We start from the raw sequence: 137,783 nt of genomic DNA, 5'->3' as shown, positions 1-137,783 counted from the left end.
CAAAGTGTTTTTTTTTTTTTTTTTTTTGTCGAAAGGGGTCTACAGCTAGATCAAAACAGTGTCGATAAGTTGTTAAATGGCAACCCACTCCAGTACTCATGCCTGGAAAATTCCATGGACGGAGAAGCCTGGTGGGCTACAGTCCATGGGGTCGCAAAGAGTCGGACACGACTGAGCGACTTTACTTTCACTTTTCACTTTATACTCCTCTCATGAATGTACAATGGATTTTTCCAGAGGATGTGTCCTGTGATAGCGCAATGGATTGAACGCAGGAGTAATGAGAATCCAGGTGTCTTTTATTAAGCTAGAGATTTGCAAAAATGTAAGACAATGCCACTCTTCACTATATGTACATTTTTTGTTTTTGAAAACTTATCTATTGAAAGATTGTTTATGTTAGCATATAATGGGCGTATTGTTATTTTAAGTGAATTAATAAACTGATATTACAGTATTTTCAGTTATAGGTAGAACCCACATAAACAAAAGCTTTTTGTGGTCCTCAATAATATTTGAGAGTGTTAAGCAGTCCTGGAACCAAAAGCGAACTGTTGGCCTATACATTCATTCAAAAGATGTTTACTGAATATTAATTAGACCCCAAGCATTGCCCACTAGGAGTACAGAATCCCTTTAAGGTAGCCAGATACATAACCAAGGATAACAGCAGAATATTAGTTTTCTATAATTCACAGACCCTACTGCAGAGAAAGCTGGAAGTGACTTTTTCAAGAAGGGTATAACATTTGCTTTTTGAATTTGTGTCTGAATGAGGTTATACATACAGTTATATTTTTGTGTAAATCAAAAGTTTTAATATGCCAAAAGTAAATATTAAAAATATATCAGAATTTTAGAAACCTTTTTATATCTTTTATTTTTTAAAATACAGTAAGACCTTCAAAAAGTTAAGTGGTTAGGTCTTATGATCTTTAAGAAGTCCTGTTAAATTCTGGTGTGATACGCTGTAAATTTCAGAGCAAAACTAAGAAAGTAAATAAATTCAACAGACACAATGTCAAGTTTTTTTAATAGCTGTCCAACTTTGGGTGATAGTTCTAGTAGCTAGCCTTTATTGATTACATGCTTATTAGGTGCTATATGCTGTGAGAAATGCTCTAGGTGGATGCTTTGATTATTTGAATCCTAATTCTAGCTCTGCCATTTGACTAGCTGTGTGACATTGGGACAAATTACTTAATGCTTCTAAGCTTAATATATAAATGTACCTCATATGTAAAAATTGGGATGGAGCCAAGGGAACATTTCATTCAAAGATGGGAATAATAAAGGACAGAAATGGTATGGACCTAACAGAAGCGTAAGATATTAAGAAGAGGTGGCAAGAATACACAGAAGAGAACTATACAAGAAAGATCTTCATGACCCAGATAATCACAATGGTGTGATCACTCACCTAGAGCCAGACATCCTGGAATGTGAAGTGGGCCTTAGAAAGCATCACTACAAACAAAGCTAGTGGAGGTGATGGAATTCCAGTTGAGCTATTTCAAATCCTAAAAGATGATGCTGTGAAAGTGCGGCACTCAATATGCCAGCAAATTTGGAAAACTCAGCAGTGGCCACAGGACTGGAAAAGGTCAGTTTTCATTTCAATCCCAAAGAAAGGCAATGCCAAAGAATGCTCAAACTCCCGCACAATTGTATTCATCTCACACACTAGCAAAATAATGCTCAAAATTCTCCAAGCCAGGCTTCGATAGTATGTGAACCATGAACTTAGAGATGTTCAAGGCTGGATTTAGAAAAGGTAGAGGAACCAGAGATCAAATTGCCAACATCCGTTGGGTCATAGAAAAAGCAAGAGACTTCCAGAAAAATATCTACTTCTGCTTTATTGACAACACCAAAGCCTCTGACTGTGTGGATCATAACAAACTGTGGAAAATTCTTAAAGAGGTGGGAATAACAGACCACCTGACCTGTCTCCTGAGACATCTGTATGCAGGTCAAGAAGCAACAGTTAGAACTGGACATGGAACAACAGACTGGTTCCAAATCGGGAAAGGAGTACGTCAAGGCTGTATATTGTCACCCTGCTTATTTAACTTCTATGCAGAGTACATCATGAGAAATGCCAGGCTGGATGAAACACAAGCTGGAATCAAGATTGCCGGGAGAAATATCAATCACCTCAGATATGCACATGACACTACCTTTATGGCAGAAAGTGAGAAAGAACTAAAGAGCCTTTTGATGAAAGTGAAAGAGGAGAGTGAAAAATTGGCTTAAAACTCAACATCCAGAAAACTAAGATCATAGCATCTGGTCCCATCACTTCATGGCAAATAGATGGGGAAACAATGGAAACAGTGACAGATTTTATTTTGGGGGCTCCAAAATCACTGCAGATGGTGACTGCAGTCATTAAATTAAAAGACGCTTGCTCCTTGGAATAAAAGCTATGACTAACCTAGACAGCATATTAAAAAGCAGAGACATTACTTTGTCAACAAAGGTCTGTCTAGTCAAAACTATGGTTTTTTCAGTAGTCATGTGTGGATGTGAGAGTTGGACTATAAAGAAAGCTGAGTGCCGAAGAATTGATGCTTTTGAACTGTGGTGTTGGAGAAGACTTGAGACTCCCTTGGACTGCAAGGAGATCCAACCAGTCTATCCTAAAGGAAATCAGTCCTGAATATTCATTGGAAGGACTGATACTGAAGCTGAAACTCCAGTACTTTGGCCACCTGATGCAAAGAATGGACTCACTAGAAAAGACCCTGATGCTGGGAAAGATTGAAGGTGAGAGGAGAAGGGGACAATAGAGAATGAGGTGGTTGGATGGCATTACTGACTCGATGGACATGAGTTTGAGTAAGCTCCGGGAGTTGGTGATGGACAGGGAAGCCCAGCATGCTGTAGTCCATGGGGTCACAAAGAGTCGGACATGACTGAGCAACTGAACTGAACTGGATGAATCACAAGGTGGAATCAAGATTGCTGGAAGAAATATCAACAACCTGAGATATGCAGATGATACCACTGTAATAGCAGAAAATGAAGAACTAAAGAGCCTCTTGATGAAGCGAAAGAGGAGAGTGAAGAAAGCTGGCTTGAAACTCAACATTAAAAAAATTATGATCATGACATCCAGTCTCATCACTTCATGGCAAATAGATGGGGAAAAAGTGGAAGTAAAGACCGATTTTATTTTTTTGGGCTCCCAAATCACTGTGGCTGGTGACTGCGGCCACAAAATTAACAGACACTTGCTCCTTGGAAGGAAAGCTATGACAAACCTAGACAGAGTATTAAAAAGCAGAGACATTACTTTGCCAACAAAGGTCCATTTAGTCAAAGCTATGGTTTTTCCAGTAGTCATGATGGATGTGAGAGTTGGAGTATAAAGAAAGCTAAGTGCTGAAGAATTGATGCTTTTGAACTGTGGTGTTGGAGAAGACTCTTTAGAGTCACTTGGACTGCAAGGAGATCAAACCAATCAGTCCTAAAGGAAATCAACCCTGAATATTCATTGGAAGGACTGATGCTGAAACTAAAGCTCCAATACTTTGGTCACCTGATGTGAAGAGTGAATTCATGGGAAAAGACCTTGATGCTGGGAAAGATTGAAGGAAAAGGAGAAGGGGGGTGACAGAGGATGAGGTGGTTGGATAACATCACTGCCTCAATGGACATGAATTTGAACAAGCTCTGGGAGATAGTGAAGGACAGAGAAACGTGGCATGTTGTAGTCCATAGGATCGCAAAGAGTCAGACACAACGTAGCAACTGAACAACAAAACAGTGGTTACTCCCTCTTCAGTTTTTTGGCAGAAAATGATATAAACTAGAAGACAAGGACCCACAGGCTTGGCACATAATATTTAATGCACATTAGAGACAATAATAATATGTGACAGGCCTTATGACAATAGCTGGGTACAGGACACCTAATAAGAAACAGTCCCTGCCTTCCTCTATCCTCATGAGCTCACAGGCTAGAGGCGAAGGCTGGGAGACTGGGGATGAAGGAAGGCATTACTGAGCCGAAAGGAAGAAGCACTCCATTCTTTTCTTTTTATATCAAGAACAAACAAGCAGTTCGACCTGTTTGGTAGATCTTCACTAAGAAGATATCTGAGTTAGTCGGTTGGAGGAGGAATAATTCATTAAGAGGATAAAAAGGACAAAAAGAGAGGTTGGAGGACGTCAGGAAAACATTTGGAGCATTTCGGGGAATGAGGAGGAGTTGGGTGTTGCAGAGGTATAGAGCATGAGACAAAACATTTTTAGAGATGCAAGCCCACCAATCAGTTCTGGAAACTAGAGATTTTGTCTCTTCGTTCTTACAATCCTGCTCTGTAAAAGGAAAAGAAGTGTTTTCCATCCAGGGGGTGGTTCTGTTGTGATTTTCCCAGTGCAGAGACCATGTCTGCTTTGTTTACAGTTGTAAGGGGTCAGTGAACATCCTGCTATCACATGGGTGAATGACCCTCGGAATTTATAGCCGAAACACTGAATAACCCAGTGCTCTCATGGGTTGTGTAGTATTTTGAGGCTTCTGGAATTTCCTTACACCATTGTTGTGAGAATTAAACACAGAAAATTAAGTGCTCAAGATAGAAAAAAAAATTACTAAGTGCTAACTAATTAAGTGATATTAATATTAATAGTACTTAGCATGGCAAGTGCTCCACAAATATTATTAATGAAGGTGTTACAGTATTACCACTATTAAGACCAATTACTAATAGTAATATAACTTGATTATTAGTGTTACTAATGATGACCAGTAATATTACTAATAGTGATAGTATTTGTGAAGTTTTCATTCACATCTCACAAGACAGGGAACTGATCACCTAAGTTTGTTGAAAGAATGAAAGCTGAACATGAATGAGTGAAGAGTGAATGAATGCTAGGCAGCATACTAGACCCTGTGGTGGGTACAGTGATACATCTGGAGAATAGCAAAATAATCATTTACTCTTTATTTTTCTTTCTGGAGGGAGCAACTGGGTGATTTCTCAGTGGCACACACCCATCTCTCAATCATAAGGAGTTGCTCACTTAGTCGTGGCCTGCTAGCTCAGGGCTGGGAGCAGAGGCGGGACCAGCAAGGGGTAAGCAAGTCTCAGCAATGGCTAGAAGAGATGGAAGTAGAGAAGGAGTCTTATATTCAAGGGTGGTCCCTTGGGTCACTGGCATGTCAACAGGATTACTGCCTGTATGGGGACTAAGAATGTAGGTTCTGGTGTCAGGCTGCCTGGGTTTGAATCCTTGCTCTGCTTCTTAGCAGCTGTGTGATATGACTGATCTTGGACAAGTCACTAAACCTTAACACCTACCTCAGAAAGTTTCATGAAGTTTAAATGGGGTGACAAACCTGAAGCACTACATACAGACCCCGGTACAAACTTTAACTATAAGTTAAAGCAATTTATTTAATTGCTTTGTGGAGAATCTGCAGGCAGAGATGGAAATCACTCCTACCTCTCCCAGTGATTTACTATGAATACACTGTCCTAAACCTTTAGGAGGCTCTGTGCATCTATGCTCCCTGGAGCTGGAGATTTCAATCTATGCTATACTTACTCCATCCTTCTCTTGCTCAAAGTGGATATAATAATACCACAAGGTTACTAAGCCTGGCTTTGGGGATTCAGCTTTACACCTGCAGGTTCTCTAAGTCCTGGCTCCTTCTCCCAGAGTTGGAGTGCTTGAATTTGCTAAAGTAAGGTCCAATATCCAGGAATAGTCAGGGATGCCAAAAGAATTCCCTGAGGTTAAGATACACATCAAATATATAATTAACATGCAGATCCTGTATTCTTAGTGTTTCCAAAAGATGCTATTGCTTTTTATTTTTTGCCAGTTCTAATCTTCAAGTTGAGATTTCTAGATAGGAGACATAATCAAGAGTTAACATCCTGTGCATTTAAATTTCTAGATTTCTGTCTCTGTTTGACCAGCACATCCAATAGTAATACACGTGAGACACTTATGTGTAACACACAAGAACAAACCTGACTCCATATTGGATCTATTTCTTTAGCTCTAACCCATGTGCTCTGTGGCCCATGCTTAGTCATGCTGGCTTTGCACCTTTGTAAAAGAATGTTGCCTATAGCCTGCAATATACAGGAGAACCCATTCTCAAGGTTCTGACCTTTAAAGATATAACACTTTTCCTCTAAAGACCACAGAACAAAGAATGACATTTGTCTTGTTGGAGGTTTACAGGAACATTGTTACCAAACAGACCTACAGGGAAGGCAGGAACAAAGGATTCTGGCACCAAGGTTTGCAACATCGAGCCACACCCCCTTTCCTTTTAGCATAAAAGAAGCCTGAATTCTAATTTAGGGAAGATAATTCTTTGGGACACTAGTCTGTCATCTTCTCAGTTGGCTGGATTGCTGAATAAAGTCTCTATTCCTTGTCCCAACATCTCATCTCTTAACTTATTAGCTTGTTGTATGGCAAGAAGTAGTAATCTTGGACTCAGTAACATATGTTAATTTAAATTTTTTTAAAGCTTTAAAAACAGTAAAATAAGTGAAATTAATTTATTTAAATAATATTTAATTTAACCTAGTATGTCCTAAATTTGAACATGTAATCAATATGAAAATTATTAACAATTTTACATTTTCTTTTTCATACTAAATCTTTGAAATCATGTGTGCATTTTACTGTTATAGAACATCTCAATTTGGACATTAAATTTTCATCAAAAATAGTTGAATCTGTACTCAGATTTCATAAAATTTATAGCTAAAAAATAGATTCATATATCCAAGTTTTTCAAAAGTACTTCCAAAGTGACTAGTCAAATACTAGTTTTTAAATTTAATTAATATGAAATAAAATACATTTGCATGATTGCACTAGTCACATTTCAAATGCTCAACAGCCACATGAAGCCACTGTCCACTGTATTAGATAAGACAGGCTTCGATTTTTCAGAAAAACAGCTAACTAGCATTCATAGAGAAATTCTATGTGTCAGGAGGTATGCTCATTTTTTTACCTTTGTAATTTTAGGTAATCCTTACAACCTTGGCCTCCCTGTTTTTACTCTTTTCCCCTATAATCCTTTCAATATGCAGTAACCAGACTGATCTTTTAAACATGCGAACCCTATATGTATCTCAATCACTTTCATTGGCTTCTCAGGCTAATTAGAATAAAACCTAAAACTCCTTGTCATGACCCATAAGGCCCATGTGAGCTGGTCTCTAGCCTCCTCTCTGACCTTGTCTTGTACCGCTGCCCCTCTTGGATACTGACTACTCTGTCTTCCTAAAACACATTTTCCCCGCCTCCAGACCTTTCTGCCTCTGCCTGATGTCATTTACAGCTCTTCCCATGGTTTGCTCATTCTTATTCTACAGGTCTTGCCTCAGTATCACTTAAGTAGTTCATTCTATTACATCACCCTGTCTCCTCCATATCACTGATCACATCTGTAACAATCTTAAGTATTTATTTACTTGACTATAATAACTCCCTCTACTAGACTATAAGAGCCACAAGGATTGAGATCCTTGTTTGCTGTGAAATCCAAAGAGCCCAGCAGGGTGCCTGGCACATATGAAACACTCAAATATTGTATAAATGGATGACAGTAATAGATATTATTATTACAAATGACAAGACTGAGGATCAGAGAAGTTAAAAGTTTTCCCTAAGGTCACACAGCTAGTTGAACAGAACAAGGACATAAAGCCAGGTCTAACCACAAAGTCTGTGTTTTTCTAAAGAACCAAAGGGGTGGGCAGATATAGTAACCTTAACTGTTAAGAGGAGAAGTGGCTTTGAAGGCAATTTATAACTATAAAAAATATATGGATATATACTTGGCAGGAAAACTCAGCAGTTTTTCACTGTCAAGCAAATGGCCCAGAGCCCGGTTAAAGATGAGGCCTTTAATGTTGGTAATGGATGGATGAAGGTACCATATAAAATGGAGACTGACAGTCTTGGAGGGACTCATGCAGAAGACTGACAAGGCAAGCATCCTGCACCCACTTGCCCAACCCCCCCCCCTTTGCCCTCAGCCTTGGCCATTTGGATCAAGAAAGGGAATCTGTGCCCCAACCACAAATGGAATGACTTAGCTAACACATTTTCCCCCTTGGGACTCATCCACTGGACCAAACGATTTGTTCTGAATATAGGACACATACTTCCAACCCTCACTTTACTATATTAAATGTCAATGCCCATTTTAAAGCATAAAGCATTGTGTTCATGATATATAAACCTTTGCAAGTTTAGGCAGCAGACCAATTTTGGTTCAGCTGGTGGCAAGGATGGGAGACAGAAGGAAGAAGGGCTGTTTGGGTAGTGCCAGCTGGGTGTCAAGGACCATGCTGAACATTTTCATCTGTCATTCCCCTCACTGAATCCTCCCAGGCTCCCATTTAAAGGGAGAGGCAATCTTTTAACTCCAGAAAGGAGACTGGCTTCTTTGTCATCCTTTGCAGATGTAGTGGATATAGGGGGAGCTAAATAAACTACAAGTTCTTCAGCGAGAAGCTCTGTCCCAGGTTTCAGATCTTAGCTTGGAGGTCCCCTCTCTGGGGACTCACATTTTAAAGAGCTCATGCCCCACCACTCCAGTGATTCTCTTTCACAGGGTTCCATTTCATGAATCATGGTACGTTAAGAAATTATTTTCAATTATTTTACGTACCTCTTGTCATTTCTGTGGGAGAGGAAGCAGCAGGAGTTGGAGTTTTAGAGCAGTCTCTTTCCTGTAAAGGGACAGGTAAATATTTTAGTCTGTATGGGCCACGTGGTCTCTGTTACAACTACTGGACTAATACTGTTACATGGAAGCTGCCAAAGGCATCATGTAAATGAATGGGAACTTGTCTGTTTCAATAAAACTTTATTTACAAAAGCAGACATTGGGCTGGACTTGGCCAGTGGGCTGTAGTTTGCCAACCCCTGTTTCAGAGCACAGATTGTGGCATCAGATTGGCCAAGACTGAATCTCAGCTCAGTCCCTGACTAGCCCTGTAAACCTGAACAAGCTCCTTAAACTTGTGATTCCTTACCTGTAATGTAATGTGGGGTAACAGTATTTTCCTTCTAGGGTGACTGGGAAGCGTTAATGAATTCACATAAGTAAAATACTTAGCACAGAACCTGTCTCTCAAAATTTTTAATGTTATCAACATTAGTCTTAAGTGTTAGGAGGGCAGGGGCCACATCTGTTGTGCTTGGCATAGTGCCTTGCTAAAGGTGGGCAATCAAGGAACACTTGTAAATAAATGAATGAATGAATGACCTCATTAATATCAAGATAAGAAAACCAGAGTTTTTTCTCTGTTGTTTTTTTTTTTGAATATAGAAGTAGGCTTTTCTTTTTCTATTTTAGTAGAATAAAAATTTTCCTCAATTCTATCTTTTAGCCGAGTTCTTCTCTATCTGGCTAAGACAGCAGAATCAGACTTCCATTCTCTCAAAGCCAGAAAAAAAAGGGTAGCTTCCATTGTGCAAACCAGACATCCTCTTCAACAAAAACATCCCAGGGTATTTCCAAAAGTCCTTGGGGAAACCGATCAAAATATCACCTTGTTTAGGAACCATCTTTCTTGGCCAAGCTGACTACCTCCCAGTACACCGTGTCTTTGAGTTTAAGACTATGAAAGCATGAAGTTAACACCCCAAACATAATTTGAGCTCATTTCTAAAATATTGTTGAACAAATAAGATATTTGTAGATATTTACTTTGCTACTTGAAACATTAATTATATTCACCTCAGCAGATTTCTTGGATGAATAAATATTTGGTAAATACTCACAGATATTTTAAAGGCACAGACTATGAAAGAAATAAACCAACTTTCTCAACTTTCTAGTCATTTGTCCAATTATCCCTGTATTTAAAGATTACAGAGGAAACGACTGATTGAGCTGTGATTTTTTTCTTTTAACCATGGTTTATTGACTGAAGTTTTTCAGAAGTGAAGTGAAGTCACTCAGTGTGTCTGACTCTTTGTGAGTCCATGGACAGAGGAGCCTGGTAGATAGGATTTTCCAGGCAAGAGTACTGGAGCGGATTGCCATTTCCTTCTCCAAAGGATCTTCCCAACCCAGGAATCAAACCCGGGTCTCCTGCATTGTAGGCAGATGCTTTACCATCTGAGCCACCAGGGAAGTCCAAAATACTGGAGTGGGTTGCCTTTCCCTTCTCCAGGGGATCATCCCAACCCAGGTGGATTCTTTACCAACTGAGCTATCAGTGAAGCTCAGCTTCCCTGGTGGCTCAGACAGTAAAAACATCTGCTTGCAATGTGGGAGACCTGGGTTCAATCCCTGGGTCGGGAGGATCCCCTGGAGAAGGAAATGGCAACCTACTCCAGTACTCTTGCCTGGAAAATTCCATGGCTCCTAGGCTCCTAGTTTCTCAGAGCCTAGGATAATTGGAGTTATATGATCCATTGGGAAAAATCTCATTTTATCTCCTGTGTTCTTAAGTAGTTCTATCCAAGTGCATTTAAGGTGCAATTTCCCCTTTATTATTGAGTTTTTTCCTAGTCCCAATCTATATGGCTATCTCAGGACACTTATCTAGAAGTGATTGGAAAAATCAGCATCTCTGGGAAATAGGTCTAAAGTTGAACAACTTAATGACCCTCATTTATTACCACTTCAGAAGCTGACTCTGCACAGCTGAACAGGCATAAGCTCTGCATCTGTGTGTACTCACATGCAGATTTCTCTTGTTCTCTTAGCTCTTAACTAAATAAGGCTAGTATTATTCCCATTTTACAGAAGAGAAAACTGAGGAAATAGAGCACTGAAGGAAGTTGTTCACGATGACCATGATAATTAGTGGCATAGTCTCATTTACAGCCAGAGAGGCAGAGTTCTCATATTTCAGGAGCTTTGTCTTATTTGTTCCATGGGCTCTTTGGCAGTCCAATGAAGCCTATGGATCCCTTCTCAGAAAAAGTTTTTAAAGGCGTAAAGCAAAATACACATGATTATGAAGAAAATAAATTACTTTGAAATATGCATGCTCAGTCACTTCAGTGATGTCTGACTCTCTGCAACCCTATGGACCTTAGCCCACAAGGCTTGTCTGTCCAAGGGATTTCCCAGGCAAGAATACTAGGGTGGGTTGCCACGCCCTCCTCCAGGGGATCTTCCCAATCGAGGGATCAAATGTGAATATCCTGTGTCTTCTGCATTATAGGCAGGAGAATCTTTATCACTGAGCCACCAGGGAAGCCCCATTTTTTTAAGTTACTAAAATATTAAAAACAAAATTTGTAAAGTAGATCTATATAGATGTATGCCTCTCAATTAACATATTAAATATGGCAGCTCTAATAATGACCACAGTTTTAGGTAGTGATGAACATAAATGACATCTAAACATATCTGAAACAACTATAATAGGCTGTAAAATATCTGTGATTTCCTACGGTAAAAAAAAGTCACAGAATCTGCTACTATTATTGTGGTCTGTTGCCTACAGTCATAATAGAAGGAAATGCTAAATTTCAACTAGAGGTTAGAGAAAATAAGAATGAAATGGTTTTCCCCATCCAAATTCGCAACCCTTCTTCCTGGGTTTTATCCATGGTCCCTGTAAGGGTCTGGAGACTTTAAAAACTCCTTCTCTAGTCTGGTCCTTCATAAAACAGATGAGAAAACTGGGGGTCAGAGACAGAAAGTGATTACTTTGGATTGCTTAGCTATATAATAGCAAGGATAAAACCAGAGCCCAGGGGTTGTAAAGAGCTCTCATACAGGGCTGTTATGAAGAATAAATACAATACATGTAAATGTCTGGCACAGTATCAGGCACACAATAGCCATCTTGCAAAAAAAAAAAGGCCAGGTGATACAGTAGAAGCACATAGAGATAGAACTTTCTAGAAATCTCCTTAAATAAAAGGGGGACAGAGTCAGCAGTATGTGCCTTTTGTTCTTGTCCCTTTCCTTTTCCTGTCCAGAAGAGAGACTTGGTGTCCACGTTAGAAGGACAACGCAGGCAAATACTAGAAGGGACACGGGGCCTCCATCCTCAATGGTAAGGAGCAACCACACAAGCCCTGGGTTAACTACTCCCCAACTTCTCACATGAGAAAAAACATCTGAGTTGTTCAAGCCACTGCTACTTGTGTTCTGTTATGTGTAGCCAGTTCACTCACTGACACACACCTCTTACTGGTTGGTGGCTGACTCTCTCTGAGCTTTGCATCTGTAAGAGCAACATCAAGGTTTTCTGGTGAGGATCAGAGGGTACAGAGGACTCAACACGATGCCTGGTTCAATTTGAAGTACACAGTTAAACACAGTTGTTGTTGCTCATACAACTCAACAAAATAAACCGAACAACCCAATCAAAAAAATGGGCAGAAGATCTAGACATTTCTTCGAGAAAAAAATGCAAACGGCCAATGAGCACATGAAAAGATACTCAACGTTGCTAATTATCAGAGAAATGCAAATCAAAACTATGGTAAGGTACCACCTTACACTGGTCAGATGGCCATCATTAAAAAGTCTACAAATAACAAATGCTGAAGAAGATGTAAAGAAAAGAGAACCCTCCTACACTGTTGGTGAGAATGTAAGTGGGTGCAGCCACTATGGAAAACTGTATGGAGGTTCCTCAGAAAACTAAAAACAAAATTACCATATGATCCAGCAATCCCACTCCTGGGCATATATCCAGACAAAACTCTAATCCAAAAAGATACATGCACCCCCATATTCCTAGCAGCACTATTCACACTAACCAAGACATGGAAACAACAGATGGATGGATGAAGAGGTGGTTCATATATACAATGGAATACTACTCAACCATAAAAAAGAACAACAACAAAAAATAAAAAAGAACCAAACAGTGCCATTTGCAGCAACACAGATGGACCCAGAGTTATCATACTACGTCAGTCAGAAACAGAAAGACCAATACCATATGTTATCACATATGTGGAATCTAAAATGACATAAATGAGCTTATAGAGAAACAGACTCACAGACATCGAGAACAGACTTATGATTGCCAAGCGGGGAGGAGGCTGGGGGAGGGATGGAGTAGGAGGCTGGTGTTAGCAGAGGCAAACTATTATATAGAAGGGATAAAAAACGAGGTCCCACTGTATACCACAGAGAACTATATTCAATATCCTATGATAAACCATAATAGAAATGAATATAAAAAAGAATATGTACATATATATAACTAAATCACTCTGTTGTACAGCAGAAATTAACACAACATTGTAAATCATTATAAATCAACTACATTTCAACTTTTTTTTGGAAAAAGGCAGCTGCTGTTACTATTATTGTTTCAGTGCCTTGCGGTTCGTTTTAGTGTCTTGCGGTTCAGTGCTCTTTCTTCCATATTGGCTCACAGCTGCAAAACCACATACACAGCCTCACCATTCCTATCCACCCTCCCACCCCTCAAACCCCTCTCCCCCTCCCTCTGGTACACATGCCTCTAACTCAACCTTGATTAAGTGCTTATCATGTCTCACAAAAAGGAATAGTTTGTGAAAATGCTGACAGAGGCAAAACACCTAATAATTAGTGGCTAACAACCACAGACATGGAAGCAATTAGGAGGTTTATACAAATTCAGGGAATGAAAGCAACTTCTCATTTATTCCTCAGATTTCTTGCATATGCCCTGGAGATGTTATTTCCAACCAACAATGCTGACTTCACAGGAAGACTGTGGGATGAAGAGTGAGTGGAGAGGTTGGAGGGTGTTGTGAAGAACCTTCAGACCCCAAATGCCCCTTCCACCCTGCTCCTGTGGCTACTCTGCCGGACCTTTACCACCCACGCTGGGGTCCTATGGATGGCACTCTTGCCTATGGGCCTTGACAACAGTATGTTGCTATTTCCCCACTTGGTCCTTCCTTTCCTTAGACATCACTTGCCCCAGCAGTGATGGGCTGGGGACCACTTGGGATGCTAATGCCTTCCAAGTAGGCTTCCTTAGCCATGGAGCACTTCTCTGCACTCAGGGCTGGTTGGGGCTCTATATGTGTAGCGGGCAGCAAAATGAAGACTATTTAACAAATTACCCAGTCCTCATAAACAGGTCCACACTATGCATTGTTTAGTATCAAAGTTTCAGCTATGGTGAGGCTAACTTCAAATATTTTTGGCATGCTTTAGTTCTATCCCATCTACATGGTTCAGAGAAATTTATCACTTTTTACCACCAGGCACTTAGGAAGAAAATTACTTATTCTCTCATGTAGGCATAAAGGAAAAGCAAGAAGCAACATCAACTGTCTACCTTCCACTCCTCTTTCTCCTGACTTCGGGACGAGGGACACCCTGAGATTGGGACCTATTTTCTAGGTGGAAATCTCTTACCCAAAGTCCCTGTTCCTTCTGGATCAGAGTGTAGAACTCGGGTCTCTCCCTCCTGTGTCTAGAAAAGCCCAAGGACAGAGCTGCTCATGAGGCCATGTGCCGATGATACATATGAGAAGTTCCGGGCTCCAACAAGGATCCCTTCCATGCCTGACCTTCCAATCTTGCCCCTAAACTAGAACCAGGTTCCTACTGCCCATCTCTTCCATGTTTGTAAACAGGACTATTCTACCCTAGGAGCTGAGTTCAGCTGGGGAGGGCTTTCTTTTGGCTAGGGTCTGCTGGGGAGTTATACAAAGTTATATGTTGATTTGTGACACATTTTGTGCCAAAATACAGTCACTATTTGAACATCTTTTCTTTTTTCCTTAATTGTTTTTAAAGGGAGAAGAAACATTTGTATGAGAATGTTCCCAGGCACAGGCAGAAGTAGAACTTTAAAAATACTCTCTTTGCTGTGATTACTAATGTTTTGTTGACTCTGACCAAACACATGTATTGCACAAAGTTAGGCCTATGTAAGGCAAGAGTGAGTTAAAAAAAAAAAAAAGTCCACATCAAGAACTGTCTTTTAGAGCAGGAATGAGACCAATTAACTTTTCTACTTATTTACGCCAGTGAAGTTTTAGCATTTTTTATAGATCCCGCCCCACTCCCCATCCCCGCCGGAAGCTACAGTACTGGTGTGCTATTTAATCCAGCTGTCTACACTAAAGTCCTGGGGCTCCCAAGGCATCAGTTTGAAGGACACTGGAAACACCTCAGAATGTTTTTTCTTATCTAGGAAGACTTTTCTAAGAACTAAAATGCAGAGAGCTGCTTTTATTATACCTTAAAATGAATAGCCTTTTAGATCTTAAATTTAGAAATAGTGCTCATTTGGGGGCTTCTTAGTAATCATTGCTCTGAGGGGCTCCTTGAATGGATGAATGATGAAGTCTGAGTGCTTGTCGAGGCTACTTAGAGAGCAGTGCACTCTGCTAGTAGAATGCTCGTGGGAGGATAGCTATAACCAGCACTGTGAACATAGCTCATGAAGACCCGTTTCTAGAAGATCCTCTCACTTCAGGAGGATGAGTTGGGGTTTGGGAAGTAGTGAGACTGACAAGACTGACTGATTCTTGGGGACTTCCCTGTCCAGTGGTTAGGACTCGGAGCCTCCACTGCAGGGGGCATGGTTCCATTCCTAGTTGGGAAACTAGGATCTCACACTCTGTAGCACAGCAAAAAGAAAAAAAAAAATTAAAATAGTTTTGAAACACATCAAGTTGGTTGATTCTTGTCACCACTCATCCATCCCTTCCCCTGTTGAAGACTTCTGTGAGAGAATCATGGCTGAGTCCCCAGTTACCCTCGAGGTCAGCTCCAAGGGCCTTGGAGGAAAAGCCAGATTCTGCCTCCTCAGCTTTAATTTCCAAGCCGCAGGCCTCCCTGGCTCACTCCACTTACTCCCTTAGAGTGACACAGTGACAGGCTGGGGGTGGGTGGGGGCTGCTACAAGTTGAGCCTTAGCCAGAACTTTGTCCGCAGCCTGTAATTTCTACAGGTTTGATGGGCTCCAGTTCCTGAAAAGTAACAGTATTTGAACAGTGTATTGTTTCCCAAACTTCAGTCGTTAGTACAGTCACCACATAATTTTTGCTATTTCTGGGGTCCTCTATTATTTCTGTATATTTAAGATAATAAAAATAATAAATTATGTATATTTAAAAATAATGTCTGACTGAACAAAAAATAACTTCACCACTTTAAAAATCTATTTTAAAAGGAAAAATTTTATGTCATCTGCATAGTTGAAATACTAGTGCCGCTTGCTCTAAAGAGAAGCTTTCAGCAGAAGTAAATACAATGAAAATGAAACAATATGATTAAAGTTGAGCTCTGAGGCTGCCTGCCTAAAGCCCTGGGCCTGAGGTGTGCTACTACTTTACTTAAACAAGAGAGGGAGGGAGGAAGAGAGAAACAGAGAGGGGTATTTGGGCTTTACTAGCATCAAAGTCAGACTTTCAATATGATATAATCAGAAGGACTAAAAGAAACTGAAAAGAGAGCACTTCTCATTTTACGGTCTAATATTATTGCCTATTCAGTGTTCTACTTAAGTCATCCTATAGGTAGGCAGCATGCAAAGTATACTAGCTGAGCAGTTACGGGATCTTAAAAAGCTAAGATCAGGGACTTTCCCAGCGGTGCAAGCAGGGACCAGGTTTGATCCCTGGTCAGGGAACTAGATCCCACATGCTGCAACTAAAGACCCCATATGCCACAACAAAGATCAAAGATCCAGAGTGCAACAACTAAGACCCAGCTGCTGCTGCTACTAAGTTGCTTCAGTTGTGTCCGACTCCGTGCGACCCCATAGATGGCCGCCCACCAGGCTCCCCCGTCCTTGGGATTCTCCAGGCAAGAACACTGGAGTGGGTTGCCATTTCCTTCTCCAGTGCATGAAAGTGAAAAGTGAAAGTGAAGTCCCTCAGTCGTATCTGACTCTTAGCGACCCCATGGACTGCAGCCTGCCAGGCCCCTCCCATGGGATTTTCTAGGCAAGAGTACTGGAGTGGGGTGCCATCGCCTTCTCCATAAATATTTCTTAAAAACGGATCAGAAGGTCATAATGAAATCAGTTTCCTTCTTGCATAGATAAAGGGAGATGAGGACAAACTAAATTTTTTATTGTAGTCAAATACACATGAAATTCACTTTAGCGACATGTAGTATATTCACAGTGTTGTGCAACTATCACTGCTATCTAGTTCCACAACACCTGCATCATCCCCAAAGGCCTCCCTGGACCCATTATCAGTCATTCCTCCTTTCCCCCTCTCCTAGCCCTGGCAACCACTAATGTGATCTCTGTTCCTATGGATTTGCTCACACTACAATTTTATATAAATGGAATCATGCAACATCTGGCCTTTTGTATCTGGTTTCTTACAGCTAGAATGATGTTTTTAAGGTTCATTCATGTTGTAGCACGTATTAGTACTTTTCAATATTTTTTATGGCTAAGTAATATTCCATTTATATTCCACCAGGGACTTCCCTGTTGGCTCAGACAGTAAAGCATCTGCCTACAATGCAGGAGACCTGCCTTCAATCCCTGGGTTGGGAAGATCTCCTGGAGAAGGAAATGGCAACCCACTCCAGTATTCTTGCCTGGAAAATCCCACAGATGGAGGAACGTGGTAGGCTACAGTCCATGGGGTCACAAAGAGTCGGACACGACTGAGTGACTTTACCTTCACTTTACTTTCAATTTTCCATTTATAGTTTTACCACATTTTGTTTATCTATTCATCAGCTGATGTACATTTGGGTTACTTCCTCCTTTTGCTCTATGCTGCTATGAACATTCATATACAAAGTTGTGTTTGAGTCCTTGTCTTCAGTTCTTTGGGGTATATTCCTAGGAGTGGAATTGTCAGGTTAAATGGTCATTCTATGTTTAAGTTACTGAGGAACTGCCTATCTATTTTCCACATAGGTTATACCATTTTGCATTTCAATCAGCGACGTACAAAGATTCCAATTTCTCTGTATCATTGTCATCACATGTTATTTTCTGAGGTTTTTGTTTGTTTGTTAAATTGTAGCCATTTTAGAGAGATGGACTAACCTTGATTGAACACTAACTCTCCATTTCTTTTCTGATTAATTCTCCACTCAGCAGCCAAATTAATCTTTCCAAAATGCACATCTGATCACATCATCTGACTTTTGATCCCAATGTCTTAGGATGAAGACAAAAAACATCCCAAGTCCTCCAGACTTTGGCCTAGTCCTTGTCTGCTTTTCAACCGGCACCATTCCACCCAGGCCTTTTCAGAAAGCATCCTCTTGCCAGAGCATGGAGAGCTCCCTCTGCCTGGAATGCTCCCTTCCCACACCCTCAGAGCTTAGCTCAGGCTTCATTCTCTCAGGAAAGCCACCCCCCCCACCAGGCCAGGGGGCTTGTCCTCAGCTCTTAGAGCACTGTGCATTTCGCCTTTTTAACACTTTTGCCTGTTTGCAGTTACATATTTATTCCTGCCATTATTTGGTCCTGTTGGAGAGCTCCACCTTCACTCTGCAGAACAGTTAGCAATGAGGCCTTGGACACTCCTTGAACTTGGAGCAACTGTCTTTCCCCTTTTCCATTCAGTCCTCCCAACGAAGGAGGATGAATTTTCCTTTCTCTGCATTCCTTTGCTCTAAGAGCAAGTTTTCCCTTCCTCAAAACCTCATCAAGCATGCAGGGTTGTCTGCTGGGTTTGCTTGATTCTTAAATTCAAAAAACACTTATAGGATAATAAAAGCATGAACACTGTTCAGGAAATGAAAAGATGAGACAAACTGGGAGAAAATATTTGCAAAGCATATATACATTCAAAGAATTGTGCTTAAGATATATAAAGAACTCTTAAAAGTCAATAAGATTTAAAAAAACAAAAATGAGCAGACAATTTAGACATATGATCAAAGATGTAAGCACATAAAAAGATGTTCAATATCATTAGTCATTAGGGAAACACATATAAAAATAAGCACGTAAAAAGATGTTCAATATCATTAGTCATTAGGGAGATGCAAATTAAAGCCACAATAGAAGCTATATACCTACTGCTGCTACTGCTGCTGCTAAGTCACTTCAGTCATGTCCGACTCTGTGTGACCCCATAGACGGCAGCCCACCAGGCTCCTCTGTCCCTGGGATTCTCCAGGCAAGAACACTGGAGTGGGTTGCCATTTCCTTCTCCAGTGTGTGAAAGTGAAAAGTGAAAGTAGAGTTGCTCAGTCGTGTCTGACTCTTAGTGACCTCATGGACTGCAACCTACTAGGCTCCTCCGGCCATGGGATTTTCCAGGCAAGAGTACTAGAGTGGTCTCCATTGCCTTCTCTGCTAGAATGACTAAATTTGAGAAGACTAGCATTACCAGGTGTTGGTGAGGATATGGAGCTTCTAGAGATCTCACACATTGTTGACAGGAATGCAAATGGTACAGTAATTTTGGAAAACAGTATGGCAGTTTTAATAAAGTTACCATACAACACAGCAATTCCACTCTTAGCTATTTACCCCAAAGAACGACAAACATCCATATGTTCACACACAAAGATCCTCAGCTGCTGGCTGTGCTGAAGAGGTCTCCCCAGCAGAGGTCAGTCTGCTGTGTGTTGACAGGGTATTTTCAGCCATCACAAAGGAAACATATAAGAAGTTATCAGTCTTGCCTTTGCTTTTACAGAGTTTTCCAGGGGATGAAGTTAAAAAATGCCAGATAAAAATGCTATATAGGCTTTGTTTTCAGACACTAGAAAAAACTCCAAGTAGCTCATAAGATTCCACTCTGAGAAACACAGAGTCTGATGAGGGGAATAAGAGTAAGGCTTCCCTGTGGCTCAGCTGGTAAAGAATCCACCTGCAATGAAGGAGACCTGGGTTAGATCCCTGAGTTGGGAAGCTCCCCTGGAGAAGGGAAAGGCTACCCACTCCAGATTCTGACCTGGAGAATTCCATGGACTGTATAGTCCATGAGGTTGCAAAGAGTCAGACATGACTGAGTGACTTTCACTTTTCCCATATTTAGTTCTTATAGGGAGGATTTCTTATCTATGACACTGGGGAAAACTGTAGGGAAGATCAGTGGTTTCTAGGACTGAAAGTGGGAGGAGAGCGGCTACATACAGGCATGAGTGAAATTTGGGGGTGTTGAAATCTAGATCTTGATTTCAGTATTGGTCACACAAATGCATACAGTTGTCAAAATTTATCAAACCATACACTTCAAAAAAGAGTAAGTCTAAAAAGATTTTTAAACTAAGAAAAACTGAAGTATAATTAATTTACATGTTGTGTTAGATTCAGGTGTACAGCAAAGTGAGTAAACTATATATTTTCCAGATTCCGTGGCATTACAGGTTATTAGAAGACATTGAATATAGTTCCCTGTGGTATACAGTAGGTTCCTGTTATCTATTTTATGCATAGTAGTGTGTATGTTAATCACAAACTCCTAGTTTATCTCTAAGAGTTTTATTTTATATAAATTATACCCAATAAAACTGATTTAAATACTTGAAATTCAACCATAAAAAGAAATAATTTAATTTAAAAATGGGCAAAGGACTTCCAACAAGCATGTAAAAGACGCTCAACATCACTAACCATTAGGAAAATGCAAACCAAAACCACAGTGAGAGGGTCTTCCCTGGAGGTCCAGTGATTAAGACTTTGCCTTCCAACGCAGAGGGTGCAGGTTCAATCCCTGTTGGGGGAGCTAAGATCCTACAAGCCTTCCAGCCAAAAAAACCAGAACACAAAATACAGAAGCAATATTGTAACAAACTCAATAAAGACTTTAAAAATGGTCCATTAAAAAAAATCTTAAAAAATCACAATGAGATACCATCTCATACAAATTTAGATGGTTACTATTTAAAAAAAACAAACAAAGTAACAACTATTGATGAAGATTTGGAGAAACTGGAATACTTGGGCACTGTTAATGTGGATGTCAAATGGTGCAGTTGCTATGGAAAACAATATGTTAGTTCCTCAAAAAATTAGAATTGTCAGATGATTCAGCAATTCCATTTTTGGATAAATATCTAAAAGAATTGAAATCTGAGTCTTGAAGAGGTATACATACACCCATGTTCATAGCAGCATTGTTCACAAAAGCCAAAAGATGGAAGCAACCTACATGTCCATTAGAGAATAAATGGATAAACAAACTGTGGTATATACATACAATGGAATATTATTTATCCCTAAAAAGAAAAGAACTGACATATGTTACAACATAGGTGAACATTATGTTAGGTTAAATAAGCCAGTTGCAAAAAGACAAATACTGTATGTGAGGTGTCTAGACTGGTCAAACTCAGAAAACAGAATGGTGGTTGACAGGGGCAGGGCAGGGAGGTGGAGGGTGGGTAAGGAGCTGTTTAATGGGTACAGAGCTTCAGTTTTGCAAGATGATTCTGGAGATTGGTATACAATAATGTGAACATATTTAACTCCATTGAATTACACATTTAAAAATGGGCATGACAGTAAATCTTATGTGTGAGTGAAGTGAAAGTCACTCAGTTGTGTCTGACTCTTTGCAACCCCGTGGACTATACAGTCCATGGAATTCTCCAGGCAAGAACGCTGGAGAGGTGGAGTAGGTAACCATGCGGTTCTCCAGGGAATCTTCCCAACCCAGGGATCGAATCCTGGTCTCCTGCATTGCAGATCGATTCTTTACCAGTTAATCCACCATGGAAGCCCTATGTGATGTGTATTTGACTGCAATTAAAAAAAAACACAAAACACCTTAGAGCACTTTAGGAATGTGTGTGTGTATATATATGTCCTGTATACAAAAAAGCCAAACGGAATATATGAAATAAAAAGAAAAACCTTTCTCTGTTCTTTTTTCTCTCTAATACATACTCTCATTCCCATTTCCTGTTAAGAGTCACACACACAAATATATAGCTTTAAAACATACATAAATGGAGTGAAACTATATGTATGGTTAGGAAACCTGCCCTTTCCCTAGTGTCCACCTCATTTTAGTGATTTTCTATGTCAGTATACAGCCAGTGAATGCATTCCTTCTAACCATCATACTGCATTTCATAGCTGGGCTGTGCGTAATCTATTTAAGCATTTTTCTCTGGATGGATAGTTACATAGTTTCCATTTTTTCCCTTCCCCTGACAAAGCTGCAGTAAAGATCCTTGTACCTCCCTGTGGGCTTGTAAGAGTCTCCCTGTGGGTCACAAGCCTACAAGTGCCCTGTTGAAGGAACATTCCCTTAAAATGTTACAGATATTGCCCAACTGCCTTCCAAAACATCTTCGCTAAGACCAGCCCCTAGTACTGCATGAGGCTGCCTTGTATTCACACTCTCACTAGATTATCAATTTAAAAAATATTTCCTGCTGGGCTTTCAGAAGCCCCCAGAACCCCAGCCAAATAGCCCACTTTTTCCACTGACACAGTGGCCACCAGCTAGGTCTTGTTCTAGCTATCTCTTTCTCTAGGAATGTCCTCCCTAACCCCACTGCCCCCAGTCCCTTCCAAATCCTTCAGGTGGGCTTCAGCTCCCCCACCTCAGCATTTTCCTGGACACCCGGGCCTCACCTCCTGCCTGGAGGCCTCCATGGAGTCCAGGCCTATCTAACTGCACCTTCCACTGCTTCTTCAACAGCACCTGTTTCTTAACCACCAAAATCTCTCTACCCGCAGGAGAGAGTGAAAGCAGAACCTGGAGTGTCTGGGGAGCACAAGTGCAAGGCTTCCCCGGTGTCTCAGTGGTAAAGAATCTGTCTGCCAATGCAGGAGATGCAAGTGACATGGGTTCCATCCCTGGGTCGGGAAGATCTCCTGGAGGAGGAAGTGACAACCCACTCCAGTGTTTTTGTTTGGAGAATCCCATGGACAGAGGGGCCTGGCAGACTGCAGTCCATGGGGTCTCAAAGAGCTGGGCACGACTGAGGATAGGGAGAGGAAAATCTCTTTCAAATCCCTCGGTTTCAGATTCTAGTTTTATATTTAAAATGTTTTAATACATGTCTCACCCCACAAAACTGGTGCTTTAGGAGAGGCCCCACATCGATCCCACATTTCTGTGAAGCCCCTGGCCCATCTGTATACCCAGGTAGAAAAATGCAGTCTTAGTTACATCTTCCTCGCTACTCCCAGAGTTCTCCAAAAGAGTCAGACTCAGATGTAGACTTACCTGTCCGGTACAGGGAGGAAGTTCAGTAAATTCACGCAGTGTTTGGTGCACTTTCCCTCTCTTTGACTTGTCAGTTGGGGAGGTCACGGAATTGCAAAGCAATTTCATGCCTTCACACTCCTCTCGCTTAGGCGCGCTGGACGACAGGTGGCGCCCGGGTCCGCCTCACCGCGGAGCTTGTCCCACTCCCAGCACCTGCTCTGGAGAAGGAGCCCTGGAGCGGTGTCGGTCACTGCAGTGTCTAAAGTACTGTTTCCCAGTCTCTGCACGTACACAGGAAGGGAGCTCGACTCTGGGAGGCGAGGAGCGGTCCCGGGAGGCTTCATCTCTGCTGTGCGCAGCTGGAGACGCGGCGGCGCCAGCCCCGCAGGAGAGCCCAGCGCACCTCGGCACACTGAGCCCCCCGCCCCTGAACAGCGATCCCAACTCCCGGCAGCAGCAGAAAACAGAAATCTTACGCCACTTATTTATAAGCCTGCTAGAGAAGGAAATTGAAACCTCTTGGTGTGACTTAAAAGACATGGTAACAACTGCTGTGTGATTTCTGGGAACTGGCTCCCCAAGCTTGTTACAACACCGTCCTTTCCCCGCCTCCTCTCACCCCCTCTCTTCTCTCCCCACCCCCCGCACCCCCACGCCCCGGCTTGGCTTCTTACTCGCTGGTGGCAGAGGTGGGAGGTCAACAACTTGGGACAGAAGGATCGGAGGAGAAAATTCCTTTCTCTGAAGCCACCTAGGCTTAAGGCAGATGGCCAACTCACTGTTTACCCAAGCACGTCCTGGGAAACAGCAGACTCTGGTGTATGTGGAAGGGGAGTAAAACCTGATCCTTTTCCTGACAGGGTGCATGTCTTTCTCCAGATGTGGTCTACCCACCAGCGGAATCGTTTGCGAAAAAATGCAGATTACCGGGCTTTACTTTCATGTAACAAATCAGCCGGAAGAGGCCAGAGGTGGGTCTGTGTTACATTTGTGCGAGTAGTTCTCTTCGGAGAAGGCAATGGCAACCCACTCCAGTACTCCTGCCTGGAAAATCCCATGGGAGGGGCCTGGTAGGCTGCAGTCCACGGGGTCTCGAAGAGTCGGACTCGACTGAACGACTTCACTTTCACTTTTCACTTTCAAGCATTGGAGAAGGAAATGGCCACACACTCCAGTGTTCCTGCCTGGAGAATCCCAAGGATGGGGGAGCCTGGTGGGCTGCCATCTATGGGGTCACACAGAGTCGGACACAACTGAAGCGACTTAGCAGCAGCAGCGATTATTCTAGGGATTATCTCACTACCATCCACCCAACCCTTTGAGGTAGGCATTTGACCCCCATTTTACAGGGGTCCTAAGATGATATAAAACTTTCCCAACCCAAACATCTTCCCAATTCTTAGCAAAGGTTCTTCTCCAGGAAGGACAGGCGACATTGGAAAACAGTTACAGCTGAGTTTCTGGTTTGAGATAAGTAGAAACCCTCACCTGGAACAGCATTCCTTAAACTACGGTTCTTGCACCGTGAAATTGAGTTAGTGGGCCACAGTTAGCACTATTTTAAGTGACCATCTAATTAATAATACAAAATGAGAAATAGAGTACATTCTGTAAGCAAGTATAAACTTTATGAAACTCTTGTTCCTTATATCTGTATGCCTCAATGGTTTTCAGCCGTGGACAATTTTGTCTCTTAAGGAGATGTTTGGAAATGTCTGGAGACAGTTTTGATTGTCACAACTATGGTGAGACAGGAAATGCTTCCGACATTGAGCAGGTAGAGGCCAGGGATGCTGCTAAGTATCCTACAGTTCACAAGAGAGCCCTCTCCCCACTCCCTTAGGAATAAATTATCCAACTCAACCCTTCAAGAAACCCTGGTATATGTATATCTATATATCGATTATCTATGTGTAGTGGGTTGCAGTGTGCAGTGTTCCATTCTGTGGGTTGTAGTCAAAAAGCTTGAGAGCCCATAGCCTAGAAGACTCCTTGGAAATCCAGCTCCTGAACCTAGTTCTGCCACTGAGCTTTGCTCGCCAGGCCCTAGTAGCATCTGTCCCTGCTCAGAGGATCTGAATGCACTATTTGTTTTCTCCTGGTTTACCTCGATTGTCAGATCTCCCCAAATAGGATTTCTCCCAGGAGAGTTGGAGTGTGGACATAAGTAGCTTCAGAAGAGAACCTTCTGGGACTTCCCTGGTGGTTCAGGGGTTAAGACTGTGCACTTCCAATGCAGGGGTCTCGGGTTTGATCCCTGGTCAGGAGACTCTGATTCCACATGCTGGAGCGGAGCAGCAAGAGAACCCTCTAACACCCATTAACCCTGGTTCAGACAGAAGGTTTTCACTTTCCTGTTGGCCAGTTCTGAGACCCTTGGTTTTCCTTGTGTCCCCACACTGAGCTAATCACTAACACTAGTTGAACACTTTCTGTAAGCCCAACACTTCTCAGTTCCATGCATTGGAAATATTTCTTTCTCATAGCAACTGTGTGAAGACGATTCTGTCATGGAGGTTTTACTAGTGTGGGAACTAAAGCTCAGAGAGGTTAAATCACTTCACTAGGACCGCACAGCTCGTCAGTTGCAGAGCTAGGGTTTGAACTCAGCCTAATGACAAGGCTATACTGCCACTTTCCAAGCTATGTCCTGATTGGAACCTAGGCTTGAAACATGCCTATCACACAGACCGACCTGGTAGGAGAGGACGAATTCTAGGCTGGGGCCAGGCAGTGTTTAGTCTTGTTCTGACTCTCCCCTTTATCAGCCATGTGACCCCGGGAAGGAACTTTTAGAGGTTCAGCTTCCCAGTCTGTCAGGTGGGGATTCCTGTACTTGCTAAGCCTGTCTTAGGAAAATTGCTCTGGGAACACTATGGACATGGAACTGCTTGGGCCAGTCCTTTAAAGACACTCACCCTGTCACCTCTCACCTCTTTCACATGCCTCTTCATCCAGGTTCTCATTTGTTGCCTCTTAGAGCCTCCTGTATCCATCAGCTTGGGCTGCCAAACAAACTCTACAGACGGGGTGGCTTAAACAACAGACATTTCTTTCTCACAGTTCTGGAGACTGGAAGTCTGAGATAAGGCACGAGCAGACCTAGTCCTTGGTGAGGACCCTGTTCCTGACTTTCAAGTGACTTCCCGCTCACCGCATCCTCTCGTGATGGAGACAGGATGCTCTGGTGTTGGTTCCTCTTATAAGAGCACCCATCCCATCATGGAGGCCCTACCCTCCTGACCTCAACTAAACCTAATTACCTCCCGAAGGCTCCACCTCCTAATACCATCACATCGAAGGTTAGGGCTTCAACTCGAATCCTTTCTCCCTGGAACTCCCAAAGCCCTTTATCTACTGGCCTCCAATGGCGACGACACTGGGTCCTTCCAAAATTCCTGTGTCTTCAGGGAATGTCCAATCTCCTCTTCCAGACTGAAATGTTCACAAGACAAACCCTGTGTTTTATTTGCTTTTGTTTCGCTGGCTCCTGGCTTTGTGTAGGTGCTCAACAATCGCTTGTAGGATAAATGAAAGAACAAGTGGGGGAGTGAAGTACAGGTGTGAGTGGTTGCTGGCTTTCAGGTGGTGTTTGGCAGAGACTCAAATGTGCTTCCAGCAGTAGCAGCTGGCACTACACGTGAGAACAGTCACCAGGTTTTTACACTTTCATCTGCTCCTGAGCTGTTCTGGAAGCTTTGTATATAGATGCTGCTTTTCTGAATGAGGCCATCAGCAAGGGCCAATGCTCTTTATCTTACTAATCCCAATGAAGTTGTCTCCACAAATAGCTTGTCTCTGAGGATTGTGCTTTGAGGAGAGAACAAAAGCGGAATCATAGATTGGCAGAGCTTAGGGGTTGTCTTTGACTCAGGGCTTCTGATTGTCAGACAATAGACAGAAACCTAGAGCAGGGTGGGGACCTGGGGGCTGGGCTATGACCAGATGCCTGGCCTTCAGACTCCCACCTCCACTGAGGGGTATATGAAAGCACTAACTACGAAAACACAAGGGTGCTGGGTAGGCAGGACCCAGCTGACATTCTTCAGATGCCACTTCCTACAGGAAGCCTTCCCTGACCAGGACTGCCCCTGGCCCAGCTCCCAACATCAGGTTAGAGGTAGGAGCCCCTGCCATGAGGTCCCTGAGCACTCTGTTCTGCTGTGAGAGCATTCTGACACTCATGGGAGGTAACATACACTCATTCATTCAAAAATATTCAAGCACCTACTGTATGGAAAGCACTATTTTAGATGCTGAGGATATAATAGTGAACAAAACAGACAATAATACCCACTCTCATGAAGCTTGTATTTCTAGTGAGCGTAGGAAGACAAAAAACATGAAAACAGATAAAAACACATAACACGCTCAGTTCAGTCACTTGGTTGTATCCAACTCTTTGCTACCCCATAGACTGCAGCATGCCAGGCCTCCCTGTCCTTCACCATCTCCTGCAGCTTGCTCAAACTCATATCCATTAAATTGGTGATGCCATCCAACCATCTCTTGCTCTGTCATCCCTTTCTCCTCCTGCCTTCAATCTTTCCCAGCATCAGGGTCTTTTCCAGTGGGTCATATAACATGCTAGGCATCAATAAGCGCTGAATGATGTGGGCGGTGAGGAGGTCAGTTTTAAATAGGACAGCCAGAGGAATCAGATGACCCCGAGGGGTGACATTTGAGGAAAGATGGAAAGGAATTGAGGGAGGAAGCCACATGGACGGAGGGGAGGGGTGTCAGCAAGCGCAAAGGCCCTGAGTAGGGAGCAAGGCTCCCCAATTTGAGGACCAGCAGAGGCCAGTGTGGCCACAATGGAGCGAGGGAAGGGGTGGGGCCTGGGAGAGAACGTCAGAGCAGACTGAACATTTGTTCACTCCCCACTTCCCAACCCACACTCTTCAGTGAACTAAACAGGAAGACAAACACGGCCAATTCCTGGCTGTTAAGCTTCAGAAGGTAGGTCCAGGTACAAGGTGGGAGGACTGTGAGAGGATGCAAGTTCTTCTGAAGTGACATGACATTTCTTCATATCTTCACTCTCACCCTCAGCCAGCCTAAATAAAGATTCTGTGGACTGATGGAGTAGGGTGAAGATGGTCCTGAAGGAATCGACTGAGAGCAGGTGGGGTCGCTGGAAGCTACCGTGTCTGTTTCCAGGGCCAGGTGGAAGTCCATGGGAAGTCCACCTCCATGCCCCAGCTGGTAGATGAAGCCTGACACTTGGGGTCTCACCAGGAGAGGATGGTGGTAGACACCACCCCACCCCCAATCCTGTCACACATGTAAATGAGATTCCCTGGTGACTCAGCCACCTCTCATCCAGGCTGGGCTCCGTGAGGGCTCCAGCTCTCTTGTGTATGTTTCTCTCTTGATTTGGCTATTTCTCTATATCAAGAGAGTAAAATCTGTTGAAATCCATGTATCTGTTAGGAGATTTGGGTTGTTATGCTCAGTTTTCTCTGGTTTTTATCAGACTCTTAAAGGAGCTGTTGGTTTAAGAATGTTCAGTACACATAAGCGGCCCACAGATATTAAAAATAATGCCCAGTCTGGCCAAGCTCTTCTGTATTTTGTCTCACCCCAATGTGAGGTCAGTGCTAATTGTATCCACTATTTTCATGCAGGGCATTCAATCTCAGGCCTGAGTAGCTGGTTCAGACAGTGGAGATGGGCCTTGAACCCAGGTACATGTTCAGAGCAGCCCAGTGTCCCCTCCGCCCACTCCTTTATCATGGGATGCACTATCTCTAAGACACCCAGGCTTCCCTCACACGCATATTCTGGCTTTGTCACTCTAGACTGTTCTATAACATTTTTTTTTGATTAAATTTCACTTTTCCTTTTAGTTTGGGCTGATCACTGCTTTGAGTAATATGTTTCTTCATGCTATAAGACACAAAATTCTTTTATTCTGTTATAAACTTGTGTCTTTTTTCCTCAAGTTGGACCCGAGTCCTAAAACCCTGACGTCCGATGAATAGCACTGAATTTTTTTTCTTTGTCCTTTTACTCAGATTCTCTAAACTTCATATATCAAAGTAATGAATTGAATAAGTAATACTCTGCGAATAGCTACCCTTTACTGGATGTTTTCCAGGTGACTGGCACGGTGTTGTTTTACCCTCATAATCTCATTAGATCTTTCTAATATCCCTATGAAGTAAGTATTATTATTATTACTATTTTATAGTTAAGGAAACTGAAGTTGTGGCAGGAGTGGGATTTGAGCCCAGAACTGCAGGATTAACTACTGCCCTGGCCAAGCCACTGCCCTCTTTACTTTAGTTGCTGTAAAAATGTATCCCCGTGCATGCCTCAGGGGTGACAAATGACCCAGCAGTGGTTGGGTGGCTGGAGATGATAAAGTAGGGCTGCTTTACGGCCAGTTGTGAGGTCAGAGCAGAGAGGACCTGCTCTCCCCAGGGGCTCTTGCTGAACTCGTGGCTTTGGCTGGGGTACACCGCAGTGAGGCTTCCTGGAGACGTCAGCGTAATGCAGGCCCTGGCTGGGGGTAGATCCGGAACCTAGCATTCTCTGGGGATGTGAGCCATGGCTTGGTCAATTTTCCTTCTGGAAAGAGGTATGAGGCTGTCACTGCTATTTTGTGCTGCCTGGGTGGCCTCCAAACACCAATCATGTCTGAGGTCATTGGAACTGAGCAACTCAAGGAATACCTTTGGTGACTGTGGCTTCAGATACCCAAGGTCCAAATTATAACTTGCGTCTGCCCAGTGATTCACAGTTCAGTGTTTACACCACAGTGAGCTCATTGAATTCTTTGTGCTTCCTGCTGGGCTCTGATGATCATGTCCATTTGATAGATGCAGAAACAGATGAGAAGAGGCAAGGTAAATTGCCCAAGATCTTGAACCCAGGTCCTGTTGACTCCAAGTCCCATTCACTGGTGATCTTCAGACTTCATGCTGTGGAGCCCTTGAGTGTTTGGGGCAGGCCAGGGAAAGGGCTGAGGAGGTGGAGGAGGAGGCCAAGGGGCTGAGGCTCTGTCTTCCTTTTCCTACTTCACGCCAGGCCACACTTGCATCACGAGTCTGTGACAGACTTGTTTGAAATTTTTGTGTTGCTAAGAAAATATTTCCAGAGGACTCTCTCAAATGGTACTTTCTTCTCTGGGAATTGGGTGCAGGCTCTTCCTTCCCTAGGACTCCGTTTTTTCTATAGTGGCAGGGAGATACCTGCTGTCTGTTGGAGAATATACTCAATCCCAAGGTGGCAGCACAAGGGAAGGGAGACGTACTGGACAGGGTTGCAGCAGGTCTTAGCCCTAGGTTAGTGTGACTTGGCAAGTTATTTACCTCACCCTCTGTATCTGTTAAGACGAGGGCATTGGCCAACATAATTCTGAACATCCAGTTTCATTCAAGTCACCAGTGAATCTGGGATATCATGCTTAGTTCATAGGATCTTAAACAGAGCTGAGTCACTTGAAATTTGATGAACATGCAGTAATATTTTTTTGTATGCATTTTTTTTCCCCTGGAAGGTGTACCTATAGCTTTCATCAGGGTCTCAAAAGGGTCCGTGATCCAGAACATCTAGCGTCTAAGGATTTTTTTCTTTTTCTCTTTTTGGCAGATATGCTGGGGAATCATATTTCTCCTTAGGGAGGGGGCCAAAGTTATAAGAATGGTGTGAGAAAGCTATTTGGAGAAAGGAAACAAGGGAAACTTATGAAGACAAGCAGAGCTAAAAGATGGAAGCTATATCAATGAGTAAGAGCCTGTGAGCAAGTGGGCAGTACTATTTAAGCTCCTGGATCCAGCCATGCCTGATACCCCAACACTTTTCAGCTAAATAAATGACTGCTCCTCCCTTCTGAAGGCATTTTCTATTTCAATCATCTATAGGATAAATAACTGATGTGCTAATATTATTGGAAGAAGCTATTGCCATTTAAAAAATTAATGAATCACAACATAGAAAAAGCAAAACAGGAAGAGAAAGGGATTGAGGGGGTTTCCTCTTAGGTTTTTTGTTTTCAATTTCAGGGAAGAAGAATGCTCCTTATTTTGTTCCCCATCCTTTATTCTTTTAGCAAACCAGTGCCTTTGAGAGGCAGAAAAGACCTTAGAATCAATCTTGACATTACACAGATGGGAAACCAAGATCCAGAGGAGATGTGACTTTCTCAAGGTCATATACTAAATTGGAAGCAGCACTGAGAGTCGAACAGAAGTTACCTTCTGCAAGGTATGCTCCTCCTCTCCGCAAATCTTTCCTCAGTGATTCTTTTCCAGGCAGGCTCTTCAGCTAGCAGAGCTTAGGAAAGTTCTTACACCCACATTGTTGTATCCACACATGGATCCTTATCTTGTCCAAAAAATTCTGCAGTCTGGCTTTCTTTTTCCAGTTCCATGGGCACAGGTGAACAATGCAGTGTTTTGTCCAAAGATGTTGGAGGAGGTAAGGGACCCAAGCCCTCACAGGTGACAGGCCCACCTAGGTAGCCCCAGCTAGGATTGGGGTCCTGGGGATCTGGACCAGGGCAGGCATTGCCCACGGCAGGAGGATTTACAACTGCTAAGGGTCAAAAGGAGACAAGCGGGATTTATGGGACAAGTCCAGGGGTCACTTTCAGCCGCAGGGTTAGATTAGTGCAGCCCTTAAAGGCAGGAATAGCAAAGGCACGAACCCGGGCCAAGCCAGGGCCAGTACAGCCATTACCCATACGGTCGGCAGGAGAGAGGGGCATACCTGGACGCGAAGGTAAACGAAAGTCAAGAGCCTACCTGTCACTGCATTCACAAACCACTCAAAGCTGCACAGGAGAAATGACCTTTAATGTCCAACTTTTGTTTCCAACCCCGCCAAAGTGACACCCTTCAGGGAAGTACAGGAGGGGCTTGAGAGGTAAGAAATCAGGAGACAGACAGCGCCCCAGCGCCTCCTGGGCGCACGCACACTCGCTCTGCCCCCCTCGCGGGCGGCCCCACACACGCACACACGCAATACACGCACATCGTACAGACACACGCACGTGACCCCACAGTTAAATACATGTACAGAGGGACTCGTTTAGATATATACAGAGAGAGACGGAAATCCCGGCCGGCGTCGGGTCCCCCAGGCTCTCAGCATGCTCGGCCCAGCTCTCCGCGCTGTACCTGGCACCCATGCCCCTGCCAGAAAAGCAGCTGCCCCTCTTCCCGCCCCCCTCCCCCCGTTTCCCGGTGGGGCCCCGAGTCTACCGGGCGCCGACACTCCCCTCCCCCCTCCGCCCGCCCTCCCCCCACGATGATGGGCTCCCCAGGGAAAGGAAGCGGTGCGCGGGGACCCTAAAACTGCCCGGGCGCCAGGGGCATGTTGCTTTTGAAGCCGGGCTGCCCGTTGGCCACGTCGGCTGCGGCCTCGTGGCCGGCGTCCCCGTCAGTCCCGGGGCTCTCGGGCTCGGCAAGGAGCGCGAAGGTGAAGAGCGGACCCGAGTCGCGGCGGCCGCGGCGGCCCGGGGGCTCGGGCGCGGGCAGGCTCAGGAGGGCGCCGGGCGCCTTCCACTCCGGGAAGGCGCACAGCTCGACGGGCGGCGGCGCGCCGCGGCCCAGGTAGCCGGGGCTCGGCGAGGCCGAGGGCAGGGTCCGCTGGCTGCCGCTCAGGCAGCTGCCGCTGTCGTCCAGCGAGTCCTTGCGCGACTGCGAGCGCTCCAGCGAGCCGCCGCGCGTCCACGGCCGGTAGGTGTAGCCGCAGCCGCCCAGGCGCCGGCGGCGGCGGCGGCGGCGGCGGCCGCGGCACTGGCACCCGAGGATGCGCACGAAGGCGCGCTTGAACTCCTTGCTGGAGCACGGGTAGATGATGGGGTTGAGGCAGCTGTTGAAGTAGCCCAGCCAGAAGACCACCTTGAACACGGCGTCGGGGGCCTTCAGGGTGGAGAACAGGGAGCCTGCAGGGGGAAGGGGTGGGGTGGGCACGGGCAGAAAGACAAACAATCGGTGAGCAATCAGACCCTCTCTTCCGCGTGATTTGCCCACAACTGTCAACCGGCGGTATTCCTGTCTCCTGCCCCCTTTGCCCAGGCCAGTTCCTCTGCCCGGAATACTGCCTTTCCATCTCAAAACACATGACTCCTACATGCTTTTTTAAAGTCCAACCTCCATCTCTTCACCTTCGCCCATAAAATCTTTCCTGATTTAGCTAAACAGGATTCAAACAACTGCATCTACAACGTTCTTGGGACAGCGCTTACCACTTTCTTCGTGAATGATAATAATAACCACACACAGCTCTTCTACAGCTGTTGGAACGGCACTGCGTTGGTTCTTCACCTGTTTTATCCTTCACAGAATGCTATGAAATATGAGATGTGTTAGAGACCTAAAGGTGAAACCTTTATAAGGTAAAAGAAGACAAGGTAAACGACAGTCTTAGATGGAGAGGTGAAGAAAAACGACTTAACACTTCAAAAAGATAAACTATGGGGCAAGAGTCGGAGATGATATTTACAATATCTTAAGACTAAGGTCCCTCTAGTCAAGGCTATGGTTTTTCCAGTAGTCATGTGTGCATGTGAGAGTTGGACTGTGAAGAAGGCTGAGCGCCGAAGAATTGATGCTTTTGAACTGTGGTGTTGGAGAAGACTCTTGAGAGTCCCTTGGACTGCAAGGAGATCCAGCCAGTCCATTCTGAAGGAGATCAGCCCTGGGATTTCTTTGGAAGGAATGATGCTAAAGCTGAAACTCCAGTACTTTTTCCACCTCATGCGAAGAGTTGACTCATTGGAAAAGACTCTGATGCTGGGAAGGATTGGGGGCAGGAGGAGAAGGGGACGACAGAGGATGAGAAGGCTGGATGGCATCACTGACTCGATGGATGTGAATCTGAGTGAACTCCGGGAGTTGGTGATGGACAGGGAGGCCTGGTGTGCTGTGATTCATGGGGTCGCAAAGAGTCAGACATGACTGAGTGACTGAACTGAACTGAAGACTGTCAAGAGATTGGTATTTAGAGTATATTAGGACTCCTGAAAGTCAACAAGAAAAAGCATTCCTAGTAGAAACGTAGGCAAAGAAAAGGAACAGGCAATTTACAAAATAGAAAACTTGAGGGCTAATAAGCATATGCCAACGTGCTCAAAATATTAGGCAGTCAAACACAGTGAGAGCCACAAAGTGAGAGAACATATTCGTTACATTGGCAAAAATTAGAAAGTTCGATAGTGCCAAGTGCAGACAGGGGTGTGGAAACATGGGGAATCTCCTGCTGGTGGCGGACACAGGCTGTGAAGACCTGATCCCATTAAGTATACAGATACCTCCTGACCCAGCAATTTTGCTCCAGGGCAGGGATCTGAAAGAATTTTCACACAGGTCATCAGGGGCCATGTGTGACTATGCTCAGGGTGATGATGTTTATGGTGTTTATGGTGACAGAGTTGGAAAACACTTGGGTGCCTCTCACTGGGAATTATGGAAAAGTGGAGTTTGGACATGCATAGCAGAGCAATTACGCAGTACCTAGAAGTCCAAATAGCAATATGGAAAGATCTCAAATACCTTGTTCTTTGTAACAATAACAACAAAAAGTAGGAAACAGAATGAGCTTTATAACATAACATCTTTTAAGTAACACACCAAACAACCAAACTCACTTGCAAAAACACTTTCAAGTTAAAAAATACATATCAAATGCAAAATGGGTGTCTGTGGGTGAGGCAGAGGGAAAGGGGAATAGGGGATAGGAAAAGAAGGAAATGAATCAATAAAATAAGAGAGATGCCAGACTTAGACCTATGATGATGGGGTGCTGATAACTGAGAAACATGACTAACTCACGCGTCTGAATCGAGGTCCAAAAGCATTTAATGCAAAATTAAATTCAAAACTATTTCCATTTTAAATACAAGACAACTGAGACTTGGAGAGGTTAAATAACTTGCCCCAGGCCACATAACATGGTTGTAATATAGCTGGGATTTAAACTCAATGCTGTTTGAATATGAAACATTTTTGTTTGTTTGTTTTGAATGCTCTTAATTTCCCTTTGTGGAAAAATGAGAAGCTATTAAAAAGCAAAAAGAAAAGAAAAAATATTTTAAAAGCACAAATAAACCAACAATGTAGAGATACCACATTTTGGTACATAAACTTCTAGATTTTTTTCCTGTTGTATGCACTACACACGTAAATACATACGTAAATGTTTGCATATGTACATGTAAATATTGTACATATGTATATGTGTATTTCATATACATATGTAAATGAATATATTTGTTGTAATACATATGTAAATGTTTTAAAAATGCAATTATACTTCACAGAACATTCTGTAACTTCAAACCATGTCCCTAAGCCAGCCACTCCGCCTGTAGCACAGTGACTTCCGTATTCCTGTCTTAACCTCCCCTGTTACACTGTGAGCTTCCTAAGAGCCTGGTCTTTGGGATCACCTTTGAATCCATTTGAAAGAAGAGCGTATGAGTGGGAGAAATCTTAGCAAATCTCGGAATCCAACTTTCTCACTTGATCCATGGAGACACTGAGACCCAGAAAGTGGCTGAAGATCCCACAGTTGTTGCATAGATGCCGTAAGAATCCCAATTTTGGATTGCACTTGAGTTTCCCCCCTGCAGTACTTGACCTTCTTGATTATTGAGCTCTGGCTTGTTGTTACAGGGAGCCTCCTGATTCTCTGCTTGGCGATAGAGGGATGGTGGCTGGCCAGGGTTCCTGTTGCAGGGTTAAGTCAGAGAGGGCTTAAACTTGGAAAGGTTATCCATACTTGTTGCATGCGCGCCAAGCTGCTTCAGTCGTGACTGACTTTCTGTGAGCCTATGGACTTGTAGCTCACCAGGCTCCTCTGTCCATACGATTCTCCAGGCAAGAACACTAGAGTGGGTTGCCATGCCATCCTCCAGGGGATCTTCCCCGACCCAGGGATCAAGCCCAAGTCGGCTACGTCTCCTACATTGGCAGGCGGGTTCTTTACCACTAGTGCCATCTAGTGTTAACTATAAGTATGCTGACTTCTCAACTCTGGGTTAGGGCTAGGTGAGGCCAATGAGGACGCCACCTCGTGGTCTGATTCGTGAAAAGGTCTGCACCGTTGGGTTTTTGTCCCAATGTTGGCATCACCGACTCGATGGATGTGAGATTGAGCAAGATCTGAGAGTTGGTGATGGATAGGGAAGCCTGGGATGCTGCAGTCCATGGGATCGCAAAGAGTTGAACACGACTGAGCGACTGAACTGACTGTCCAGGATTATCCTTTGGATAGAAGGCTCCAGTGGAAATGCAAATATGACATGTGGACCTCAGCTATGCAGATGACACCACCCTTATGGCAGAAAGTGAAGAGAAACTAAAAAGCCTCTTGATGAAAGTGAAAGAGGGGAGTGAAAAAGTTGGCTTAAAGCTCAACATTCAGAAAACGAAGATCATGGTATTTGGTCCCATCACTTCATGGGAGATAGATGGGGAAACAGTGGAAACAGTGTCAGACTTTATTTTTTTGGCCTCCAAAATCACTGTAGATGGTGATTGCAGCCATGAAATTAAAAGACGCTCACTCCTTGGAAGGAAAGTGATGACAAACCTAGATAGCTTATTCAAAAGCAGAGACATTACTTTGCCAACAAAGGTCCATCTAGTCAAGGCTATGGTTTTTCCAGTAGTCATTTATGGATGTGAGAGTTGGACTGTGAAGAAAGCTGAGCGCTGAAGAATTGATGCTTTTGAACTATGGTGTTGGAGAAGACTCTTGAGAGTCCCTTGGACTGCAAGGCGATCCAACCAGTCCATCCTGAAGGAGATCATTCCTGGGTGTTCATTGGAAGGACTGATGCTAAAGCTGAAACTCCAATACTTTGGCCACCTCATGCGAAGAGTTGACTCACTGGAAAAGACTCTGATGTTGGGAAGGATTGGGGGCAGGAGGAGAAGGTGACGACAGAGGATGAGATGGCTGGATGGCATCACCAACTCGCTGGACATGAGTTTGAGTGAACTCTGGGAGTTGGTGATGGACAGGGAGGCCTGGTGGGCTGTGATTCATGGGGTCACAAACAGTCGGACACAACTGAGCAACTGAACTGAACTGAAGTGGACACCTAGTATCCATGATGGGGCGAGTTCTTTCTGCCCATGCAGATGGTCTTGTTTCTGTCACAGAGTCTAAAGGGAATAGTTAAAATGGTCTTGACAAAAATGGGAAACTGGAGGATAAATCTGGGAAGTGGAGAGAGGGAGCTAACAGTTGGAAACCTTGTGCATTATTCTGGAGGGTAAATGTTGGTGAGCATGTGCGCAGGTAGGCACACCATCCATGAGGACATGTAAGGCCTGGGATTGAGCTGGGGGGAGGGCACAGACAACTGTGGCAAAGGTGGGGAGGGTCCAGAGCAGGAGAGCATCCTTGCTGAAAACAGACTTGTAACTCTGCTTGCCAACCCTGTTGAAGATGGTAGTAAAATGGCCTAAAGGGGGTGTATCCTGAAGGACCAGCTTTTAAAGGATACATGAATTACAATAATACTAATAGCTAATATTCATCAGAACCATCAGTCACCTTGTGTGTGCTTTATGCACATCCTGCACTAAACCCTTTACACCATTCACCTGTTTAATGATCACAAGTCTCTAGATGAAGGGACTATAGTTGGTCCCATATTATGGATCAGGACACCAGCATATGAGTGATAGCTTTTTACATTTTTATACATTCTTTCATTTGTTCATTCATTCATTCCACAAATATGGAGCTCTGCTAAGTGTCAGGCCTGAGGCCAACCTGTGGGGATACAATTAGGGGTGTTTCTGTCCTGTGGCAGTCCACAGGCTTCTGAGGAGGCAGTTCATTGCACCAGAACACACACAGCATTATGATAGGGGCATAGATGCCATTCTCTCCTGTGCCATACGGCATTTCTCCCTAGGTTCTTCTTCACCTGCATCACACTGAAAGCACCTTGTTAGGGATAAAGATGGGCTGGAAGTTTGTCTTTATTTTTTCACAAAGCACTCTCCAAGGACCAGTGGGCTGAGATGTGCTCAGCCAAAGGGAAGGGGGATGATGTTGATTTTCTCATGGCGTTCACTTACAGCCACAATTTGAGCTTGGGCTCCCTGAGATGCCTGTTCCTCTGAGAAGAAGGTCATTCTTTGCCTTTAGCCAATTTAGGCAATGTGGCCTGGTGAATTGAGCTCCGAGTTTGGGATCACAGAGGCCTGGTTTTGCATCCCGTTCTTTTGGAGTATTGGCTGTTTGACTTTTGAAAAGTTAATTGGCTCTCTCAGGCTAAATTTTCTTATCCATAAATTGGGGATAACATCTGCTTCATAGGATTATTCTGAATACATGAAAATATCCATGTGAAAATACTTGATATGGGGTCTGGCACCTTGAAAATTGATAAATGGTGGCCATTTTCCAAATATACATTATATTCTGGCCCATTCATTGCCATCCTCCAGGAACTCTGCTGATTAACCCTACCTGACTCAGACTGACTCCTTTATTCTGTACCCCTCAGAACATATCCAATCAGATCTTATTCTGTTATTTTATTGTTTGTCTGTTAATGTTGCTGAGCCATCCCAGGGCTGACTAAGTCCTTGTTTACCACCCAGACTGTAAACTCCTTCTGGGCAGAAACCATATCTTTATCTCTTTTCCATTCCAGGAAAAGAATATTTTTATTACATTTTATTAATATTTTATATTTTTATTATAAAAGTGACACAATGGAGAATGAATAGGGGGAGCACAGAGAATTTTTAGGGCAGTGAAATTTTTGGTATGATACTATATTGGTGGATATATGTCATTATACACTTGTCCAAACCCATAAACTGTACAACACTAAGATTGATCCCTAATGTAAACTGTGGACTTCGGGTGATTATGTGTCAATGTAGGTTCACCACAGTACCTTCCTGTCAATTTGGACGTGAACCTAGAACTGCTCTAAAAAATTAAGACTATTAAAAAAACCTCACATCCTTAAAAAGAGGGTTTCCCCGGTGGCTCAGATGGTAAAGAATCTGCCTGCAATGCAGGAGACCCAGGTTCGATTCTGGGGTCAGGAAGATCCCCTGGAGAAGGGAATGGTAACCCACTCCAGTATTCTTGTTTGGGAAATCCCATGGACAGAGGAGATTGGTGGGCTATAGTCCAGGGGCCCCAAAGAGTTGGACACGACTGAGCGACTCACACACAATACACATATCTTCACAAAGCTAAAAATAGAGTTTCCATATGATTCAGCAATCCTATTTCTAGGCACGTATCTGGAAAAGATGAAAACTCTAATTCAAAAAGATACCTGCACTCCAATGTTCACAGCAGCACTGTTTACAATAGTCAAGACATGGAAGCAACTCAAGTGTCCATCACCAGATGAATGGATGAAGAAAATGTGGTGGGCACACACGCACTTGCACACACACACATGAACACACACACACACACAGAGGAATATTGCTCAGTCACTAAAAAAATGAAATGATGCCATTTGCAGCAACATGGATGGACCTAGAGACGGTCATATTAAGTGAAATAAGTCAAAATGAGAAAGACAAACACCGGATGGTGTCACTTACATGTGGAATCTAAAATATGACACAAATGGGACTTTGTTGGTGATATGGTGGTTAAGACTCTGCACTGTCAATGCAGCGGTCCCGGGTCTGACCCCAGGTCAGGGAGTTGGATCCCACGTGCCCCAACTAAAGCGCCTGCATGCCACAGCTAAGACCCAGAGCAGCCAAATAAAGTGATAACACAAATGAGCTTATTTACAAAACAGACTCACAGACACAGAAAACAAACTTACGGTTACTAAACGGGAAGCAGGGCAGGGATGCATTGGGCGTAGGGGACTTACAGAGCCACACTACCATATACAAAATAAATAAACAACAAGGATTTACTGTCTAGCACAGGGAACTATCTTCAATAGATTGTAATAAACTATATGTAACAGAATTGGAAAAGAATATATATCTATATATATATAGATATAAACAAATCACCTTGTTGTATACCTGAAAGTAACAAATATTATAAATTACTTAAACTTCTACTAAAAAAACCTGTCATATTTAAAAAGTGACACCTGCTAAATTACACACTACAAAAAAATCTATGGCGGAGCCTGGTGGGCTCTTGTCTATGGGGTCGCACAGAGTCGGACACGACTGAAGCGACTTAGCAGCAGCAGCATAGAGTGAAAATTTTTTCTCAAGTAGATAGGACCAGAGTTAACAGTTCTGTTTTTATCCTTTCAGATGGATTTTTAAAATGGGGTCATACACATACCTTTCTCCAAATTTATTTCTTCACTTAGAATATATAAAAGACATTTCCTCATGTCATAACATTACATCCTGCTGTCTGGATATATAGTAGTTCACTTAACTCTTTCCTGATAGTAGTCAAATCGGTAATTTTCAATTTCGGGCTATTACAAACTGCAGTAATGAAAAGCCTTGTGCATCTTGTGTTTTTGCACAGTTGAGGGTTTCTGCAGGATAACATTCTTCATGAGGAATCACTGGGTAGTTCCCCATTTAACTCCTGACAGCTAGCCAAACCGCCTTCTGACTGGCTGTATCAATTTACTATCCCATTGACTGTGTAATGAGTGTGATATTTCCCCCACATCTCCACAACTTTGTGGTGTGGTCAGTTTTGAATCATCGTGTATCTGGGAGCTGAATAATGACCTTGCCCACCCTCTTGTTCCATTTGCATTCTCCTTTATTTTGTCCTCCAGCAGACCAGAATGGCTCTCCCACCTTAAGCAAGCCCTCAGTGATTTCTGGCCCTTTTCTCATTAGATTCTGACTCTTGGGATGGAATCCTGGTTCTCTCACCAGACCCGTGACCTTGGGCAAGCTTCATACTATCCCTAAGCTTCTTCAGTTTCCTCATCAGTAAAATGGGTCTAATAAGAGTATCACCTTCCCTGGGTTGTTTTGAGAATTAAACAAGATAAAATATGTAAAGCTCTTATTGGCATGCTGGGTGCCAGGTTCCTGCCACCTAAATCAACTCTGCATTAATGCTAATTAACCAAATGGTAATTATTCCTATAAACCACTCATTGGGCTAGAAATCTAATTACAGGAAATCGATGTTTGTTAACTTGATGTATCATTTTGGGTCAGTTGCTTTCCCTTTCTGGGCCTCAGGTTCCCTCCTTTAAAAATGTATTTATTTATTTTACTGAAATAGAGTTGATGGACAATATTATGTTAGTTTCAGGTTCAGTACCTAATCACTTGACGTAGTTTCCCTCCTTTAGTTGAGTGGTTTGATCCAAGTCCTGTCCAGCCGTATCATTCACAGTCTCTATGAGGCCAGCGCTAGAAGCCCTGCCCATCCCTGCTTCTCCAGACCCACCACAGAGGGGCAGTGCGGGTCAGGGACTGGACTGCCACGCGCCTTGGATTCCACACATATTTCGGCCCCTTCCTTCCTCTCTCTCCTGCCAGCAGCACAGTAGCCATCGGGATTAGGGGCTCTGTGTGCAACACCAGCATGCCCCGGTGGGAGCCAAGAGCCCTCATTAATTAGGGAAGGTGCCAAGCCTCCTTGGGCATGAAAGCATGTTGGTGACAGGAATCCTTTTTTCTCTGGGCACAAAAACAGACCTTTGGGTGCCAGTGAAGATGCCAAGGGGCTTCCCTGATGGCTCAATGGATAAAGAATCTGCCTGCAATGCGGGAGACACAGGAGACGTAGGTTCCAGCCCTGGGTCATTTGGAAAATCCCCTGGAGAAGCAAAGGGCAACCCACTCCAGTATTCTTTCTTGGAAAAGCCCTTGGGCAGAGGAACTGGTAGGCTATAGTCCATGGGGTTGCAAAGAGTCAGCCACAACTGAGCAACGAGCATGAAGATGCTAAAAGAGGGGGCAAATATCAATGGGAAATGTAGGTTCCTGGAAGCCTGCTCTCTCTGCTGGAAGTAAGGCTGGTGTCTGCTCTTTGCCAGGGTTACCAGCTCTCAGTGCATGTCCTTGAGCCTGGCTCCACAGCTCCTGCCCATGAAATGTTCCCATGTGCCTTAGCCTTGAGTCTTAGCATCATGGCTTGGCAGAACTGAGAAACCTTCTTCCTTAAGGGAAGGTCAGTTAGGGTGAGTGACTTTTACAAGGTCACTTGGCTGGTGAATGGCAGTACGAGAGCCAGAACCTGTTCAAGTATCCTTCACTTGATCCAAAACAACATTTATCGAGACAGTGGAGCTCAGTGATTAAGGACCTGTTCAGCTAACACAGGCAGGTACACCTGGGTTCAAGACCCTGACTTCTTAGCTGAGTGAACTTGGAGAAGCTGCTTGAGTTCTGTTTCTTGGGAAACAGGAATGGTGATAATTCTTTTCTGAATGGATGAGTTGAGCTTAGGCTTGGTAAATGCTTGGCATGTTAAAAGTACTCAATAAGTACAGCTATTTGACTGCTGCAAGTACAATTACTGTTACTATTGCCAGTACTACTGCTATCAAGATGAAGGGAATGGAGAAGAAGACGAGATCTGTGTAGAACAGGTGTCAGGACTCTCACCCTGCTGCTCTTCCCAGCACAGGCCCAGGGATAGGGCTCCAGGTGGTTCTGGAACTTGATGAAACTGTGTGTGATATTCATGCAGTTTTCTGGGGGAGAATCCATAGCTATCATGGGCTTGATGGGGTCAGCAGCCCTCAAAGGTTTAAGCCTCACCCATCTCAAGTCTAGAGCTTCCTAAGCATCGGTCACTCTACTCCTTGGACCACCCATTACTTAACGTTTTTCTCTAAATCAACTCACTTTTGGTATCTAAATTTTTTTTTTTAAAGAAAGCTTTTTATTACTGTTTAAAAACCTGCATTATTTGCTATAAGTAATGCAATGGCAGAGAAAAAGAAGATGAAGACAAAACGTTATTAGTAGCTCATAGTGTAGTGTGTCTGAGCCTCCTCTCTCTTTTTCAAAGAGGGAGATTAGCTCAGGTTGAGGGGTGTTGAAGACTTGCTGGCCTTAAACTGAGGGGGCATTCATTCCTCTCTGAGGACCTGAAGGATTGAAAGAGAAGTGAACAGGGAATATTTCCTCACTAGAGAACCCAGCCCCTGGCACATAATAGTGCTAAATAAGTATTTGTTCACTGATTGACTGACTGAATATGTGAGTCAGTTTTTTGGTGCCATCTCTGGCTCGCATCTCAAGCCATCTTGCACATCACTCAGATCTGTAGTCATTTTGAGCAGTGTGGGCACAGCTCTGGGAAACCACCTGCAGGAGGCCCCATGGCTCCATTAGGGTGCCTCTTGCTAGTCTCTTACTGAGGTTTTTTAAAGAGATCAAATGAGACAACACTTCTGAAAGGGCTGGGAGGGGTTGAAACATCACATCTGGGTGGGGCAAGTAAGAGGTAGAACTTGAGAGGAAAGGGATAAAGCAGCAAGCAGATGGTGCAGTGAGCCCACTCATATCACATGGGCTTTGCCTGCTGAAGGGTGACTTAGAGGGATGAAGTACAAGGTTCCAAAAGCTAAAGTGAAGCAGGATCAGCACAAGGAGAAGTTCTTCTTGGCTGGACCGTGGTCCGGGTGGGTCATCCTTAAAGTGCTGTTCAATGAATCTGAACAGTGAATCCCCACTCTTCAAAACCGCAAGGTTTGTTTCTGGAATAGTAGCTCCTATGAAGATCCCCTGGGGAAGGAAATGGCAACCCACTCCAGCATTCTGCCTGGGAAATCCCAGGGACAGAGAAGCCTGACGGGCTACAGGCCATGGGGTCACAAAGGAGTTGGACGTGACAGAGGGACTAAACAACAACAACAACAAATTCTGTGTCAGTCACTGGCCACACGCCTAACCATCTTTACACCCTTTTTAACTTCGTCACTCAGCTCTGTTGCTAGGACAGCTCAGCGTGACTGCACGCTGCCTGGCTCTAGGGGGCGCCATTCTGCCCCCTTGGACTCCTTGGTGTCTGAGGGTCCAGCCTAAGGGCACTCGCTGGAGGCCACGACTATTACACTTGAGGGGACGGAACTAGCTCCAAGTCACAGAGCTAATGGGGGCAGAGTTTGAATATGAGTCCAGGAAGCCCTTACAGAGGCTGTTAATCACTTTCAATACAATTCATGGAGAAACAAAATACACATGCTGATGTGTAAAAAGGCCTGGAAAAATAGACATGAAAGGAGACATCAACTGTGTTTATCCTTTGGTGTTGAAATTATGGGTGAATTTTTATTTTCTGGGCTTTTTGGTGTTTTCCAACATTTTCTCCATAAACATGAATTACTTTTGTAATTGGGAAAAATCCAATGAATATTACTTAAAAGATGAAAAAAATGAACCAAAATACACTTTTTTAATGTTCCATTTAAATATAATCCACATGACAGTTCTTTGAGCAAAGTGGGATTATCCATACTTTTCAGATGAAGAAATAGAGCTGTAACTAGAAGGCAGCGCTTGTTCAAGGCTCTCTACAGGTAAGGGGGGGAGGGGGGTTGAAATGAGACCTTTTGTTGTTAAGCCCAGCAGCCTCCTTTGTTAATTCCTGATGTGTCTGTGGTCCCCTGATGTACCTTATTCTCTTACTATGGACCCTGTAATATTCCTTCATTAAATACTGGTTGAAGGAATGACCGGCGGGTGGGGATTGCACCAAGGCATAGACAGATGCAGAGCATCATATGTCTGGTCCCCCCAGGGCTGGGTGGTTTGTAACAGCCTTCAGAGTTCTGACAATCTGGGTCTCTAGGATTATAAATTTGATTTGACTTATTTCACAGTCAGCATCACACAAGCAGATGACCTCAAGGGAGCCAGTGGGTGGTAAAACCATTTTGATCAGCTTGTAAATAGAGTGGAACTCCCTTTCAATGGGGCTGTTATTAGGAGCATTTGGCTACACCTTCAGCCAAGCCAAGTCTTCCCAGTGCAAACAGTTTGCCCAATAAAAACAAAACAAAACAAAAAATGTCAAATACTAGTTACTAATTCTTTCAGCATTGAGAAGGAGGTTTCCTTGGATTTGGAAATTCCCTTTGAGGTTTTTCCATTTTCATTTGCCACTTAACCCTGGAAAGAGATCACAAAATTGTCCAACAAATACAATATCCTCAGGGCCAAACAGACCCATGTTAAGTTTTAAAGCAAATGCTGAAAACAATAATAATCACCAGAGCCACCATTTATAATGAACTAAGAACCAGTTATTAGGTACTATGCTTACAAACATTCTGTCATCCAATCCTTCCAGAAGCATTGTTATTATTATATTTCATTCTATGGATGAGGAAACTGAGGTTTAAGAGATCAATGAAGTCACATGTCTAGTAAGAGGTAGAGTTAAGATTAAAATCTAATTCTAAAGTCTGGGTTCTTACTCATTGCTTAATAATAAGAAAAAGAAGCTTCTATTCATTTCTTTAAGCACTAGGCATTTCCCCCTCAACTGGAACAATCTTTCTCTTCACTAAACTGTCACAGTATTTTATCTGAAGCTAAAATATGGCATTTATTACTCTCTATCTTGAATTACAGTTGCTTAGGGCTATGCCTCATCTAAGATTAGACTGTGAGCTTCTAGAAAAGAGAGTTCATGTCTGATTCTTCTCTTTCTACTCAGGGCCTCACACAGTGCCTGACACAGAATAGTCACTCAGTCAGCATGTGTTGCAAGGATAATAATTAGTAATAAAGACAGCAAGCCAAAATACGTTAGCCCTTGGCTACTCAAGGTGAGGTTCGTGGATAAACAACATCAACATCACCTGAGTGCTTGCTAGAAATGCAGAATCTCAATGATCCAGTGAATCAGAATCTGCTATTTAACAAGATCCTGAGGTGAGAAGCATTGCCTTAGTCCACATTACAATTTTATTTTAAAACTTATTTTCCTGGGTATCTTGGAATTTATGGATGAGCAAAGGCTGGGCCGAAAGCCACCTCAACATGGGACTGACTTCCTTGTCCCAAACCCTCCAGTGGCTCCTGTAGTTTATAGGATAAATTTCAAACTGTTTAGGTTGGAATTAAAGACCTGTTCAACTCGGCTGCAATGGACTGATTCTTCGCAGCATAAGAGTTGACTTTTCTTGCTCTTTTCCTTTCATCTACTCTGTCCACTGATCTGAAATGTCGGTTCCTTTCCCCTCCTCCTCTCCATCCCTTCTAGGCCTGGCTCAAATTCCTCCTTCTCATAACCTCAGCCCACAATGCCCAGCTTCCTCTGAAGTGTGAAAATAGAAGGAAGGGGCAGGCTGTGAAGACCTGCTCAGATCCAGGTAACTGACACAGCTTAGCTAACCTCACTCTCACAGTGAGGCAGGAGGGAGAAGTGGGTTCTGTAATTAACTTAATTTAGAGATGAGGAAATCAAGTCTTCATGTGTATGGAACTCACTCAATGTTACACAGCTATTAAACTGTAGAGCTGGGATTCAAATCCAACCCTGCATGAGCTTCCCTGGTGGTTCAGACAGTAAAGAATCTGCCTGCAATGCAGGAGTCTCGGGTGTGATCCCTGGGTTGGGAAGATCCCCTGGAGAAGGTAATGGCAACCCACTCCAGTATTTTTGCCTGGAGAATGCCATGGACAGAGGAGCCTGGAGGGCTACAGTCCATGGGGGTCACAAAGAGTCAGACACGCCTGAATGACTAACACTTCACTTCATTGCCTGTCCCAAAGCTGGGCATTTTTCATAACAGACAATACAGCCTCTGAACTCTTAAAACACTTCTAAATTGGGGGAAGACCAGAATTATTTACTTTCTATTTGTAATGGTGTCTTTATCTGGCCATTAACACACAGAAACCAAGAATTTTGTGGCACTGTACCTCAGTGGTTCTTAACCTGAGTATTCTGGTTATGCAAGTAATTTAGCACTGCATAATTTCAGGAGTTCACAGACTCACTGAATCCCATCCATGGGTGCCCAGGAGATGCAGTCACCAGATTAAGAGTCTCTGCTATTCTCTCCGCAGATTTCTATCACAACAGCTGCTAAACTTATTTATCTAAGAGTCTGTCTCCCTTGTTCACAAGCTCCTCAAGGCCAGGGTCAGTTTTACTCGTCTTGTTTTTCTAGCACCAAACACAGAGCTTGGGTTATAGTGAATGCATACAACTATTTGTTGAGCACATAACCTCCTCTTCACGTGCCTAACCCAGTATCTATGTGATTCATGGTAGGTGTGGGGTGATTTTCTTGCTTATAATGTGCTTCCTTCCTCTTCTTTATTTGTTTAAATGGTAACCTCAGGGACTTCGCTGGTGGTCCAGCGGTTAAGAATTCACCTTCCAATGCTGAGGACATGGGTTTGATCCCTGGTCAGGGAACTAAGAGCCAACACGTCATTAGGCAACTGAGCCCATGCACTGTGGAGTCTGTGCACCATGCCTATTGAGCCTGCACACTCTGGAGAGAAGCCAGTGTGCTGCAACCAAGACCTGCCACCCACAAACAGAGAACTATTTTTCAAAAGGTGACCACAGGCCAAGGCCCAGTTCAGTTTTTGTCCTCTTCCTGAAATCTTTCCTGACTGCTCCAGGCCTCTTCTCCTGTATTTTCCATCAAAACACAGGCCATGTCACATAGATCAATATGGAATGTCATTCTTAAGTGCCATTTGTCTCTTTAGACAGCATCAAAGCTGTTTGAAGATGGAGTCTGTCCTATATTTCTAGCACAGGACTGGGGATCAGGTCAGAGACATCAATTTCCACTGGTTAATTGATGGACCCACTCCCACTTCAAAGAGGGAAGCTATCTCTTGGCTAGGCCCAGAGTTGGGAGCAGATGGGATGGAGTGGTTTCTGTAGCACTTAAGGGTCTATCTTTGATGCCAAACTGAGTGTGTTCCACACTTTGACCTTAATGGCAACTTCCCAATAGAACCCTTTGAAAACTGAGCATTGATGGGATCTATGTGAAGGAAGCCATACGACTTCATGAATGGACATCAAAGGAAGAGGTGTAAAGGGAGAGACATAGCTTGCTTTAGTATGTTGCTGTTGTTCTGTTGTTAAGTCATGCCCAACTGAGACCCTGTGGACTGCAACACGCCAGGCTTCCCTATCCTTCACTATCTCCTGGAGTTTTCTCAGACCTGTGTCCACTGAACTGATGATGCCACCCAACCATCTTGTCTTCTGTTGCGCCTTCTCCTCCTGCCCTCAATCTTTCCCGGCATCATGGTCTTTTCTAATGAGTATAGAAAGTCTCTATCCAAGACAACTTCATTTCTCCTTGAATTCATCCATAAATTCAAGACAATCTCATTAAAATACCATCAGGGTATTTTTTAGGGACTGGGGTGGGCAGAGAGAAGAACCTAAATGATCCCAAACTAAATATATGGAAGAATATGGATGATAAAAGAATAACCATGAAAAAAATATCCAGGTTAATTAAAACAAGTAAAGAGGAATGACAGGTGTGGTGTGTGGAAGCTTACCTGTATAGATAGTAAAACGTACCAAAAAGTCATCTCCCATTATAAAAGTATTTTAAAAACTCTAGGGCAGGAAGTGCAAGAAAAGGCAGATAGATCAATGCAATTATATAGTTTATAAAGACAACCAAATATCCACGAGAATTTGATATGTCATTTCAATGCTTGTAGGAAAAAAGATTATTCTGTAAGTGGTGTTGGGACAACAGTCTAGCTATTTAGAAACAAATAAAGCTGGATCCTTACTTTATTTCTTACATTAAAATAAACCCAGATGGACCTAATATATTAAATATTAAACATTATTAAAAATATAATAAGATATAGTAAACATTTTTATATGATTTTGAAATAGAGAAGACCTTTTTAAGCATGACAGGAGTTCAGGAACTGTAAAGTATTGCTGTATTTGCCTGGACATTTAAGGTCACAAACTTTGAAAACAAAGCTATAAGAACTGAGAGAAACATCTGTAACTCAAACAACAGTAAAAGCAACAATATTTCTAAAACACAAAACTCTCTTTCAAATCAAGAAGAGAAAAAATTCAATAAAAACAAAGGAAACCATATGGATAAGCAAATAACAAGAGTAAGTACAATGGGTAGCCAGTGAATTCATGAAAACACCATAAAATTACTTTACCAAGCAAATAATGCAAATTAGGAGCTGCAAAATATTTCAGGTCTATTAGTTTGGCAAATATATGAAAGATTTTCATACATTCTATGTGGGAGTGCAAATTTTGGATTAAAAAACTGGTGTTATCTAATACAATTAAAATGATCTTAGCTTTTGCTTTTGATGTAAATATTCCACATCTAGGAATATATCCTACAGAAGTACTCATAAACACAACAAAGGTAAAAGTACAGAGGGCTTCCCTGGTGTTCCAAAGACTAAGACTCTGCACTCCCAATGTAGGGTTTGATCCCTGGTCAGGGAACTGGATCCACCTGCCACAACTAAGAGTTAGCATGCTGCAGTGAAGATCAAAGATTCTGTAGTTGCAACTAAAATCCAATACAGCCAAATAAATAAATAAATATTTTAAAAAAGTACAGGATACTCCAGTAATGTCCCCCCCAGATGGGAAATTACCTACATTCCAGCAATAGGGGATTGTGAAATAAACCATGAAGCATTCATGCATTGAAAGACCATACATCTATTAGAATGGTAAGCTAGGTCTACCTGGAATGAGGCTCATGACCCAGTGAAGTAGAAAAAAGCAAATTTCAGGAAAGAAAGTCTAGTATGATCTGATTCTTGTAAAAAAACATGTGTGTGTGCACACATGTGTGCATGTATGTGTGTATGTGTCTGTGTGTATGTTCATAGGGCTTCCCAGGTGGCTCAGTGGTAAAGAACCCACCTGCCAATGTAGGAGGCACAGGTTTGATTCCTGGGTCAGGAACATCCCCTGGAGAGGGGCATGGCAATCCACTCTGGGATTCTTGCCTGGAGAACTCCATGGACAGAGGAGCCTGGCAGGCTACAGTCCAATACGGTTGTGGAGTTGGACGGACATAAGCACATATACACGCATGTTCATAGAAAAAATCTGGGTGGAAAAAACTTCGTAATGGTTATCTTTGGAGGAAGGCTTTAGGGGAAGATTTTCACTTTTTATTTAAAATTATTTTTGCAATGAATAATCATTACTTTTGTAATTAGAAATAGGGAGAGAGGGGAGATGGGAAAAGGAGCGAGAGAAAGAGAAGTCGAAAATATTAGCAAAAAGAGCCAGCCTAGGGCTAAATAGCTGACTGACATTTATGCACGGTCATCACATTTCTGGGCCCCACTTCCTCATGTGTGAAACAAAAGGGTTGCATTAGCACCCGTGCTCCCTGCTTCTTGGATTCTCAGCTGTGTTCACCCCACTGTCGAGGTAAAAGGGAGACTAGAGGAGAAGGCAGGAATATACCTGTGGCCAGAGTGCCTTTGAGCCTGTAACAAACAGGCAGTGAAGTACTGGAGCCTGCCCTCTGAGGAGCAGATAGCTTGCTGCCTGGCCGAGATGCTCAGAGCAGGGATGAAAGGCTCCAGAGAGAACAGGGACCATTACTGGCCTTGGGGAATCAGGTGGTAAAACGCTGAGATGGGACCACTTAGGCCATTAGGCACTGTGCGATGCCTTTCATCCCTTCTCTGAGCAGCTGTCTGCTGACCCCCACTGCCTTCCTCTTTCTGACTCATCCCTCTGTTCTGTCCTTTGGCTGGTGGGAGTCCAATCTTATCTGCTGGCTTGCCGGGTCCAGGCTGGGACCCCTGGACAGCTCTGCATCTCCTCTCCACTGGTCTGGCCTGGTTTAGGATGCACTCCTCCAGAGGGGACCAGACCCGGGCGTCATGCCTCCCTGTCACCTGTGGCCCTCAGGGTGCATGGTGCCAGCCCGCTCTATCTAGGACGTCTTGCCTTCTCACCAGAGCCCTCGCCTGTCTTTCTGTATCCTGAGGGCCAGGGACATTGCTGGTGTCATGAATATTGTATGATGAAATGATTAGTCTTTGCTGCTTAATACGTGCTGCTGTCCAGATTTCAGCAAATCCTCGTCCTGCTCCTCAGCCCAGGTTCACAGACCTGCCATAAAAGGACCCCCAAACTGCTGCCCTTTCTCACAGCTCAAAGGCTTCTCGCTGCTAGGAAACTTTGCGGATGCAAGTGCCTAGGAGACTGTTCAGAGCTCAACTCGGAGATGGCCTGTAGGCCAGAGAGCTGGCTGGGCTTGCTGAGACCCTGGAAGAATGTTTTCTGAGAATTTCCGTGAAGGGACAGGATGTAGTTGTTCGGTACTTACTGCCTATGCTGTTTATATACATATGTAGGCCTGACATAAATTGGAGCCTTTCCTCCCCTTGAAAGCTAGGCAAGGTGATCTTGAATGTCCCTTTTCCATAACCCCGGGATGTCTGAAACTCTCCCTCAGTGTTCCTGGCTTCTGGGAGGGGCAGGGGGATATCTTCATCCCTCTCTCCCCTGTTTCTTGGCTCTATTTCCCTAGATGCCTGCTGTGCTTATAGCACCCTGGAGCAGTGAAGAGGAAAGTCGCCTGCACCAAGTATTTAAAGCAGTGCTCAGGGCTGGGCTCTCTGCCCTTCTCCTTGCCCTCTCTCACCTCAACTCCTTTCCTCCCACATTGCTTCAGGGGTTCCAAATTCTTATTGTTTTTAGGGCAATAATTTCTGTGCTCTCTTCTGGTAGCTTTGGCATCAGCATTATTGAGGGCAATGAGGAAGACAGCATGTGGGTAGTGATGTGAGGAGATGGATTTCACTTTCTACCTTCAGCTCTAATTAAGATATTTTCTTAAAGACAGTTCCTTTCCTCAAAGAACCATATTTTCAGAAAATACAATTTCTTCACCTCTTTCATGTAAACAAATGCTTCTTTCTCAGTTTGATGTAGGTTTTTAGGTTACTGCTTGCAGTGGGAGGGCCCCAAACTTTGATCCATTTCACAGAGTCTTTATTGAACAACATCTCCTAGGTGTCTGGAACTGGTTGAGAATTTAATCCAGGAGATTAACACTGACTGGGAAAGCAAGGAGACTTTAGCCACTGAGTTTAAAACAAGCATCATGCCCATTTTATGGATGAAGAAAACTATGGTTTAGAGCAATTAAAGATTACATAGTGGTGGAGATAGGATTTAATCCCAGGCATAATCCCAGAGCATCTGATCTTTCTGCATCTCAGTGCTGATTCCCACAGACCAGAGACTTGCTATTTCCCTGGAACATTCTTTGTGAAGGGGCCTAGAAGAAAACCAAGAGATGCTGGTTACTTGCCAAAATGGAGAGGTGTTTGTGGGTGATAGTTTGGGAAAAGGGTCATTAGATTTTATGCTTCCCTGATGGCTCAGCTGGTAAAGAATCTGTCTGCAATGCGGGAGACCTGGGTTCAGTCCCTGGGTTGGGAAGATCCCTTGGAGAAGGGAATGGCTACCCACTCCAGTATTCACACTGTAGAATTCCATGGACTGTATAGTCCACGGGGTTGCAAAGAGTTGGACATGACTGAGCGACTTTCACTTCACTTCATTAGATTTTGCTACTTTCAGAGAAATTTCCTGCAAAACCAATTCCATCTTGGCACATTTTGAGGAGACAGGAGCTGAAAAGACAGGGAACTGCTTCCCCTTTGTGAGTGAGGGTGTAACAGCAGTGGGGCAGGTGTGTTTCTGGGGGCAGGTGTGTTTCAGAGAACTGGTGACCTTAGTGCTTGAGTAGGGAGGTCTGATGTCCTATGCAGTGTCCTGATCACAAGGAAGGTGGAGAAGTTGGGGTGACTCTCATGATAGCTAGAAATGGACTCAATCCTTATGATGTTGCCCAAGAAGATACAGAAGATGGTGGTGATCTGAATTTAGCAATAACAACAATAATAATAGCTGTTACCATCTACCAGGAGCATATAAGAGACAAGGGCTGTACTGAACCCCTAACACGCATTATCTCAGTACCCAAAACAACTCAGTGTGGGAGGTACAATTACTGTCCCCATTTTACAAATACTGAAATTGAGGCTTAGAAGAGAAGTCACTTCTTCAGAATCACAGAGATATTAAGTAGTAGTCTCTGCTCTCCTATCTTTTGCCATTTGGACCTGGTGAGAAAGGCCACCAAAACAACAAGGACAGAAAGGACATTTTAAAAAGTGGAGCAAGAGGATACAAGAGGGTGAGGGGAAACAGAAGAGCTATGTTGGGGTGTGAATATATTAGTTTTCAGATGACTCATATTCCCAGCCAAATCCAGGAAGAACTGTAATTATTTAGAATTGAAAAGTCATTGTCTGTCAGCTCCTGGCCTTGTGAAAGTAAGCTCCAGGGGCCCAAAAAGGTGGGGGGTAAAGGGACATTTAACCCACAAACCCTTCCATCGCCTGCAATGCTGAGAACAAACGTGAGATAGGGCCTAGGATGAACAAAAAGTAATAAACAGAGATGAAAAGAAAGAGCTAAGCCAGACAATCAACGGACACAGCAACTCCCTTTTCATTACCACTCCTCCTCATGTTTCTGACAAGAATATGGTTGTCCTGTGCAGAATAAGACCTCCGAGGTGGCCACGGACAGGCAGCAAGGACAGGGAGCCCAGGGTTCAGCCTGAGGAGCTGCCTGCAGCCTTCATGTGTGCCTCCTGGTGGTCTGGTGGCCCCAGCCTGTCTATCCAGATGGAGCTAAACCTTCCACTGGGTCACCCCAAAAGGCAGTGCACTCAAGAGTGCTGATTCCTCTGTCCCCCTCCTTCCTTGAAGGCTTGGACCAGATGTTCCACCCCTAATTCTGAAAATGCCACTGAGCCTCAACAGATCATTATTAAAAACGGCCCCCAAAGCATGTGCTCTGGCCAAAGGAAGTTCCCAGAAAAAACCTTCCTGGCAGAGCGGCATCACAGCAGATGGATGGGCGAGATCCCGGCCCTCATGCTCCCCTCCCCTCTTGTCTTCCTCCACTGCTGGTGATAGGAGAGGCTTGAAGGATCTGGGATGAGGTTTTCCAAACCATAAAGGAGCAGGATGCGAGGGGAGATCGTGAAAGACACTGGTGTGTGAAAAAGTGCATTTGGCAGAAGGAGCCCAGCCTTGTTCTTCGGAGGCTGCTGAAGCGCAGGAATGGGGGCAGGCCAGGGCTGGCCTGTCCATCTGCTCTGAGGTCTTGCTGGTTTGGTGAAGGACAGCACAACCTCAGAAGCGAGTTTTGACCTGGGTACCACCCCTCCACAGGGCAAATGGACTATTATTGTGCCTGGGCATTTTATTCCAGCTTTTTCTGATCTGGTTCCTTACACTGCAGGACTGTTAAAAAGAATCATCTGGTCAAACCAGCATTTGACGAGGTTCATTAGCCCTGTTTTTAGTTTTAGTTTCACTGAGAGCATAGGAGTCCTTAATGGTGCCCGTGAATTCCCAAAAAACACAAGGTCATCTGACGTGCATGTGTGCGTTTTCTGTGTAGCTGCTTTAGAGCTTCCATTAGATTCTCAAAGGGGCCCACATACCAAAAAAAGGATAAGAACAATTGGTTTAAAGAAAATCAATGTTTTGATTGGGAACCAGATTGCACGCATGCTCTAAAAAGCATGAATAAGCTATCAGAAGTCTGGACTTTATTTCTCTAAGGACAACACAGATTAATAATGCTCAGTGTTGGCGATGATGCAAGTGAGCGGGCATTCATATCCTGATGGTGGAAATATGAATTGGAACATGCTTTCTAGAGGGCAGTTGGGCAATATGACTCAGAGATCTTACAATCTGATGTATTTAGTTATCCTGAAATTACAATCCTAAGAATTTATCTTAGTGATTAAGGACATTGCCTCTGGAGTCATCATCTATGTCATTGTTGGCAAATTACTCAATCTCTCTAGGCCTCAGTTTCCTCACCTATGAAATGAAGGTAATATTATTTATTCATAGGACTCTTGGGAGGGTTAAATTTGATAATACAAATGAGGTACCACCTCATACTGGTCAGAATGGCAATCATTAAAAAGTCTACAAGTAACAAATGCTGGGGAGAGCATGGAGAAAAGGGAAGCCTCCGACGCTGTTGGTGGGCATGTAAGTTGGTGAAACCACTATGGAAAACAGTATGGAGGCTCCTCAGCAAACCAAAAATAGAATTACCACGGACATATACCCAGACAAAACTACAATGTAATTCAAAAAGATACACGCACCCCCACGTTCACAGCTGCACTGTTGACAATAGCCAGAACATGGAAACAACCTCATTGTCCATTGACAGATCAACGGATAAAGAAAATGTGGTACTATACAATGGAATATACTTCCCTGGTGGCTCAGATGGTAAAGCGTCTGCCTATAATGCGGGAGACCCGTGTTCAGTTCCTGGGATGGGAAGATCTGGAGAAGGAAATGGCAACCCACTCCAGTATTCTTGCCTGGAAAATCCCATGGATGGAGGAGCCTGTAGGCTACAGTCCACGGGGTCTCAAAGAGTCGGACACAACTGAGTGACTTCACTTTCACTTTCATACAGTGGAATACTACTCAGAGGTTTGACAGAAAACAACAAAAGTCTGTAAAGCAATTATCCTTCAATTAACAAAATAAATTAAAAAAATGAAATAATGCCATTTCCAGCAACATGGATGCAACCATAAATTATCATACTAAGTGAAGTAAATCAGAATGAGAAAGACGAATACTATATGATATTGCTTGTATGTGAAATCTAAAGCATGGCACAGATGGACCCATCTACAGGACAGAAACAGACTCACAGACATAGAGATCAGACTTACGGTTGCCAAGGGGGAGGAGCGGGGAAGAGGGATGGCCTGGGAGTTTGGCATTAGCAGATGCGAAATAGCATATATAGAAAGGATAAACAACAAGGTCCTACTGTATCACACAGGGAACTATATCTAGTCTCCTGGGATAAACCATCATGGAAAAGAATTTTTCAAAAATGTATACATATATATGTATATAACTGAGTCACTTTGCTGTATTGCAGAGAGGGGCACAACATTGTAAATCAAGTATACTTCAATAAAAATCAATCAATAAATAAAGATAATACATGTAAAATACTTAGTACAGAATCTGAGAAATAAATGCTCAATAAATGTTAGTGATTATTATTTAGATAAAAGAGTTTTGTTGCCACATTATTTATCATAACTAAAATTTTGAACCAATCTCAAGTATTCAATATAAGTGTTTGGTTTAATGATCCATATATCTCAACCATTAAAGATTAAATTAGTGAATATGTTTGGAAAAATGTTCACAATAGTAGGTTACAAAATAGCATGTAGGGTATCATCCCATAGAAAAATGGCTGAGTAAATAAATATACATCAAACATTTCAGTGGTTATGTGTGAACAATGGCATTTTATTACCTTTTTGTTTTTCTGTATCTTCTAAAAATGAAAAATAAGACAAAACTAACCCAATAAAGGAGAAGGCAATGGCACCCTACTCCAGTACTCTTGCCTGAAAAATCCCATGGACGGAGGAGCCTGGTAGGCTGCAATCCATGGGGTCGCTAAGAGCCGGACACGACTGAGCAACTTCACTTTCACTTTTCACTTTCAAGCATTGGAGAAGGAAATGGCAACCCACTCCAGTGTTCTTGCCTGGAGAATCCCAGGGACGGGGGAGCCTGGTGGGCTGCCGTCTATGGGGTCGCACAGAGTCGGACACGACTGAAGTGACTTAGCAGTAGCAGCAGCAGCAACCCAATAAAAGTTACTCATATAAAAAATAAAAACAGATGACTAATCTTAGTTGAGAAATACTGCATGGCCTTGAGTAATTATTTCTGTGAAGGTTCCTTTCTTTGTGTCTAAAGTGAGAGCTGTGCCTCTTTCTTCCTGAGAAACCGGGAAACCCAAATGGATGGGTGGGGTGAACGTGCTTTGTGAAGGGTGATACCTGACGTGCACAGAAATGCAGGGGCTCTTAACCAGAATAGCTTTCCCCAAATAATCTGCGTTGTCATGCAGGAGGGCCCAGGAGACCCAGTTGTCTGGACTCCGAAAACCTGCCCCCAGCTCTGGACCAAAGTCCTGTTATGATTATCTCTGGGGAACTTGGTATGGATTGAGGATGAGAGGCACAGTGACTTTTAGCTACGAAAATTGGTCTGCAGTCAGGATCCCAAGTTTAATCTCTGTGAAATGGATGGGCAAGTGTGGCCATGCTTACTAATTAGGCAGCAGCAATGTAATTGATCAAATCAATTCCCTTCATGACGCAAAGCCAAAGAACCTAGGGACAGCTTGAGCTTGGAGCTTCCAGAAAGACAGAGAACATGAATTGCTCTGCCAGAGATGTTAACGCGGTTAATTTAGATTGTTTGTAAATTGCTGACTCCCTTCTCAATAACAGACACACTGTAGCTCCTATGTTCCTTGAGTGGCCAGGCTCTGAGTTGGGGGATTTAAATTGTGCTCATTCATTCTTTTCCTGGATTTACAGCAAGCATTAAACTTCGTCAGGTTTAAAGAGCCCTTGTTTTCTGGAAGAAAGCAAAGTTATAGCCAGGTTTCCCATTTCATTTACAAATTGTTGTTGTTGCCTCACCGTTAATTTCAAACTCAATGCAGTAAAAAATGTAAATGGGAAACCATTAGAAGAAATGTGGCTTATTTCAGGAACAACATTTTCGATTTATTAAGTACAGATCAGAGGAAAAAAAATGAGAGAGGCTGCTTTGGTTGAGTGAAATGAGCATGGGGATGTGGAGGCAGACAGAGCTGGTTCCAAGTCTGGTCACTGTGAGTCCTGAGAACTTGGCCCAATTATTTTGCCTTTAGCCTCAGTTTCAGGCTTCCCTGGTGGTTCAGACGGTAAAGAATCCACCTGTAATGTGGGCGACCTGGGTTCAATCCCCGGGTTGGGAGGATCCCCTGGAGAATGGCACGGCAACTCACTCCAGTATTCTTGCCTGGAGAATTCCAATGGACAGAGGAGCCTGGTGGGCTACAGTCCATGGGGTCGCAAAGAGTTGACACGACTGAGCGCCTAAGCATAGCATAGCACAGCCTCAGTTTTCTTAGTTATTCAATGGAGAGAATGACTTCATCCTCAAAGGGTGGTGAAGGTTAAATAAGAAAACATACTGCAACACCTAGTTCAGTGCCAGAGACATAAGTGTTCAGTAAATATTGGTTCTCTGCCAGTGTCTTGTCCCCTGAACAAACCCTGGAAATCGTGGCTTTGTTCTATTACAGACTCATGTATCCCAGTCCTATAGTCTGTGCTGTTAGATTTCCAGACTGTTCTAGACAATGGCAACTTGCAGTCTTAACAGAATTTGGACATGTGATTCTCAAGAGAGGGGGGCCTAACAGAATCTGGGAGTGGGAGTTTATGTCAGGTTTGAAAAAAGCACATTCAACATTATATTAGAATTTTTGTTTATACGAAAATACTGTTGTTTTCATACTACCCATCACAGAATGCAAGGCTCAAATCTCTTGGTTGGCTGTCTAAGAGAATCTCTGATGGCAGAGGGCATGCAACTTTGAGTTTGGAGAAAGGGGTCATAGGTTAGGCAAGACTGAGAAAATTGATTTCCAGAATGTCATTCTGGAAAAACATACTTGGAATGCCAGAGACTGACAGGACGGGGAGCTTTGGGGTGTGGAAAAGTTTTTCTTTCTTGGTCTGGGTGCTGCTTACAGCGATGTGTTCACTTTATGAAAACCAACAGGGCTCTGTCCTTATGATTGGTGCACTCTTCTGTATGTATGTCACACTTCAATAAAAAGTGTAAAGAAAAACAAGTAGTATATACTTGCATACATTTAGTATGAGATGGGACAAGGCCTAAAGATGTCTCAAGTCATTTAGTAAGGAAGGAAGGGTTCTCTGTAAATCCTACATCACGTTTATGTTTCCTGGATGGTTTCACTTTTTATATATAAAAACAGAGCACAGTCCCAAGCCATCATCACCTCTCTCCTGGACCATTTTTTAAACTGCCTCCCAAAAGTGTCCTTCCTGCTTCCACTCTTGAGTCTCTAAAATCAATTCTCCATTTATGCACAGAGGTCTTTAAAAAACATAAATCAACCTATATTATTTCCTATAAAACCTTCCAATGATTTTTTACTACATTCAGAGAAAACTAAACTCTTTATCTTGACCAGGAAGACCATACAAAATGTCCATGCTGTCTTTCAACCTGACATCCTTTGTCACCTCTCTCCTCTTTCTCTTCACTCTAGCACTCTGGCTGCCACTTTCTTGTACCCTTCTAGTCCACTGCTTTGTTTTATTTCCTCTCTCGGAGTTACAGTCACCGGACATATTGTTCACTTACATATGGAGTATTTGTCCAGACCCACTCCCCAAGAATGATGGCTTCAGGAAAGTGGAGGCTTTGCCTGTCTCATTAGAGCTGCAGTGCCTGGAAGAGACTTTGACACAAAGTAGGTACTTAACATGTGAGCTGACTGTGTGATTTTTTTAAGCCTTTCAATCTCTGAACTTCAATGCGTCCTCCCTTCCTGCCTTTGCAGACATCTGTAAAATTAGGTTACTAATAAGCCTCTCTTCTCATCTCTAGGGTTGTTGTAGAGACCGCAGGAGATGATGTATATAAGGCACTTAGCACGGGGCCCGGCACATCGTACAAATGGTGGCTGTGCTGGCTGGTGCTAACAGCAGGGTCTTGTTAATCTGACACCTACTAGAGGGCTCTGATTCATTTATCACGGGCAAGCAGTCATCTTTTATTAGGGACACTTTGACAAAACTGTAACACGGTATGTCGAGGGGCCAGGTTTCCCAACATCATCCTGATGTTTCTTTGGCTGTTTGCCATTCTCTCTGCATGTTAATCAATTATTGACTGATTAACAGAGACTCTGTGCTGCGATCATCCTTCAAAAGGCAGGGCAGATGAAATTTGTATCTAGAAGAATGAGCAGCCTGTGGGACACTGTGCCAGGGTCAGATGTAGGAAATGAAAACACAGAAGCAGGAGACTCCAGCCAGGAGATGTTGGCCGGTAAGAAAGCAGATTGACAAGGCTCTCCACTAACAAATGGGATCATTTGTTCTTGGGACATTCTGAGTAAACTGGTATCTTTAGAACTGTTTTGTCAAAAAAAGGAAAGGCTGCTTGAAAGGTTCAGAGGAAACAGAACTTGTCTGTTTTAAGAAGTTCCCAAAGGTAAACATGCTCTCTGTAAGACGATGATGTAAATAAATGGGCACATCTTGAGTAAAGATCCTCATTGAATGATAAAGAGCTACTGATCTGAAAGGAAGAGAACACACAGAAAAATAAAACTGGAGAATGAGAGTTAGAGAAAGAGAGAGAGAAGGAAGGAGAATGGGAGCCAACTGTGGTCGTCAGTCAGTCACTCAGTAATAACATACTGATTGGAAGAGAATCACCATGGCATTTTAGCTACACAATGAGAAAGTATTCCTTTGTATTCTTTCTCATTTTACCTTTTTCCCTTGTGATTTGGGGAAGAAAAGATTGGGAAAAAAGTTCAGAAAAATCGAATGAAAAGGATCTCTCTTCTTCCCAAACTCTGGGGAAAAAAAAAAAATCCCCTAAATAGGGTCACGTGTGGCGTTCTCAACCATCTCAGCAGAGGCACAAGGCTACAGGAAGCATGAAAGAATCTCAGGGTTTCACCGAGATAGACCTCTTAGTGAGAGGTGATGTCGGTGACAGAGAGGAACTCACCCAGCTAACAAATCTAATCAGGTTGGAGTGCAGGCCCTTCAGGTCTGGGGCTCCCTCAGCAAGGAAACCAGAGGAAGGAGCCCCATAGGAGAATTTCCAGCCCTAGAGAGTTCAGGGGGAGGCAGAGTTGAAGTGTACACAGCAGCTTCCCATGAGTTATGTGTTTCACACACGGTAGTCTATATATGGTGAATGCTCATCTCCCAGTTCACTCCACCGTCCCCTTCCCTCAGTGGGCCCTCATGTCCGCTCTCTACTTCTGTGTCTCTATTCCTGTCCTGCAAATATGTTTATCAGGGAGCTCAGCTCAGTGCTCTGTGATGACCTAGATAGGTGGGATGGGGGGAGCGTGGAAGGGAGACCCAGGAGGGAGGGGATATTTGTATACAGACAACTGATTCACTTCATTGTATAGCAGAAACAACATTGTAAAGCAATTATACTCCAATTTAAAGAAAAAAAAAAGTAGTTTGCTTTACCTGGGAGAATATAAGAGGTTAATTAACAAAGTATCTGATTATACTTAGGTAGTTTATTTCTTTGAAGCAAGCTCTTTGTTATATTTTTCTTTATTCCTATAGGGATGATCTAATTTATACTTTTATTTTAATAAAGAGAGCTTTAAAAATCATTAATTACACACACAAATGAGAAATTTTTCTTTGTAAAAATTAAGAACCTATCTTTGACAACTGCCTCAATTTCAGAGTCCTCCCTTTATGTAGCTATTGATATCTTTTTGGTGGATAACCTTACAGTATTATTCCCCTTTGTACAGGTATTTGGAGATATTGCAGGTTTCGGTTCAGTCCATTGTGACAAAGTGAATATGCAGTAAAGCGAATCACCTGATTTTTTTTCCCATTGTATATAAAAGTTATGCTTATATTATACTCTATTATACTCATTATGTCAAAAAAACTACATATAGTACCTTAATTAAAAATATTTTAATGCTAAAAAAATGCTAACCATCATCACCATGAACCTGCAGTGAGTCATAATCCTTTTGCTGGTAGAGGTCTTGCCTTGATGTCATTGACTGAGGTTGCTGAAGGTTGGGGTGACTGAGGCAATTTCTTAAAATAAGACACCAATGAAGTGTGCCACATCTACGGCTTCTTTTCAGAACGATTCCTCTGTAGCATGCAATGCTGTTTGACAGCATTTTACCCACAGTAAAACTTCTTTTAAAACTGAAGTCAGTCCTCTCAAACCCTGCTGCTGCTTTATGAACTAAGTTTACATAATATTCTAAATCTTTTGGTGTCATTTCTCTTCCTTTCATGAATGATTTTTCTGTAGCTTGCAATGTGGTTTGATAGCAAACTGAAGTCAGTCCTCTTAAACCCTGATGCTGCTTTATGAATTACGTTTACATAATATTCTAAATCCTTTGGTGTCATTTCAACCATATTCACAGCATCTCCACCAGAAAGCAGATCCCATCTCAAGAACCACTTTCTTTGCTCAATCATAAGAAGCAATCCCTCATCCATTAAAGTTTCACCATGAGACTGCAGCAATTCAGCCCATCAGTCACATCTTATTCCAGTTCTCTTGCTGTTTACACCCCATCTGCAGTGAAGTCTTGAACCCCTCAAGGTCATCCATGAGGGCTGGAATCAATTTCTTGAAAACTTCTGGGTTTTGAAAAACTTTTATTCTACAGCTTCCTCACCTCTCTCAGGTTTTGTGGAACTGGTGAGACGGTCTTGCTCTGGATTAGGCTTTGGCTTAAGGCAATGTTGTGACTGGTTTGATCATCTCTCCAGAATACTAAGTTTCTCCACATCAGCAATAAGACTGTTTCACTTATCATTCTTGTAGTCACTGGAGTAGCACTTTTAATTATCTTCAAGAACTTTTCCTTTACATTACAACTTGGCTAACAAAAGGCCGAGCTTTTGGCCTATCTTGGCTTTCTGCATGCCTTTTTCAATTAAGCTTAATCATTTCTAACTTTTAAGTGAGAGATGTGTGACTCTTCTTTTCACTTGAACATTTAAGAGGCTACTGTAGGGTTTTAATTGGCCTAATTTCATGATTATTGTATCTCAGGGAATAGGGAGACCTGAGAAGAGGGAGAGAAATAGGGAAACAGCCAGTGGGTGGGGCAGTCAGAGCACATACGATATTTATCAGTTAAGCAAGTTATGTATGGATGTGAGAGTTGGACTATGAAGAAGGTTGAGTGTCAAAGAATTGATGCTTTTGAATTGTGGTGCTGGAGAAGACTCTTGACAGTTCCTTGGATTGCAAGGAGATCAAATGAGTCAATCCTAAAGGCAATCAACCATGAATATTCATTAGATGAGCTGATGTTGAAACTGAAGCTCCAATACTTTGGCCACCTGATGCGAAAAGCCAACTCACTGGAAAAGACCCAGGTGCTGGGAAAGATTGAGGGCAGAAGTAGAAGGGGGTGACAGAGGATGAGATGGCTAGATGCCATTACTGACTCAATGGAAATGAATTTGAGCAAACTCCGGGAGCTAGTGAAGGACAGGGAAGCCTGGTATGCTGTAGTCCCTGAGGTTGCAAAGAGTCGCACCTGACTTAGTGACTAAACAACAACAATAAAGTCTTACACAAGCATGGTTTGTGTTTTGCCCCGCTCCTTACTAAACATCAAAGGTCACTGATCACAGATCACCATCACAGATATGACAATAATGAAAAGGTTTGAAATATCGTGGGAATTACCCAAGTGTGACACAGAGACACAAAGTAAGCAAGTGTTGTTGGAAAAATGGTGCCCATAGACTCAATGCAGTTTTGCCACAAACCTTCAATTTGTAAAAAGCACAGTATCTGCTAAGTGCAATAAAGAGAAATGCACCAAAATGTCTGCATTTTTAGATATACATTCATAGAAAATAAAATATTGGGGATTAAAAAAAATGTTACATTTTACACTGTATGCAACAGGCTTTAGCAATACATGAACCGTGAACTTCCTGATGTTCAAGCTGGTTTTAGAAAAGGCAGAGGAACCAGAGATCAAATTGCCAACACCCACTGGATCATGGAAAAAGCAAGGGAGTTCCAGAAAAACATCTATTTCTGCTTTACTGACTATGCCAAAGCCTTTGGCTCTGTGGATCACAATAAACTGTGGAAAATTCTGAAAGAGATGGGAATACCAGACCACCTGACCTGCCTCTTGAGAAATCTGTATGCAGGTCAGGAAGCAACAGTTAGAACTGGACATGGAACAACAGACTGGTTTCAAATAGGAAAAGGAGTACATCAAGGCTGTATATTGTCACCCTGCTTATTTAACTTCTATGCAGAGTACATCATGAGAAATGCTGGACTGGAAGAAACACAAGCTGGAATCAAGATTGCCAGGAGAAATATCAATAACCTCAGATATGCAGATGACACCACCCTTATGGCAAAAAGTGAAGAGGAGCTAAAAAGCGTCTTGTTGAAAGTGAAAGAGGAGAGTGAAAAAGTTAGCTTAAAGCTCAACATTCAGAAAACTAAGATCATGGCATCTGGTCCCATCACTTCATGGGAAATAGATGGGGAAACAGTGTCAGACTTTATTTTTTTGGGCTCCAAAATCACCACAGATGGTGATTGCAGCCATGAAATTAAAAGATGCTTACTCCTTGGAAGAAAAGTTATGACCAACCTAGATCAGTTCAGTTCAGTTCAGTCGCTCAGTCGTGTCTGACTCTTTGCGACCCCATGAATCGCATCCCTGTCCATCACCATCTCCCAGAGTTCACTCAGACTCACATCCATCGAGTCCATGATGCCATCCAGCCATCTCATCCTCGGTCGTCCCCTTCTCCTCCTGCCCCCAATCCTTCCCAGCATCAGAGTCTTTTCCAATGAGTCAACTCTTCGCATGAGGTGGAAAAAGTACTGGAGCTTCAGCTTTAGCATCATTCCTTCCAAAGAAATCCCAAGGTTGATCTCCTTCAGAATGGACTGGTTGGATCTCCTTGCAGTCCAAGGGACTCTCAAGAGTCTTCTCCAACATCACAGTTCCAAAGCATCAATTCTTCGGTGCTCAGCTTTCTTCACAATCCAACTCTCACATCCATACATGACCACAGGAAAAACCATAGCCTTGACTAGATGGACCTTAGTCGGCAAAGTAATGTCTCTGCTTTTGAATATACTGTCTAGGTTGGTCATAACGTTTCTTCCAAGGAGTAAGCGTCTTTTAATTTCATGGCTGCAGTCACCATCTGCAGTGATTTTGGAGCCCAAAAAAATAAAGTCTGAGACTTTCCGCATCTATTTCCCATGAAGTGATGGGACCAGATTTCATGATCTTCGTTTCTGAATGTTGAGATTTAAGCCAACTTTTTCACTCTCCTCTTTCACTGTCATCAAGAGGCTTTTTAGCTTCTCTTCACTTTCTGCCATAAGGGTGGTGTCATCTGCATATCTGAGGTTATTGATATTTTTCCCGGCAATTTTGATTCCAGCTTGTGTTTCTTCCAGTCCAGCGTTTCTCATGATGTACTCTGCATAGAAGTTAAATAAGCAGGGTGACAATATACTGCCTTGATGTACTCCTTTTCCTATTTGGAACCAGTCTGTTATTCCATGTCCAGTTCTAACTGTTGCTTCCTGACCTGCATACAGATTTCTCAAGAGGCAGGTTAGGTGGTCTGGTATTCCCATCTCTTTCAGAATTTTCCATAGTTTATTGTGATTCACACAGTCAAAGGCTTTGGCATAGTCAATAATGCAGAAATAGATGTTTTTCTGAAACTCTCTTGCTTTTTCCATGTTCCAGTGGATGTTGGAAATTTGATCTCTGGTTCCTCTGCCTTTTCTAAAACCAGTTTGGAAGAAAAGTTATGACCAACCTAGATAGCATATTCAAAAGCAGAGACATTACTTTGCCGACTAAGATCCATCTAGTCAAGGCTATGGTTTTTCCAGTAATCATGTATGGATGTGAGAGTTGGACTGTGAAGAAGGCTGAGCGCCGAAGAATTGATGCATTTGAACTGTGGTGTTGGAGAAGACTCTTGAGAGTCCCTTGGACTGCAAGGAGATCCAACCAGTCCATTCTGAAGGAGATCAGCCCTGGGTGTTCTTTGGAGGGAATGATGCTAAAGCTGAAGCTCCAGTACTTTTTCCACCTCATGTGAAGAGTTGACTCACTGGAGAAGACTTTGATGCTGGGAGGGATTGGAGGCAGGAGGAGAAGGGGACGACCGAGGATGAGATGGCTGGATGGCATCACAGACTCTATGGACGTGAGTCTGAGTGAACTCCGGGAGTTGGTGATGGACAGGGAGGCCTGGCATGCTGCGATTCATGGGGTCGCAAAGAGTCGGACACGAATGAGCGACTGAACTGAACTGAACTCTCTGAAACTTGTTTCTGCCCTGCAACAATCTGTCTTGCAGATCTTTCTTCACTAGATCAAATCCAGTCTTTCTAACTGCTGCACTGAAGTTCACGGTATGGATGTGTCAGGGATATTTTCTCACTTGCCTACAGGTGGACATTTAGGTTGCTTCCCAAATAGAAGAGTTTTTTTTTTTTTTAAATTACAGGTTCACTGAGACATCACACCATAAAATTCATCCTTTTAAAGTGTACAATTAGTGGTTTTGTGTGTATGCACAGAGTTGTACAACTATCACCACTATTTAATTCCAGAACATTTTCATCATCCTCAAAAAACACCTAGTACCCATAGGCAGTCACTTTTATTCCCCCTCTCCTCAGCCTCTGGCAACCACTAATTTACTTTCTCTGTGGATTTGCCCATTCTGGAGACTTTGTATAATGGAATCACAGAACATGTGACCTATTTGGCTTCTTTCCCTTAGCCTTTTCAAGGTTCATCCACGTTATGGCATGTATCAGTACTTCATTCTTTACTTTGGCTAAATAATACTCTATTGTATGTATTTATCAAATTTGTTTATCCATTTTTCAACTGATGGACATTTGAGTTATTTCCAATTTTCATCTATTATGAATAATGCTGTCATGAGAGTTGATGTACGATTTTTTCTGTGAGCATATGGTTTCAATTCTTTTGGGTATATATAAGAAGTGGGATCACTAGGCCATAAGGCATCGCTATGGTTAACTTTCTGAGGAACTGCCAAACTGTTTCCCAAAGTCACTGCATCATTTTACATTGCAATGAATATATATAATATAAAATATAAAAAATATGTGTGTATATATTATTTTTTAAGGGCTTCCTGGTGCTCAAATGGTAAGGAATCTGCCTGCATTGCAGGAAACCTGGGTTCAATCCCTGGATCAGGAAGATCTCCTGGAGGAGGACGTGGTAACCCACTCTAGTATTTTGCCTGGAGAATTCCATGGACAGAGGAGCCAAGCGAGTTACAGTCCTTGGGGTTCCAGAGAGTTGGATAGGACTGAGCAACTAACATTCATGCATATTTTTTAAAGTAAGAGGTAACATATTCATGGGGTAAATGGATGTGTTTATTCTCTGGAGATATCACCAACCACGTTGACAGCAAGCTGAGAAACACACTAATGGAGTGGTACCTGGTAGAACCTTCTGAAAGATGTGCTGTCCAATATGTCAGCCACCAGCCACATATGGCTACTGAACACTTGAAATGGGACACCGGTGACTTAGGAACTTTTAATTTTGTGAACTTTTAATTGTATTTACTTTTAGTGAATAAATAAAGTATGATTCATGTTTTCTGACCAATGGCTACCGTATTGGACAGCAGAGTACTTGTTCTCTCCTTCCTGTAAAAACTCCAAGTTCCCCCCAAAAATCACCTTGAAGATACTGAGAAAGTGACCTTCTGCCTGATCTGTACCTGATCTGAGCTCCAAACTAGCTCCTGTCACAGACATGATAGAGAAGAAATTCAGAGACCTCAAGGTCTTAAATCAGAACTGCACCACACTGAAATTCAGCAATCTCCCAACTTTTTCAGAGATATATTTGGAAAACCGGCCCTTTGTGTATCTCCTTTATGCTTTCAGCTCACTCAATTTGAAGAACTGTCTTTATTATTTAGTTCTTATTACAAGAGCAACACATATTTGGCATAGAGAAGCATGAGAAGAAAACACAAACTACAGGTAATTGCTGCTAATATCTTGTGTGTGTAAGTGTGTGTGCCTGTGTGTGTGTTTGAATGTGTGTGTGATCATGAATGGAATTTATTTATATTTCAGTTTTGAGGACAGGAATAAAAGTGACAGTGGAACCAACCAATCTTGTTTTCTTGTTCACAGCTCCTTTTTATAGTTCCTGTGATAAGGTGCTATTCACTTACTGTGTTCTCATGTGTGCTGGGCTTGTGCTGGGCAAGACCCAGTCTCCTGGGGGAGAGGGACGTCAAGAATCCACTCAGCCCAGGGTGACAAAGTTCTGATGGGGTGAAGCAAGGGTAGGGGAGCACAGGACAGGAGTGTCCACTACACTGTGGGGAGCTGTAGAAGATGGAAAATGTACATTTGATTACATTTGAGTTGGAAGAATTCACGACACAGAGAAGAGGGGGAGGGGTACTATAGGCAGAGAGAAGAGCGTGTGCAAAGGCTTTGGACATGAGGGAGCAGGCATGTTCAGGGAAGGGAGAGTGCTCTCGTGTGGTGAGAGACGTAATACCAGGGTCCCCTATGGCTCATCTGCTTTACTGTCACTTAATCCTCCTATTTCCCTGATGAGATAAGTCAAATGTCATCCCCATGTTATAGGCAGAAGGTGGGAGCTGAGAGAGGAAGTAATTTGCTCAAGGCTGCCCACTAGTGAGGGCAAAGCTGGGACTCCTGTTTGTTGAGCATAAAGCTTAGCCTTTTTTTTTTTCTATTTAACTTTTATATTTAATATTTTTTAATGAGACATCTTTGTGACAGCAATCCTGGTGCATTTACTGGCAGTTCAGAAAATTCAGTCTTCAGTTCAGTTCAGTTGCACAGTCGTGTCTGACTCTGCGACCCCATGAATTGCTGCACGCCAGGCCTCCTTGTCCATCACCAACTCCCAGAGTTCACTCAAACTCATATCCATCGAGTCAGTGATGCCATCCAGCCATCTCATCCTCTGTCGTTCCCTTCTCCTCCTGCCCTCAATCTTTCCCAGCATCAGAGACTTTTCCAATGAGTCAACTCTTTGCATGAAGTGGCCAAAGTATTGGAGTTTCAGCTTTAGCATCAGTCCGTCCAAAGAACACCCAGGATTGATCTCCTTTAGAATGGTCTGGTTGGATCTCCTTGTAGTCCAAGGGACTCTCAAGAGTCTTCTCCAACACCACAGTTCCAAAGCATCAATTCTTCGGCCCTCAGCTTTCTTCACAGTCTGACTCTCACATCCATACATGACCACTGGAAAAACCATGGTCTTGACTAGACGTACCTTAGTTGGCAAAGTAATGTCTCTGCTTTTGAATATGCTATCTAGGTTGGTCATAACTTTCTTTCCAAGGAATAAGTGTCTTTTAATTTCATGGCTGCAATCACCATCTGTAGTGATTTTGGAGCCCCCCAAAATAAAGTCTGTTACTGTTTCCACTGTTTCCCCATCTATTTCCCATGAAGTGATGGGACCGGATGCCATGATCTTTGTTTTCTGAATGTTGAGCTTTAGGCCAACTTTTTCACCCTCGTCTTTCACTTTCATCAAGAGGCTTTTGAGTTCCTCTTCACTTTCTGCCATAAGGGTGGTGTCATCTGCATATCTGAGGCTATTGATATTTCTTCCAGCAAACTTGATTCCAGCTTGTTTTGTGCTTCTTTCATCCCTGCATTTCTCATGATGTACTCTGCAGAGAAGTTAAATAAGCAGGGTGACAATATACAGCCTTGGCGTACTCCTTTTCCAGTCTTGAGTGATGGAGTCCAACTGTGGAAAAATATTTCTGCCATGCTCAGAAGCTCAGAAGTTACCCGCTGGTAGTTCAGCAGGATGCTAGTGTGACTGGATCTGTGTTTTAGGAAGATCATTGTGGCAGCAATGCACTGGTGGTTTTGGAGAGAGCTCAATCCACACTGTAAGTAGGTCTTCAATTACCTGAGACTGAACTACTTTCAGCACATCAAACACACACACACACACACACACACACACACACACACACACACAGCTTCAAAGACAGGAGCCTCTGAGAAGCCAGTGCGTTTTGTTTCTCTCTTCCTTCCCAAATGAAAGTCCATACTAGCAGCTCGAGTTCTATGTCTTTTCCAGACCACAGCAGGAGGAGGTTGTGGAGAGGGGACATTGCTCCTGGCTGGAAGACCTTGAATAAATCATTTCTTAGGCCCTCTTTTGTAATATGAAGTTCTTAGAATTTCCATCTTTAAATGCCCTTTCCATCCTTTTAAACTGTCTGGCTCCTAAGAGCAGTGGGACCTATTAAGGGATTTCACTCTGGCCACACATCATGGTTTTTGGAGAGCTGAGATAGTCTGAGACCAGCTGCCCTCAGATTCAGAGCCTCTCAGCATTTTCTGCATGAGACTAGAGATCTGGCTTTCTAGGGATCATGGAGGACATAATAGAATCTTCTTTTGTTCCCAGGCTAGGCCAATGGCAGCAAATAACCTAATTAGGACCTCACAAGCAGCTTGCCCAGTGAAAGGTAATTTAATTAAAGACTTATTAGTTGTTATAACTACTTTTTAATGAAGCTTTATTACATTCAACCACGCAGATACCGAGCAATTGTATTAAATGTTGGCAAACGGCTCATTAGTCTTTGATTTCACTTTTTTTTTTGCATCATTCCAACCTATCCTGATATTCAGATGCCAGTAGCTCATTGTTTCTCTTCAAAGCCAGATGCAACCTTGAAGGCATACTTCCCTCTCTTGTCCCATTTCTCATTTCTCCAGGATTCCCTGTCTATTAGAGTTGCATTGGAGCAATATGAAGGACAGGGAAAGGCTCCCCACTGGCCTTCCATATTCCCTAATATTTCTATCCTTAATCACTCCCAAGCTGCACAGTTTCAAGGACTAAGGGCCTCTGGTTGAAGTGTAAATGGTATGGTGGAGGCAAACACAGAAAACCATTATTATGAATTAATACCTTAGTGAAGATTAGCTCCTCATAGTAGCTAATTGGCCAATAAATGAGACTGCAATAGAATCAACCCTGGACTGAGTAGTTTTGATAGCTGTTGGTGTGTAAAGCATGGGGAAAAAAAAACAAGAGTTAATTAGTTTTTACTATGCAACAGGCACTGGGCTAGATGTTTTCATATTTATTATCTCATTTAATCCTCTTAACAACCTTGATATGAATGTATTACAATAACTGATTTACATATGAGAAACAGGAGCACAGAGAGGTTAAGTCAGTTTTAAAGACACACAGCTAGTAAGAGGAAGAGTGAGGATTTGAAGTCCCAGGATATGAGGCAAGGGCTAGAAGAACATGATAGTGTGGGCAGCCTTGGCTTCTAGGGGGAAGAATCAGGTCACTGGGGGTTTAGCTTCCCAAGGGATTACCTATGGCCAGGTGAACCCCAGGACAGGTGACGGGGGGCACTAAAGACTAACTTGGCAAGGCTTACAGTTTGGTCCCAGCAGGGCTGAGGAGTTCGTGTTCTGTCTCTCTTCATCATCAGTGGGCAGTGTGATGTCATTGTTAAGAGGATAGGATTTGGTGGAAGGTTGACCTAGATTCAGATCCTGATTCCAGTCCTTTTCTGTAGCTATGACCCTGGGCAAGCTGTTTAGCTTTCTCAGCTGAAATTTTCTCATCTGGAAAAAGGGATAACAGTATCTCCCTCATATTCTTATGCAAGTTAAAGAATATATGTGAAGCTTCCAGCCCAAGAGAAATGCCAATAAAGAGTAGCTCCTCCACTTTTGAACAGGTATTGGTGAGCTCTGTGAGCTTTGTTGCAGCAGTGAGGGCCATGGGCAACAGGAAATGGACCCACAGGGAATGTGAGATGTGGCCTTATTAGGTTGTGAGTATGCTCAGCCGTGTCTGACTCTTTGCGACCCCATGCACTGCAGCCTGCCAGGTTCCTCTGTCCATGGGCTTTTCCAGGCATGAATACTGGAGTGGGTTGCCATTTCCTCCTCCAGGGAATCTTCCTGACCCAGGGACCCAACTTCAGTCTCCTGTGCCTCCTGTATTGGCAGGCAGATTCTTCACTGTGAGCCATCTTATTAGATTGCTGTTGCTGCTGCTAAGTCGCTTCAGTCGTGTCCGACTCTGTGCAACCCCAGAGATGGCAGCCCACCATGCTCCCCCATCCCTGGGATTCTCCAGGCAAGAACACTGGAGTGGGTTGCCATTTCCTTCTCCAATGCGGCTCTTAAACTTGAGAGTGCATCTGAATCACTTGGAGTACTTGAGAACCCAGACGGCCTGGCTGAACCCCCAGTTTCTGACTCAGTAGGTCTGGGGCATCATCTCTACTAGCTCCTGGGTGATGCGGATGCTGCTGGGCTGGGGACCACATGTAGAGACTCGGAGCAAAAGCCTTTCCTAGTGGGTGCTCTCTGCACGTAGCCCAGACCTGAGCCTGCGGTGAATCAGAGAAGCAGCGCTACGGCCTCTCTCCTTTTCCCCATATTCTACCCTGCTTCTGTAGTTTCTTGGGGTTTTGGGAGCCAGTCCTTGTGAACAGGAGCCAAAAAGACTAGCTTAATTACGATGCTTTAATTTTTTGCTATGCTAGTCCCTGGGCTTGCTTAGGTTGAAGGAATATTTGTGGTTTAAATGAACCCATTTTGTGGCTGAAAGTGCTGATACAATTCGTTCTTTACAGACAGCAAGGAAGGGTTAGAATCTGAGGAACAAATTCCAGTTAATCTATTAGCCTGAAATTTTATATTTTAAGTTTACCACTTTAACACTTAGAATAAGATATCCTCAGATAAGCAGAAGCAACAGTGTTTGCCTTCTATCATTCTTTTTACTAAGAAGAAGCAACTCACTAACTACTAGTGAGATAATGCATGTGGAAATGTCTAACACAATATCGTAACAAATAAAATTATAATTTATTATGTTTATTGAATAAATATTTTAAAGCCCTTACAAAATGATAGAATGCTTTCTATTAGGCTTTCTCTACTTTGGCATAACCAAGATCTTGGGATAGGTTATTCTTTGTTGTGGGGGGCTGTTCTGTGCTCTGTAGGGCTCTTAGTTGTATCCTTGGTCTCTCCCACTAGATGCCAATAGCACACCCTAGTCATGACCATCAAAAACGTCTCCTGACACTGCCAAATGTCCCCTGTGGGGCAAACTGATCCTTGATTGTGAACCACTGCTTTACATGAATAGTCTTATCTCATCCTCACAAAACCCAGTGAAGTTTTATTTGTCCCATTTTTAGAGAATACTGGGGGAGAGGAGGAACAGAGAGGTTGAGAAATTTGCTATAGGCTACCCAGCTAGTAATGGAGCAGGAGCAGAATTTGAACTCAGAACTGATCTAATCCAAGGCCTCATTTTGGACCACTCTCCTCCTTCCTTCTGAGAGGACCCATTTAGGAAAATGTAGAGAAGAGAATCTACTCAATCAGAGGCAGCCTGGTGATTGCCTCTGAGAAGGAGAGAGATGAACAGGACAAAGAGTGGGCCCTTTCAGATGTACTTGCAACATTTTATTTCTTAAGAGAAGAAAGAAGATAGGTAGCAAATTCAGCAACACGTTAACATTGGTTAAATCTGGATGTAGGAGTCATGTGTGTGTGTGTTAGTCTCTCAGTCACATCAGACTCTTGGCAATCCCATGGCCTGTCCATGGAATTCTCCAGGCAAGAATACTGGAGTGGGTTGCCACTCCCTTCTCCAGGGGATCTTTCCAACCTAGGAATCGAATCAGGGTCTCCTTCATTGCAGGTGGATTCTTTACCATCTGAACTGCCAGGGAGGTCCCAAGGAGGGCTGTCATAGATACCAGTTCAGTTCAGTTCAGTCGCTCAGTTGTATCCAACTCTTTGCGACCCCATGAACCACAGCACGCCAGGCCTCCCTGTCCATCACCAACTCCCGGAGTCCATCCAAACCCATGTCCATCAGGTCGGTGATGGCATCCAACCATCTCATCCTCTGTCGTCCCCTTCTCCTCCTGCCCTCAATCTTTACCAGCATCAGGGTCTTTTCCAATGAGTCAGCTCTTCACATCAGGTGACCAAAGTATTGGAGTTTCAGCTTCAGCATCAGTCCTTCCAATGAACACCTAGGACTGATCTCCTTTAGGATGGACTGGTTGGATCTCTTCACAGTCCAAGGGACTCTCAAGAGTCTTCTCTAACACCACAGTTCAAAGGCATCAATTCTTTGGCGCTCAGCTTTCTTTATAGGTATCATGGTGTCTCAAATTATTTTTGATCTCCTAATCTTTAAATGAGAAGGAACTGATCCCATTTTTATTTCCCCCAAATACATAGCCCATTTTGTCAACAGATACTTATTAAATGTATTCTGCAAAGTTGATATTATATTAAAGGCTTCAAAATGTTAATAGCTGAAATATTAATAGTTAATAGTTTTGAAACATTTACAAGTGTCTGGGACTCAGCTGAGTCCTTTTCATATATTTTCTTATTTATTCCTCACTCCAATCCCACGAGATGGTCTCAGTCTCGTTTGACAGATGTATTAACTGAGGCTTAGAGAGATGAGCTGCAGAGTCAGGACTTCAGACCTGGATTCATCTGATTTCAATGTCCCTGTTCTTTCTAGTACTCTAAGCTGCCAGTCAAACAGAACTTGTGAAGGGCTACCAAGAATGTTGCAGAGAAGGGAAGGTGCCAGCCCTCTTTAGTGGATGAGAGGGGTGCAATGGGCATGACAGAGACAGGTGACTGGAAAGGCTTTCCTGAGGTTCTGAGAATCCCTGGTTTAGGATCTTCTTGATCTCCCAACTTGGTGGCAGTGGGTCAAAGTTCACCTCCTCCCTTCCCTGTCCAGGATGCTGGTTCCAACACCTCTAGATTTAGTACAGTCTGAAAATAACCCTGCCTCTCCATCCAGACCAGTAGTTCAAAGTCAAGAGTACATCACCACCCTGATGACCAGGGCCCCTGGACTGCCTCTCAAAAAGCCTTCTTCCCCAGCAGGATCTGCTTGACAGGCCTTCTCCTTGCTTCTTAAGTAATGCTCAATTCAATTTTCACTTCGCGAGGCTGGCATTTTCCAGAGTCAATTTGAATTTTGCAGCTAAAATGTGGTGCACTTGCAATGCCCTCATCTAAATATAGACTGTCCACTCCTATTTCCTAGGCCCTCATGGTTGGGTGTGGCAAGCTTGTGTGCCCAAAGGAATCCTTCCTTATTAACTCATCCTTGAGTGCCTCAAAGCTGACTGTTTTCCTGGGGTGTGTGGGCAGGGAGGTGGGGGGAGTATCTTGTTTAGTTATTGTTTTTAATGGGTACATGAGCCCCAGGGCCTCGAACCATTGATGTGGATCGCGGTGGGTCTGCCAGCCCTGTGAAAAATCAAATCTGTTTAAACGCTGTGGGTGACTGCTTTTTGTTCTTGGATCCTGTATGAAATATACACATTCCAAGGCTGCTGCTTGCTCGGCTCCCCTGATGGATGGGATGTTGCGTTCCAAGAGGGCGGCTTGCTAGCCTGAACTTTGGAAGGCTGACATCAAATTAGTTGGAAGGATTTGAAACTTTCAAGCCATCTTATCACCTCTGAGGGGAAGCTGACTTGCCACACAGATGTCTGAAGCTTCCCCAGGCAGTGAGGAGCTATCAGCATAAAAAGTGGTTTCTTTAGCTAGGCTGAAACACACTTAGTGGGAGTGCAAATAGCTACATCCTTCCCAGAGGGTAATCTGACAATGTGTCTGAGGTGTTTCACATGAGTCTACCTTTGGATGCTAACCATTCAAAGTGGATTTTATCCTAAGGCAATCCTGAAGAGCAAGTGTACAAAAGATATTAAAGGAAAAATACATGTATAAGAAAATCTGTCACAGCTAAAAACTCAAAGCAATCGTACATCAAGAGGGGATGGATTATCAAACATACAAAAAGGCGTGTAACTTCATTCACAGAAATTTCGCCTATCAAGTTGGCAAGATCAAAAAGTTTGGTAGCAAACTATTAGGGAATGAGTGGTCACTCTCAAATGTCAGTCAAGGAAATACAAATTGGTACAATCACTATGAAGAACAATTTGAAAATGTTTATAAAAAATTAAAAGTTTCCTCAGAATAGTCCACTTCCAGGATTTTAATCATATTATGTGGGAAACAGTGAAGTATGTATAGGAATTTTCACTACAGTGTTGTCTGTAATAATAAAAGAGTTGAAACGACCTGAATGTTCTTCTATTGAAGTCTATTGGGGAAAAAAGGAATACTATGAAGTTAACAAAAAGAATGAAGTTGCTCCGTTTATCGTGAAGTGGAAACATCTCCAAGATGCACTATTCAGTGAAAAAGCAAAGTGCAAAACAGTATGTTATTTATATTAAAGAGAGCATATAAATATATTTTTATATGCTTAGAATATTTCTGAAAGGATGTGCAAGAAACTGGTAATAATGGTTGCCTCCAGGGAGGAAAATTAGATAGGTGGGAGGGAAATTAGATAGGTAGGAACCAAGGAAGTGAGAGGGACATGCTTTGCATTCTACACTCGGGCCTTGTGAATGTGATACCTTGTGTGTGTCATCTGACCACTACTGTCATAAGTGGATTGGTTAATCACATTATGGTACTTCCTAGCCTGGTGGGCTGCCGTCTATGGGGTCACACAGAGTTGGACACGACTAAAGTGACTTAGCAGCAGCAGCAGATGGTGCTAGTGGGAAAGTATCTGCCTACCGATGCAGGAGACATAAGAGACATGAGTTCCATCCCTGCGCTGGGAAGATCCCCTGGAGAAAATGGCAACCTACTCCAGTATTCTTGCCTGGAAAATCCCATGGACAGAGAAGCCTGGCAGGTTACAGTCCATGGAGCCAAGAAGAATTAGACATGACTGGGCGACTAAACACACACACTTTCCATTATGGATTGCGATACATCCTTAAAAAGATGTGAAATATAAATTAGAAACTGAAATGACTGAGATTTATTGAAATGGTAACGTCCATACTTTATATTTAGTGATAAAAGCACTACGTGGTCCTATTTGTGTATATACACACAGGCACACACGTGAAATAATGTGAAATATGAAGTAACACAGAGGCGTATAAAAGTTAACATCTACTCCTACTCACTTCATGATACTCCTGCAGGTGACTAATTTAATAGTTTTTAAAAATAAGATTATATATAATTCTGTGAATTATCATTTGCATTTCAATATCATGAACAACCCTCCTGCCTGATAAATCTAACCTACTCATACTAACAACTTTACATTCTAAAATATTTTAAATTCCTTAGACAGTAAATTTTTGAACATAATCAGGTTAAACTCAAAATACCAAATATTTCTTGCTCCAGTGATTCCATTTCTCGGAATTTATCCTGAGTATGTGGGCACAGACACAGAGACAAGAGTCCTCATTGCGGCACTGTTCTCAGTATGAAAAACCCAAAATTAACCTCATGTCAATGAATGGGGAAAATGCTAAATAAAGTAGGATACTCCATAAACAGATTACACAGCCATGAAAAGGAAAGCAGTAACTATAGAATTCTGACAGAGAACTATGTCCAAGATATGCTGTTGAGAGTAAAATGTAACCTCCACTATTGTGTTTATAAAATGATACCGTTTGTAAAAATACACAGTAGGCACACACACATTCCACACCCATACAACTCAAATATTTACACATACACACATATGTATGTGGGTGCTTACAAATAAACAGACTATTTCTGGAACTATCTGCAATCTGGTAACAATGTTTGCTCCTGGAGAAAAAGACTGAAGGTGCTGGATAGAGGGAGACCTGGGGTCTGGTGTGGTTAGAATAATTTTTCTATCTTTTTCTTCTTTCTGTTTTAAATAAAGGTCTATATGCTATTATAGACTTTTTTTTAAAATTATGGTGCTTAAATAAAGAAACGAGATTTAAGAATTGCTACGAGTAAACATGCCAGATACTTATAAAACACAAAGGTGTACAAGTTCCCTGTGGTCCCAAGACTACACAATTTGAAAGAACACAGTATAGAAAACATCATGTCCTAAAGTACCTCTTTATAATGTCATAAGACACGGTCCTTGTTCTGGGGTTAGGGAGTTTCTGAATTAGGGTAGGAAAAAATGACCTCTTTTTTAAAAAAAATTAATCTTTGGTTGAAAGTTAGCATTTTCTTCAGCAGGAAGGCAGGCAACCAGCCGCAGAAGAATTAGCAGGGTTTGTCACCCGTAGAAATCATATTTATGATGTTATATTACATTTGTTGCAGATATCTTGATATATTCTCACTTGTCACTACCTCAAATTATAGTAGTTATTTATTTGACTTGCTGCTAGGTCTTGTTTATTTAATATGTTAATAAAGAAGAACATTGTTTTACTCCACAATAAATTTGTTTTTTCAATATTATAATAGCTATTTCAACATAATTGATTTTCTTTGAAATCCTGTGTATCTTATTTTATGTATCTATTGTGAGAAGGGGCTTCACCAGATTACCAAAGGGGTCCATGGAACAAAAAAGCTCAAGAGCCCCTGTTTAAGATAAATTCTGAAGAGTTGGGGACAAGGAGCCACAAATGACTCTCTGAGGGTGTACCTGGGAGCAGGTACCACTTTCTCATGATGCCAGGGGGTGATTGATGGCCTGAATATAGAAATCAGAGATGCAGTTTTTTTTTTGTTTGTTCCAGTTGGTGGCACCCCGTCCTCCCCCGCCAGCTGCCTCTCTGGATCTCTGCCCGGCCCTGTGCTGGTGGTGTGAGCCCTGGGGCCCGTGCTTGCGAATGACAGTGAGCCCGGCTTGCCCTTGGTCCTATTTTAACCTCCTTCTGGGGCATGGCCAGGGTGCTGAGCTCAGCCCCTAAGCGATGCATGTTAGCTTGGCAGGAAACTCTGTCTTAAAGAGGAATTTTAAAGAGTGTGCTAAGCCAAGCCCCAAATGCATCCCAGCTTCAGGGGAACAAGACACTGTGGGCAGATACCCCTGGAAAAAATTAAATGGGGCTCTGAAAGGAACGGTCCGCTTGCCTGTGTTAGGACATTCTGTTTCTGAACGTTTCAGTGTGAACTGTTCATTGGTGTGACTTTTATAGTGCACTTTGTGAGCTCACACCACAGAAGGGCACTTGAGTGCTCCGAGGGGGCTCACGTGTCCTGCCCCTGGGTGTGGTCATGAGTGTGTTGTTGACAGAATTCTAAGAACAGAAGCCTGCCAGTGAGGATGGTACCTGAGCTGACCTATACTCTGTTGTCCCAGGACAGGCGTGAAGGATGGTTGGAGATGCCCCACCCCTACTGCCATTCCAGCCTGCTAAGTCCCTAAGACATAGCTCGCTTTTCTTTTCCTCCCTCAGATATCATTTTGGCCCACCTTATTTCTGTCTCCTCTATTCTGGAGACACTCATCATTCAGATAACACCATTTGCCTTGTGCTGAAATGGATGCGCTCATGAAGTCTTTAGGGTCAGACAGCCATGGATTCAGATTCCAGCTCAGTGACTCACTTGTGCACAAATGGTAAACTCACTGATGAAGACAAACATTTACAACCAACTTTTACATTAATCCGTTTCCCAAAAAAACACACACATGAAGTTGTGTCTTTCCCCCTTAAGTTCATGCCCAGTTCGTTCTCTCATTATTAATCTTTCTCTGTCCTGCTGAGGCCTGGGTGCCGTACTCCTCCCACCCCCATCTAAGGTTTCTCAGGGAAATCAAGGCACCCTCGGCTGTTACTTTAAACACCATTACTCCTGGAGTTAAAATATCAGGGCACTTTTATCATTCAAACTGAGACACTTTTGAGAATAAGAGAGGGTTACAGTAATCATCAGAGCCCTTGGTAACAGACGTAAGTGGAGACTGGCCCAGGCAAAGTGGGATGTCTGGTCACCCCATTATGGAGCAATGCTGTGTCACCCACAAACAGACTCAGTGTATCTTTAGAGTGTTAGCAGAGCTGCTGGGCACCTTCACTTTTTTAGGAGATGCTTGGGTTTGATCCCTGGGTTGGGAGGATCCTCTGGAGAAGGGAAAGGCTACCCACTCCAGTATTCTGGCCTGGAGAATTCCGAGGACTGTATAGTCCATGGGGTTGCAAAGAGTCGGACATGACTGAGAGAGTTTCACTTTCACTTTGATGTTAAAGAAATCAAAGTAGACTTCCTGGGAAAAATTAGAATCTTGGCCTTCTTCCCATTTATTTTAAGGCTGTGTGTGTGCCTGAGGCGAATTTAGACTTTACATTTGGAAGTGGGGGCAGCATTCACTTCTCAGTATCTCGGACCTTTCTAAAGGTCTTAATTGGGCCCTGATGTAGAGTCACCAGAATCGTGCCCTCCTCTCCCACTTCTGTGGTGATCAGCTCTGACCACAGCCCTCCCAGAGGTGAGAGGGAGGTGACAAGGGCTGAGAAGGTCAGGGAAAATGGGGACTGACTGGCAATAGACAGGTCTCCCAGAGGCAGTGGAGTGGCAACCTTTCATAAAGAATTAAGATGTTGTCTAATTTTCAAGCTCATACCTTGTGTCCATGCTGGTCTTCACCTATCTAATCTTTCTTCATTGGACCCATAAGCAGACCCATACTGACATTTTGGTTTCACAAAAGCAGTCAAGGCAGTTTCCTTTCAACATGCTTGTGGTGGTCTCAAGGAATGGGACAAGTCACCTAACCTCTAAATCTGTTTCCTCAGTTGTAAAGTGAGCAGAACATTAATACCTATCTGATAGGTCACTGGCAGGTTCAAATAGTAGGTGAAGTCTGGTGCATACTGTACGAATCATAGCTGCAGTTGCTGTTCTTATTGGGAGTCTAGCAAGTACATGTCTCTGGGCCTGAAGGACAGGAAGATGAGTGAAACCTGGACCCTTTCCTCCAGAGGTTTGCAGTCTGGTAACACTGCTGAAGATGTACCTGTCAGTCCTGATTCCCATGAACAAACGTGACAAGCACCACACACAAGGTATAAAGGCAACCATCACTGCCTGGGAAAGAGGTGGGGGCCAGGAAAAATTCCTAAGAGAGGTGTCCACAAAATCAGGGGTCTACAGGGGGCAGGATATGGATATTCAAGGGTACAGGAAGAGCATTCCTGCCAGAGGGGACAGTATGAAGAAACACATAGGGGGAGGAAAATACAAGGTGTTCTTGGGGAAACGACAAACGATTTGAGTCACAGCACTCACCTAGCACTTGTATTAGGCAAGATGGAAAGATGTGGTCCCTGCCTACAAGAAGTTCTCATGTAAGTCGCGAGGTTGCTAGAGAGAGCATTGCTGCAGTGTTTGGGGTGGACCATGGGCACTTCCTTAACCTCAGGGCTCCTCTCTTCATGGGGCCCTCTGGGAAGGATCCCAGTGTGTCTCCTCCAGGTTGAACTATTTTGTAAAGTTCTCATGAGTAAGATCTATTACCTGCAACGTGTTAGGACCACTGTGTATTTCCACTCCAACTTCCCTCTGCTGTATTTCCCTTCATGTGCATGTTAGTATAGGGGTCATGGACATTTTGGGGAACCAGCTAAGAGTTAAAGATTCACTTGGGTTCTTTTGAAAATACATATGTGGTGTGCAGTATTTTCTTTTTGTATGGCTAGGTTATCACTAGTCAGGATTACTGCAAAGTGGAAAACCAGCTTTTAGAAATACTCTCTTGCCCATGATGCCAGCCTTTGTGACTTCAAGAGGTAGGACCAGAGGCTGATTCAAGGTAGGAGAGAGTCCTATGGTGCATGTGGTCTCAACCACACCTATGTGGAGCGGAGGTGAATCCAGCTCTGAAATGTATACAGCCAGAAATTAGGCTGTGAAAAGTGTTCTAGATTTTATGTGTTTAACCCAAAGCCCAAATTTGATAAAAGCCTTAAAGGGTATATGGCATCACTCATGTGTTGAGAAGCTGAAAAAAGTCTAAAGCACTCATAATAAAAGAGAAATTGTGACTTAGCTTGCTAGGGGAAAGACCCAATTATTTTTATATTCTTTATGTTCTCACCAGGATATGATGCCTCTTGGTGGCTGAATAATAGGCAGCTACTCGCCCTTCCTTTCCACTTTCTCAGAATAGACTCTGCTTTCCCTAGGGCCTCTTTGAGCTTCCAAAAATCAGGGCTTAGAGTCCCACACCTAGGATCCCCCTGATAATGAATCCTTTCAGTCTTATCTTATTGCCTAGATGTGAATTCAGGTTCTGGCATTAATCAGCTGAGTGAAAAAAGTGAAAAAGTAAAAATGTTAGTCGTTCAGTCATGTCCGACTCTTGTGACCCCATGGGCTACAGCCCACCAGGCTCCTCTGTCCACGGGCTTCTCCAGGCAAGAATACTGGAGTGGGTAGCCATTTCCTTCTCCAGGGGATCTTCGCAACCCAGGGTTTGAACCCAAGTCTTCTGCATTGCAGACAGATTCATTACTGTCTGAGCCACCAGGGAAACCTCAATCAGCTGCGTAGCTTGAGGCAAATCACTCAATCTCTGAACTCCAGTTTCCTCATCTGTAAAATTAAGGCAACAATAGTATCCACTTGGTAAGTCTCTGGAGAGGAGTGAATGAGAGAATGCACGGAAAGCACTCATTGCGGTGTAAGCCAGGCACACGGCAAGACCTAATAAATGGAGCTATTAGTATTATTATTAGCAGACATGGTTAGGGAGCACAGTGACTGCGGAAACATCCTGCAGATGTGGGAGAAAGCAATTTCCCAGTGTGGCCTGACGGCCATCCGTTATTTTTATGAGCCACGCACACTCAGGTAAAGGCATCGCCTGCATTACAGACCTTACGAGAGCCATCTGTGATGGCACTGCGGCTACACACACGCCCGCTGGCATTTCTGTGCTGTTTCATCCCAGCAGTACTGGGTGCTTCCACAAATGGCCCCCAAACTATCATATCTGACAATCATGACCCTACACACATCACCCTTCCCTGTCCCCAACCCCTGCCCCAGGCCTCTGACTCTTACAGCAAAGCTGAGGCTAATTTGTTTATCCATCACTGAGAGGATAAATCCTCCTCCTCCTTTCTTCCACAAATATTTTTCATGTCTAATCATCACGGTGTCTTCCATGATTCTAAGACTTTAGGAAACTCATAGAGAAATTTCAAAAAAATTTTGGTGGGGACAAACATAGGGTTACCAACTTTTTATCTTGTTAAGTAAACACTGCATACACACACACACACACACACACACACGCGCGCACAGTGACTATCATCATCACTCATTACCATCATTCCATTAAAGAAATGTTACTTCAGTTTCCCAAAATAGGACATAGTCTTTAGAATAAAAGAACAGTCATTTATATTGAGTACATTTGGAAAAACACAGAATTTTCCTCTTTTTTTTTCTCATTTTTGTCGTGAGCCAGTACAAATTTTATCACTCATGGGCAACAGATAAATGTCTGGAAGTACTGTAGCAATAGCAAGAATAATATAACAAATGTTTACTGAGTGCCAAATATGGAGTCTGATAGACTCCATTTGCTAGCTGTGTGACCTTGGGAGATTTTATGAACCTCTCTGAATTCTAGACACAGGGTGATGATACTGGCTCTGCAGAGAGGCTGAGAGAATTATAAGCTGTACAGAATATTCAGTATTGAGCAGTGTACCCGCTACACTGGAGACCTGCTTCCACAGTGCTCACTCAACTTGCCTTCTCCAGGCAGGCTCTAGCTTGAAGAATTCACTTTCCCTTCAATCTTCTGCCATATGGACTGGCCTGAAGGACTGGGCAGGATTGAGGATGCTTCTGGCTACACTGGGCGAAGTTTAACCAAACCCTCTTGGCTCCCCATGGAGTGTTCATTCCAGGTACCAGGCATCGGGGGGACTGGTGCTATGCTGGTGACATAATTGCCTGGGGGAACTGGTTAAAAGTTGAGACTCATGGTCCCATATGAGAGAGTCTGATACAAAGGGTCTGTAAGGGGAATTCCAACAATCCATGCATTTGAAAGCAGTTCCCTGCCAGATGTTTCTACTGAGCATGTGGGTTTGCTGATGGGTTCTGACTTTTGCGTTGGGACATTTTGTCTACTCAGCTCATAAGTGTTAATTGCTCAGTTGTGTCTGACTCTGGAACCTGATGGACTGTGGCCTGCCAGGCTCCTCTGTGCGTGGAATTCTCCAGGCAAGAATACAGGAGTGGGTAGCCATTCCCTTCTCCAGGGGATCTTCCCAACCCAGGGGCTGAACCCAAGTCTCCTGCATTACAGACAGATTCTTTACTGTCTGGGCCACCAGGGAAGCCCCTACTCAACTCAGAAGAGTGTCTGGCATATCATGGTGTCTTGTGAGCCCTGATAAATGGGGTCTGAGGAGAGCCTGGGAGGAATCTTGGTTGTGTTTCACCTAGTAACCTCAAGGATATTCCAGATATATCTCTTGCTCTCCTGTATCATAACCAATCCATCCCCAAGTCTCTGAACCATCTTCCTTCCACCTTCACTGCCACCAGCCTAGTCTAAATTGCCATTAGCTCTCACTGGGATTATGTTCTAACTGCTTCATCTCTGCTCTGTGCCCCATATGGCTGCTTGAGCCGTCTTTTAAACACATAATTCATACCGTATGCCTTGTTGGCTTCAAATCCTTCAGTAGTGGCTGGTGCAATTTATCATAAAACCTAAAATCCTTAATGTGGCTTAAAAGCCCTGGCGTGGCCTGGCCTCTGCCCACCCCTCCAGCCTTGACTCGTACCTGTGGGCCCTCTATTCTCCAGGCTCTCTTAGTTCCTTGCCAGCTCCTGCCTCAGGACTTTCAGGTGTGCCCTTCCTTCTGACTGGAGCTCTCTTCTTCTCCCTGCTCTGTCACTGAATTAACTCTCCCAAACTGTTCAGGGTTCTGCTTAAATGCCACTCAGGAAGCCCTGTGATATACTGATCCCTGGTGTATACTTCTAATAGCAGCACACCCCTTTTCTTAAAACCATTTATGTTTATTTGCAGGTGGGTATTTTTCAGATTACCTGTGTTCCCCACTAGAACTAAATTCTATGAGAACATGGAATAGCTGCTTTGCTCACCACTGGATCTGCAGCACAATGCCCAGACCTAGTAGGCTTCCAATAAATATATAATTATTCAGTGAATGAATGAATGCATGATAAAGATGTGGAACCAGGTTTCCAGATGAAGGTCAAGATCCCACTTTTTCTTCCTGGTTGGGACGACTAGATGCCCAGCGTAGGGAGACCCATATCCTACACAGTACAGGAGGTAAGAGAAGGCGTAGCCTTGAACTAGAATGTGGACGATCTTCTCTAATATTTTATGAGTCAATCTTTTTAAGGGGTGAAAAGGGAATAGAAGGTTTTGTAACAGGGTTTTGTAACAGAACTAGAATAATCAGCTTTTGACAAGGTGGCTCTGGGGTTCCTGGAGAACATTTGCTATGAGAGCAGGTTGGGACCAGAAAGCGAAAAGATCAGACATTGCCTTTGTGCACTGGGCCAAGTAAGTACCTGTTCTGACAGACATGGATTCAAGTTTTGTCTCTATCATTTACTGGCTGTGTGAATTTGGGCAAGAAGTCTAACCACTCCGAGCTTCAGCATCTTCTGTCAAGAAGGAGCTCCCCTGTCAGGGCAGCTGAGAGGATTAGTGGGATAATGTCTGTAGAGGGTCTAGCAGAATGCCTGGTACATAGTATGTGCTCTATGATAATATGACCTCACTGGGCTATGAGCCTCCTGCAGGCAGGGACCATGTTTGCTTTGGCACAAGAACCCAGGGATTAGTACAGTGTCTAGTACATAGTAGGTGCTTTAGGAAGTCTTCATTAATGATGTCAGAGGTGGCTGAATATATTTTCTTTCAGTAAGATTTCCCTTTTCTAGGAAGCCTTGAATGCATATAAGTTGCTTCTCTGGTGTCTGACTCTGCAACCCCATGGACTGTAGCCTACCAGGCTCCTCCATCCATGGGATTCTCCAGGCAAGAAGTGGAATGGGTTGCCATGCCCTTCTCCAGGGGATCTTCCTGACCCAGGGATCAAACCCATGTCTCTTATGTTTCCTGCACTGGCAGTTGGTTTCTTTACCACTGGTTTCTTTGCCACCTGGGAAGCCCCCAGGAAGGGTTCCCTGTGTATAAAATTTCCCCTCACTCAAACCCAGTTACTTTCCTTGTGAGCAACTCAAATCTCTGTGTTTTGAAAACTCAGAACCAGAAATTTCTTGTGTTTGTCGGGGTGGCTCTGTTCTGAGTCATCCCTGGGACCCCCACCCTCCCTTATGCTCCTGTGGGAGGTGGAAATTTATCAGGCCTGATCTGAATGAGAGAACTAGAGAAACAAATCAATGGACAGAAGGATTCCAATTTGGTTCCAGTACTACAGAGAGCACAACTGTTTCTTTGAAATTGACCTTCATTTATTTGGAGGGAAAAGCAGTTAGTTCAATAATGGCTTCCTGGTGCCTTTCAGCATTTTAAAAGACGGAAGAAAGATTTGGAGCGAGGCAAGGTTCCAGTGTTTTCTAAACAACACACCAAGCTCAGCTACCAGTTGGCTGCCCAGCGCTTCCTGCTACCCACCCCCACTCCCATCTTAACCCCCTCCCCCACCCTCCCCAGTGCAATGCACATCCCTCAATAGCCCAGGCACTTCTTGAACCCTGACCACCCCAGGCGGGTGGGAGTTGGCCTTCATTATAATGCCAGGCAGCCGAAGACTGCTTGGACATCTTGCACATGGCCCATCAAGTAGAAATGCTGCTATATTATATTCCAATTATTTCCTGTCCCTCCGTGGCCTGATTCCAGGGGCTGAATAAAGGCGTTCTTGTTTGGTGGATCCATCCCTGCTCCTGAGTAAGTGAGAGCTGGTCCCTGGCCCAACCCTGTTGAAGCCACAGGGAAAGGGTGGGGAGGAGATAGGGAGGGTGTTACAGGTGGGGAGGGCTGCACAGGAGATAGGAGGCCTGTCTCTGCAGGCAGCCCAACCATGCTCTCCAAAATAAAAACAAGGGAGGAAAGAAAACAAATGGAACCCCTAACCAGGACCCTGTAGGGGGCAAAGCTATTTCCTTCCCAGGAGGAATCCCAACCCTCCTCTCCCATGGAGAAGAAAAACACAGAGACAGAAATCTGGTGCCGCCCAGGCACCTGGCTGTCTATCACCACTGGAGGTTTACTCCTACCTGGACCTCTCTGTTTGCCAGCCGCTGTCTCCCCCCAGATCTGCTTTCTCCTCTTCAGAGTGAAAAGCCTTTCATGGAAAATTTAGAATTTGGAATCTGCTTCAGATTCCAAAGGAATTATTGTTCTACATCATGTTACTTTTATTTGGGTGTTATCTGAACTCAGAGCAAGCAGAAGTCCATCTCTCCATTTTGCTCAGATGCTCTTTCTAAATTGGTAAGAACATGTTAATCAAATACCTTCTCTGTTTGAAGCTCTTGAGTAACTTTTGAAGTCCATCCCAAACTCAATGCCTGGAGTCCACATTCCTTACCCTCCAGGGGCTGGAGGTCCTCGGGAGAAGCGTGTGGATGGAGTCTGCTCAGGGACAGCACATTGGGAGACAATGGCCGGCCAGAAAGTGTTCAAGTCAAGCAGAAGAGAAACAAGCTCTGATAAATCTCTAGGTGGCAAGAACGCCTCACTTTCTGTGGCATGGAAGCCAAGGACCTGAGCTGTTAGGAAGATAAGATCTCAGAAAGGGATGGACAGAAAGAGGGCAGAAGTTGAAAGAGTATAAAGGGAGAGAAAACTGAGGGTGGGCGTGAAGAGCGGAGTGCAGACAGCAGCCACATTGTCCTGCACCAGCATGTGGGTGGGCAAGTGCTAACCTGTGCAGTGTTTAAAAACCTCGGTGTCCAGGAGGCTGGCGGCTAAAGGGAACTGAGAGGTCCCCTGGCTGGTGCTTCTCAAAGCCTGGTGGTGGGCTGGTTAAGCATGTGATTCCTGGGATTTACTGAATTAGCTTCTCTATGTGTTAGGCCTTAGAAGCTGAATTTTTATTAAGATCCACAAATGATTCTGATCTTTATTAAAGTTTGAGGGCCCTTGATTTAGTCCAGCCCTTGGTGTTCCCTGGAAGTGAGACCGGAAGCCCAGAAGGTAAAGCAACACACCTAGGGTCACAGAGCTAATTGATGGCAAAGCTCACATACACACTCTATTGCTCCTGACCCTCAGAGCAGTACTCTTTCCATTGGAACATGTTGGCAGCCTTTTCACTTGTTTCCCTTGCCCCTAAAGTGAAAGTCTGCAACTGTGATTCATTCCCGCATCTTGCTGGGACCTTGTCTTTCCTGAGGATGCTCTGGTCACAGCCTCTGTCAGCTGAGGATCAGGGGAAGAAGGAAGAAAGGATAAGATCTAGTCAATAGTTCCCTTCTGAGCCTTTAATAACAGGGATAGGATTATACCTATAATCGAGCATTTGCTGTGTACCAAACACTGTATTAAGTCCTTTCCATGCACTAGCGCAAACCCCATGGAGCAAATAGTAATTAGCCCTACTTTACAGGTGAAGAAACTGAGGCTCACAGAGCAGTCATCATTTGCCCAAGGTCACATGGCTAATTAGTAGCCAAATCTCCGCTGTGTGACCATGACCGTTGTATGGTCCAGTGCAGTGTGAACTGTCATGCACTTTAACTGGACAGGCCTGCAAAAGGGCCCTGAGACCTCAGGAAAGAAAAGAATGCTGGGCAGTGGGATGTGACCGCTACTCTGTATAGAGCTAAGAACCCTCTCAGTCAATACAATGAAAATATTTCTGAAAGGCACTAGCTCAAAAGCTAGCCTTAGAAATTACAATATGAGAGTAGGTTAAACAGCTTTTTTTCTTTGTCATTCTTAAACGGAAACTCCTGACATCTGCTTGCCCTCTTTCTATTTGGCTCTTTCTTTTGGAAGCAGTGTGTCTTTAGGATTTTTGTGACTTGAGGGATTGGTTATGTTCGGTTCCAACTGAGCCCCTGGTGTGGCTGCAGCATTAGTGGTCCATGGCACGTAGCAGCCGTGGCCTCTTCTGATATCATAGCACATGACTGCCATGATCACCTCCCTCCATTCATTTTCTGGAGCGTCCCCCAGGGACAGGAAAAGAAACTAAAGCAGATCGTTGCCTCAGAGAAGGGACAAGTGTTTCCTGAGCTATGTGGACATGATGGCACAGTATCCTCTTCTAGGTTTACCTCCTAACCATACCTCAGCTTCATCCTTAGAGGAAGGCAGGTAGCGTTTTGAACAACTCACTTAGTAGGACTCCCCAGTCAAATGAAGATGGGCACATGCTTATAGGATAGGAAGGGCTCAGTTTCATACTAGCAGGATTTGGTGTCTAGCAGCTGAAGGTGAGGGGCAACTATAATTTAATTCTGGGCATTCCATCAATCACCAGAGTTTGGGACATTCTGGGATATTTTTGGATAACCCTCTGACCATCATCCTTCTCTTTCAAATCTCAAAGCTTTAGATTAAGTTTGGTTGGGGGTGTGAGGCATAAAATGCTCTTACTAACTCATAATGAAGGGAGTACGTGGAGGTGAGAGGAAGTGGTAAGGGATGGGGGCAGAACGCAGCCTCTGCAAAGCTTTAGAGGACCGTGGGTCTCTGCAAAAGCCCTGGACATGCTGAATGAAAACTGCCTTCCCATGTCCGAGCTGCCTCTCTGCTTCCCAAATGCCGTGTCTGCGGTAACTACAAACTATTTTGTATGCTGCATTAGTGACAGACACTGCCTTAGCCGACACATCATTACAACTGAAATAATGCTGGTATGATGTTCAAGTCCAGTATCCTTTTTAATTATTAAACCAAGGCTGTTGAATGAGTCATTCCACGTACCAGATTTTCCTCCCATGGTTCTATTTCGAGTAACTCGTACCTCCCCTTAGCATGTTCTGCTAACACCTGAGTTGGTTCTTAGCCAGCTACCCATTCTGCAAAGCCTTTGCAGAACAAACAATATTCCCCAGCCTCCAAACACACACAAACTGCATAAAAAACCCAAAACCCATGAAAACTTTATAGTAAGCTCATCAGTAATCCCCAAAGCTGAGGATGCCCAGTTCCCCTCGGCCAGTCCCCAACTTACCAAGTGGTAGAGCGATGAAGAAGGGTAACCAACACAAGATGAACATGCCGACCACAATGCCCAAGGTCTTGGCTGCTTTCTTTTCCCGGGAGAACTTAAAAAGTTTGACAGCTATGGAACTCCTGGGGTTATGGCCCTTGGCCTTGGTACTGCTGAGGGTATCCTCGTGAAAGTTCTTGGAGTGGATCCTCAAGGTCAGCTCCTTGGAGTTGGACATCTCCTTCATGACTCCAGCCTCCAGGTTCTTGGTGGTCCTCTTGGCAACGATGTATACGCGGCAGTACATGACCAGAATGACCACCAGAGGGATGTAGAAGGAGCCCAGGGAGGAGAAGAGGGCGTAGAAGGGTTCTTCAGTGACCCCACATTCCCTGTCATCGTTGGGTGCCGGCTCCTTCCACCCAAGAAGAGGCCCAATGGAGATGACTGTGGACAAGACCCAGACACCAAGGAGCGCCAAGATGGCCTTCCTCCTGGTGACCAGAGATGGGTACTGCAGAGAGTAGCGCACCCCAATGTAGCGGTCGATGGAGATGGCGCACAGGCTCAGAATGGAGGCTGTGCAGCACAGGACGTCCACGGCGGCCCAGATGTCACAGAAGATCCGGCCCAGCACCCAGTAGCCAAGCACCTCCAGGGCAGCAGAGAAGGGCAGAACGGTGAAGCTTAGCAGCAGGTCGGCAATGGCCAGGTTGACGATGAAGTAGTTGGTGGGCGTCCGCAGGTGACGGTTGCAGGCCACAGACAAGATGACTAGGATGTTGCCCACGATGGCAAAGAGGATGAAGGCGCCCAGCACCAGGCCCACGGAGATGGCCCTGGTGATGTCCAGCTGAGGCAGTGTAGAGTTGGTCGAGGTCTGGTTGGGGCCAGTGAAGTTGGCATTTTTCAACTCTCCCCAGTGGGCAGGTGCTGATGTGTTGTGGCCGGTGTCCAGATCGGGATTCATTTTAGAGTCCGCCCTCCATAGCCAGCGGGGTGACAGGGCTCAGAAGGCTGCGGGGAAGGCTCTTCAGCTAGCTGCCCTGAAACTTTGCTTCCCCCGTGGTCTTCTTCCCAGAGGTGCCCTCCTGGCGAGAAGTCATCTCCCCCGGGCAGCCCAGCCCGGCAGCACGTCTCCTGCCTGCACCGAGCCGCTCGCTCGCCTGTCAGAGGGAGGAGGAGGAGAGAAGGGACGAGGCGGCAGCTCCAAGTTTAATGGTCCACGTCAGGCGCGCCAGGCCGGGCTCGCGGGGAGCGGCGGGGAGCAGAGGGTGGCGGGGCAGGGGGCGCCCGGCTCTGCCCGGTCCGCGGCGGGTCTGCGGACAGCGGCGCCTCCGCCCAGCCAGCGCCGAGGAGGGTCTGCTTTCAATGAGCCGCCTCTGGGCTGACTGCACGGCGGTGACATCAGGCGGGGGAGCCCGGCGCCCTGACTCCGCGCGGCACTAGGGGGCAATGCGGGTCCAGCGAAGGCTCCCGCTGCCCCGACGCCGCCACCCAGGAGAGCTCCGAGGCCGGCTGCGCCCCCGCCGCCCCCGGGGGGCAAGCCGGTAGGGTGTGCAGTGAGGGGGGCGGGGTAGGGCGAGCTCAGCGTGGGGATTCCCCCTGCCCTCCATTCCTCCCCAACCCCCCACCCCGAGTGGCCCTCTGGGGTTCTTTTGCCTCCTGTTCACCGCGCAGTTTGAAAATGGGGGTAGGGGTGCTTGTTTTTAATGAGGGGGGTCTGGAGTGAGCTATGCAACTTGCGTGGAACCTAAAACAGGCAGAATTCGATGGTTAAGCAGGTTAGAGGGCCTTGAGTCAGGTCTGAGACCAACCCCCATCCTTACCTCCCTGTGCAGCCTTTCTGGTGGAAAGCTTCTTGTCATTCATTCATTCGCTCACTCACTCATTCATTAAACAGGTTGTTAATCGGGCGTCCACTGTCTGCCCTGGGTTCTCTTCTAGGTGCTGTGGGTATAGCAACTGAACCAAGTAGATAAAGACCCCTCTGTCCTTGGGGAGCATATATTCTAGTGGGAGGAGACCGACAAATAAGTCGGCAAATTTTGAGATGTGCCCTAGGTGGACAGGTGTAACAGAAAATAAAGCAAGGTTGGGGAAATGGAATGGTTTGGGGGCACATTTGAAATTTTATCTGGGTGCTCAGGATTTTACTGAAGTGATGTTTGAGTCACGACCTGAAAGAAATGGCAACAAACTGTAGGCTATCTGGGGATGGCAGTGGGGGTGGGGGAAGGGCAGCGACTAGGAGAATCCATATTATTTGTTGATTTTTTCCCCCCTTTCTGCCTGATATCCATGTTGGACACTCAGCTATAGGGACACACTCTCCAAGGTGGATGAATGGTACCTAGGAGAGAAGGTGTGGCTAAGGATGCTGAGGGAGAGCCTCATGTTAGTTAACATTTATCCATATGTCCCAGTCCCAGACAGCGTGCTAAGTACTTTTCCTATTTTCTCACAACACTAGGAAAGATAGACTGTTCTCATAACCATTTCATTCTGCAGATGGGATGCTAAGGTGCAGCAAAATTGAACTCTTTGCCTATGTTCACACGGCCATCAAGCAGAGAATTTGGGAGCTGAACTCAAATGCACCTCTACCCAAAGTTGAGCCCTTAGCTGCTATGTCACTCTTTTCCTCCAGAAGAAAGAAGGGGGTGAATCCCACCCCCAGCTTTATTGAGATATAACTGACATATAACATTATGTAAGTTGATTTGAGACCCTTATAAATTGAAAAATGATTACTATCATACTGTTAGCTAATACCTCCAACATATCACATAATTACCATTTCTTTTTTTGTGGTGAGACATTTAAAATCTGCTCTCTTGGCAACTTTCAAGTATATAATATAGTATTACTACAATCACCATACTGTACATTAGATCCTCAGAACTTATTCATCTTATAACTGGAAGTTTGTACATTTTGACCAACATCTCCCCACCTGGTCCTTCTCTGCCAACCCATGGTAACCACTACTTAACTCTGTTTCTATGAATTTTTTAAAAGATTCATATATAAGTGATATCATGTAGTATCTGCCTTTCTCTGTGTGACTTATTTCACTTAGCACAATGCCCTCAAGTTTTATCCACGTTGTTGCAAATGGCGGGATTTCTTTCTTTATCTTGGCTGAATAATACTCCATTGTGTATATATATCAATCTTCTTCATCCATCCATCAGTTGGTGGACACTTATTTCCAAATGTTGGCTCTTGTGGATAATGCTGCATTGAACATGGGGGTACAGATATCTCTTTGAGATCCTGTCTTCATTTGCTTTGGATATATACCCAGAAGCAGGATTGCTGGGTGATATAGTAGCTCTATTTTTAATTCTTTGAGGAACCTCCTTATTGTTTTCTATAACAACTATACCAATTTACATTTGAGATAAATGTTAATTGATTGTTATAGATAGAGCTATCTTCGAAATAGTCAACTTTGGGATCCGAGCCACTAGTGGTGGGAAGAAACTTACATTTATTGAGTTTCCACTGATAGTCAAGCATTTACTCAATTTCTTTTATTCTTCACGACAACCTTTAAGAGAATCATACCATGCTCCACTGAAAGTTGAGAAAACCATGATTCAGAGAAGGTTAGTGGATTCCTGAGGTTGTATGGCTAGCAGACATGCAGCAGAGCAATGGGTAGTGATAGCTGGAGATTGAGAAGTAAAGCCTATGCTTTCCTTTATTCTCATCCAGAATCCTGCATCTTCCTACTTCCTGCCCTTGATAATCAGTATAGCCTGGTGTTCAGGGATGGGGAACCGGGAAACCACTCAAGATGATTTACACTTCAGTTCTTCATCCTAGAGGTGGGTCCCTAATCGCTTTTGGGGAATATTGTACACCTATCTAAGGATTTACTCTTCTCCCACCAAAATTTACAGACTCTCAAATGCATAAAATATAAAATTTCAAAGGGTTCCCTAAGATTAAGGAATCTGTGGTTGAGAGAACCCTGAAAACACTTTTTCTATTTCAATTAAACTGGCTTAAGATGTCTTTGAAGATTTTAAAATAAGAGATTCACAGGTTTATAGTGATTCAGGTCTTCCAGAGCTGGCAGAACCAGCTCTGAGAACCATTTTCTCATTTTGGAGGTAGTCCAGGAGGTAGAGGAAGTTGGTGAACTCCCGTAACTACTCAGGTGCAGAGCTGGTTCTCAAACTCCATTTCCCTGGCCCACAGAGCAGAGGGAAGCCACACATGGAAGCTACTCATGACTTATACAGTGAGATGTGAGATGAGGACAACTCAGGCAGGCCTCTGCCAGGGCTCCTTGTGAAGAGAAGAGACTGTCCTTTGTCTTGGGTGGCTCATGTACTAATCTGTCTGGAGATAGGGCCTGAGCTAGACGGTCTTTTGAGGTTTTCTAGTTTCCAGTGGTCAGATTCCTTTGCTGGATAAAGTGGCCTCTGACAGCAACCTTGCTGCCGCCTTGTCCCATGCATCATCCATAGTGGGGTGGGAGCGGGGTCTCATACACTCAGCTCCCATCATCTTCATGTATCTTCAAGTCTAGGATGATGGCACTTCTCTTGAACTGGTTTACTCCCAAGGCAGAGTGGGAGGAGGAAGAGAATGCCAGTAAGTCGGTAGAAAGCTGGCGATTAGCACAAAGTCAGGGATGTGGGAGGGAAAGAGTGGGGCAAATGAGGAGCAAGTTTGAAGTCCACATTTTGATTGTGGTGGCCCATTTCCCACTTCCCTGGGCATTAATTTTACCAGCTATTGAGCAGCCAGCAACACACACTGAATTTACAGAGACTGTGTCTACATAATCACAGTAACCAGCTGCAGTGTGAAAACTTAGCCTATCTGACATTTTTCTACAGTGGCAAAAGGCCAGGAAAAAAAAAAAAAAAGAGCAAGTATGAGATACAGATTTGGTTTATACTTGTTACAAAAGAAGATAGTTTGTTACCTAATTGAGAACTTATGGCTTGATTTAGGTGTCCGGATGTGGATTTCAGACACGCTGTCATTTATCAGCATCTTTCACGAAAGCAAAACACACATCCCATCATAAGGCAAACAGGGATTAGCCTTAACAGGAGCCATGTACCTGGACTCCACTAAGCACCGTGTTCATGACCCGCTGCTCCTTTCCTCCCTTCACTGGAGACGCCTCTTAACCCCTCTGGCTGATATTTGACCCACGGAATTGACCATTTGTTTAGGTGTCACAGGGATATTTCATTTTCTTGGTACTCCCCGGGGCAATGCCAGGCACAGAGCTCTGACTCACTCAAGGCTCAGGGAAGAAGAACCTTTTCATTATCCATCTGATTACATTAGAAACCTCTGATGTTGCAAACTCCCATTTCTGTGGGCCCTCTAGGAGAAGATGCCACTGCGTTTCACCTGTGGGGAGACCAAGGCTGTGGGAAATTCAGAGATCTGCTTAGAGACCTGTGGGAAGAGACCTCTCAACTGTGGTCATGCACTTTTGCATGGTACTCCCTCTCCACCTCTCTCCAGTTTTTGGTTCAGCCAGCCATACAACAGGAGCACCTACTCTGTGTAAGGCATCATGCTAGGCACTGTGGGTGAATCAAGTTGAATCAAATCAAGCAAATAATAACCTAGAGTGAGCTAAGTGCCTTAGGAGATGATGATGATGGTAAAGCACCCTTCAGAGAGGACCTACTCTGTGGCAGGCACTGTTTTAGGTACTCTGTGTGCACTTACTCAAATCTTTACAACAATGCAAGGTGGGAAATATCTCCTTTTACATATGAGGATACTGAGGTTCAGAGAGGTCCTGTGACATGGCCAAACCCATTCAGTGAATAAGCGGCATGAGTGTTCAAAGCATTATTGTCTGGCTCCAAAGCTTGCATCATTCTCTCTGCATCAGATTGAGATTAAAAAAAAAAAAAAGGGAGCAGAAGGTTCAGTGTTAGCCCTGAAGGAAATTAGAAGATAGAATGTGATCAGGCTCCTGAGCGAGGCAGAGGTCAGGCAAGGGACGGCATGGCAGAGCTGTCTGGGTGAAAAGGTTCTGTAGAGGAGCTCCTTGGGTCAGGCTTTCCTGCCTCCCAGGACAGCACTCAGTCTGCTGAAGATCTAAGAGCCAACTTGGTGACTAATCCTGCTTCCTTTATTTAGTAGCTGCTAATGTGACCTTGGGCAGGCTAGTAAAGTAACTAAGTCTGAACACTGCCACCAAACAGACCAGGGTTTATGTCCCAGGCCCATTAATTTATTAGTTGTGTGTCCTTGGACAAGTCACTTAACCACTCTGAGCTGTGGTTTTCTCATCTGTGACATGAAGATCATAATAGTGCCTATCTCAGAGGACTGAAGTGGGGATTAAATGTGATACTGTGTCGAGCGCCTAGCACAGTGTAATAGTCTATCAGCCAGGAGTTTTAGTGCTTACCATGTGCTAGAGTAGACACTGTGCCCCAAATGCCTTATGTACATTTTCTGGTTTAATTCTGATAATAATATTATAAATGCTGTTATTATTGACATTGTAGAGATGAGCAAACTCAGTCTCAGAGTGGTTGCCCAAGGCGACAGCTGGCAGGTGGCACAGCTGGAATACAGAGTACTCAGTAAATGAAACTTAGAATGAAAAAAGAATTGGAGGTGTGAGGCCCCTGCTTCATGAGGTACGCTAGGGTCTCTGGGGACCTGAAGAAGGATTTCTGTCCGGACTGTGGTCCAGGAGGGAGAGGAGAAGCACCCTTTCTTCTGAGCAGGAGACACTGGCTGCTGTCGAGGCATCCTGTACCTCCAAAGTCAGCAGGTCAGAGGCTCCTGGGAGTGAGGGATTTCAACTCCCTCGGAGAAAACTTGCTTTTCTCTCTGGTGATTATAGTTTGTCAGTCTTTGGTGAGCAACGATTTCCCCAGCCCAAATATTCTAGTTGCACTACATCTCCTGGTAAGTGAGTGAGAGAGAGAGAGAGAGAGAGAGAGAGAGAGAGAGAGAGAGAGAGAGAGAGAGGGAGAGAGAGAGAGAGAGAGAGAGAGCGAGCTCAGAGCAGCCCTTTGCAGTAAGTTGGTGAAGATTAATTGCCAAGTCACCAGGGGCTAAAATCACATCACATGGTCCAGGAGAGCCCAGGAGCGCTGAACTGGGAGGGGCAGGGTGGGGTTTAAGGGGGTCAAAGCACAGAGTGTGAAAAGCCTATTGGGTCTGGAACCAAGAAAGTGTCCTTTCTTCCTTAAGGGGAGCGCATGCCGTTTTCTTGAGAGATTCTGGTTGTGCCATTATCATCCATGGGCTTTGCCCATCACTTTGTTTAGAAATCTGTGGTGGCCCCCACATTTCTCAAGAAATGGTCTTTGGGTTGCAGTCTGGTTTAAAAGCAGGCACACAGCTGTGTTTGCACCATGCTCTTCACAAGACAGATGTATTAACAGTTGTCCACATCAGGTGTCAATGGAGATTTTGCTGGAGCTAAAGCTAGTCTGAGCTGCTTTGTATTGCCACTGCCAGGATTTACTTTTTTTTTTCTCCCTGAGCAATGGGTTTGCTTTCTTTCTTTTTTGATGTGGGTGTGTGTCTATATAATTTCATTTATTTATTTTTGGCTGTGCTGGGTCTTCGTTGCTGCGGGGGCTTTTGTCTAGTTGTGGCAAGCGAGAGCTACTCTCTAGGTGCAGTGTGCAGGCTTCTCATTGTGGTGGCTTCTCTTGTTGCAGAGCACAGGCCCTAGGAGGCGTGGGCTCAGTAGTTGCGGTTCCTGGGCTCTAGAGAACAGGCTCAATAGTTGCAGCACACAGGCTTAGCTGTTCCATGGCCTGTGGGATCTTCCCAGACCAGGGATTGAACTCGTGTTTCCTGCACTGGCAGGCGGATTCTTCACCACTGAACCACCAGGAATTCCCAGGATTTACTTTCTAACCACACTTGTTGACATTGTCAAACACGACAAAACAAAAGTTATGGGAACAAGCTCTGTACAGCTGACTTTTCAAGGCATTGGTCCCTTTGGGCTCCACTGCTAGAATCAGGACCCAGACTTCTGAAATGTCAGACTCAGAAGGACCCTACGGATCATCTGGTCCAGGGTCAGCAAAGCATAATCCCATGGACCAAATCTAGCCTTGAACCTATTTTTGTACATAAAGTTTTATGGAACACAGCCATGCCTGTTCACTTGGGTATGTCTCTGGGTGCTTTCATGGTACCATGACAGAGTTGTGGAGCTGTAACAGAGACAGGCTGTCTTGCAAAACCTAAAATATCTGCTCTCTGACCCATTACAGAAAATATCTGTTGCATACTTTGTAAACACTGTTGCATCAAATGTTTATTTAGTCTCACTCTCTTATTTTACATGCAGGGATACAAAGGTCCAGAAAGGGGGAGGGATTTACTTAGGGCAGAACCAGCATCCATAGCTTGAAGGTTTGACTCCTCCCCCATGGCTTTTTATGCCACTGAGGTCATCAATTCCTGCAGCTTGGCATGGACTCAGAGTTTGAATCCTAGCTTTGGTTGACCAGATGTGTGATCTTGGGCAAGCTACCTAAACTCTTTCAGCCTTCGTTTTTTTCATCTGAGACTTGAGAATAATGCTTTCTATTTCTTGAGATAATGCACAGCAACATAGGTGGTTGCAAGAACTAAGGGAACTATAGTCTGTAATGATTTAGCCTGGGACTTGGCTCATAAAAAACACTCATCCCAAAACAGCACTACTATTATATTGATGTCCTCTGTAATATCGAGCTTCCCGGTGGTGCTAGTAATAAAGAATTCTCCTGGCAGTGCAGGAGACGTAAGAAACACGGGCTCGATCCTTGGGTCAGGAAGATCTGCTAGAAAAGGACACAGCACCTCACCCCAGTATTCTTGCCTGGAGAATCCCATGGGCAGAAGAGCCTGGCAGGCTGCAGTCCATAGGGTTCTACAGAGTTGGACATGACTGAAGCCACTTAGCACGCCTGTTATTTTATATGCATTAATCTTATTCCTTGCCCTCACTCCAAATTTCAAAAGAAAAATTGATATCCCTTCCCAGGTGTTCTTCATCTTTTTGGGTCCTAGACCTTATTGAGAATCTACTGAAAGCAGTGGATACATTGCTTTACTCCACACTTTTTCTGAATCCCTAGTAGGGGCTCCTTCAGTGACAAATTCTTGGCAGGGCCCCTTGATCAGTTGATTGCCACCCTGTTGCTTCTTATTTTTGTTTGCTCCTGCCAACTTTATCTTGGTGTAACCTCTTTTACTCTTGAGCAACAGAACAAATTCAGTGGTTTACCATTCATTGTGGAGGAGAACTTGCATAGAATAAAGTAAATGGACGCTGGCCTTCTTTGTCCTCCTGAAGTTCACAGTGTAAGATGGATAAAGGAAATGTGCATCTGAGGATGTAGAGAGAATTGTGCCTGACATTGAACAGTAATGTGAGTTAAATAAGGAAACACATAAATATATGACATAGGTCTCGTGTTTCTCTGACTTCCTCTTCTTCCTCTTTTGGGTTCTTTGAACCAAACCATCAAACCTCTTTTGGGGGATTTTCACTTGTGGTGGCCACCAAGTTCAGAAAGGTCTAAAAGAAGTGGTGGGAAACTTTTTCCTTGGGGGCATCTAAAAATTGTATCTGGACAAAGTGTTAGAGCCAAGCTTTGGAGTAGACAGACCGGGCCCCTAGGGAGCAAGGCAAGGAAGTGATGTCATAGAGTGATCTCTGCCTCCTCTGGCAGAGGTGACTGGGCAGGACCCAGGGATTGGGGTGGACATGTTTGGGAAATGTGTGTGAGATCACGTCAGGCCCCGTGGACATGGTGGAGGAGGGAGGCGTGTGAGAAAGAGGCAGTTGGCTTTGCCCATCTCGATCGAGTCCTGAGGAACTCTGGGACAGGAAATGCCCAGCGTTTCTCCACTGTTTACTGGACGCCAGACCCACAGATTTGGAAGGTTGCCTTGGGAGTCATGAAACGATGAAGGGAGAAGGAGGAGGAGCATTGGTTTTCTGCCTCTTGTGGGACTGCCCTGGTAAGTGCTCGGGGATAGGGTATGTGGAAGATTTTGTAGAAACTTCTAGATAGGGGTTTCCCTGGTGGCTCAGACAGTAGTAAAGAATCCACCTGCAACGCGGGAGACCTGGGTTTGATCCCTGGGTTGGGAAGATCCCCTGGGGGATGGCATGGCAACCCACTCCAGTCTTCTTGCCTGGAGAATCCCCATGGACAGAGGAGCCTGGCAGGCTACAGTCCATAGGGTCGCAAAGAGTTGGACATGACTGAGCACACAGCACAGAGCAGTTAGGGCATGGTATGAATTACAAGTTCTTGGAAAAGCTTCCAAATGTCTCCCTAATTCTTTAGAGTACTATCCGTTTAGACATAAGCATTGCCCTCTTCCAATAGCCCTACGTTAATTAACTATGAGTATAGTTACGAATCAAGCCTGTGTCAGGCATAATCTTATTTAACCCTGCAAACAACACTTTTGTAGAAGACATTATTGGCTCCAATTCACAGGTGAGGAAACTGAGGATAAGAGTGATTTATTAACTTGCTCAATATTATTCAGAGATGGGATTAGAACAGATATGGTTTGACTCAAAGGCGGCACTTTTCACCTCTCAGATAACCTGAGTTTGACTGTAGGCTGACCTCACAGATAAAGTGACAGGAATTTCTGGGTATCTCAGCAGGTCAGAGACCTTGGTCAGAGAGACAGAATTTGTTCTGGTCTGTGTGCTACCACACAATGTGGGCCCTTCTCTGGGTGAGATCTGAGGACTGCATCTTTCCTGCTAACCCCTCCCTGGGAACCTCAAGTGAGGGCAAGAGCTTGTATCAGGCTTGAGCCTTACTTCTTCCAAGAAGAAGTATAGGGGACCTGATTTAAAAATTGCCTTGAAGGACTGCAAAAGTTATTGATTTTGTGATGGAAATCAACTGTTTATTTGTCTATCTCAGACAGAGAGACAGAGAGAGCAGACATAGCCTCTTAAGACAGCATGAGAGATATCAGTTAGACCTAAGGAAGTAGCTTATTAAACATCGGATTAAATTCAAGTTGCTGCCATTTCCTAGCTTTGTCACTTTGGGACTTTGTTTAGTTAAGCTTCTGTTTATTTGTAAAATGTGGATTTTAATAATTCTTATGAGGATTAAATGAAACTTTGCCTGGTCCTAGAAAGCTCTCAGCTAGTTATTATTGATGTTTTGTCTATTTTAAAAACATACAACAGGATTCTCAGTATCTAGAACATGTAGGTACAGATTTTTCTAGCTGATCTCTCACTGATACTTTCAACCTCTTACTTGCCAGTTGATATAACTGATTTCTTTTTTCTTCCCTTATAAATACCCCTAAACAAACAGTGGCTGGAAAAACAACATAAATATAAAGGACACTAACATTTGTTGAGAGTTTTCTGTGTGCTAGGCTGGAGTTATGTGCTTTATATGCACTATTTCATTTTAATACAAGCATTTTGGCCAGTAGGTGGAAATAATATACCTGGCCTTTGAAAGGCAACTGGTGAGACTGGCTCTACCACACCTAGAGAGCTCAGGGCCTGCTGGAAATATTTCTTCACACAGAGATGCAAAATGAGGTTGGAGACCACCAGCATGGGTGTTAGTGCCTTGGGGGTGGGTGGGGTATGTGGGTGGTGGGTTCTGTGAGCTTGCTGTGCAGAGGGAAAGGGAAACAGCTTGGCCCAGCAGGCAGGGCAGCCAGTAATTCTTGGTCTCCGGTAGAATCAATGTCAACAGGAGTTTTGCATATCAGACCAAAGAGGCTCACAGACTATAATCCATCACATCAGAGGTGACTATTCATGCCCTAGAAAGGCAGGGAAGGAAGGGGAGACCTATGTGAAACTCCACTGGCTCCCAAAACTTCAGAGAACCAGAGTCATGAGAAGGAAAAGAAGAAGGGAGGGAAAAGGGCAGGGAACAGACCAGTAAATATATATTTTCAAGTAAATCCCAGGAGTGGCGTGGAAGGTGAAAAGAAAAAAAAAAAAAAATTCAGGGACTTCGCTGATGGTCCTGTGGCTAAAATTTTGCACTCCCAATGCAGGGGGCCCTGGTTCTATCCGTGGTCAGGGAACTAGATCCCACATGCCTCATCTAAAGATACCACACACTGCAACAAAGATCAAAGGTCTCATGTGCTGCAAACAAGATCCAGCATAGCCAAGTAAATTAATAAACAAAAATAAATATTAACAAAACACTCATAAACCTTAAAAAAGAAATCAGTCTAAAGCTATTTCCTCTCAGGTCAGTCTGGGGAACTTGTCCCTAAAACAGCTGGACCAACTCCAAGTATAAAAGCTCAGACCTTTTGTTGTTACCTGAAAACTTTAGTAGGTTCCTTTACTCAGTCTGGAGGACTGCCCTCTTTACCTCTTCTTGGTGCTGCTCCACTGGGAACCTAGGAATTTAGAAAGAAATAAAGAGCCACTTAGCAGGTAAAAGTTTGCCTACCCAGATGCTCAAACTTTACTGAGCATAAGAGCCATCTAGAGTAGCCTCAAAATGCAGATCTTGGGACCTAGCCCCAGATACATATATGTAATTTTTTTTTGACTTGTGAGTTAAATTTTATTTAGGAAGATAGCATTTCAGACAGGGCTGAGAAATAGCTCCAAAGAGGTAGAAGGGAAGGTCAGTACATATATGATTTTGGTGAAGGGGGAGTACCTGCAATCAAGCACATATTTTTTTTGCAAAACGTTTCTGTTAGTCACAAGGAGCAGACATCACCATGAAGAATTTTAGTTCTTTTCTAGATATGAGAAGGTATAAGAATTGTAGCCCAAGATACTTTGATCCAGTAGGTATGAGGTGAGGTCCAGGAATTTATATTTTTCACAAGTAACCCATTTTTCATGTGTCTTCTGCTGCAGAAGATCAGAAAACCACATTTTGAGAAATGTCATTTTAGTCCATCATTCCCATTTTACAGAGCATCAGATGGAGGCCCAGAGAGTACAAATGACTTTGCTGAATATCTCATAGGTGGGTTCTTAGAGGGTGTAGGTCTTAACCTTAGATTGTCTGCATACCAGTACTACTAGTCTTGCTTTGGCTAGACCCATTAAAAATGACTCGTCTCCACTTGCTGTGGTTTATTCCTTGCCAGGGGCCCATGGTTCTTCACATCTCAAGTCAGGGGTCAATTCCTCAGGGAAGATTGTCTTTCCCCTCCCCACCCTAGTCTAGGTACTGTTCCTTTTTTCTCTGCTCTCAGAAAACCACATCTCTCTCCTTCATGGCATTCCCCCTGGTTTGTGTTTTATACTCACACCTTCATGTGATTATTGAATCAATATCTGCCTCTCTCTCTAGATTTCAGACTCAATGAGAGCAGGCACATTGTTTCTTTTTGCTCATCTGGGGAGCCAGTACACCGTCTGATGGATCCTATGTGCTCAATAAATATTTATTAGATGAGTAATAGAATGAATGAGTGAGTGAAAAGGGCAGGTTGATTTCAGCCTTAACTGAAACTCAAAATAAGGAAAACTTTCTTCCTTCAATGGACTTTCTCTAGACATTTTTTTTTGTTCTTGTTTTTGACCCACTTTTTTGATCCCAACATCTAATCCCATCCCTAAAACCAGAGCTTCTTGTAGGCAAAATTGTGTAGAAGGAAGTTTGATCTGTTTGATTGTCTTTCTTTTACTCTTTCTATTTTTCCAGTGAATTTTGGGTTGGAAATCCACTCTCCTCCTGCCATCTTCCCTTCCGTTCAACTCTAACCCTTGTCCAAGATCCCAGTGCTCTCTGACAGGTGTGAGGTGATATCTCACTGTGGTTTTGATTTGCATTTCTCTGATGATTAGTGATCCTGAACATCTTTTCATGTGTCTGTTGGCCATTTGTATGACTTCTTTGGAAGAATAGCTATTTAGGTCCTCTGCCCACTTTTAAATTGGGTTGTTTATTTTCTTGATATTGAGTTGTGTTGGTTCTTTGTATATTTTGGATATTAATCTCTTACTGGATAGATTGTTTGCCAATATATTTTCCTATTCAGTAGGCTGCCTTTTTATTTTACTGATAGTCTTTGCTGTGCAAAAAGCTTTTAGTTTGATATAGTCCCATGTGTTTATTTTTGCTTTTGTTTTCCATCAAAAAGACAACAAATACGTGTTGGCAAGGATGTAGAGAAAAGGGAACCCTCTTGTGCTATTGGTAGAAATGTAAATTGGTGCATCCACCATGGAAAACAGAATGGATCTTCATAAAAAATTAAAAATAAAATTGCCATATAATCCAGCAATTGCACTTCTGGGTATTTACCCAAAGAAAACAAAAATGCTAATTAGAAAAGATATATGCACTCCAATGTTCATTGCAGCATTATTTACAATAGCCAAGATACAGAAGTAATTTAAGTGCCCATAGATAGAATGGATAAAGATGTGATATATGTATACACACAAACACACACCCAGTGGGAAATTACTCATCTAATAAGAAAAGGAAATCTTGTCATTTGTAACAACATGGATGGATCTAGAGTATATTATGCTCAGTGAAATAAATCAGATAGAAAAAGACACTGCATGATCTCATGTATATGTGGAATCTAAAAACCAAACCAAACCAAAGGAAAACAGACTAATAGGTATTGAGGAGAAACAGAATGAAGAGAGATGACAGGGTAGACAAAATAGGAGAAAGGGATTAAGAGGTACAAATCTCCAGTGATAAAATAAACAAGTCACAGGGATGTAATATCCAACATAAGGAATATGGTCAGTACTGAAGTAATGACTCTGTATGGGGACAGATGGTTGCTAGCCTTATTGTGGTGATCATTTCATAATGGATGTAAATGACAAATCATTATGGAGCATACCTGAAACTAACATAATATTGTACAGCCACTGTATTTCAATAAAAATAAAATTCCCAGTGCTCTCAGATTGCTTCCAGACACCCCTAATCCTGACCTTTCTAACCTGCTCCTGATCAAAGTCTACCTGTCCAATGTCCTATTTCCTGAATCCCCTGTGCATAGCAGGACAACTCTTTAAAGTGACAGCTTCCTGTCAACAGTGGATAATCACCTAATCTGTTGTTCCTTATCCTCCAGTTTAATGTGATCATCATTCTCTTAACCTAGGAGCTGGTCAAACCTTTGATATTAGGAATAATCCTCTATGGAGCCCAAAAAGCAGTGATAGGAGGAGGTTTCTAATGATCAGCAAGTGTTTATCGAGCCCTGTGTTAGGGTCTGAGGGACATATGAAGATGAACAAAGAGCATTTCTTCCTCCCAAGGATCTTTATGGGAAGGCAAGCATTCAATAACGGTGCAGGAGACTTTAGTATTTAGTTGCTTGTAGAATAAATGATGGTAACAACATTATGAGTTTAAATCAGATGATGTGTATAACACACTTTGTATTAGGCCAGACACATAGTAGGCCCAGTCAGTAATGTTAATTCTTCTCTCTTAGGGATGGAGAGATTTCTCAGGGCTGGAGTCAGCTAACTGGTCTCCACTGAGGAGGGCACTCTTTTAGTAGCTCTGGGAGCATCTTCAACTTCTGAAGAAACTCTCTCAACTACATAAATGTGCCCATTTTTATTCAGAACTGATTTCTATTAAGCAATAATTACAGAAAAAGAATATATATATATATATATATTTATACAGTTGAATCACTGAATGGCTTTGCTATATACATGAAACTAACTCAATGCAGTAAGTCTACTTCAGTTAAAAAATTTTACAAACAATCAAAAACAAACCAAACTTCCCTGATAATCCAGTGGCTAAGAATCTGCCGATGCAGGGGACACTGGGTAGATGTCCACAGGCCTGGGAGCAACGAAGCCTGTGTGCCACGACTACTGAAGCCCACTTACCCTGCAGCCCGTTCTCTGCAACAAGAGAAGCCACTGCGACAAGAAGCCCATGAACCGCAATGAAGAGTAGCCCCTGCTTGCTGCAACTAGAGGAAGTAGCAGTTGGTTCCAGAACACTGGGGGTCAGGAGAGGGGCTGAGGAGGAGTGTAGGGGTCAAGACAGAAGTGTTTGCAGTCAGCCCTGGCCTTCTGTATCCACAGATCAATTGGGGATTGTGTAGTTATGTTACATAGTACATATTCACTGAAAAAAAAATCTGTGTACGAGTATCCACAGAGCTCAAAGCTGTGTTGTTTGAGGGTCTCTTCACATTCAGGCGGATCTCCTAGGACCCAGCGGATCTGCACCTTTTCACTTGCTGTATGTACACAGAAGGGGAGAGAATCATAACTGGAAGAGACTGTAGAGGTTGTGTGACCCTTCTCTCATTTACGGATAGTGGAACTGAGGCCAGACAAGTGACACGACCATGGTCATTTGGAGCCAGAACTGGGACTGAGGCTTCAAATATCCAGCCCCAAACTCTTAAAATTCAACGTATCTAATATAGCTGTATATTATTTGCATTATTTAACCACTAAATAAAAATAGCTTTTAAAAAATTATCAAACTATGTGCTTATTTATGGTAAACCTCTGGAAAAGATAGAAAACAAAAGAGAAATCAACTTCTTATTCCACTATCCAGAGAGAGCATCTCTGTAAACATTTTGGCAAATGTTTTAAGACCATACACACACACACATCCTGCTTGGGCCCTTAGCTTCCCTCCATTCCACATACCTTTGTGCCCACTGCTGTCTGCTGGGCTTAGGCTGACCCTCCCTTCCAGCTCTAGAAGTGGACACTCTGACCCAATCGGAGCCAATGAGAGCCCAGGGCCTCCTTGTTCATAGGACTTGAGGATTTGACTACAAAGCATTTAGAGTAAGTTCTGGAAGCATTCCAGCCATCACGCAACAACAGTGAGGGCACCTGTCTGGCTCTGGAGCTGAATGGAGCTGAATGATAGTGTCTGTCCTTCCCCTAGGACTTAGTAGAATAATCCCTGTGCATTATAGTAACTAGCTGGCTATTAACCAGTGACTTTGATTCTCAGTAGAAGCACTTTGAGTAAGTCACTTTATCTCTCTGGTCCCAGTTTCCTCATCTCTAAAGTGGGATAAATGCTTTGGAGATTGTAGTGAGAACAAGTTACTATTGCTGCTATCAGTACAAATAATAATAATGACATTTACAACTGCCTCTGTTAATTGTTTGCTGTGATCAGGACTTAAGCCAAGCAGTTTAATATAATGTTTCATTTACTCCTCACACCTGCAGAGAGGAGAAGGGGGATCTGCCTATGCTTGCCTGTGTAATGGTGAAGGAATGAAGTACAGAACCAGATCCCAGCTGCCCTGGTTCCTGTCACAGTCATTTTGCTAACTGATCCCTTCTGTCTCTCTGAATGTCTGGTAGGAGGATCTTGGTGCATTTCAGAACCTCTTGGCTGGAGGCCACCTTTGCCCTCTACAGGGGACAGGACCTTGGTTCCAAACTAGAGAGAGGGAAGTGCTGGCTGGGCTGTCGCCGAGAGGCTGGGACACTGGCCAGAGCCTTCTCTGTCTGCAGTGCCCCTCTTTCTGGCTGGGCCCCAGGGTTCCCTAAGTAACCACAGGGAAGCAGCATAGATTTATGGCCCCGCTGCTCCTGAGCAAGTACCTGACATGTTCTGTCTGAGAGCGATGGTGTCTGGCTCCAGATGACTCATCAGGAGGAGAACAGACATACGCAGGCAGCACAGAAGGAAGGAAAACCCACTTCTCACCTCCCCAAAGCCAGGAGACCAAGAGGAATCACTCTGTCACACAGGCTGTTCAAAGGACAGATGTTCAAGACTCCCACTTTATAGATGAGGACATCTGCTCCTTCATGGAGTACAGGAGCATTGGTTGAGCTTTGTGCCAGGCTGGGTTAGATCATGTGGGGAACACAAACATGGACAAAACATAGACTCTGCCATCAACAATGCTGAACTAAGCAAAGGGAGAAGACGTGAAACAGAGAACCATCACCAGGGAGGGATGTCAAAGTGTGGCAGGGCTCCAGAGAGTCAGCGGGTCAATCATTTGTATTTAAGTAGGTTCAACTTCACTTCGCCTCACTTCACTTCATTCTTTTAGCATCCTATAGGTGCTGAGGACAGCCAAGATAAACAAGAAACCCCTCAAGAAACTTTTAGAAAAGTGATGTGATGAAACAGAGAAGTCAGGACATTTCTCTCTCATCCTCTTTCTCAGGAGTTCTTCCATAGCTCCTGCTACACCAGACAGGTTCTACAATGTCTATCTCAGTCTCTGTTACCTCCACCTCCATCTATACATACATATTTCTCAATGGCTTGCTATATACCAGCATGAACTTTCTATAAAGTATTATGCCAAAGAGACATAACTCACAATAGCAAATAAATGTGTAACACCCAGGAATAACTTTAAGAAATGTACAGGACCCAAATGGAAAAAATGACAAAATTTTAGTAAGGAGCATGAAAGAGGACTTGAACAAACAGAAAGATGCATTGTGCTTCTGGAAGTCTTGTAAAGATGTCAATGTCCCACAGTTTAATCTATTAATTTAAGGCAATTCCATCCAAAACATCCATGGGATTTGGAAGGAACTTAACAAAATGATTCCAAAGTACTTCTGGAAGAATAAATGCTTAAGAATAGCCTTTTTTTTTTTTTTCCCAAAAAAGGAAGGCTACATGGAGGGAATTGCCCTACTAGATTCAAATGCTGGATAATGAGACTGGCAAAGGTTAGGCTGGCAGATCACTGGAAGAGCCTAGATCATCTGAAACAAGATCAACTATGCATGAAAATTAATATGTGATAAAGGTGACATTAATATGTGATAAAATTGACACAAATGGTGTCAGTTTTGGATATTTGGGAAAAAAAGTTAGAGCCTTATTTCTCACCTTACATAAAATATAAATTCCACACAAATAGAGATTGAATGCAACCATCTAAATCATGAAAATGCTAAAAGAAAGTGTAGGTGCATAGTTTTAGCTTCTTAGGGTTAGGGAAATTCTTTTTAGCAAAGGCATTAATGTCAGAAACCATAAAAGAAAGATATGACTATAAATAAAAATGTAAAACTTATGTCGCAAAACCTCCCACATTATCAAAGGATATATTTGAAACATACATTCAACTTGTTTAAATAATAGGTAATTAACATTAGATATTTTAAAAATTCTTTTGATCAATCACAAAAAGGTAACATTCATTATAAAAATGTGAAAATGATATGAATGGATAAATCATAAATAAAGTACATGAGTGATCAATAATCATATAAAATTTGTATATTAATCAAGGACATGTAAATTGTATACAGTGGAAGTGAGAAATAGATTTAAGGGACTAGATCTGATAGACAGAGTGCCTGACGAACTATGGATGGAGGTTGTACAGGAGACAGGGAGCAAGACCATCCCCAAGAAAAACAAATGCAAAAAAGCAAAATGGCTGCCTAAGGAGGCCTTACAAATAGCTGTGAAAAGAAAAGAAGCGAAAAGCAAAGAAGAAAAGGAAAGATATGCCCATTTGAATGCACAGTTCCAAAGAATAGCAAGGAGAGATAAGAAAGCCTTCTTCAGCGATCAATGCAAAGAAATAGAGGAAAACAACAGAATGGGAAAGACTAGAGATCTCTTCAAGAAAATTAAAGATACCAAGGGAACATTTCATGCAAACATGGGCTCAATAAAGGACAGAAATTGTATGGACCTAACAGAAGCAGAAGATATTAAGAAGAGGTGGCAAGAATACACAGAAAAACTGTACAAAAAAGATCTTCACAACCTAGATAATCACGATGGTGTGATCATTCACCTAGAGCCAGACATCCTGGAATGTGAAGTCAAGTGGGCCTTAGAAAGCATCACTATGGACAAAGCTAGTGGAGGTGATGGAATTCCAGTTGAGCTATTTCAAATCCTAAAAGAGGATGCTGTGAAAGTGCTGCACTCAATATGCCAGCAAACCTGGAAAACTCAGCAGTGGCCACAGGACTGGAAAAGGTCAGTTTTCATTCCAATCCCAAAGAAAGGCAATGCCAAAGAATGCTCAAACTACCGCACAATTGTACTCATCTCACACGCTACTTAAGTAATGCTCAAAATTCTCCAAGCCAGGCTTCAGCAGTATGTGAACCGTGAACTTCCAGATGTTCAAGCTGGTTTTAGAAAAGGCAGAGGAACCAGAGATCACATTGCCAACATCCACTGGATCATCAAAAAAGCTAGAATCCAGAAAAACATCTCTTTCTGCTTTATTGACTATGCCAAAGCCTTTGACTGTGTGGATCACAATAAACTGTGGAAAATTCTGAAAGAGATGGAAATACTAGACCACTTGACCTGCCTCTTGAGAAACCTATATGCAGGTTAGGAAGCAACAGTTAAAACTGGACATGGAACAACAGACTGGTTCCAAATAGGAAAAGGAGTACATCAAGGCAGTATATTGTCACCTTGCTGATTTAACTTATATGCAGAGGACATAATGAGAAATGTTGGGCTGAAAGAAGCACAAGCTGGAATCAAGATTTCCAGGAGAAATATCAATAACCTCAGAGATGCAGATGACACCACCCTCATGGCAGAAAGTGAAAAGGAACTAAAAAGCCTCTTGATGAAAGTGAAAGAGGAAAGTGAAAAAGTTGGCTTAAAGCTCAACATTCAGAAAACTAAGATCATGGCATCCCATCACTTCATGGGAAATAGATGGGGAAACTGGAAACAGTGTCAGACTTTATTTTTTGGGGCTCCAAAATCATTGCAGATGGTGATTGCAGCCATGAAATTAAAAGACGCTTACTCTTTGGAAGGAAAGTTATGACCAACCTAGACAGTATATTAAAAAGTAGAGATGTTACTTTGTCAACAAAGGTCCATCTAGTCAAGGCTATGGTTTTTCCAGTGGTCATGTATGGATGTGAGAATTGGACTATAAAGAAAGCTGAGCACTGAAGAATTGACGCGTTTGAACTGTGGTGTTGGAGAAGACTCCTGAGATTCCCTTGGACTGCAAGGAGATCAACCAGTCCATTGTAAAGGAGATTAGTCCTGGGTGTTCATTGGAAGGACTGTTGTTGAAGCTGAACTCCAATACTTTGGCTACCTGATGTGAAGAAGACTCATTTGAAAAGACCCTGATGCTGGGAGGGATTGGGGACAGGAGGAGAAGGGGTCAACAGAAGATGAGATGGTTGAATGGCATCACCGACTCTATGGACATGAGTTTGGGTAAACTCCGGGAGTTGGTGATAGACAGGGAGGCCTGGTGTGCTGCAGTTCATAGGGTCTCAAAGAGTTGGGCACAACTGAGCAACTGAACTGAACTGAACTGAAATTGTATAAACATGATATCTGTATTTTACCTACTGGACAGATAGTAAAGAATAAATCTGAGTCTAAAAAGTCTGTAAAGAGTGAGGAAAATTGATTGTTTCATACAGTGATGGTGGGCATGTAAACTGGCACATAGCTAAGGGCATTTGACAATATATATCAAAGGACTTGAAAATATGAAAGTCCTTTAACACAGCAATCCCACTTGTTGAAATTTACCTTAAAACAAGCAAACAAATGTGTAAAGATCTGTCATCATGGTTTTTTATGTAAAAGCAAAGACACACACACGTATACTTGCAACCTGATTGGAAGCAGCTTAAATGTCTGCCAAGGGGGAACTGCATATCTGAAGTTATTGATATTTCTCCCGGCAATCTTGATTCCAGCTTGTGCTTCTTCCAGCCCAGCGTTTCTCATGATGTACTCTGCATAGAAGTTAAATAAGCAGGGTGACAATATACTGCCTTGATGTACTCCTTTTCCTATTTGGAACCAGTCTGTTCCATGCCTAGTTCTAAATGTTGCTTCCTGACCTGCATATAGGTTTCTAAAGAGGCAGATCAGGTGGTCTGGTATTCCCATCTCTCTCAGAATTTTCCACAGTTTATTGTGATCCACACAGTCAAAGGCTTTGGCATAGTCAATAAAGCAGAAATAGATGTTTTTCTGGAACTCTAGCTTTTTCGATGATCCAGCGGATGTTGGCAATGTGATCTCTGGTTCCTCTGCCTTTTCTAAAACCAGCTTGAACATCTGGAAGTTCACAGTTCACATATTGCTGAAGCCTGGCTTGGAGAATTTTGAGCATTACTTTAGTAGCGTGTGAGATGAGTACAACTGTGCGGTAGTTTGAGCATTCTTTGGCATTGCCTTTCTTTGGGATTGGAATGAAAACTGACCTTTTCCAGTCCTGTGGCCACTGCTGAGTTTGCAAATGGTGATTGCAGCCATGAAATTAAAAGATGCTTACTCCTTGGAAGGAAAGTTATGACCAACCTAGATAGCATATTGAAAAGCAGAGACATTAATTTGCCAACAAAGGTCCAAGGCTATGGTTTTTCCAGTGGTCATGTATGGATGTGAGAGTTGGACTGTGAAGAAAGCTGAGTGCCGAATAATTGATGCTTTTGAACTGTGTTGTTGGATAAGACTCTTGAGAGTCCCTTGGACTGCAAGGAGATCCAACCAGTCCATTCTGAAGGAGTTCAGCCCTGGAATTTCTTTGGAGGGAATGATGCTGAATCTGAAATTCCAGTACTTTGGTCACCTCATGCAAAGAGTTGACTCATTGGAAAAGGAGGGATGCTGGGAGGGATTGGGGGCAGGAGAAGGGGACGACAGAGGATGACATGGCTGGATGGCATCACTGACTTGATGGACGTGAGTCTGAGTGAACTCTGGGAGTTGGTGATGGACAGGGAGGCCTGGCGTGCTGCGATTCATGGGGTCGCAAAGAGTTGGACACGACTGAACAACTGAACTGAACTGAAGGGTGAACTGGTTAAGACATTACTGTAAACCCACACAGAGAATGCCGTGAGGCCTTTTAATGATGATGTAGAATCATGTCGTGTATATTTAATGATATTTTGCTCATAAAATATTGAAAGTGGAAAAAAACTGGGATGCCACACTGTATAAATGGCTCAAATCTACTTTTATATAAATGTTTAGATGCTTTAAAAAGAGGTAATAAGCAGATAGACAAATATTAGTTGAGATTGTATCTGAGTAGGTAGAAAGATTATAGGTGATTTCATAATTTTCCATATTTTCTGAAGGTATTTTTTTTTCAAACAGCAGGCCTGTAATCAACTGTCTCCCTCCCCCTGCAAAAATTTTTTGAGAAGGATGAAGTCAGCTGGAGTCAAATCTACTGCATAATATAGGAATCAAGATGGAAGGCTTTTTTTACTTAGGGTTCCACTAAAGCTGGACTTACCCATTTCCTCACAAACAGTTTGGCCTCTTTTGTTCCTTCTGCTAGAAGTATTCATTTCAAGTTTCCTTCCACTTAATAATCCCAGTCCTCTCCACTGATTAGAGTCCCACCAGTCTTGGAGGGTTAGCTAAATCCCTGTGGACCTCCCTGGCCCTTGTAGCTGGATCCGCTTGCTCCTTCCTCAAACTCCCCCACAGCAGCTCTGGCGCCATCCGACACAGGTTCGGCACTGTCCACACCTGCCCCTGGGTGTCACAGTTTCTTTGAACCTGTCCTATACCCCTGTCTTCACAGGAGATTCAAGGTGGAGTTTTGCAGAATGGGATAAGGGTGGGGAAGCCCCAACTGAGAGAACAGGTAGGTCAATGCTCACATCCAGGAAGGTGTAAATGCAGGAATCAGGCAGTGACCACATCTGGCTGGGTGGACTTAAACTGGAGCCAGAGATGTGAGACCTACCAGGACCATGTGCTTTTAAGGACCCTTGGTTCTAGAAAACTAGTTTCAAGTGGATTAAGTGAAAACAGCAATTTACTGTGTTAGCTGAGTATCATAAGCAATTTAAAACCTGGCATGTATCTGTGCTTCAGGAGCAATTGGACTCAGGGTTCAAGACCCTTCGAATAACTCCTTACATACCTTATTTCATCTTTGTTTCTTTCCACAGGATGAAACCCTCTTCCTGTGATTTAGAAGATGAGAAACAAGGCCACAAAAAGTCCTAGTTTTTATACCTTAGCACGTGGGCAGCCACAGAAAGCCTGGGTCCTTTACATCAGTCTTGTCCCAAAACTCCCATGGAAGGGTTCAGGTAAATCTGAGGCTCGGGGTTCATATCTGAACCAATCAGCTGTCACTGGGCAATGGCTTCTGTCGTTGGACAGGCTTTGGTAGGTGACCAGCCCTGAACCATAAACACTGGCCAGGGAAAGGGCATCATATTTTTATGGGATGGCACTCATGGTGACCATATGGATAAGAGAGGGACAGTTCTTAGTAAGGAGCCTTGTAGGTGTTTACTTCAGAGCACATAAGGATCCAGAATGGAATGAAGGTAAGAAGAGCTTGACAGTTTGCCTAGAAAACCACTTAACATTTGAAAATTATTTTAATGATCCATCCAGCATATAACGTTTGATTTGATTGGACACCTGCCTTATTTTTTCCTTCTAAATTGTGAATGCTTTGAGGTTCTGGACTTTTTTGTTGTCATTGTTGCTGCTCATCTCTCAGTGAGAATGTCTCTCCCAAGTCTCTAGCTTAGCTTCTATTCATTGATACTAACATCAGATAGTGAGAAAACTCTCAAGCAAAAGGAGCAGTCAATACTGCCAGGATAATGTCATAGAATGTTTTAAAGATTAAATGAGGTAACATATAAAATCCTTGGATAGTGACTGGCATCTTGCAAATGGTCAATAATTAATAATAAAAATTATAATAAAATATTTTAAAATCACTTTGTTGGAATATATAAACATATGTTTAACGTGATGTCTATATTCTTGATTTAACCCCTAGGTTAGGAATGTAAGTCAGAGGCATAATTTGCTGAGTATAATTGAGAATTAGATGGTTATCAGATGGTAGGAATGTAAACTGATACAGCCATTATGGAGAACAGTATGGATATTCCTTTAAAGGCTAGGAATAAATCTACCATACGACCCAGTAATTCTACTATTTGGCACATGCCCTGAGAAAGCCACAATTCTAATAGACACACATACCCCAAAGTTCATTGCAGCACTGTTTACAATAGCCAGGACATGGAAGCAACCTAGATGTCCATCTATAGGTAAATGGATAAAGAAGATGTAGTACATATATGCAATGGAATATTACTCAGGCATAGAAAGACTGAATTTGAGTCAGTTCTAGTTAGGTGGATGAACCTAAAGCCTGTTATACAGAGTGAAGTAAGTCAGAAAGAGAAAAACAAATATTGTATATTAACTCATGTATATGGAATCTAGAAAAATGGTATCAATGAACCTATTTGCAGGGAAGGGATGAAAATGCAGAAGTAGAGAATGGACTTGTAGACACAGTTGGGAAAGGAGAGAGTGGAATGAATGGAGAAAGTAGTATCAATTTATATATACACTATCAGGTGAAAACTAGATAGCTGGTGAGAAGCTGCTATATAACACAGGGAAGCCAGCCTGGTGCTCTGTGATTACTTAGAGGGGTGCAAGGTAGGAGAGTAGGGGGCTCAAGAGGGAGAGTATATATGTATAATTATGGCTGATTGGCACTGTTGTATGGCAGAAACAAACACAACATTGTAAAGCAATTTTCCTCCAATTAAAAAAAATGTTTTTTAAAAGTATATGAAAAATCTGTTAAGCATATGGCTCCCCCACCAAAAAAGATGCTTATTGTAGTTTCACTTGTCACACACATACACACGCACACACACACACACACACACTCTTTCTGGGGATCAGGTTCTGTGATCTAGTGACTTTTAAAATCTAAGGGCATAATTCTGTTATTCTGCTTTATGACTATCTCAGGAGTCTCTCTTTCTCTTTTTCTCTCTCTCTTTTCCCTTGTTTTCTGTGTTCGCAGGAAACCACTGAACTTGTTGGGTTGTGGTGGTGACAGGGGTCAACAGGGACAATTCTTCAGTAGTTCTTACGGGTGATGCAGAAGCAGCCAAATACGTTCAACAGAATCACAGACCAGCATAATTTGTTTCTTTCTTTAGAAATGTTTAAAAATATTATAGTTGATTTACAATACTATATTAGTTTCAGTATTTTAATAAATTATAATCCATTTAAAATTATTATGAAATCATGACTACATTCTCTGTGCTATATAATATACCCTTGCTGCTTATTTGTTTTATACATAGCAGTTTATGTCTCTTAATCCCATACCACTATCTGGCTCCTTCCTCTCCTTCTCCCCACTGGAACTACTAACTTGTTTTCTGTATCTGTGAGTCTGTTTCTATTTTGTTATATTCGTTCATTTATTTTACATTTTAGATTTTACATATAAGTGATAACATATATCAAATATAGTATTTATCTTATTTTACTAAGCATAATATACTTTAGGTCATCCACATTTTTGCAAATGACAGAATTTCATTATTTTCTATGTCTAGGAATATTTCATTGCATATTTATGTATATATATATGCAGTATATATATATATATATGGTATATAAGATGTAGTATGTATATATATCCATTCATATGTTGATGGACACTAAAGTTGCTTTCATATCTTGGTTATTGTAAATAATCCTGCATGTATCAATAAACATTGAGATGCAGATATCTTTTCAAATTGCTGTTTTCATTTTCTTTGGCTATATACTCAGAAGTGAAATTGCTGAATCGTATGGTAGCTCTATTTTTAGTTCTTTGAGGAAATGCTGTACTACATACATTAGTTGCTGCACTAATTTACAATTTACATTCCCACCAACAGTGTATGAGAGTTCCTCTTTTTCCACATTCTTGCCAACATTTGTTATTTGTAGACTTTTTGATAATAGACATTTTGACTGGTTTGAGGTGCTATCTCATTGTGGTTTTCATTTGCATTTCTCTGATGATTAATGATGTTGAGCATTTTTTCATGTGTCTGTTGGTCATCTGTATATCTTCTTTGAAAAAAATGTCTGTTCAAGTCTTCTGCCCATTTAAAAAATTAGGTGGTTTCATTTTTTGATATTGAGCTATTTATATGTTTGAATATAAGCTCTTTATTGGTCATATAATTTGCAAATATTTTCTCCCATTCAATAGGTTGTCTCTTCATTTTGTTGATGGTTTCCTTTGCTGTACAAAAGCTTTTAAGTTTAATTAGATCTTATTTGTTTATTATTGCTTTTGTTTCTTTTGCCTTAGGCTGCTGCTGCTGCTACTAAGTCACTTCAGTGGTATCGATTCTGTGCGACCCCATAGATGGCAGCCGACCAGGCTCCAACGTCCCTAGGATTCTCCAGGCAAGAACACTGGAGTGGGTTGCCATTTCCTCCTCCAAAGCATGAAAGTGAAAAGTGAGAGTGACATCGCTCAGTTGTGTCTGACTCTTTGTGACCCCATGATTCGCAGCACGCCAGGCCTCCCTGTCCATCACCATCACCCGGAGTTCACTTAGACTCACGTCCATCAAGTCAGTGATGCCATCCAGCCATCTCATCCTTGGTCGTCCCCTTCTCCTCCTGCCTCCAATCCTGCCCAGCATCAGAGTCTTTTCCAATGAGTCATCTCTTCACATGAGGTGGCCAAAGTACTGGAGCTTCAGCTTTAGCATCATTCCTTCCAAAGAACACCCAGGACTGATCTCCTTTAGGATGGACTGGTTGGATCTCCTTGCAGTCCAAGGGCCTCTCAAGAGTCTTCTCCAACACCACAGTTCAAAAGCATCAATTCTTCAGTGCTCAGCTTTCTTCACAGTCCAACTCTCACATCCATACATGACTACTGGAAAAACCATAGCCTTGACTAGATGGACCTTTGGTGGCAAAGTAATGTCTCTGCTTTTGAATATGCTATCTGCTGCTGCTGCTGCTAAGTCACTTCAGTCGTGTCCGACTCTGTGTGACCCCATAGACGGCAGCCCACCAGGCTCCCCCGTCCCTGGGATTCTCCAGGCAAGAACACTGGAGTGGGTTGCCATTTTCTTCTCCAATGCATGAAAGTGAAAAGTGAAAGTGAAAGTGAAGTCGCTCAGTCGTGTTCAACCCTCAGCGACCCCATGGACTGCAGCCTACCAGGCTCCTCCGTCCATGGGATTTTCCAGGCAGGAATACTGGAGTGGGGTGCCATTGCCTTCTCCGATATGCTATCTAGGTTGGTCATAACTTTCTTTTCAAGGAGTAAGCGTCTTTTAATTTCATGGCTGCAATCACCATCTGCAGTGATTTTGGAGCCCCCCAAAATAAAGTCTGACACTGTTTCCACTGTTTCCCCATCTATTTCCCATGAAGTGATGGGACCAGATGCCATGATCTTCGTTTTCTGAATGTCGAGCTTTAAGCCAACTTTTTCACTCTCCTCTTTCACTTTCATCAAGAGGCTTTTTAGTTCCTCTTCACTTTCTGCCATAAGGGTGGTGTCATCTGCATATCTGAGGTTATTGATATTTCTCCTGGCAATCTTGATTCCAGCTTGTGCTTCTTCCAGCCCAGCATTTCTCATGATGTACTCTGCATATAAGTTAAATAAGGAGGGTGACAATATACAGCCTTGATGTTTGCTTTAGGAGACAAATTAAAAAAAAAAATTGCTATGATTTATGTCAAAAAGTGTTCTGCCTCTGTTCTTTTCTAGGATTTTTATGGTTTCAGGATTTACATTTAGGACTTACATTTAAATACTGAGAGTTTATTTTTTTTGGTATATGGTGTGAGAAAATGTTCTGATTTTATTCCTTTACATGTAGCTGTCCCATTTTCCCAGAACCACTTATTGAAGAGACTGTCTTTTCTCCACTGTATATTATTGCCTCCCTTGTTGTTGGTTATTTCTGAGTTCTCTATTTTGGGAGAAAATATCAGGGAGCATAATATCTCCAACTTTGTTCTTTTTTTTCTCAAGATTTCTTTGGCAATCCAAAGTCTTTCATGGCTCTATATAAATATTAATATTATTTGTTCTAGTTCTGTGAAAAATATTATGGGTATTTTGATAGGCATTGCATTAAATCTATAGATTGCTTTGGGTTATATGGACATTTTGACAATACTAATTCTTCCAACCCAAGAGCATGGGATATCTTTTCATTTCTTTGTATCATTTTCAATTTCCTTCATCAATGTTTTATATTTTTAAGAGTATTTTATTCTTTTTGATGCAAATGTAACTGAGTTATTTTCTTAATTTCTCTTTCAGACAGTTTGTTATTAGTGTATGGAAAGGGAACAGATTGTTATATATTAATTTTGTATGCTAAAACTTTACTGACTTTATTTATTAGTTCTAACAGTTTTTTGATGGAGACTTTAGGGTTTTCTACACATAGTACCCTGTCATCTGCAAATAGTGACAGTTTTACTTCTCCCCTTCTAATTCAAACCAGCGCAACTGGTGGAATCATAGACAGAACCAGTGGAGATACCACAGATCAGCCTTGCACAGGGCTTCTCTGACTGTGGTTTGCCATCCTGGCCAGGCAGGAAGAGGAGAGAGGGAGGGAGAGAGAGAGGGAGAGAGGGAGGGAGAGAGAGAGGGAACAGGGAGGGGTGGTGAGCGTTATTAGCTTGATGGCATTGGAAGTGGAGCTATGCCATCCCCTGGGCTCTCAGGCATACTTGTTTTTTCAGGCGCCAGTGTCCCCTGTTCTTATCCTGCTACTGAGCATTTTATAACTGGATAAGGAAGAGGTGGCCAAACTACTTATATATCCATGTAGATCAGAGTGACAGAGAAGGTCCCAGCAGGAGGGAACTTTGAAGATCATGGACCCAAACTATTCATTTTAAAGATGAAGGCACTGAGAGTCTAGAAGGAAAATCTTGACTCAAATGTTTACCAGCATGGCCAGGTCTGGGTCCTTTTGAGGACCTAGCTGGGACAACTCTGTGAAGAGTTACCTGTTGGCATTCACCCTTGAAGAGAGGTGGACAAAGATTTCAGGAAACTTGGAAGATCATTGGAGGAGAGATTTCTGGAGGCAGAGAAAGTTTTAAAAATCTGCTTAAATGACTACCTGTTTCATCCACAGGTGGGGCTGGTCAAGACAGTCATAGGAGCCAGTGGGAGAGGCCAAGGAGTTCAGGGAAATAGCCCCTGGAGTCCAAAGCTTCAGTTCCAGCTCTGCCACCTCCTTGCTGTGTGACTTTTGGTCAGTTGCTTGATTTTCTGAGCCTTGATTGCCTTCTCAGCTACATGGTGATAATAAAGCTGTTGTCAAAGGTTTCAAAGGGTTTCTGGGGGAAAAAATGAAAGGAAAGAAATGCAGGCAATTTCTAAATTGCCCATATTATATAAATAATTATTTGGGACTTGGATAGAGTTTGGTTACATGGAGCTTTTTTTTTTTTTAAATAGATTTTTATTTATTTGGTTGTACCAGGTTTTAGTTGAGGCATGTGGGATCTAGCTCTCTGATGAGGGATCAAATGGTGGCTCCCTGAATTGGGAGCACAGTCTTAGCCACTGGACCACCAGGGAAGTCCCACATGAATTTTTTTTTAATTACTTCAGAAGGGAATTCTTGGATTCTTATGTGCTGGGCACTGAGTTAGACACTTCCCCCAATCACTGAATATGCTTGATGATCCTGCATCTGTCTTAGCAACCTGGAGGAATAAAATGCTTGATCTGTCCTGTCCTAGGCAGTACCCTCTGCCCTTGAGAATTTTGTCCAGGAGGATGTTACATCTGAGATTCCAGTGGAGCATGGCTGATGAATATGTTTCCTGAGATGATCACGTAGGAAAACAAGAATGAATTTGACAGATAACTTAACGTGCTCTTCAACATGTGGTTGGTTTTGCATTATATTAAATTTTCAAGCCCTGTGAAATAAGGGATTCATGGGTCCCTCTCCTTCCTCCCCACCCTTCCACACCCACATTCACTGAACAATAGAGATTGTCAGATATTCCCTCCCTTCCCTGAGTCAGGAGTACACTGGAGAATTCCAGGAACACATTTAATCACTTAAAATTGGTCGGTGCCATCAATCTCTGGGGAACTGATACAAAAGCTGGGAATTATAGCAAATGTTCTTCCGGAAGCACACTGCTGAAAAGATATCTCTTTTCAGGCTCAGGTTTGGTTTCAAATCCAAGGCTTTTAACATTTTAAGTTTATCTGAACTAATCTTGAATAACTGAATTGAAAGTGTTTTCTCTCCTTTCTTTGCCTATTGATAGCTTGCTTATTGAAACAGAAGAATGTTCCATTTAAAATTCATTTTCTTTTGAATTTTAGATAATAGAATCAGAAATTCTTAGTTCTGTTTAATCTGTAAGTAACAGGAGTGTTCTCTTATGATTCCACAAATCTTTACTGAGATCTTTCTATAAGCTAAGCACTATGCTGGGAACTGGGATACAAGATTCATGGGTAGATGCTCAGCCATTCTTTCATTAATCTATTCATTAATTCAACAGGTATTTACTGAGTACCTCCTGCAGGTGTCAGGCACTGCACTTTGTGAAGGGGACACAGAGCTGAACAAGACAGAGATGATCCTTGCTTTCTTAGATCTTACAATCTTTAGGAAGCACTAAAACATGGGCTGTGCCTTCTAGGAGCTCTCAGCTTGGTGGATGAAAATGACAGAGCCACACCACCTGCAAACTGCTATGTAAGAACTTTAGTAGAGCTGTGTAGCAGAGCACTCTGGAATGCCAAATGGAGGATGGGAATGATACTGGGGAAGGCTGCAGTTACAAATATTGAATGCAAGCTTTCGATGTCTGAGAGGTGAATATGAATTCCAATTCTACCTCTGGTTGCTCTGTGACCTTGGCCGCCCCTTGTCTTAGTGTCCTTTTCTTTATTTGTGAAATGAAGGTAGTTGTGTCATCTACCCCAGAGTTGTCAAACTTGAACAAGGCCCTATTTGTAAAGCACTTAACACAGTGCCTTGGAGAAGGCAATGGCACCCCACTCCAGTACTCTTGCCTGGAAAATCCCATGGATGGAGGAGCCTGGTGGGCTACAGTCCATGGGGTCGCACAGAGTCAGACTCGACTGAGCGACTTCACTTTCACTTTTCACTTTCATGCATTGGAGAAGGAAATGACAACCCACTCCAGTGTTCTTGCCTGGAGAATCCCAGGGACGGTGGAGCCTGGTGGGCTGCCGTCTATGGGGTCACACAGAGTCGGACATGACTGAAGTGACTTAGGTTAGCTTAGCTTAGCTAACACAGTGCCTAGAGGCTACTTCTTTTCTTCAACCCTCAGAGTTTATTCTAGACACATTCCTGGGAAGATGAAGACTCCTTTGAGTCTAAGATGTGGGGTGAGCTGGGGAAATAGGTCCATTTGGTCTTCGCTGCCATCCTGGTCTAGAAAGGTAATGCCTGGCAAGAGGAAGACTACTGAGCTCAGGCTGAGTTCCACTTGTTGGCCTAGGTCAGCATTTCTCCAAGTATGGTCTACATAGATAAGTTTAGGTGGTGTGGAGGCCAACACTTTTAAGTGTACTGCAAAGATACCATCTTTCCATTTATGGTGGTTCTATAATGCTTCCTTTAAAAACAAATTTATGTAAGTTAAAAAAACTGATTTGATTTAAAGGAGAACCCTAAGGACAAACCCTAAGGTATATGAACATGGTAAAACCACAAATGGTACCTTTCTGTGGGGATCTGGGAAATACTGGCCTAGAACGAGGTTCTGAGTACCAGTTCTCCGGTCCCAGTTAAGTGGAAGTTACAGCATTACATCCCAGGGAGTAGAGGCTTGACCCGAGACAGTGTTTTTTAAGGCCCTGCACGGTGCTTCAGGTAAGAACCCATCTTTGAGAGGCTGCTCTGTCGCTGCCTCACTCAGGATTATATGATCCTCTTTTGGTTATCTGCACTGTCTGTATCACTATCTAAAATTATCTTGTTTACTGTCCTCCTCCGTGATTCTAAAATTCCAAACGCCCTGAAAATGGAACATTAAAAAAAATGGGTTTGGCGCTCATTAGTTTGTTCTTGATATAAATTTTCAGTTTTTGTAGCAAAATCAGACCTGAACGGATGTGAAACGATCTGTCTCCTTAATTTATCCATCTTAGTGTAAATGTGGATATGTGCAGCTACAGAGCTGCTAAAGTGTTTGGTTATGAAGAGCTGGCCCAGAGTCTATGGGGTATTAAGTATGTTATGAAACTTGAACAGCATGACCTCTCTAAAATGTGAAAAATTGTCTATCCCTCCAGAAAACATCTGGTGGTGACGATTTCAGATAAGGGATTGTGGCTCTCTAGTTGTTTGTTTCCCCAACCTGAACATATACCCCAAGGGGCAGGGACCTCATTTGTTTTATTTAATACTGTATCTCCAGGCCTAGACCAGAGACTGGCAAATAGTAAGCTCTTGGTACATGTGCGTGGACCAAGACACTAGATAGATGTCTCCCTATGAGCCTGGCTCTGGTGAGGGAGTGTCTGGCAGTTCAACGAGGACGATTTTGGGCTGGCAGTACAGAGCACCTCACATGTAGCAAGGGCCGGGGAAATATTTACTGAATGACCGAATGGATGAAAGAAATAGTGAATTGTATCTTTCTTGATATTTGACCTTTTCCCTTCTTCCTAGCTTGGTGTCACCCCAAGTCTTTACCTTTGAGGTGCTGACGTGCATATGTTGTTCCCCATTTTGTTTTACAATATGCCCAGCTCTCATTCTTGGTTTCCAGGCTGTGACTGTCACCTGGAGACCCTCCTTCTAGGCTGCATCTTCATCTTCATCTTCATCTTTGTAAAGCATTGCACGAACACTTCTTGTGGACCAGGGACTATATTTAAGCTCATTGTCTTATTTAATTATTTTATCTCATCTCACATGGAGTCAAACCTAGCCTAAAGCAAAGGACTGAGGGAGCAAGGTTGCGGGAGAGTGTTGTGAAAATTCTCAGCAATGAATCACTGATGCTTTGCCCAAGAGCTAAAAGCAGTCAATTTATTTGATATCTTTTCGCTTCCAAATCATCCACCTTCTGCAGGATCCTTTGCTTGGGGACATTAATTCAAGTTTAGGGGCCCCCTTTATCTGTTGTGGAAGCCACCATCCTACCTGGTTTCCTTTCCCACCTCAACAAGTTTGCTGATGTGGAATGTATTTTATGCTGAGGTGTCAGCCCTCGAGGCGCTAGGTCTTCATGAATATAATTCAAGGTGGCAGAAGTTGAGTGGAGAAAGTGTAGGGTGAGCAATTTTCAAGCCATGTTTGTCCTTAATACTGTGTAGTTTTATTTATTTTTTATTATAAAAATCATCTTGGAGTTTATTGATTAAATAAGCTATGAAATAAAAGTGCAGTGAGCCATAAATCAGTGCACAGCTCCAAGGCGTTACTGAAATCAGTATCTTCAGGTTCATGTGTGTAGCAGAGAGCTCTATTGAGATGACATTTGCATTTATTTGGTTCTTCTCAGAAGAAGGATCCACAAGAACACCTGGGACTCACTGAGTATAGTCCCCTTCCTAGAAGGTGGATGGACTCACTGAGGATGGGATACTTAGAAGGTCAGGTGCAGAGCGAGCTGCTACACAACCAAAGGAGAATGAATCCAAAGGGGCCCTTTTAACCTGAGAATTACTTAAGGTGACTGGGCAGAAGGTATTTTCAAGGAAACCATGTAAATGTATTTCCCATTCCACAGGCTTGTCTTACAATGTGACATTTCTCCATTGAGAAGTGGAGGTCTTTGTTTTCTTCCCTTGAAATAAGGTGGATCTTTGTAACTACCTTGACTGACAGAATGTGGTAGAAGTGATGCCACATGGCTTCTGAGGTTAGAATGTAATACTGCTTCCACCTGGCTCTTGGAACGCAGTGCTATATTGTAAGAAAGCCCAAGTTGTGGAGAGTGCATGCATGGGTAGGAGGTGTTTCAGCTGGTCACCCCAGTTAGGTCCTCAGCCAGCAGACAGCATCACCTGCTAGATATATGAGTGCATGAGCCCTTAGATGTATGGACCCTCCAACATTTGAGTTTTCTAGCTGAGACCCTCAAACATGTGTAGCAGAGATAAGCCATACCTATTGTGCCCAGACTGAATTCCTGACCCTCAAAATCCATGAAAGGTAATATACTACTCTTGTTTTAAGCCACTAAGTTTTGAAGTGACTTATCATGCAACATTAGATGACTAATTTAATAGATGACAATTTAGAATAAGAGGAGTGGGGTGAATGTCCTACTCCTTAGAGATCCTTGGCTAACATTGCAAGGAGGCTGGAGATTCTGAAATTGCAAGGGGTTAGAGTTTAGTAATTGGGAAAGGCAATGGCACCCCACCCCAGTACTCTTGCCTGGAAAATCCCATGGACAGAGGAGCCTGGTAGGCTGCAGTCCATGGGGTCGCTAAGAGTCAGACACGACTGAGTGACTTCACTTTCACTTTTCACTTTCATGCATTGGAGAAGGAAATGGCAACCCACTCCAGTATTCTTGCCTGGAGAATTCCAGGGATGGGGGAGCCCTGTGGGCTGCCATCTATGGGGTCGCACAGAGTCGGACACAACTGGAGCGACTTAGCAGCAGCAGCAGAGTTTAGTAATATATATGATAGTGCTTGGTCTGGGAGAGGGGAAGATGTGATAAAGCCAAGAGCTTCCTGGATGGGGTGAATCTTGTGGGTTTTGAACTTAACCTTCAAGGACAGTGACTTTTCTTCAAAGTCGTGGCTGGAGATGGCTTGCTTCTACACCTCTGGATGTTGGAAGCTGGTAGCACACTTTAGCCTCTGAGGACTTCTAGAGGATTCTAAGCCAGTATGCTTATTTGCCATTGCCTATTTCTCTTGGATATTATAGGAGACGAAACTCCCTAAAACTCATGGGCAATCTTACATGCTAGACTGAAGACATAAGATCTCTGGTTACAAGACAAGGAAGGAGCTTATGCTAGCAGAGGTTCGTGGTTGCAAGCAACAGACAATTATTATAGAAGATTTAAGCAGAAAATGATATTATTAGAAAGATTTAAATAGTTTTCAAAATCCCTGGGCGTCTAGATCATGTCTAACTAGTTTTGTCAGGACATAGTTGCCACAGCACTGGAAAATCTGGGTATGGCTACTTCTCCATCAGGATGGAACCTCCCTGTCTCTAATTCTTTGTGTCACTAGCTCCTGGTTCCAAGTCTAAGAATAGATGTATCTGATTGGTGGAGCCTTGGTCATATGTTACCTCCCAGTTACAAGGGAAGCTGGGAAATTCAAGATCTAAAGTTTCATCTTGTACGTTGGGAGATCCCCCCTCCTAAAAAAGGAAGATACTTCAGGTACTGGACAGATTAAAAAAACTGCAGTGTTTACTACTGGGTTGCTATTGTGAGTATATCACTTTGTCAATTATAGGGAGAGCCCAGACCCTGGCAAAATTCCTAGGAAGAAGGTAACATTCAAAAAATGTGGTGTGCTGATTATTTCCTGCTTATTCTCAGCACCATTCTTACCTTTCCACACCTTAATCTTCATTACAGGGCCTGGACTTCTGCAAACAACAGTTTCCATATCCCCTGTGTAGCTTCAGCCAAGGGGAAGCAAGCAGTGGTAGGATGTTGGAAGGTGGGAGGAAGTGACAAGATATGTTCTCTGTGCAATTTTTGGGAGTGACTGCATTTCTGAAGATTCTAACCTTAGCCACAACAGTTCAGTACCAGCTTGGAAGAACCCTCCCTGGTGGTCCTACGACAGACCCAGAGGTCCCTCCTTCATGATTCTATCACTCTTTCTGGTACCCCTAGAAATGCAGTCATAAGTACATTCCTGCACTTGGATAATAACATGCTGTTGTCTGTCTGAACCCTTGGAGTAGTAGCTGCTTTCTGCTTTTTCCTAGTCTCCAGCTTACCTCAACTTTTCCTATTTATTCTTCTAGCATTTCCAACACTTTGTAAGTATTTCATTGGATTAAATCCTCTGATTTGAAATATTAATATGCTTGGTGTTTCCTGACTAGTCTCTGATTGATACTCTTGGTAATTTGGTCAGAAAAATAGGCTTTATATTTATAACATAGTTCTCAATTTCAAAGAGGTTTAATGTTTGGAATTACTCCCATTTCTTCCCCTTTCCAACTGGTTAACTCGTATGTACTATTCAAAACTTTGTTCAGACATTAGTTCTCCAGAAGCTTTCCTGATATTACCCCTGCATTCTGCCCCTCTAAGCCCTACAGTACCACACACTTATAGGGAGGTATATGACAATGGTGTTTGTTGATATTCATAGTGACAGTTATGTAGATTAGAAGTGTATATTTGTAATAGAATGCTTCAGTAGCTTTACTTAGGCAAGTGTGCTGATCTCTGAGTCTGGAATTCTAGTCTTGATTCCATTAGTAGCTACTGTGCAAACTTGGAAGTCAGATGACTTCTCTAGGCTGTATTTTCCTCTCCTGAAAAATGAGTAGGTTCAATCAGGAGAGTGATTTCCAAACTATAAAAAATTTTTTTGGGGTAATATTACATGAAAGCCCGACATGGAAACCAGAAACAGATGATCTAGTGGAAGTCAGGGGTGGGCATTCTGGAGTTTTATGAACTCTGTTCTTCCTCTAGCCCCAAACCCTTGATAGCGCTTTCACCATTCCTCTAGGGCTCCATGGAGCAAAGTTATAACTCTGCACTAGATCATCTCTTCTATGTATTTCAGCCTTACACATATAGGCACAAGTAGGTGATCCAATTAAATATGATGCCCACACATTGCTCAAATTATAGTCTGCACATGCCCCGGCTTCATCTTTATTGCCATCATCGTAGCCAGTTTCATTATCTTCAAAGGCATTGAGCATTTACTATGTGCCAGGCAGAACGCTCATCATGTCTAATCCCCATAGTCATCCTATCCTTATTTTTCTGGAAGAGGAAACTGAGTTTCAGGGAAGCTCCATTACTCACTTTTTTGCATTCACTAGTTAACAAGTAACTGTATTGGCAGTCAGATCCATATGGACTTAATTATGAAACTATGCTCAAAATCATGACATCCTACTGCTTATTTACTTCTAGAACCCCACGGTGTAAGGAGGGGCTCCTTGTTTCTGTGTGTCCTATTAGCATGGTGATATCAGTCTGTCAAGTCATTGCCAGTCTGTCTTCTTACTCATGGACAATGCGAGGGGCCCTGGTGACCCATTCTCAGCTTGAAGCAGTTTCCGGTGACTGCCTTTTTTCCATGTCTGGGACTTCTGGCCACTACAGAGCTGTCACGTGACTTGGGAGACCCACTGAATCATAACTGAAATCAATTGGCAGGGGAAACCTGCCAACTCACCCTCCAAGTCCCCAGCTGACAGCCTAATTTCCCTGGTGGTGAGAACTTCCCACTGGCAATGATGTTACCCCTGCTATGGGGAATGTTCCAGGATTATCATGTCTTTCTTCAGTGGCTGCAAAATAGTCACTTAATGAGCTGAAAAGGCTGAAATGAAAAATGAGGTGGAAGGGCATTGAGAACCAGGTAATGTGCCAATGATTAAAGAGAAGGGCCAGACATTTAAGCCAGAGTATGGGTCCCATGGAAAAGGATATCTTGGTTAAAGGAGAGACCACACTGTCTCCTGATCTCTGAAATCCTCACCATCCACAGGGGCATTGAAAGAGCACTGGACCTCTGTTTCAATCCCAGGATGATATTGACTTCTGGTGCTTTTGGAGCAAATCTTTTCCTTCTCTATTATAGGGCATAAAGGCTAAAAGTGTAGGCCCTGGAATCAAGTGCTTAAATTCTGAATCTAGCTTCTACCACTTAGCAGCTGATTCTGACCAATTATTTAATCTCCCCAAGACTTAGTTTCCTCAACCATAGAATCACATAACAATGATATTCATCTCACAGGATTGCTACAAGGTAAATAAGAGAAAATTATTTCCCTTTGGCTTATAGGGCACCACAAGGTAAACTAGGGAAAATTATTTCCCTTTTGCTTATAGGGTACCAGGCACAGTGACTGGAACATAGTAAGCATTCTCTAACTTCGGATGTTTTTTGATGCAAGTAATTGAAACTCTACCCAAGAGTGGTTTAAAGAAGGAAGTGTAATAGCGCATATAACTGAAAGTTTAGGGAGAGGATATCTGCAGGGTTAGTTAAACTAGTTCCTCAGTGACATCATCAAGAACCTGGCTCTTTCCATATTTCTACTTGTGATCCTGAGTGTTGGTTCCACTCATAGGCTGGTTTTCAGGATGGCTGCCTTACTTTCAGGCACCATATCTAAATACATCAACGCCCTGAGGAAGAAGGATGTCTGTCCTATGACTCTCTATCTGAAGCAAAGAAATTTTTGTTTTTTTAAAAATCTCACCAGCAAGCTTTTGCATATATCTTATTGTTAAGAATTGGGTCACATGCCCATTTTGACCAATTACTTATAAGAAGCATTTAACCAGTGGAACTCACCTTGGCTCTGAGGGGTACAGTCAGCTTCGCCTGAGGCTACATGGAGGGAGGTTGGGTGTCCGAAGAAAACGGAAGTTCTGTTTGGAAAGAAGAAGGGACATATGGATGCTGGCTAGGCATTTGACTAAAATCTCTACCATTCATAAGTTTCACTATTATTGCTTTTATTATTCCTTTTTTAATCATCAGCTTTTGCTTTAGACTGCTTGTTCTCTGTCTCTTTTCTGTTCTGAGAGTCATGAGTCTGATCTTACTCAGCATCCTCAGTGTGTGCTGGGCTGTTTGATCCCTGCCTCTTCTAATGAGAGGGCAACTGAAATGTACCATTTCTATTTCCAACTTTTATTCCCTTCTCAGAAATACTTCAAGCCAAACACTCCAGGTGTGCAGAGTTACTCAGAACCAGCCAACGGAAATTGATTTCAAGATCCCAGCAACTGTCACTTACAACAGGGAGTTGTGTAACTGAGCTGATGATACAGTTGACTAAGTGCCAATGTGTCTGCCTTTCTCTACTTCAGAAACATACCTGGGAATCCTTCCTCCACCCAAGATGGCAAGCCCACCTCAAATAGTGTTTTGGATTGAAGAGTGGTACATTTGAACAATTCTAGTGCCTCTGTGTGTTGTGGTCACATATTGTATGGCTAACACTTTTTTTTTTAAAAAAGAAGAATCAGTGTGGATGGTTGATGAAAAAACCATTCCCATTTTGGAGAAACAACTCAAAACATACTGGCATGCCATTTGGAGATTGGGAAAATATTCTTCAGTTATGTGGGACAACAAATTTCTTTTTAGTTCTCTCATCATGAAACACAGCTTAGTCACATGCATAATTAAATTGATTTTTTTTTTCTTTTTAATTTACCCTTGGCTTTTGGCCACAATGAAGGCTGCTTGTTGAGCAGATGGCATAGACCATTTTTCCGGTCTGTTCAATCAGCTATCAGCAACTGCTCAGCCTCTGGTCAATTGGCCTGAGTCAACCAGAAAGTGATGTTTTTGGTTCCAAGGGTAGACAGAGTCTATCACCTCATGGTTTAGATAACATTTTTTCTCCAAGGGTCAGGTCAGACTCTGCTCTCTGATGTCATAAACTCCCAAGCAAATGGCAGAAATTCAGCATTATGGTAGTGTTCTCAATGATCAGCCAGGAAGTCTCCAGCATCTGGCAGAGTGAATTATGGCTCATTGAGTAAGAAATTCATCACCCTCTTCTTAGAAATAAATTCCCTTTGTTTCCTCAGAGAATCACAAACACTTAGAGCTAGAAGTGACTTTGGAGGTTATGTGTTTAAATGTTTCTGCAGCAAAATCCATGGGGTGAACCTAATTGTGTCTGCTGCAGGGACTCTGATGTAGGGATTCAGTCTATATGAAGTCCCCATAGATCTTCTTGGAGAACTAGTGAGGAAATATGTTGGAGCTGACTGTTTGCTCTAGGCTAAAATTCATGAATGGAGATGGGGAACAAGAGTTGCCCCTTAGCTCTTGAATTGAACCAACTCTAAATTTGAGTCCAGTTCTTAGATGGTCTGTCAAAGCAGGGGGATAATTCTGAATGCTATGCTTTTTTGCATCTTGCCCTCTATTCTGGCCCCAAAGTAACCATCCCCAGATTCCCAGAAGAGAGGGCACAGTAAGAAATTGTATGTTGAGTTGAAGGAATCATAACACTAGGTTCCAAGATACTGAGACAGCAAGGAAACTCTACTTGGGGGAGTTTGACAATAGTTTGGTGTTATGATTCTTAGTGATGAAAGCCTGACCAAAGGCAGGTCAAGGCGGGAGAGGTGAGAAGGAGCAAGGGCCAACTTGTGAAATAGGTAGCCTGTGACTGCTTGAGCCATGCTACCCAAGACTTGGCTCAGGGGAAGCAGTAAATATGGTGACCTGGAGAGCCTGGAACAAGCAGTTGTACAAAAGAATATCAGTGGATACGAAGGAGGTGGTCATGTGACCTATGTTCATCCATCTGTCTCCTCCCATGACCTTGCAATCTTGGGAAAATTGATTGACCTTCATTCATTCCATCCATGGTGACTTGACATTGTCAGTTTGGAAGGCTCTTCAATATTCTCTCTCAATCTCTCTTTCATGCTAGTTAGAGTTGGGCTCTGTTGATTGCAATTAAATTACCCTAACTGCTACGAGGTCCTTTTATGAATTAGGTAATTGCAAAATAGACACCTAAGGAGTGATTTGGCCCTTTAGGGGGTTCGAGCCCTGAAGCTACCAGTTCATCACTGTCCTATCGCTTGAACATTGCCAAGCACAGCTGTATGTTTGGGCTACCAGGTGATGGAAAAGTGTCAGGAGTGAACGCCTGACACTTTGCTGTAGGGAGAAAACACAGATGGTTAGCTGTTATGATACTTATCCCTGTCAAAAATCATTGTTCCCTTTCTTGTCTCAGTATGACCTGTGCCAACAGAGAGAGAGGGCTCTGGGAGTCAGCATAGCTGGAAGCAGCTCTGCTTGGACTCTGGCTATCTGTGTGACCCTGAGCAAGTCACTCCTCTCTCAGCAGTCAGTTTACTCACCTATAAAAGAGTGAAATAGCACACAGAAATGCAACGTATAATATTAAGAACAGCAGAATTGCTGTGCTGCTGGGAAAATGCAGGTGAGCTGCTGGGAAAATGCAGGTGAACCAGGTGGTGGTGGTGGTGGGTGGAAATCTGCTTACTCAGCTGCTCCTGTTACCTCTTCCTTTGGTTTTTAAGGAACCCTAGAGGTCTGAGAAACACAGTTTGATGTCTACAGGGCTAGATGATCTCTAAGGGACTTTCCAGTCTAGAATTCAATCAATTTTAATTTCTTTTTACAAAACAGCCACATTCTCCTTTTCTCTAACCCTTCCCTAACCATAACCCTCATCACTCCATGGGCACATACCTTCTCTCTGCACACAGGGAAGAAGAAAATGGGCTGTTTATGTGTTTATTTGCTGACTGAATCTCCTGTATTAGATGGCCAAGATTACTGATAAGATCTAAAGAGCCACAGTAACTCCAGTAGAACATCCTCCTGCAGGTGCACCTCTCCAGGCCACCTATGGCCACTGGTCGGGCTTTTCAGGGCCTTATGGCCCTGAAGTGGAATTACAGAAACACTAGAAGTTCTGAAAGTCCCTAGTCCCTAGAGCCCATGTCTAGACAGCCTAAGGATAAACTGCTTCTCTGAGAGTATCATGTGCCATACAGATAGATGTATAATCTGATACTTAAAGGTGTACAAGAGGTACCATCATTTCTACTCACCCATATTCCTTTTTCAAAGAATCTTTCCTCCCTTTTAAACATGCTCTTGGAAGCTTTGCTAAAGAGGTACTAAAGGATGCATGTTTGTACTTGATGATCCCTCCCTGTTGCCTACTAGCCTTTGCTGACTGGCCTAGAATTAGTCACCTGACTCAAGTATGACCAATCAGTTCCTCTCTACCGAGACACAGACTCCCTGATACTTATGCTGATGGACATGGAGCTATATGGGAATATGGCTATGGGACAATCATCATGTTGGACCATGAGCAATAGTGGAAACCAGCATGCCAAGAGAGAACATAGTAGCTACAAAAAGTGAAAGTACAGACCAGAGAACATGAGCAAGCAGAGAGAGGGGGTGGTAGGTGCTCTCCGATATTGTTCTCATTCCACAAGTCCCTTTAATACTTTCATATTTAGCTTACTTTAGAGTCCCTTGGATGCTTCCTTTAAACCTGAATTTTCAGTTGAACTAGTTAGAATAGGCACATTGGCAATGGAAAATAATTAAGATAAAAATCTTAATGAAAAAAGTCACGGTACCATCTACCCTGAAAGGGCTTGTTTTAGTCACTCAACTGATATTTACTTAACCAAATTGTGTCAGTACTGTGCATACCAGCATGATGGATACAGTGATGAACAAATATTTAAAGATTCAAAATTATCTCAAGTGTGGAATGGTTAAAGGAAACATTGGTGAGGAAACAGTTTGACAGTGGTCATCCTTTATTTGAAGGGAAGTGATAGAAAGAGGAATTAGATTTTGTTGGCCCAGAGGGCAAAAGAGTTGACAGGCAGAAATGAGATGAAGGTTGATGGGGATCCAACATAGGAGAGAACTTTTCCAGCAGTTTGGCACTGTCTATAGATAGAACAGTTTGTCTAGAAAGTTGAGTTCTCTACCAAGGGGCCAAATGGCCGGTTTTAAGGAATTTTATAGGGTTGATGCAAATATTAGGTGAAAGTTTAGATGCTGCTGCTGCTGCTAAGTCGCTTCAGTCGTGTCCGACTCTGTGCGACCCCATAGACAGCAGCCCACCAGGCTCCCCCGTCCCTGGGATTCTCAAGGCAAGAACACTGGAGTGGGTTGCCATTTCCTTCTTCAATGCATGAAAGTGAAAAGTGAAAGTGAAGTCGCTCAGTCGTGTCTGACTCTTAGCGACCCCGTGGACTGTAGCCTACCAGGCTCCTCCGTCCATGGGATTTTCCAGGCAAGAGTACTGAAGTGGGGTGTCATTGCCTTCTCCGGAAAGTTTAGAGGAGAGGACCTCTAAGAACTGCCCCAAAGTTCTAGGTTCTTATTTTACCTTGGACCTTTAGGGTTTGCATGATTTCAGGTAAGCTATCTAACTTCTCTGAGGCTGTTTTCTCATTTGTGGGATGTTCTTGTTATGAGAAATAAATGATGGGGCACTTAGTAAAGATCTAGTACAGAGAAGGAACTCAGTAATTGTTTTCTTGATTCTCCTCTGCCTCAGGTGAGGCTTTTCTTGAAATGCTTTCTCAACTGCCACTGCCAATTCAGGGATCTTATTTGCTTTAAGCAGCTGTAGTTAAGATGATATAGCTATGTCTTATTCTCCTTGCTTAGCATAGGGCTGCGCACAAAGAAGGGTCTTAATAAATACTAGTAGATGTGACTTAATATGGAGGCTTAGCTAACAGTCCTTATGGCAAAATTTATGTGAGACTTCATGTTCTTTTTATCCTCTAAAATTAAATACTGAGTCACAAATAGATATAGTATACACACAGAATTCCATGCACAGATACACATGCGTGCACCCATACTGCACCTAAACAAATGCACACAGCATGCAGACAAGCATGGCCATGCACACTCACTCACACAGACAGGCACAGACTTTCACTTCCCCCTCCCTATAATCAAGAAGATGGAAGAAGAATCTGCCTGTGGGATGAGTCACAGAGGCGATTGGGATAAAGGGCAGGATTCAGCATCCCTGGGGAGTCTTTATTTATAGCCCTGGCTTCTGGAGAAGGGGCTGAAATCATTCCTAAGGAGCTTCAGTGATGGAGAGCGATAAGATAACCAAGAGATGTCATTCCCACCACTGTGCTCTCTTAGAAGCAGGCGCCTGTTGCTGCCGGAGCCCACAGAAGTGCTGTGTCACTCCAAGGCTTGTTGTCCACGGGGAGGAGTTAAGCTGACTGTGTTCTAGCTGGGCCATAGGCAGCCACTGGGCCCTTTTTCCTGGTGCGCAGACAATCTCTATGCTAATCTGAGCAAATCCTCCCAGCTCCAAACAAACAGAAGCCTCTCTGAGCCTGTAGAAGCCTCTGATCACAGAGGATGCAGTTTAGATTCAAAATGATCTAGTCTAATCCACTCACCCAATGGTCCTACACCTGTCAACACCATGGTTTCATAATGGGCAGAGCAAGTTCATGGGGCAAATGCAACACCAGACTCAACCTGCCCTCCCAAGGGCCAGGGAAGGATAAGGAGAGGAAGCTGGCTTTTTGCTGGGCTTTGAGGGACACTGACAAAGTCCAGTGGGGGGTGGGCAGGGAGTTCTTCAAGTGCAGACCCTGTGTCTCATCTCCTGTTGCACTTGAGGCACCCAGAACACTGCTGACAGAGGCAGTATCTAGAAGATTTTATCTTGAAGATCTTAGCTGACAATTGGATACATGCAGGATCTCTTTAGTTTCCTGGTGTATGAGGATGCCAGTTAGAAAGGAAAGAAAATTTTCTGGGGAGTCAGGAAGACCGGGCTCCAATCCTGTCTCTTCTCCTAGAAGACCTGGGGCAGGTGACCTAAGCTCTTCAACCTTCAGTTTTCTCATCTGTAAAATGATAACTCACTGATATCTACTATGTTTTGGGGTTATGCTAAGGATTTGAGATGGTACAAGTATATTGCTTATGTGCCCCCTGAGAGAGATGAGTTTGAATATGAAGCAGTCGATAACACTTTAGTTGAACTAATTGGTCAGATTGTACCCGGCAGAACAGGGACCGCCAAATTTGTCTGGGACTGTTTGTTCTATTGGCCCCTTACTTCTGAGCCCTCTGCATGGCCCAGAGTCCTGCTTTGAGTGTGGGTCCCCCTCTTAGCTCCCATGGCTCTCAGGTGGCTTACGTGTGAGCCTAAGCCTTTGCTCCTAGCTGAGGTGGGCAATCCCTTGGACTAGATACCTGTTGTCCAAGTGCAGGCCCTGTGTTCTTCCCTCATATGCTCTTCTTCTTGGTCCCTGAGTTTCACATTGGCTCCTGGCCCTGAATGTGGCATAAGTAGGAGATGTTGCTCACCTATGAACTCTTGATTCAAGTGGGTCCTTCTGGGCCTGCTGGTCCTGAGCTCCCCAACATGTCAGAATTGCCTGAGACTAATCTGGTGTTTGGTCCTGCCAGTTTCCACCTCTGATTCTCAGGCCTAGTTCAGTCTTGGAGTCCTGATGGGACAAAGTTGAAGAGCCCTAGACCTGTTCTTCCAGGATATAGAGAACCCAACCCAGAACTTGAGTCTTGAAGGTTTTCCCAGGGAAAGTCAGAGGGCAACAGAGAGCAGGAAGTGAGTCCATGGAGAGAAGGAAGAAGCAGGAAGTGGAAGGGAGTCACATTAATGGTATAGTGCCCACGCTTATGCATGAGATGAAGAGCAGTCACTCCAGCCACCATTAAAACACCACTGAAAGAATAACATAGTGATTACTAAAAGCCCAGGCTTTGGAACCAGACAGACCTGAGCTTGAAACCTGGCTCTGTCACTTGCTACCTTGGGCAAGTTGCACCATCTTTCTGCGTTTGGGGTCTCTCACTTGTAAAATGGGGTCAGTAATGATACCTGCCTCTTAGGGCTGTTGAGAGCATTAAATGAGATGGATGTAAAGTGCTTAGCACAGTGCCTGGCATGCAGCAGGCAGTCAATAAGATGGTGGCTATGATGAGAAACTTGTTCTTTGATCCCATCACTGGTGGCTGCTCAGGGTCATCAGCAGTATCTGATGAGGCAGTGGGTTTGAAGGTATTCAGAAGCCTGGAGAGCATGATGTCAATATAGAGTATAGAAATAATTATTTTATTTCTCAGTTTTTGAAATTTGCTAACTGATGTGCTATTTTGGATTGGGCATCTGGCAAATAGTGCATGAAGGACTCCCATGACTAGGCTCCTAGTCTGATATTTTAATATGCAGTGGGATGGAAAGGGCTTTGCCAGGGTCTTCCTATTGTCCTGGGGCCTTCTAGGACCATCAACATCGCTCAGTCTTTCCAGTTTAGCAGAGTAGGTTATAAGAGGAGAGGGTACATAGGACCAGGAGCTAAAGTTTTACTCGCTAACCATTTCCCAGAGCCTGGGACTCTGAGGATGCCTGGGACTGAGTGAGCCAAGGAAGAGGTGACAAGGGACCAGGCAACAAGCCCTGATTTATGACCCGAGGCTCTAATTCCAGAAGCCACATCATCGGTTCCTTTGGGAAAGAGCTTTAGCCAAATGAACTGTCCTTCCAGCTGCAGGACTGAGTCCCAGCCCTGCTCCCAAGGGCAATGGTGTTTTACACACCCTTAGGGGAAAGAAAACCTGGAGAGCAAATTCTGGGATGAGGTCAGGATGGGAATCAACCCTCCCAATGGCCAGATGAATATCTGAACGAAACGCCAGGCCCTTAACTGTGGAAAGGGGTGATAGAATTCATAACAAGATGATCTTACTGTCAGCTAGGCAAAATGGAGTCCATAAGAAGGGGCAATGGTCCTTCACTTTATATTCCATCCTTATCTTACCACTCCTTCAGACGCCACAGGGGCTGATTCTGCTCAGCCATATTTTAGGTCTTTCCCAGCATCCCAGCTAACATGGAGCCATCTTAGTAGAATCTTGGGATGTCCCATATGGCCACACCTTTCACAGGTGGCATGTTTTACAAACACCTACATTCTTCCCTTCTTTTTGGCAGAACTGGTTGGGTAGCAATAAACAAAGTGGACCCCTCTACTAGATCCAGGGATGAACCATGTTTGGGCTCATTCAAACATGATGATCCCATTCTCATTTGCTAACAGTTGGCTTAGCAGTGGTCATGTGGTTTTGCTCCCACCAATGAGACCTGTGGCAAAGTCCTCTGGAATCTTCTGGAAAGAAGTTTGTCTTTGATGAGAGACATGAGAGGAGAAACTCTAGTCTCTCTTTTCTTTCTTTCCTATGTCATTCAGTCAGGATGTGGTATTTGGAGCTGTGGCAACCATCTGGTCACCATGAGAGAGAGCAACAAAACACTTCAGAGAAGCTGACCCAGAGTCTTGAAATTGTTGAGCAACTGATCTAACCCTGCATCTGCCAACTTGCCAATTTCTGTTAAAGCATTAAAAGTCCTTACTGTTTAAGCAACTTTTAGTCAGATATGTTGTTATATATGTACATGTATCCCAAAGCATTTTAACATACATACATCATGGATATACATATTGTATAAATAGTACCTCTTCTCATTTGACTTTCTCTCTTTTCTCTCTGTTCCCTGCCTTAACCCAAGAGACTCAGACTTGGTTGCCTGTAGGAGCCATATAGAAAGGTGAAA

At 43.3% G+C, this 137,783-nt stretch overlaps 1 protein-coding gene across 1 annotated transcript; it reads right to left on the bottom strand.

The window, feature by feature from the left end:
* Positions 1–32,336: 32,336 nt before the first annotated feature.
* ADRA1B (adrenoceptor alpha 1B) lies at positions 32,337–90,923 on the bottom strand. The gene is made up of 2 exons (XM_068980327.1): positions 89,735–90,923; positions 32,337–32,935 (listed from the first exon to the last, which is right to left on the bottom strand). Exons 1-2 carry the CDS (start codon positions 90,681–90,683, stop codon positions 32,337–32,339), a joined length of 1,548 nt encoding a protein of 515 aa, XP_068836428.1. The 5' UTR covers positions 90,684–90,923.
* Between the last annotated feature and the right edge of the window lie 46,860 nt (positions 90,924–137,783).

This window comes from Capricornis sumatraensis, chromosome 9, assembly GCF_032405125.1.
Source record: "Capricornis sumatraensis isolate serow.1 chromosome 9, serow.2, whole genome shotgun sequence".
NCBI classification, from domain to species: domain Eukaryota; kingdom Metazoa; phylum Chordata; class Mammalia; order Artiodactyla; family Bovidae; genus Capricornis; species Capricornis sumatraensis.
This window is presented reverse-complemented; position numbering and strand designations above follow the sequence as displayed.

Excerpts from the sequence above, each read along its gene's own strand:
- ADRA1B (XM_068980327.1), bottom strand. The coding sequence starts at position 90,683 with ATGAATCCCGATCTGGACACCGGCCACAACACATCAGCACCTGCCCAC. Across the intron at positions 32,936-89,734 it reads CTTCATCGCTCTACCACTTG|GCTCCCTGTTCTCCACCCTG; the intron begins GTAAGTTGGGGA and ends TTCCCCCTGCAG.